At 42.0% G+C, this 141226-nt stretch overlaps 2 protein-coding genes across 6 annotated transcripts; both read right to left on the bottom strand.

Annotated features, from left to right (window-relative positions):
- Positions 1-30838: 30838 nt before the first annotated feature.
- On the bottom strand, positions 30839-35656 carry gjd6 (gap junction protein delta 6). The gene is made up of 2 exons (XM_047362671.1): positions 33135-35656; positions 30839-33047 (listed from the first exon to the last, which is right to left on the bottom strand). Exons 1-2 carry the CDS (start codon positions 33596-33598, stop codon positions 32420-32422), a joined length of 1092 nt encoding a protein of 363 aa, XP_047218627.1. The 5' UTR covers positions 33599-35656; the 3' UTR covers positions 30839-32419.
- Positions 35657-50012: 14356 nt separating this feature from the next.
- On the bottom strand, positions 50013-140729 carry efl1 (elongation factor like GTPase 1). 5 transcript variants are annotated; one of them, XM_047362886.1, is made up of 24 exons: positions 140439-140557; positions 139639-139738; positions 123341-123408; positions 123139-123223; positions 118436-118569; positions 118199-118336; positions 117823-118037; positions 116380-116503; positions 115939-116018; positions 114645-114781; positions 114394-114516; positions 105923-106022; positions 95176-95294; positions 89071-89225; positions 82950-83085; positions 67756-67887; positions 65893-66040; positions 61741-61870; positions 61372-61498; positions 60954-61158; positions 60287-60798; positions 57944-58128; positions 55951-56017; positions 50324-50430 (listed from the first exon to the last, which is right to left on the bottom strand). In XM_047362886.1, exons 1-23 carry the CDS (start codon positions 140505-140507, stop codon positions 55958-55960), a joined length of 3282 nt encoding a protein of 1093 aa, XP_047218842.1. In that variant the 5' UTR covers positions 140508-140557; the 3' UTR covers positions 50324-50430; positions 55951-55957. The 5 variants fall into 5 exon arrangements, with proteins under 5 accessions (XP_047218846.1, XP_047218841.1, XP_047218843.1 ...); XM_047362890.1 differs by lacking the exons at positions 55951-56017; positions 140439-140557 and adding an exon at positions 140711-140729 and having other exon boundaries at positions 50013-50430; XM_047362885.1 differs by lacking the exon at positions 55951-56017 and having other exon boundaries at positions 50013-50430; positions 140439-140550.
- Between the last annotated feature and the right edge of the window lie 497 nt (positions 140730-141226).

Here is a 141226-nt window from a genome sequence, read left to right as displayed (position 1 = left end):
CGTTGACTTTGCAGCAATCCCTCATACTGAGCATGCATGTAGCGACAGCGGAGAGGAAAAACTCCCTTTTAACAGGAAGAAACCTCCAGCAGAACCAGGCTCAGTGTGAGCGGCCATCTGCCACGACCGACTGGGGGTTTGAGAGAACAGAGCAGAGACACAAAAAGAAGACAGAAGCATTGATCCAGAAGTACTTTCTATGGGAAGGAAAAGTAAATGTTAATGGATGTAGCTCTTTTAGTCGTTTCACCTAGAAAGAAAGAACAGATAAACTCTGAGCCAGTTTTCAAGGTTAGAGTCTGAAAGAGAGCACATATAATTAGTTACAGTAAAAGCTCAGTCAATTTCCATGTTTAGGAGAGAGAAAAGGTTAAACACTAAAAGACAGGGCTATGTGGATCATCGGTAGAGGGTGAGCATTAAGTTGTTGTCAGCAGAAGCTCGGACGATTCCCCTCTCCAGAAAGGTGTCACAGGTAGACACAGAGTCAGGCCAGGTGTAGCTTCTAGGAAGAGAAAAGAGAGAACAAAGTTAAAAGCTGAAATAACAGCAAACAATGCAAAATTGGAGAGTAGTGTGAGAATGTAGCGAAGAGGGTGAAAGTGGTCATTATGTCCTCCAGCAGCCTAAGCCTATAGCAGCATAACTACACAGATAGTTTCAGTTCAGATTATTTAGTTAAGCGGCGATTATTTACAACAATGTCGTCTCAAGGCACCCCACAAAGGGTCCCACTGATGGTCATTGTTATACTAAAAACCACAATGATTGGGATACCTCTCTCTGTCAGACTGATTATAACCATTGGAAAAGAGAAGGGGTCCTACAGGTAGCAGAAATGGAGGGTGTGTTTGCACCTCAACCATAACTGAGCCGGTTTAGGCTAAACCTGACTCCCCCTTACTCCAACCAACAGGGAGGGAAGAAGACGGAGGTAAAAAATAAGGAAGATATCTCAGGATAAACTAAGCCACTCTAACTATAAGCTTTATCAAAAAGGAAAGTTTTAAGCCTAGCCTTAAAAGTAGACAGGGTGTCTGCCTCACAGACTAAAGCTGGGAGCTGGTTCCACAGGAGAGGAGCCTGATAACTAAAGGATCTGCCTCCCATTCTACTTCTAGAGACTCTAGGAACCACCAGTAAACCTGCAGTCTGAGAACGAAGTGCTGTGTTAGGAACATATGGAACAATCAGATCTCTGATGTATGATGGAGCTAGATCATTAAGGGCTTTATATGTGAGGAGGAGAATTTTAAATTCTATTCTGGACTTAACAGGGAGCCAATGAAGGGAAGCTAAAATAGGAGAAATATGATCTCTCTTTTTAATTTTCATCAGAACTCTTGCTGCAGCATTTTGAATCAGCTGAAGGCTTTTAACTGCATTTTGTGGACATCCTGATAGTAACGAATTACAATAGTCCAGCCTTGAAGTAACAAATGCATGGACTAGTTTTTCAGCGTCACTCCTAGATAGGATATTTCTAATTTTGGCAATGTTCCGGAGATGAAAGAAGGAAATCCTAGAAACCTGTTTAATACGGGATTTAAATGACATGTCCTGGTCAAAAATAACACCAAGGTTTTTTACTTTATTATCAGAGGTCAATTTAATGCCATCCAGGTTAAGTGATTGACTAAGCAGTTTCTTTTTTAAAGACTCCGGTCCAAAGACGACAACTTCTTTCTTGTCTGAATTTAGAAGCAAAAAATTTAACGTCATCCAAGTTTTTATATCTTCAAAACATGCTTGCAGTCTATCTAACTGGTTGGGCTCATCCGGATTTATGGATAAGTAAAGCTGAGTATCATCAGCGTAACAGTGAAAATCTAACCTATGCTGCCTGATAATTTGACCTATTGGAAGCATATACAGGGGTTGGACAATGAAACTGAAACACCTGTCATTTTGGTGTGGGAGGTTTCATGGCTAAATTGGACCAGCCTGGTAGCCAGTCTTCATTCATTGTACATTGCACCAGTAAGAGCAGAGTGTGAAGGTTCAATTAGCAGGGTAAGAGCACAGTTTTGCTCAAAATATTGAAATGCACACAACATTATGGGTGACATACCAGAGTTCAAAAGAGGACAAATTGTTGGTGCACGTCTTGCTGGCGCATCTGTGACCAAGACAGCAAGTCTTTGTGAAGTATCAAGAGCCACGGTATCCAGGGTAATGTCAGCATACCACCAAGAAGGACGAACCACATCCAACAGGATTAACTGTGGATGCAAGAGGAAGCTGTCTGAAAGGGATGTTCAGGTGCTAACCCAGATTGTATCCAAAAAACATAAAACCATGGCAGCCCAAATCACGGCGGAATTAAATGTGCACCTCAACTCTCCTGTTTCCACCGGAACTGTCCATCGGGAGCTCCACAGGGTCAATATACACGGCCGGGCTGCTATAGCCAAACCTTTGATCACTCATGCCAATGCCAAACGTCGGTTTCAATGGTGCAAGTAGCGCAAATCTTGGGCTGTGGACAATGTGAAACATGTATTGTTCTCTGATGAGTCCACCTTTACTGTTGAGGACCATGTGCATCCAATGGTTCAAACATTGTATCCTGAAGGCGGTGCCGTGTATCAGGATGACAATGCACCAATACACACAGCAAGACTGGTGAAAGATTGGTTTGATGAACATGAAAGTGAAGTTGAACATCTCCCATGGCCTGCACAGTCACCAGATCTAAATATTATTGAGCCACTTTGGGGTGTTTTGGAGGAGCGAGTCAGGAAACGTTTTCCTCCACCAGTATCACGTAGTGACCTGGCCACTATCCTGCAAGAAGAATGGCTTACAATCCCTCTGACCACTGTGCAGGACTTGTATATGTCATTCCCAAGACGAATTGACGCTGTATTGGCTGCAAAAGGAGGCCCTACACCATACTAATAAATTATTGTGGTCTAAAACCAGGTGTTTCAGTTTCATTGTCCAACCCCTGTATATAGTAAAGAGAATTGGCCCAAGTACTGAGCCCTGTGGTACTCCACAATTAACCCTGGAGTTTAAAGATGATTTATCATTTACATGAACAAACTGGAATCTGTCAGACAGATAAGATTTAAACCAGCCTAGCGCTGTTCCCCTGATCCCTACAGCATATTCCAGCCTTTCTAAGAGATTTTTGTGATCGACTGTATCAAATGCAGCACTGAGATCTAACAGAACCAGAACAGACACAAGTCCATTATCTGAGGCCATAAGAATATCATTAGTGACTTTCAGCAGAGCTGTTTCAGTGCTATGATGAGCTCTGAAACCTGACTGAAACTCTTCAAACAGGTCATTGCTGTATAAATGCTCACACATTTGATTAGCAACAATTTTCTCAAGAATTTTAGATAAGAATGGAAGATTGGATATTTCTCTGTAATTTTTCAAGTCATCTCGATCAAGTGAAGGTTCCTTAAGTAAAGGTTTAATTACAGCTAACTTAAAAGCCTGTGGTTCTGATCTATTTACTAAAGATAGATTAATCATATCTAAAATGGGGCTGGTAATCAGAGGGAACACTTCCTTAAATAATTTGGTTGGGATTGGGTCTAACATACAAGTTGAAGGTTTAGATTAAGCTAATATTTCTGATAACTCAGGAAGCTTCACAGGATCAAAACAGTCCAAACACAAATCAAGTTCTGCAGTTATTTCCAATGTTGTCTCACTTGCTGAGGATGAAGTGATCATCTTCGGGAGTATGTAAGATTTTCTTTTTAATAGAATCAATTTTGCTAGTGGAAGTTATATTTGGATCAGGTCCAATAGGTACACCTCAATAAATTTAAAAGTCCCAAAATTGAGATGCATGCACCAGATTAATAAATCTATCTTTATTTTCAATAAATAAAGATGTTCGTTCGTTCGTTTGTCGTCTTCCGCTTTATCCGGGACCGGGTCGCGGGGGCAGCAGACTCAGCAGAGACGCCCAGACGTCCCTCTCTCCAGACACCTCCTCCAGTTCCTCCAGGGGGAGCCCAAGGCGTTCCCAGGCCAGCCGAGAGACATAGTCCCTCCAGCGTGTCCTGGGCCGTCCCCTGGGCCTCCTCCCGGTGGGACGTGCCTGGAACTCCTCCCGAGGAAGGCGTCCAGGAGGAATCCGGTATAGATGCCCGAGCCACCTCAACTGGCTCCTCTCGATGTGGAGGAGCAGCGGCTCTACTCCGAGCCCCTCCCGGATGGCCGAGCTCCTCACCCTATCTCTAAGGGAGTGCCCGGCCACCCTACGGAGGAAGCTCATTTCAGCCGCTTGTATCCGTGATCTCGTTCTTTCGGTCATGACCCAAAGTTCATGGCCATAGGTGAGGGTAGGAACGTAGACCGACCAGTAAATTGAGAGCTTTGCTTTTCGGCTCAGCTCTCTCTTCACCACAATGGACCGGCACAGCGCCCCCATTATTGTGGCAGCCGCACCGATCCGTCTGTCGATCTCCCGCTCCATTCTTCCCTCACTCGTGAACAAGACCCCGAGATACTTAAACTCCTCCACTTGAGGCAGGAACTCCCCTCCAACCTGAAGAGGACAAGCCACCCTTTTCCGGTCGAGTACCATGGCCTCGGACTTGGAGGAGCTGATCCTCATCCCAGCCGCTTCACACTCGGCTGCGAACCGCCACAGCGCATGCTGTAGGTCTTGGCTAGAGGGGGCCAGCAGGACCACGTCATCCGCAAAAAGAAGAGACAAAATCCACTGGTCCCCAAACCAGACCCCCTCCGGCCCTTGGCTGCGTCTAGAAATCCTGTCCATAAAAGTTATGAACAGGACCGGTGACAAAGGGCAGCCCTGCCGGAGTCCAACATGCACTGGGAACAGGTCCGACTTAGTGCCGGCAATGCGGACCAAACTCCTGCTCCGCTCGTACAGGGACCGGATGGCCCCTAATAAAGGGCCCCCAATTCCATACTGCTGGAGCACCCCCCACAGGGCATCACGAGGGACACAGTCGAATGCCTTCTCCAGGTCCACAAAACACATGTGAACCGGTTGGGCAAACTCCCACGAACCCTCGAGCACCCTGTAGAGGGTATAGAGCTGGTCCAGTGTTCCACGGCTGGGACGAAAACCACACTGCTCCTCCTGAAGCCGAGGTTCGACTATCGGTCGGACTCTCCTCTCCAATACCCTGGCGTAGGCCTTACCAGGGAGGCTGAGGAGTGGGATCCCCCTGTAGTTGGAACACACCCTCCGGTCCCCCTTCTTATAAAGGGGGACCACCACCCCAGTCTTCCAGTCCAGAGGCACTGTCCCCGACCGCCACGCAATGTTGAAGAGGCGTGTCAACCATGACAGCCCTACAACATCCAGAGACTTGAGGTACTCAGGGCGGATCTCATCCACCCCCGAAGCCCTGCCACCGCGGAGCTTTTTAACCACCTCGGTGACTTCAGCCTGGGTGATGAAAGAGTCCAACCCCGAGTCCCCAGCCTCTGTTTCCACCACGGAATGCGTGATGGCAGAATTGAGGAGATCCTCGAAGTACTCCTTCCACCGCCCGATAATGTCCTCAGTCGAGGTCAGCAGTCTCCCGCCCCCACTATAAACAGTGTTGGCAAAGCACTGCTTCCCCCTCCTGAGGCGCCGGACGGTTTGCCAGAATCGCTTCGAGGCCAACCGGTAGTCCTTCTCCATGGCCTCACCGAACTCTTCCCAGGCCCGAGTTTTTGCCTCTGCCACAGCCCGGGCCGCAGCACGCTTGGCCTCACGGTACCCGTCAGCCGCCTCAGGAGTCCCACAAGCCAACCACAGCCGATAGGACTCCTTCTTCAGCTTAACAGCATCCCTTACTGCCGGTGTCCACCACCGGGTTCTGGGATTGCCGCCACGACAGGCACCGCAGACCTTACGGCCGCATCTATGGGCAGCAGCATCGACAATAGATGCGGAGAACATGGTCCACTCGGACTCTATGTCTCCAACATCCCCCGGGATCTGGTCGAAGCTCTCCCGGAGGTGGGAGTTGAATACATCCCTGGCCGAGGGCTCCGCCAGGCGTTCCCAGTAGACCCTCACTATGCGCTTGGGCCTGCCAAGTCTGTCTGGCTTTCTCCTCCTCCAGCGGATCCAACTCACCACCAGGTGATGATCAGTGGACAGCTCAGCCCCTCTCTTCACCTGAGTGTCCAAAACATGTGGCCGAAGGTCTGATGATACGACAACAAAGTCGATCATCGACCTCCTGCCTAGGGTGTCCTGGTGCCAAGTGCACTGATGGACACCCTTATGTTTGAACATGGTGTTCGTTATGGACAATCCGTGACTAGCACAGAAGTCCAATAACAAAACACCACTCGGATTCAGATCGGGGAAGCCATTCCTCCCAATCACGCCTCTCCAGGTGTCACTGTCGTTCCCCACGTGGGCGTTGAAGTCCCCCAGCAGAATAATGGAGTCCCCGGGAGGGGCACTATCAAGCACCCCCGACAGGGACGCCAAGAAGGCCGGGTACTCTGCACTACCACTCGGCCCGTAGGCTGAAATGATAGTCAGAGACCTCTCCCCAACCCGAAGGCGCAGGGATACGACCCTCTCATCCACTGGGGTAAACCCCAACACGAGACAGCTGAGCAGGGGGGCAACAAGCAAACCCACACCAGCCCGCCGCCTCTCCCCGTGGGCCACTCCAGAGTAGAAGAGAGTCCAAGCCCTCTCAAGGAGATGGGTTCCAGAGCCCACGCTGTGCGTGGAGGCGAGCCCGACTATTTCTAGTCGATATCTCTCGACCTCCCGCACAAGCTCAAGCTCCTTCCCCCCCAGCGAGGTGACATTCCACATCCCTAGAGCCAGCCTAAGCATCCGGGGATCGGGCCGCTGAGGTCTCCACCTTCGTCTGCCACCCAATCCTCTTTGCACCGGTCCCTCACGGTTCCCCCTGCAGGTGGTGGGCCCACTGGGGGATAAATAAAGATGTATTTTTCTTTATTCGTATTTTTTTTATAAATATTTTTACATCATGGCCATCTGTTGAATACATGAATTGATTGTATCTCTCCGCCTATGAAATCAAAATCAGTTTAACACCTGCTGACAATGCTCACAAAACCACAGACAAACTAAATAAATAAAAAAACAAGTATATATGCAAACTTACCCAGGTTTAACAGTTCACATGTTCAAACAGAAGTGTTATTTTGCACCTGAACATATGGAGAATGTTAATGTGCAGAACTAAGTGTGCAATACAACATTCTGTAGCTCAACTTTGACCTCAAAGTGACCCAAAAATAAAACAGCTATCACTAAACTTTGCTATTTGGAAACATCAACATTGCTCATGCAGCTACAGTGGAGAAAGAAAAGTGGACTGAACCAGAACTTTAGGTCAGTGTTCACATTTCTTACACTTCAACAAGGTATGTGGCTTGTTCTGTACTTAACTGAACTGAAACTCACCTGAAACAATGTCAAGCTGAATGTAAACATCAGATACTGCAGAAAAATTAGCTGGTGTCCAAATGGCTACATGTAGGGAATTTTCCCAACACCTGTACATGCTACATTCAGGTACAGCTGGAACACTAGGGTTGTCTAAATATCAAACAAAAAATGTTAAACATGTTTCATTCTCAAAAATGGTTATAGTCTTATTTTTAAACATCAACATTGACTGTTTTACATTGGTTATGTTGTACAGTTTTCTGTCAAGGCATTAGCTATGCTTGCTTATTCTACTTTATTCATTGAAAACAATCCAACTAAATTTCCAGTCAGTACAGACTCATTCAATAAATTATTATATTGTTGAAAAGTTCATTTATTTTAGTAACTTAGCTCATTAAGGGAAACATATTATATAGATTATTGGCACACAAACTGATGTTTTTAAGCCTTTATTTCCATCCATTATGAGTATTTTCTACTTACAGCTAATGGAAACATGACATTTAAGATTAGAATATTACATCAGACCAATAAAAAACACTTTTCTATACAGAAATGTGGGCTTTTTGAAATGTATGTTTTATACCTGCTTAAAGACAATTTAAAAATTTTTACATATTATATATATATATATATATATATATATATATATATATATATATATATATATGTATATTATATGTACAATATTATATTTATTTCTTGTAGTCAATGGATGGTTTCCTGGAAGGGTGCCATCTGGGGATTAAGTGGTGCTCTAAGGAGGAATTCAATAGCCATATGGGCATGTGGGCCAATTCCAACCTGGCGGGCTGACATAGAGAAGAATGGCTTCCCCGATCTGAACCTGAGTGTTGTTCTGTTATTTGTACTTCTTTGCAAGGACTGAAAAGGCCTGTTAAACACAAACGGGTGGTGAGGATGAGCTAGGAATGACTGGTGAAGAAATCAGGTTAGGAGGTGTTGGGGGCTGGGCGGTGTAGTGAACACTTTGAGGATCTCAATCTGGTCACCATATCCTTTGTGGGGAAGACAGAGACTGAGGACTTGGTAGAATGTCATTCCATCACTCTGGGAGAGGTTGCCAAGGTGGTAAAACGCTTCTCAATGGCAGGTTGGAAGTTGTGGATGAGAATAGGCCAAAGATTCTAAATGCTCTGGACATTGTGGAATGTCAAATTGAGGACCGAGACAACACCGTCGAGCCGGTCACTGATCCTGTTTGGGATGTTTATGGACAGGGTCTCAAGGCAAAGTCTTAGAGAGGAGAGTGTTTGGTTTGAGAACCTCAGGATCTCAACTTGGCTTGTTGCACATGATGTGGTCTGTTGATTTCTTCAGGCCATGACCTCCAGAGAGCAGTGGAGATGGTGTATAAGAACAGGGTAGAACAGGAGATGGACAGACAGATTGGGGCTTCATCTAATGCAGGCGCTGCTGCCGGACTTAGAATAGAGATAGTGTGAGGAGTTCCATCATCCGGGGGAGCTCAAAGTGTAGCCGCTGCTTCTCCGTATTGAAAGGAGTTAGCTTGTATGGTTCGGGCATCTGCTGAGGATACCCCCTGGGTGCCTTCCTGTGCATGTATGGATGGATGGATGGATGGATGCTGACAGGCAGCAAAACAACAAGAAGCAAAACAGACCCAGCTTAACAGCTAGGGCTGTCCTAATAACAAAGCATATGTGGAAAAAAACATAAGTTATATCTGCCAGTGGAATTCTGAAATGTGAATAACTTCATAGATAAACCTTTGTTGGAGCTGCATGTCATTGCACCTAAAAACAAAAATAAAAACTAATATAGTTGGGAAAGAGGATGATAAGTTCATAATGGTGTTGACACAATGCTTGCATCCATCCACCCATCGTCCATACCCACTTATCTGCTCTGTCTCCAGCAGTCACTGGGCGAGAGATGGGGTACACCCTGGAAAAGCCACCAGTCCATCACAGGACTGCTTGCATTTAATTGTAAATAAAATGAACATTTCTAGTGTTTGTAAAATTACAATCACAGGCTGGAGAGTCTTCCATGTTTTGCTCATCTGATCAATTGTAATTTTTTTTTCAGCAATATGACAACAGCTTTTCCATTGAGTGAGTAAAAATGTTCTTGTTAATCCAGATACGAATCCAGCTTGGAGGAGGAAGTGAGTGTTCCACCTTTAGAGATTATGCTGCTTCTTTGTTGAATAATGTCGCCTACATACAGCACATAGGAGGGGCTGAAATTATACATGATGCTATCTGTGAGTAGTACTAGATTTCTGCCACTTGTTACAACAGTTGGTTTTTTTCTAAAGTGATAAGAAACAGCTTTGCAGTGATAGCAAAGTACAGTAAATGTGATAGGTGGGTTAAATTGTTGAGTTATGCAAGGCTTTCAGCTCTCTATAATGGTCTGATACTCAGGAATGTTGCATAACAGATTTTTCCTCCCTGCTTTTCAATGTGGGCCCATAGATACTTTCACTGTTGCATGTCCAATTGTATTCATGCACTTTAACCGTATCTTGCAGTATTGCAGTGCTTAATTCACCTCTTCAGTAACTGTAAGAGGTTCTTCTTTTTTTCATACTCTTTTGGTCACATTAAGTTTGTCATTTTTCAGCTATTCAAATTTTAAACCCTGCTAAATGGGAATTCAGTGTTGGTCTCTCCTTGTTTTTAGCCAGTCCAATAATAATGCCCAACAAATAATTCGATCATATGTTCAGCATTAAATGCAAATAAGAATTACAGAAGAAAGCTGTTTTCCTAAATTAAAAAAAATTGTAGTTCACAGTATCTCAGTCTGGCATTCAGTTTTAATTCCTTGTACTTTGTGAAAAGCTAAATCCTAATATCCAAAATTATCCATGACAGGGAGGCCATAGCAGAAACAAGATCAGCTGTCCCCTGCAGCTGGAAACCAAATTTGTCCAGACTCCTTTTTTATTACCTTCCACTGGTTTCTACTGCCCTCTGGTGGGGCAGAAATATTTCAATGGGTCCCACGAACAGATACCTATGTAATTCCAAACACAGGCAAAACTCATACATTTCCAAAGCCCTAAGTAAAAAGGCTTTCATGATCCAAAAGGCAGCATGAAGAGTCCTGATGAGAGTTAAGGTTTCTTTAATTTCTGCTTATGGGTTCAGGAGAAGAGATGAAAACATGAAATGGAAAGACTTGTCCACTGTTTTGTTCAAACAGTAGACTGGTGTCTTTTCAATTTAAACCGTGGGGACACAATCACTCTGCACTGAGATCAACAGGCAGATGCAGCATCCTGGACTAAAACATTAAGAGAACTCGAGCACAGACTTAGACAAATGAGAAACATAGTAAAAACACAGATGAATTGGGCTCTTAGTGTGCATCTTTACTGTTTTAACATGTTTTGGGCAGAGCATAATTGGATTTTAAATGTGTATCCTCAGAAATATGAAGCATATAAATAGTGTCACATTGTTGTATATGTCATAAAAAACACACAAACATTCAGCTTTCAAGAACTCACCAGCCTTCAAGCTCATTCAAGTGGTAAAGAAACATTTCCAATATGGTAGTAGCTTGTCAGTAAAACAAGCAAGGGAAATTTTACATTGGATGTGCTTATTGATCACAAATTACCAAAAGTGGAAGTTATTTCCCTGTTTCCATGATTTCAATTGAATGTCAATTAATTCCAGAAACTACATTAAAGTTGAGACTTTTATAATTCTGTTGTCCATACTCTGACATCTACTGTGAGATGTGGGAAGTTCGTGTGACTCAGGAAACACTATGGGTACATTCCTTAATGTTAGCAGACCGATCCATGGGAAGAAGTAACAAAGTGGGTGTCCTGGGAGGAGCTCTGAGAGGGATCTCAGCATGTTTGTATTGTAAGAAATTGTAGGAAAAGTAGAGTTTGATGATCGTTATTTGCAGCAGCCAGAGATGCTGGAAACTAGCTGTACATGTCTGGTAGTCCGCTGTTTGCTTTGTTGGCTCTGCAGCAAAAGGGTTGTTTTCAAGACATGCCCTACACACTGTCTGCACTTTAACAGCATCCTGCTGCACAAGGTCTAAAGGAGTCTTTGTATGTGCTTTTCTTCTTTTTTCACTCACATTTCTCGGTTTAATTGTTTTCAATGGACTGTTGTCTGAAGAAGAGAACGTCGCATGTCAGTAGCAGATGTCTCTGAAGAAAATGCTTCATTGTGCCAGGCAAGTACCGGGACAGCTCCATCATAACAGCAGTATTTAAACATGGCCCAGAAAGTCATTGTTATTATTATTATTATTGAACACTTTTGGACTGATCTGGCTTCTTTAGCTTTTTATTCAACATTATTTTTTTTTATCCAGATAAATTAATTTGAAACCTCTGACTGGAGTAGACAGATAAAAATAAACTTTCAATCTTGTTTCCATGCTGACAAAGGTTAAAACATAAATTGTTTTAATTTAAGAGCATCTCTTAGTATAATTAGGCTTTGACTTGGGTTGTGTAAATTGTGACATCTAATTACTTATTATGTCAAACCTCATAATTATTTTCCTTGTGGTCTGATAAAACAGGGAAGCTGACAGAAATATAACTGCTGAGGAGCTGTACATGTGTAATCCCAAGAAACACTTCATGTAGTACCCTCTTACTACATAAAAGTGGTGCAATGAGTTTTCTAGCAGCTCTGCTCGTGTGCTTGTAGACTGTTGGAGCTTTGCAAAGGTATTTTCACACCAAGACCCTACAAAGCAGAGCAGACAGATGTTTCTCTCCATTAAAAACACATGCAGGCTAAGTGCTACAGAGCCTTCACAGATCTAGATTGCTGAAAAACTAATCAGAAAGGTTTTACATAATTCTTTGTTTAACTGTTTGGCACTTGTTATTTTAGCACAAATTAAATTTAGAGCTCGTGGGCCTGTTGCTCGGCAGCTTTCCCTAGGCTGTGAGTAACTGGGAACCAATGCTGATGTTTAGATCCAAAGTTCTCAGACTGTGTCTACCTTTAGTGGTAATCAGAAGAAATTTTGGAATTAACTGTTTACAACCATTGATATAAATTACTGGATTGGACATTGCCAATTAGCCACTATAGATACTCACATCTGCATCAAGGCTCTTTTGCCATGCATTGAGTCATGGTAACAAAACCATGCCGTTCTGATGTGGGATGACCATGTATCTATCACCAAAAAATGGTTGTAGTGCCTTTTTTTTAACAGGCACTTGTGGCCTTTATGCCTTTTACTAAGTCGACTGGAAAGGGTGAAGAGAGGGGGAAGACATGCAGCAAATGTGCCTATACCTGGGGTCAAACCAGTTCTTCATCGTGGACTGAAGCCTCTATACATGGGTTGCGTTTTTTTACCTCTGCGCCACTTCCGCACCTGTAGCGCCCTTATTCCTTATCAGGTTTTTAGAAAATATGGGTCAAATTAAAGCTGAGAAAATTGCAGATGTTGTGATACATAGAAATATGTACTCTCCTTAAACCTATATCTATAAGCAGTGTGGGAACTGTGCGTTATATTGCTGATAGGTATACTTACTATGTTATAAAGATCGCCATGCTATTATTAGATTTTTAACAGCTCAAGCTGCATAGTTGTGATTATCGTATCACAGTTCTGTTGAGGCTTTTCTTATACATCAAGATTTTTAACAACTGATTTTACAGATGTGTTTAGGCTCATACACTGTAAAATCAGTTAATAGCATAACCTAACCATGACATTAAAAGTGTTCACTGATTTATTTTAGGCTCTCGCCTCCAGTCCTGTACCATCCTCTACTTTTTCTGTTTGAGCTGCTGCATTGCTGCTCCTAAATACAAAATAGCTTCAGAGATGCATGTCTAATGTACAGCTCCTGAGCATAAAGGTGGCACATTTTAAAAATAAATGGGGGAAAAAAATCCACCTCTCGGTTACTATGGAGCAGCATTTCACCATATAAATGTACAGAACACTTGTGGGGTGTTCTAGTACAGCTGATAACCTCGTACCCTAACCCAAACCTTTATAGTACTTTGGAAATAATGAAATAATGAAAAAGAAAATTATCTTAAAAAAAATCAACCTGTACTCACCGGTTGTCCTTTTTGGATCTATTCTAGCAGTAATGTAGTATGATTAAGTGTTGACCTCTTGAATGTGTAACTGCTACTCACACTGACGTCACTCTTTTTAAGAAAACAAAGTCCTGCTGTTGTTTAAGTCTTTTATTTTGTGGTGGCATTTTGCTAAAATATGACAAAATATTTTCTGGCTGGTGTTGACGTTACATGGGAAGCCGGAAAAAGTTAGCAGTTCAATAATGCAAGGGTGCCCATCCCAGGATTAAGATGACTTATAAACCAGCCATATTCATGACGACATTTACCAGAGGCAGTTTTACCTCATTCAGAGGTCTCTGATCAGACTGTAGCTGATGCGCAGTCTCATGCGTCTGTCCCTTCCCAAACACTCAGAAGAGCTAATAAAAGTACGTAAGGTAAAGATTTCAAAATCCAGGATCTTTCTCCTCCACGGCATAATTTTTGGGGCGGACAAATGTGCCTGTTTCCTATTTTGGGGGGGACTTGTCCCCACCGTCCCCCCCAGTTCCTATGCCTATGTGGAAATGCGATTGTTAAAAATTTTTTTAAATCCCTGAAGCTTCAGTAAGTCACTCAGTGGAGTTGATATTTACAAATTGATCAAAGATGAAATGTTTAGAATGTTTCCTAACCCCTGAGTGATCAAAACCTTGAGTTTTCAAGAGAGTTGAGAAGCAGCTTGTTTCTGAGGTAGGTGCATGTTGACAGTTTTGCAGTTTAAGGTAAACTAAGATGGGTTGGAATAAGTCAACCTGGCGTCTGCAGATCTGGAGTTTGGGTTTGCTAATCTTGTAGCCTTTTTTAGCCAAATGTGACAGGACAATTGCTGTTGCCTCTAAGCATTCATCCACAGTGGGTGTTGCGAGGAGAATGTCATCCACGTACTGAATCAGAGTGGTGTTTGGTGGTAATAGGCAATCTTGGAGAGAGTCTTTTAGAACCTGATTGAAGATTCCTGGAGAAAGCGCAAATCCCTGCGGCAAACGAGTGTATCTATACCTATGAGATTTATAGGTAAATGCAAAAATGTCCCTGCATTCCTAAGCTAAAGGAAGGCAGAAAAATGCGTTGGAGAGATCGATGCAGGTAAACCAGCAATGGTCAGGGTTAAGATTTGTCAGAGCCACATAGGGATTGGGCACGGGAATGGTAGGGGTGGCCAAAGCTGCATTTATGGCCCGTAAATCATGTGCCATGTGCCATTTACCTGTCCCTTTTTTCTCCACTGGCAAAATGGGTGTGTTCCATGAAGAGGAATGTGCGGACTCTAAAACACCTGAGTTCCAGAGGCCTTCCACTGTATCTTTAATGCCTAATTCTGCTGCTGGTTTGTGAGGGTATTGGGGCTCCATATTGGTTGGTCGGTGGTTAACTGAAAGGTAATGGGGGAACATTTAATCAGACCTACATCTGTGGGCCCCTCTGCCCAAAGGGTGGAGGGCATTTTTTCCACAATAGCAGCTGCCAGTGGATGGTCTGTTTTTTCCCTGCCATGGTGTCTGTCTAACCGAACATGCTCCAGTGTGCCCACATCCGTGGAGTGGTTGAATATGCGATAAGTGTTCCCTGAGGGCGAATAAAAAAGGTTGGGGGTTGCCAAAGGCTGCCAATCTTGTAGGTTCAGGGAGCGTTTTAACACACCTCCAAGTTCACGTGCTTCATGACCTGGGTGCAGAGCCAAAGAGACATGAGGCACGCCATCAGACCACATCCTAAACCACACTTCCTGCTCTTCAGTCAAGTGAACCTCGGCCACCACTCCTTCTGGTGCTACATAAATGTCTGTGGTGGCAATGTCCCAGTGTGTACCCTCTAACTCGTCAGCAAAGCTTTCCTGGTAGCATTCACAATTATTTTTATCATAAAACAAGGTGACATGCGGGGGGTCAGGAGGAGGTACATAGGGCGCCAGAGTGGAGACCCAGGATTTCCACCGATGGAAAGCCGAGAGAATGCCTCTGTGCGCGGTGGTTTCAGGTTGCAGCAAAACCCAGTATATGTCAGCCATTGAGTCCTGCAGTGGCTGGAGGAGGTACTGTCCATGTGAAAAAGAAGTGTTATTTCCACAAAATAACTGGATGCCATTGGGCAGATAAACCTGCTGTCCATCAGTCCCGCATAAAATGGTTGCTCCCAGTTTTATTAACATGTTCCTACGCAGTAAATTTACTGGTGTGTCAGTGGAGACTAGATAACTGTGATTCAGTGTCTGTCCACCAATTTCAGTCTTTAAAAGCTTGGTATATGACAGGACCTGTTTTGCCCCAGAGAACCCCATGACAGTTGTAGTCCTGGTGGAGAGTGTGTTTAGAGGAGCTTGTTGGATGGTTGAACATGTGGCCCCAGTGTCCACCAGAAAAGGAAGGCTATTTCCGGACACAGTCACAGACAGCAGGGGGTCCGCAGTCCCGCTGTCTTCTGGGGTCGGTGGGGACCTTCAGTAGTGCTCAGGCCAGAGACTAGGCTCGTCCCAGGCTGGTAATTGGAGTTGTGGTCCGTGTGCACCGTGTGCTGGGCCACCTCTGCCTCTGTATGGACGGGCCATGGAGGGACCATAACACCCATACCCTCCGGGTGGACCATTCTTATGGGGCCAATCTCGGGCCCAATGTCCAGGCTCATTGCAGTAATAACACACATCAGCATTACCCAGCCTCCTCTGTGGTCCTCTTTGGAATCCCCTTGCTCTTGGCCCTGCCCGTCCCCCAAAACGACCAGCATGTCCCTGATATGGGACCGGGGCCTGATGCCACTGTCTTGCTGTTTCTCTATTTCCAGGAAATGGAGGAGCCTGAGGGGGCTGAGACACTGCACCTTCATCCATAATCTTAGGTGTTTTACCCTCCTTTTTCTTTTCCCTGACCTTCTGTTTAACTTCTGCTAATTGCATTTTCAATACCTTTTCTATAGAATTTGAGGTTTCTCACTTCCTCGGGCCTCTAACCCAGCTAACAGTAGACCTCCGTCGAGAACGTACTCTGAACCACCACGTTCGAGAAACTACTATATTTTTCCACACAATACCTTTTCTATAGAATTTGAGGTTTCTCACTTCCTCGGGCCTCTTACCCAGCTAACAGTAGACCTTCATCGAGGACGTACTCTGAACCCCACGTTCGAGAAACTACTATATTTTTCCATCCTACATTCTCTAGCATAATGCCCTATTTTTCCACACCCCAGACACACATTGCTCTGTGTGTAACTGTGTCGTGACCCTCCTCCTCCTCCTCTGTGACCTCTAAATCCCCTCCGTCCTCTTTGACCGCTTGCCCCTAAGCGATGCAAAGCCATTAAACTGTCTTGCATTCCAAACGTATCTGTCTTCCTATTTCGTTGTGTTTTATGAGCGTGCTGCGCATACTCCAAAGCTTGTGTAACAGTTCCTGTATTTTGATGAACCCAGTGTTTATCTATATACCGTCTGAGTTCAATTTTAAGGCCTTGCAAAAAGGCTCTCTTCAACTGTTGCTGATAGGCTCCTGCCTCTGCTTCAACATGTGGTATAGCAGAGTTTGCTCTAAAAACATGTCTCATCCTGTCCAAAAAATCTTGTGGGTCCTCTTCCTCCCTCTGTTTGCATTGTGAGATTTTACCATAATCTGCTGTCTGTATATAAACTCTTCGAATTCTTTCAAAGAGTAAGCGTAAGGCGTCCCTTAAATCTAGTGAATTATGTGCTAGTATGTCACCATTATCATCGCATCTAGTGAAACCTCCTGCTACTCTGCACCAGCGATGACCAAACAGCTGGGTAAAACACTGGAGCATCTCTCTGCCATTAAGATGAAAACTTCCTCTGAGTTCTGTAATAGTGTCTAGAAATTCTTCCACGCCTTCTTGTATCTGTGGAATACCTTTTAAAGCAGCAGTTCTGTCTTCCTGTGTCCATGGCCTATATACTAGAATAGTTGGCGGCTGTCGGTGATTAGCGTCACCTATGTTTGGATTTGCTACATCAACTAGAGGGAATGTGTCTCCCTCTAAATGTATTTCAGATGGATGCAATTTCTGTTCGTGAGCCATTAACGCTTCGCCTGGGTATATGCTCGAGGTAGTTTTTTTATTTTCACTCCTAGTTCGCACTCCTGTGTCCCACCAGGAATTAGGAGACCAGGGCTCACTAGAAGAGCTCTGTTCTTCTGTTTTAGAAGGATTACTTAATTTTTCTTGCTTACTTATAGGAGTTTTAGGAACAGCTCCTTCTATCTCTCCTCCAATTTGCTGTGCTCCAGCTGCCTGCCCTGCAGCTGTCTGCACGGCAGAGGGCTGAACACCTCGCTGTCTGGATGCGACCACTGTTTCCTCATGTGGGCGCACCAAGACTGCAGCTGTCAGCTTCTCCTGTCGCTTCTCCTCCTTATCTTGCCTCTGAATGTTTCTTAATTTACTTTGTTCCAGCCATTTGTCTGAAAATTTATACTCAACCTTTCTCTTTTCCTTTTTAGTTGGTTTCTTGGTATACATTATTTCTAATTTTAAATCCCTTTGCAATTTTAAGATATCGTTAATATTTAGTTTACCCAAGAAACCATGTTTTTTGTTCCATCTATGACAGATCATACCTGCTCCTTTTACATAATTCTCCATAAACTTTACATCCCCTTCTAAGTTAGTTAGTTTACTTTGTTTCTTCCCCATGATGTTTAATTTTAGTTCACAATACTATAAATGTCCCAAATAGAAGTTCACTGGCATGAGATTCAAGGAGAGGACATTAACACGCCCTTCTACTGCGACTAATTCGCAGCGGTGTTAATTTTCTGGGATTAAACCCGACCTTTATCTCCAAGAATCACCAATACGTCTTTCTATTCTGGGCAAAAGAAAACACAAGACCAGCAGAATCCTACTAAGATTCTGCCAAAATGCTTAGTCTTCCAAACACACAAAACAACACTCACACAGTTAGTATTTTAACATATTTATGTCCCTTCAGCAATATGTATGGTCGACCTAGTTTAGTTGATGAGCTCCATTTAACACTTAATTTAATTCCCTTCCGGCGGAATGTTAACAACCAAATTATCCAGTTCACTTTACGGTGCCTAGTCGTTTTTAATCTCTTTACGGCGAGATAACTACCTACATTTATCACTATCACTATTTCGGGTCAGGTTTAGGCCATAGAAATGAATGAAAATGAATGGAAGTCAATGCAAAGTCCTCAAAAAGATAGTAAACCAGGGTGTGTGTGTGTGTGTCAAGGCTCCTGTGTGTGTCTGAGTAGGAAACAGGGAGAGAAGAAAGGCAGAGTCACATACAGTTCTATTTCGTATAGGCTTCGCCCCTTAAGGCTATCGCCAGTGGGTTTATCCCTTCGCGCGCAGCGCAGCACTGAAAACTTTAGTCCACGCCCACCTGCTGTGTGGGCCCCACCCCGGTCCGTATAAATTACGGTGAGACCGGACAAACGGCTCCCATTTTTCTTCAGCGACAGCTTAAGAGCACTGATTCAAGAAGAACCATGGCTAGCGTCGGCACTATCCGCCTCTGCCCGGCTTGTAACACCAGCTACATCATGCTCCCAAACTACTGCCCCTAAACTCGGAAACCGTAAGGGCTATCGACGTATTTCATGGACCGTTTTTCTCAGAACAGACAGGGGAACGAGAATATTAACACTTTTTCATTGAAAATATAATATTAAAGGCACAATACTAGGTGAAATGAAAGGGAAAAATGGAGAAAAACACAAAAATGCCTGATCATGCTCTTGATCAACATCTAATAACTCGGAAACTATAAGGGCTATCGATTTGATTCATGCACCGTATGAATCAGCAGGCCTTGCTGAACAATCATGGAGCTTCTCAAGTTTCTACAAAAATCTGTCTGGGAGGTGTGACCCTGTGAAAAAGTGGATAATTTTGACCATTTTTAACCCGAGTGAAGGTGAATTTTTCACTCTCAAACAAACCTACTTCACGAGAAAACGATAAAAGGTATCCAAAAAACCTCTGGACCGGAGGTATCAGCAGGGAACGGTGAACAATCCTGGAGATTTTGGTGTGTCTACATAAATCCGTGTAGGAGGCATGACAGTGTACAAAAGTGGATAATTTTGAAATTGTTCAATTTTAAGCGATTTTGGGAAGGACAGATTTGGTACTCCTAAACAAACCTTTTTTTATGACAAAACGATAAAAGGTATCACAAAAATTCCTTCTATGTGAAATTTGCTTTAAATTTCACATCATAAGAACATCCACCAAAGCACCATAGAAAGATTATTATTACAATTAGGAGTATATTATTACTCCGGGTTAGAATGCAGTAGAGTCGGGCTAATATTAGTCAAGATAAATCCTCTAGCTTACAAGCACTCCTGCAAAGTTTCACCAAATCCCACAAGAGAGGTCATAAGCTTCCAGGATATCACAGTTGTGTTACTTTGTGCAATAGTAGTATACATCATTTCAAGGCCCACCCAGGGATGCCAATAATGTAAGGATTGTGATTATTGATTAGTAATTATTTATCAGAAATTATTATTAAAAATCATAATTCAGAAAAATAATTTCTTAACCAAAATAATTTCTTACGAATAGAAGTCAGAGATGTCCTCTGGTGTTGTGATTATGGGCTCAAAACCTTAATAATTACAATTAGTAAATTCTTACTAATAATTACAAATGATTAACCAAAAATCATGCCACGTTTCAATCAACCGCTTCAACGAAGGTGGGGAACTTCAACCTTATTTTGACATATTAATCACTTTTGCACGAAATAAACACAAACACTTCTCTTAATAATATGTATGAAGATTTATTGAAGCCATATAATTCTGGTATACCACCATTCTGGTCCAAAAACCATCACCTAACTAACAAGCACTATTCTACACAAAGGGGATGAAATGACTACCTCACAATAATAATAAAAGATTAAAGCTGCAAGCAGCATTGAAGGCCCTCGCAGCTCAGCGCATCTCGGCCTGTGCAGCAACTGCAGGAGCCTGGCATCACCACCCGCACGCCATTGACATGGCCGCTGCTCGATTCCACGCGTCCCCACTACCTGGCATTTTTATACGATCTTCATACGATCTTTCATACGATCTTCAGTCATGCCGAGTTCTGCTGTGGCGAGAAGTATTCAAAATTTGGGCGAAGTCCGACCGTCCTGATGGAAGCTGCACTCACTTGTTTGTTGGTGGGTGGAGACAGTTTCACATTGATTAGGTGAAGGGCACCAAATATTGACCATGAAAAGGAAAACATGACACTTCCGGTTCTCAGTGGGCGGGGCTTTGATGATGTCACCATGTGATCAGTGAATATTGTTTGAGGCCAGAGGCAGATCAATCTCAGAAGGTTTCATGTCTCTGTGACTTTCCTTGTAGGAGCTATATCAATTTCGTCTTCAATGGCGAGAAGTCATATTTTGAGGTTTGGCCACGCCCACCTGCTTTCATGCAGCAAAAAGCTTTTGATAATTTTTGATCCAGATATGCGCCTCCGATGCGTCGTCCATTGAGACACACTGGAAATGGCAACGAAAGTTTATTTTCAGCGGGTTTTATAATCCCGGTTGACGTCAGAGCTGCGATGTCTGTTGAGCTGTGCATGTTGAACTCCGCAGCCTATTTGGTCTGTCCGACCAAAATGGATGACCCCAACACTATGCACAGAAGGGTGTTCATGTTGTTCTGGTTTGTGTTTTTTGTTAAGACAGCAGGTTTAAATGGACAAGATGTATTATGTGTTTTTGAGGGCCTTCATATATTTAACTGTAGTAAGATGGCATGGTTAAGTGTTTGAGGGTTTTTGTTCTCTCTTTTTTTCTACATTAAAAACAGATGAATATATGTATAAAGCTCACATCATGGAATATAAAAGGATGTGGGAATCCAAGTATAAGAAAATGTTTTGGCATACTTAAAATTTAAAAGCACAGACATAGCATCCATAAAGGACTCTCAAATTACTGTAGAGGAAGAGGCAAAAAAGTTTAAAAGAGATTGGGTGGGTAAAATCTTTCATAGTTCGTATTCAAGAAAACAAAACAGGGTTATGATCCTTATTTACAGAAATCGAAGGTTTGCAATGCTGAAGAAAGATAATGTAAATTAAAGCTGCAAGCAGCGTTGAAGGCCCTCGCACCTCATATTTTGAGGCGTGGCCACGCCCACACGCTTTCATGTATGAAAAAGCTTTTGATAACTTTTAATCCCCAATCCCTTTAGAGTATACTGAGTGACTTGAAGTCTCTAAGTCAAAAGCTGTAGGAGGAGTTCGCTCAGATATGCGGGTTAGAAACGGTCAAAACTGGGTCAAAATGGCAACTTCAATCCAAAATGGCCGACTTCCTGTTGGGTTTGGACCAATGCTCCAATAGCGTTTTCTGTAGGTCCTGAGACGTTACATATGTGTACCAAATTTCAGAATCTTCGGTCATAGCATGGCTTGGGGCTGATTTTTTAAATTTTTCTAGGGGGCGCTGTGTACGAATTAGGCCACGCCCACCGAATATGTCATCAGATCTCTGTTGGGGACTGGACTAGGTTCAATCACATGGAATTTGGTGCAGCTCAGCTGATGTATGGGAAAATTAAAGGCAAACGTATGGCCATGGCGTGACGTCTGATTCGCCGCGCCGCCATGGCCACGGCCTTTTATGAAAAATCACTGTGCTTCAAACGAAGTTAGACCCACTAGTTATCTGTCTTCTGACACACTTTCAAGTTGATTGGGTGAAGTGGGTCATAGAGGCACCTTTCCAAGTGAAAAAAGTGACTTCCAGTTCTGAGGGGGCGTGGCTTTGATGATGTCAGCATATGACCCCATAGGATCGTCGGGAAGCCGAAGGCCCTCCTTCATGCCAACTTTGGTGTGATTTGTATTTTTTTTGGGAAAGTTATTGCAATTTTTCACTTTCGGCACGAACGCCAAGTTCGTGCCCCAGCCACGCCCCCTAAACATGGCCGAAAACTCAGGATTTTGATAATTTTTAATCCCCCATGCCTTATCAGCATACAGACCAAATATGAAGTCGATAGGTCAAAATCCCTAGGAGGAGTTTGTTAAAGTTCGAGGTGAGTAAAAGTGAAAAATTGGCAAAAATCGGCCTTTGACCCAAAATGGCCGACTTCCTGTGCATTTTAGGGCATACCCCCAAGAGACTTTTTTTCTTGGTTTGAGGAGTTCTAGCATTGTGCCTAATTTCAGATCTCTACGACTTACGGTTTGGGCTATCTCACGTTTGGGGGCGTGGCTATGTGGTTTGGCCACGCCCAGTGACGACGACATTAAGGATCAAAAATTTTAGTCGGGGGACAATTTTGGGTAAAAGCATGTGCATCTAGGGGCTTTGCAAAGTCCCCATATTGGCCCGCCAAAAGTTCCCGGAATAATAATAAATAACTAGAAACCTGCAAGCAGCTTTGAAGGCCCTCGCACCCCTCAGCGCAACTCGGGCTGTTGAGCAACTGCAGGAGCCTGGCATCGCCTCCTACATGCCACATACGATGACACCGCGTCACTTCAACATGTCGCCAGTAGGTGGCACTTTGAGCAACATGTCATATGATCTTCGGTCATGCAGAGTTTCAGTCTGGCAAAAAGCATTCAAAATTTCGAGTAAATCTGACCTTTCAGATGGAAGCTGCACTCACTTGTTTGTTTGTGGGTGGGGCTAAAACAACATCATCAATTGACTGTGTCAACATGTCCATCATTAAGTCATGATCATGTATACTACATTTCAAGTGGATCCGATGATGTATGAGGGAGATATAGCCCTTGGAGTGTCCTAGGGGGCGCTGTTGATCCAAACTTAAATGTAATCCAATAGAGCTGTTTGGGGGTTGACAAAGATAAAGCATATTCATTTTGGAGTGAATCGGACCATGCATGTGTAATTTAGAGGCAAACATATGGCCGTGGCGTGACATCAGAATTCGCCACGCCATCATATTCAATCCCTCCAACTAAAGCAGTAAGTACTGTCGACTGTCTAAGAGCATCGTGTTATCTGTTACTTGGGACAGTTTCACATTAATTAGGTGAAAATGATCAAACATTGATTCTCTAAAGGAAAACGGGACACTTCCTGTTCTCAGGGGGCGGGGCTTCGATGATGTCAGCATATGACTAGTGAAAATTGTTCAGGCCTAGCGGCAGATCAATCCCAAAAGGTTTCATGTGTCTGTGACTTTCCTTGTAGGACCTAAGTCCATTTAGTGTTTTTTGGCGAGAAGTCATATTTTGAGGCGAGGCCACGCCCACACGCTTTCATGTATCAAAAAGCTTTTGATAACTTTTGATCCCCAATGCCTTAAGAGTATACTGAGTGATTTTCAAGTCTCTAAGTCAAAAGCTGTAGAAAGAGTTCGCTCAAATATGCGGGCTAGAAACGGGTAGAACAGAGTCAAAATGGCAACTTCAATCCAAAATGGCCGACTTCCTGTTGGGTTTGGACCAATGCTCCAGGAGACTTTTTTGTAGGTCCTGAGAAGATACATAAGTGTACCACATTTCAGATTCCTCGGTCAAAGCATGGCTTGGGGCTGATTTTATGAAATTCTGTAGGGGGCGCTGTGGACGAATTAGGCTACGCCCACCGAATATGTCATCAGATCCTTGTTGGGAACTGGACAAGGATCAATCACATAGAACTTGGTGCAGATCAAATGATCTATGTGGAAATTAGAGGCAAACGTATGGCCATGGCGTGACGTCTGACTTCGCCGTGCCGCCATGGCCACGCCCTTTTCTGAAAAGTCACTGTGCCTCAAACGAAGTTAGACCCACTAGTTATCTGTCTTCTGACACAGATTCAAGTTGATTGGGTCAAGTGGGTCATAGAGGCACCTTTCCAAGAGAAAAAAGAGACTTCCGGTTCTGAGGGGGCGTGGCTTTGATGATGTCAGCATATGACCCCATAGGATTGTCGGGAAGCCGAAGGCCCTCCTTCATGCCAACTTTGGTGTGATTTGTATTTTTTTTGGGAAAGTTATTGCAATTTTTCACTTTTGGCGCGAACGCCAAGTTCGTGCCCCGGCCATGCCCCCTAAACATGTTCAAAAACTCACAATTTTGATAACTTTTAATCCCCCATCCCTTAACTGCATATAGGCCAAATATGAAGTCGATAGCTCAAAATCCCAAGGAGGAGTTAAAGTTCGAGGTGAGTAAAAGTGAAAAACGGGCAAAAATCGGCCTTTGACCCAAAATGGCCGACTTCCTGTGCATTTTAGGGCATACCCCCAAGATACTTTTTTTCTTGTTTTGAGGAGTTCTAGCATTGTGCCAAATTTCAGATCTCCACGACTTACGGTTTGGCCTATCTCACGTTTGGGGGCGTGGCTAAGTGGTTTGGCCACGCCCAGTGACGACGACATTAAAGAACAAAAATTTCACGCGGGGGACAATTTTGGGTCAAATTTGGTGAGTTTTGGGATATGGCAAAGTCCCCATATTGCCCTGCCAAAAGTCCCCGGAAAAAGAATAATAATAAGAAGAATTCGAGCAATTACAATAGGCCCTTGCAGTTTTCCTGCTTGGGCCTAATATAAGAATTCGAGCGCAAAGGAACTAAAAAATTTGTTTAAAATTGATATGGGTTCCATTAATAAGGTGGCCACAGTTTGGGAAGCATCGAAAGCATACATAAGAGGAAAGATACTGCATATGCCGCAAAGGTTAAAAAAGATCATTTGGAAAGAGAAAAGAAATTAAAGAAAGAAATGCATGAGTTAGAGAAGGATTTGTCAAGACAAAATTCAAATGATAAATACCGGACTAGTTGCAAATTAAAATATCAATTGCATGATATCAATGACAAAAAAGTAGAGTATGTCCTTTTTAGGCTGAGAACAAAATTTTATGAAGGTGATGAAAAGAATGGTAGATTATTATCCAGACAATTAAAGTAACAGAATAATCTAAACAATATATCAATGATTATAAGGATAATCGAGTGGTAATATCGTTGAAAGAAATGTAATCGTTGAAAGAAAGAAACTTAATATTTAGGTCATTCTACCAAGATCTGTATACATTCACTAGCACACTTAAATAGTAGGTGGAAACATTTTTCTCTGGTCTGCAATTACCAACTCTCACTAATGAACAAAAAGCAAAGTTGGAAACCCCTATAATGGAAAACAAGATTAGGGCTGCTATCTCGTCTATGAAAAATGCAAAGTCACCAGGCTTGGATGGCTTTCCAATTGAATATTATAAGAGATTTATCAATATTTTGACTCCAATTTTGCATATAGTTTACATAAAGGCACTAGATACAGGCTCTTTATCTGGTACATTTAATGACGCACTGATCTCTCATATTCCTAAAAAAGGGACACATCAGATCCATCAAATTACAGGCCAGAAAGTCTTTTAGGAGTAGACTGTAAGATTTTGATTAAGTTTCCATCCTCCTGTCTTGATAAAGCATTGCCAGATATTATCAATTGTGATCAAGTTGGTTTTATTAAAAATAGGTATTCAGGAGAAGCCCAATTTAGCATCATGCATAAGAGTAAATCTAGATTAGTCCCGGTCGCAGCCTTCTCACTCGATGCAGAGAAGGCCTTTTATAGGGTGGAATGGGGCTTTCTCATGATTACTCTGTCAAGGTTGGGTTTGGGCTTGTATTCTGTAATTGGGTGAAGACAAAATATCCCAACCCAAGGGCTGCAGTCTTACCCAATGGGTTAGTGTCTGACTTTTACCATCTCTCATGCGGAACCCGCCAGGGGTGTTCTTTGTCTCCATTCATTTTTTACTATATTCTTGAAGCCACTAGCTCTGGCTATTCGAGCCAATACAGAGAAAACAAGCCCCTTGTAGATCCCTTGCAATCTCTACCAGCATTACTTACATGTGTCAAGTTCTTTCTAAGGGCAAACCACTTTCAGCATCATGCCATTCCAGACATATCATGGCATTTAATTTCAAGTGGTTGCCCTCTGACATGAAGTATCTGGGAACAATACTGAAACCAAATTATGCATTCTAAAATGCTCTCCTGATGAAATTAAAAACAAATTTGGATAGGTGGGGAAAATTGAACCTTACTTTATTGGGTAAAATTATTGCTATTAAAATGGTGGTGGTCCCACAGATTAATTATGTATCTATGATGTTGCCTATTAAAATACATAACAATGTTTTTAGCCAATTTGAAAGGATAATTAAAGATTTTCTGTGCGACAAAAAAACAAGAGTTAATTCGAAGAAAATGTGGAGCTCTAGGAACACTGGTGGAAGGGCTCTTCCAAATGTAACACTATGATCTCTCTACAGATCATAGCAGTGTCTGTTCACTACCGGACTATGTTTTAAAACTTAGACAAAGGCTCAAACTCTCCCACCAGCCTGCCCAGGAGGCTCTGGGAAAAGCCTTTGAGAGAATAAAGAGGCAATATGATGAGAACGTTTGTCAGAATCAGTGCAGAGTGGGTACTGCCATGTGGCATTTGATTAAGAGTAAGGAAAAGGGTGCGTAAATTCCTCCCAGCTTACAAGGGCCCCTATTTCATAGTTGGCCGTCTTGACGACTTGGTGTACCACATCCGGAAGGAGCCGAGGTCAAAGATCAAAGTACTCCATCACAACAAGCTTAAGGTCTATTATGCCAGAATCCCATTGGACAATAGCTGGGTTTACAGACGGCTAACACAGACACCATAGGAGGTGTCGGCGTCTGATGAAGACGCAAGCACTGATGTCGGGCCCATCACGCTTTGGGACATTTCCTTAAATGCAGGAGCCCCCACGACAGTGATATCGAGAGCGCTGATTCCTCTCTACCTGTTTCACCGCACACTAGTTCATCTCTTGCCTGACCTACACAGTTTCAGCAGGATGACATTGGTATCCTACGTCCGGCACAGAGGGGAAGACGGCATCAACCTTTAATCACTAACCCTGGGTTGAGGCCGTGGAGGACAAGGAGAGCCCCGGATATGTTTGATGACTGGATCAGCCACTAGACGTGGCTTAATAAGCACTCTTAACTGAGTCGGCGCTGCCCTACACCCTGAACAAAGAAGAACAAAAAAAGAAATGAACAACAAAAAAAAGTTTTTTTTCTGCTCGAAGGTTAGCAGCTTGTTGTTTATTTAGATGGTAACATCCACCCTGTTTGAAGTGTTCTTGTTCTATCTGCTACATATTTAGTTTTTTTTACTACACGCTCTACAGGTTCAAGGAGTAGTTGCTGCTAAAATTGATATTTGAAACAATTGAGGCATTTTGGATGAAGCTAAGTAACCATGTATTTCATTAGCCTGGTATTTTTGTGTGTGATTCTTTAAGTAATTACTTATACAGTACACACCTGACTGTGACGGGGGTACATGGCCTTTATGGAGAACTGTTTGATTTATGATGTTCGCATGTTGTATGTGGCGTGTATTGTTGAGAATTAAAATCATTTAGTTTCATACTATGTGTTCAGTTTGCATGTGTAAGCATAAAACAGATATAACGTGTGAGCCTTAGAGAGAGAAGTCACAGAGGTCACCGTGGGGTTCAGGCTGGAAGAAGGTCAGGATGTTCGCCAGCAGCTGTAAGCAGTAAATGCCGGCTGTATGGGCAGTAAAGCAATAAATGCCGGCTGTTGGGCATGGTATAGATAATAACGTACTCCCACGGGGGTTGGCTAATTTACAGCGGCGACACAGACTTCGTAAATAATTCTTGGAGGGGAGATTTCAGCAGTCAGCTTTGAAGTACGGGTATAAGAGGCTTTAACACTGATGGTGGGTGAGACCACTCGGTGAATACACCCTAGCTTTGCTGATCCGAGTCTCTCCCTAAGGCCTTAGGTAATCTTTCTTCTTTGTATTATTATTTTATATTCAATTATGTATTGGACTTATTTACCAAATTAAACTTGTGTTAATATTAATTTGCTGTTCTACCCCGTTCTTTTTCACGGCATCCGGACTGGGGTGAGGTTGAGGCCGTAAGGTATTAGTGGTGGAATTATTTTACCTCAACAGTATGTAAGCAGTTTTCTTGTCTCTGACCGTGTAAAAAAAAAAGAGGAAGGTTATAGTTGGTTCTGGATGATGTGGGAAAATAAAGTTTGTATTGAATAAACTCACTAAGCCCGTTCAGCCTTTGTACTACGGTTAGGAGATCACTGAACAGGGAAAAGAACACAACAGTTATAAGGAAAGAGGCTTGGTGTAAGATATTGTCACATTCCAATAAGCATATAAGGGAGGCCAGGGGAACATTTACTCAGTACAATTTAATACATAGTTGGTATTTCACCCCATCAAAAATCCACAGGATAAGAGTTATGCCAAACAATCTATGTCAGAATTGCTGCTCAGAGCCAGGGACATTTTTACATGCTATATGGGAATGTGGCAGGGAATTGTGAGGTTTATAATTAGAAATTTTGAGTTGAGGTATTTAGTGACAGACAAATTATGATTTGATCTCCTTGTTGTTTTTTTTATATGTAAGTGTATATACATATGTAACTTGTTTATTTTATTTTTATTATTTTCATATTCTTATTTAATTATGTATCTATCTTTCTGCTATGATAATATGCCCAAAGTTTGAATGTGAAGAAAATAGGTGATGAGAAGCTGTCAGTTCATGTAAGAAGTTGTAAAAGTAAATAAAAATGTCAATTACCAAAAACAAAAACAAAATCAGCTGTTCAGACGCACATACATTTCTTCGAAAACACACAAAACAATACCACCATGAAACAGCTTGTTTGGTTCAGAAATTTATTTACGGCCCTTAAGCGAACCAGCATCTGCAGGCAGAGGGAGCAGGCATAGAACAGCTGCCCGTAATCAGACTGCCTGTATCGGGTCAAATGGAAGGAAGACCATGCTGAATCTGCGAAGCAAGAATATCGAGTATCAAGTGAAAATTAGTTTTCCAAAAGTGCAAACAACCAAAGGGGGAGAATAGCAAGTGCCAGTTCAAAACTTAAGGCTAGAGGACTGTTAAGCTCAGCACCATCTGTAGAATGGATCTTATCAACTGAATGACAGACACTAATCACAACACTGGTAAGGCTGAAGAGGTAAAGGAGCAGCAAATGTGGAGGAAAGTTTGCAAAGTTATCATATTCAGCTGGAAGGTTTGGCAGACGTTTCATCTTATACTGAAACTGTCCCAAAAAATTTATAATTTTTCTATTGTTAACAAAAGCTAATTAGCAAACCAAGTAGTAAATCAGACGTTTTCAGCACAAGAGAGGCGTGCACATTGACTGATGTGACCCATAATCGTGCCACATGTCAATCAGCCAAAACTTATTTTTATTTGTTTGATGATTTTTATGGGTGAGTGGTACATTGAGGCATTCAACAACAGAATATTGCTATGGTTTTACGTATTCTTGGACTTATACTTAGTCCCGCTGAGGTTCTACCAACCCCACCAGTTTTGTGGTTTTTTCTTCCATCTTAAAGTCCAGCTATTCTCCAATATCATAGAACTTATGAACTGGAACCTTGGTTGGATAAACTCTTTCTAAGCCTGCTTGATTTTAAGCTCATAGGGAAGCTATCTAATTAACCTGGAAAAATGAGATGCATACTGGAGTACCATCATGCCTATTATATTGCATAACTGCTCAAACATGCTCAACAGAGAGCACACTTGTAAAGCAAACATGCAAAAGGTTATTACATCTCCAATACATATGTCTGGTCCATCCATTAGTTCTGCTATTACTGTCAAAGAAAGCTGGTGTGGCTGGCCAAACTGCCCAAACAGTCAACACATTGTGTCCTTGCGAGGGTAGGGAGAGTTAAAAAAAGACCCTTCATCAGCTGAGCTACTACCTGGAATGATCTCAGAGGAACTTGCACTTAAAGCATCCAAAGACATCAGCTTGCATGATGTTTTTATATCTAAAGAGATCATGTGGATCTGGATGCCAAAATAGAAAACGGCCGAAGCAGGACCACAATATTTTTTAGGTAGAATTGAGAGCTATGAACCATTGTGAAAGCCTAGGGATTTTGTGGCAATTTATCCCCATCAGATTGACTAGAGAAAGGTACAAGGCAGAGATGACTGAAATAATTGATCCTGTTCACTCGCAAAATAAGTTACATTATCTTACTAAGATTTTCTTGTGGGGGCTGATCTTCTAGGAGCTGGCACTGGAGACACAGAGGTCCTTGTGGGCTCTCTGACACTTCAATGCACATCAATGTAGCCTAGGTCTGACTAATCCACATGCTTCTCACCCAAGGCACTATAGACTAATTTCTGATTGGTTAAAGAAAAAGATCCCTATTTTATTTCTTGTGAGCTTTCTGTAGTGTGCAAATCTTTGCCTTTGGAAGAGGAACGTACAGAGTGAAAGGTTCAAAAACATTTCAAAGGAATTATAGAAGGAAATTTATAGAAACCTATAAAATCATAGATCCATGGAGAGCGCAGCAATACTCTTATTACTTGCCTGTTTTATTAATAGACAGCAAACTTCAAGAGTTAGTGAAATATTGCAATTATAAAACATTAATGTTAGAAGAGCGTTGGGGGAAAAATCAAACATTAAGGACATGAAGGTTTGATAACATACTAAGAAGAAACAAAAATCATATTATTATATTTGTCAATCTACAGACATTACAAGATCCACTCTTTGGGAGATACTAAAGGCATACGTTAAAAGACAAGTAATTTCATAGAAAAGCCTGGAAAATAAACAACAAAGAGAAAAGAGAACCCAACTGAAGGAGGAAACAACAGACAAAATTCGTCTACCCTGTCAGTAACTCTACATAGAAAAAAATGTACTTTGCAAAGAGAAATTAAATTATTGTACACTACAAGAACCATTAAAACCTCAATCAAAGCAAAGCATATATTTTATAAGCAGGGAAACAAGTGGACAAGGATTTGACAAAACAAATAATACAAAAAGCTGCATCAAGGATTATTACAAAAATTCACAGATAATGGCCATGTTACAAGAGACCTAAAGGAGATAAATAATACATTTGAAAAGTTTTATTTGAAACCTTATACTACAATGTCAAAGATGAGCCGCACACTTATATGTTTTTAACAAAGTGACTACTCCAAGAATTAGTTTAGAAAATGCAGAACATCTTGAAAAACCCATAAAACAGAAAAATCAACAAACTATAAACAAAACTCTAAAGCACACTCTAAGGCCTCTAAAGAGCAAATTTCATTATTGCTGTTAGATGTTTTTAATGAGGCTTTACAAAAGAGCTCCAGCATTTTACAAGGGCAAATATTTCCCTTTACAGCAACAAAAAAGAAAAAATAGATAGGTTTTTAATATTAGTCTACCAAATCTTATATAATATAGTTGGGCATTTAATAATTATTATATGCCCAATAGTTATTGGACATATATTTATCTTGGAGATAAATCTCTAAGATAAATTAAAAAGTGTTATGGAAAATAAAGTGACTGTATTATTGCTAGAAGTGGTAAATTTAACTAAAGAGATTTTATTCAACAGAAAATAATGATGCAATCTGAAAAGAACATTGATGGAGAGAAAATAAAATTATTAATCACAATGATCAAGGAAATAATATCTTAGACAAATAGTGGTGAAATTCAAAAACAAAAACATGATACCAAGCCCATCTGAAATTGATAATTGACTACTTTAAAGATTAAGATCTTGTCAGTGCCTCTGCTCACACACACAGAAAACCTGTGGATGGTCCCCAGATGGGACAGTCTATAAGTACAAAGACTCAAAAAGCCCTTGTTCTAAAAATGTCACAGAAAGAGTATGTTTAATACTGATAATGAAACAGACCTCAAATTGAACCGAGCCATGTCATTTTGTAGTCATTTCAAAGTGATCCCATAAGAAAGTTCATAAAGCTGATGTAATATTTCCCTAAATAACTGTTGTAATTTAATTATTGTAAAAATTAGCTTTTCAGTGTTCCACTGCAGCTGACAATTTTGACCATTTTCGTCTGCAAGAAAGGCAGCAACACACTTCTTCAAAGTCAGTCTATATCCAGACGTCAGCATTACTCTGATTGCACCTTTCAATCTCCTTCTTGCTCTTCTGAAGCTGTCTGTCTTGTTTATGTGAGTCAGATCTCTTTGCTTGTCCCTGTGTGACTTCCATTTCCACACCTTGACAGTTCAGTGCACAGCTCCAGTCAGGCTGGTGACCCACCATAAGGCCCAGAATGGGTAGAGAGTTGGTGCTGGTCACTTCCCTGAAGCCAAAAGAAGATGTGAGAGAGGGTCTGTCGGGTGGAAACGGTTTATATTCACTCTGGATACCTGGACCGCTGCTCCAGGACTTCTTCTCTTTTTGTCTCAATGCCTGGCGGATCTTCTTCCAGGCCAGATGATTTAGCTCTAGGAGGTTCAGAATAATGCATAAAACTCCTACACAGAACATGAAGAGCAGAAAGATGGTCTTTTCTGTGGGCCTGGAGATGTAGCAGTCCACTGGCTGGCTGCAAGTGGAAGAAGTGCAAATAAAATGGACAGGTACATGGAACCCATACAGCTTCCATTGGGCAAAGACAAAGCCAATCTCCAAGACAGCCCGTAAACACACATGAAAAATGTAACATTTGGACAGAACTCCACCAGAAACAACTTGAACTACTACACTGCCCTCTCTGAAGGTGTGACCTTGAGTCTGGATCAAGGGCACTGTGTTGTTAAGGTGCTTTTCTTGGAGGTTCTGGGGAGTGAGGTCCCCCAGCACATCTTCTAGCCTGTGACCTGGATGCTTATGGGAGCGGATGGAGCAACTGTCTGAGTCACAGCTGCAGTTAAAGGTCTCTTCTCTTTCTTCTTGTTCTAAATCAAGGCCTTTATGCCTTGGTTCTTTTCCCAGCTTCTGAGAACTATTCTGTGGCTGCTTGGATAGATTGTGCCATGTGTAAATGATAAAACAAAGTGACGGAGTGGATACACTGATTATGTGAAACACCCAGAACCGAGGCTGTGAGATGGGTGCAAATGTGTCGTAGCACACAGTTGAACATCCTGGTTGTAGCGTGTTGCACACAAACATCTCTTGTTCATCCGTGTACACATCCTCTGTAGCAACAGCAACAATTAGCAGCCTGAAGATGACCATGACAGTGAGCCACAGGCGTCCCATCATAGTGGAGTGATGATGGACAGCATCAAGAAGACGTTTAAGCAAATTCCACTCTGTCATAGTGGCCTGTTGCTGCAAGCCGCTTTGACTAAGGAAGAGCTGCCAGAAATAGAGCTGTCCAATGAAAATATTCTACCTTCCTCCTGAACGTCCTAAACATTTAGAGTGATAACGTAAAACTCCAGGTGAAAGAATTCCTTCCCCGCTAGTCCACGTAACCTATGGTACCTTTTCTTTTGTAGATCGTTTAGCATTTGTTGTTTCTATAAACCACATCTGTTTTTTTCTGAATAAGTTCCTTTAACTTTTAGAGCACCTCGTGTCTGGAGGAAGCCTCTTCTGTCCCCTAATGTTTGCCAGCCCTGCTGGCTCACTATGCACAGTGGAGCCTCTGTAATAGAACCACCCATCTTTCATAGATAAGGAAACCCACTTGACACAGGTCACTTGGTACATTCACATCTCTCTTGTTGTGAGGATCCATTTTAAAACCGAGCCATCCTCGTTCCTTTCTAAGAGCAGCTACTGATAATGCAGTAAAAGAGCATTCTTCACAGATTACTTCTCTAAAAGCCAAGGAGCTCTTCCTTTTATGGTGATGTACATTCTAACAAACCATGTAGACTGTCAGATTCCTGACAGTCTGCACAATTTGTTCTACAAACATTTGTCTGCAAGACAATTAGTGGCAAAAAACTGTGAATAAAATGTTTCTAATTTGGAGGGAAAGAAATTGGTTGTTAAAGAAATTGCCCTGCTGTCTGGTAGGCTTTTCTGTGTAGAGGATGTTTTGGTCATATCTGTGTTTAAAAAAAAGGCAGTTAATAGGTCTCCTTGGCTAAAAATACTTTGCCCCCAAGATTAAAAAGCACTCATGCAATCATTTTCTATTACCAAATGCGGCCTGGTAAGCTGTCACTGTCACAAGAATAAGTCAAGATTTTGCTTTTTACACAAATAAACTTAATTATGGATAAAAAATAAAAATAAAAACTTTCTGTAATTTTAAGTATATCATGCAAAACGATTCACTAAAGTATCAACCCACAATTGTGGAGCCAGCAATCCTAAATCCAAGGGGTCTGGGTTTAAGCTCCATATAAATGCAAGGCATGCGTGCAATCATTATAAAAAGGATAACAAGGTAAATACATCAATGTTAAATTCTATGAATGTAAACCGGCAAAAGAAAGTGGAAGAAAACTGGCACTGTGTTAAAACAATAGCAAATGTGCAAAATATTGCATAAACTCATGATGACCCTGAGAGTCTGAGGTCTCTGAAATTAAGGGAACCTTTTTGACCATATTGGATGAAATGACCAAAATGCATGACCAAAAGACCTGGCGCATGTGGCAATACAAAATACACAAGTCATCAAATCCAAAATTACATTAGCTGAGATGGCACAAACTGAATTAATTAAAGAAGTTAAAGAAAGTTTGAGTTTTGCAAAGACTTGCAAAAAAAGGTGGTTGTACAGTATTATTTAAATGGTGCCATCCATGAAAGCTTCATATACTTTCAGTCTTCTGAAAGCCAGTGCAGTAGGTCCCAGTGAAATGATGGCTAATTGTCTAGAGAAACATGGTCTGGACAAGAGAAATAACCTTTGGACAAAGGTACGACGGTGCATCAGCTATGAGTGGGAAGCATTCTGGTGTATCTGCAAGAATGGTGGGTTTTCACTGACGTCACTGAAGACGCAGCTTCACTTCCAGTCCGCCATCTTGGGTGTCTCCCTACGGCTTCACGCTTTTCACAACATTGCAACACTGAATTAATTTTTTGACAATGGCGAAGCCTCTAGAGTCGTTACAGCCTCCTGATAAGGCCATGTACCTCAAGAAAATTGCAATCATCAACAAGGTGGATACATATGTTGGTTTGTTTAGCACAAATCCGGACGATTGGTTGCACATAATTTTTGACTAGTAAGTATGCAACTGAGCAGCTCACGGTCTTGGCAAAATACTTTCCAATATTATTACAATACATGTAGACAAACATTATCCAAATCCGCCCTGGATGTCAGATTCAGCCACAGTAGTCGACGTTGTGTACTCAGTGTTTTTGTTTTCTCACACTGATTTTCTGTCATGGCTGGCAGACGATAGAGTGAACGTTAGTCTTGACCACCACGCGCAGCACAACCCACAATTAAGCAAGTTTTCTGCATAGTTAAATTGAATGGTCTGGAGTTTTGCTTCACTGATCACGCTAATACAATTAATTGATCACACAATTGATCACACTAATACAACGAAAACCGCCTGCAGCTGCCACCCAAGATGGTGATCATGAAGTGTGGTCACGTGACTGTGACGTCATTTGAAAACCATCCATTCAAAGCAGTGTCAGATTTGTTTTTTAGATTCATTGTAATGCACATTGCTTGAACTTTAGATTTTAGATTTGGGCTGCATGGTGATAGCACTGTTGCCTTGCAGCAAGAAGATCCTGGGTTCGACTCACGGCCAGGGGTCTTTCTGCATGGAGTTTGCATATTCTCCCAGTGCATGGGTGGGTTCTCACCGGGTACTCTGGCTTCTTCCCACAGTCCAAAAACATGACTGTTAGATTAATTGGTCTCTCTAAATTGCCCTTAGGTGTGAATGAGCGTGTACATGGTTGTTTGTCCTGTATATCTCTGTGCAGCCCTGCGATGGATTGGCGACCTGCCTATCTCCAAGGCTGCTGGAGATAGGCACCAGCTCCCCCGTGACCCACTATGAAATAAGCGGTATAGAAGATGGATGAATTAATTTTAGACATGATTAATCTAATCCTTAGTAAATGGATATGTACCACAGGCTTTTGAGGTAGTTGTAATTAAACCTTTACTTTAGAAACCTTCGCTTGATCAAGATGATTTAATAAATTACAGACCTATATCCAATTTTCTGTTCTTGTCTAAAATTCTTGAGAAAAGTTGCTAATCAAATGTGTGAGCATTTACACAGCAATGACCTGTTTGAAGAGTTTCAATCAGGTTTCAGAGCTCATCATAGCACTGAAACAGCTCTGCTGAAAGTCACTAATGATATTCTCCTAGCCTCAGATAATGGACTTGTGTCTGTACTGGTTCTTTTAGATCTCAGCGCTACATTTGATACAGTTGATCACAATATTCTATTAGAAAGGCTGGAATATGCTGTAGGGATCAAGCAAACAGCACTAGGCTGCTTTAAATCTTATTTGTCTGTCAGATTCCTGTTTGTTCATGTAAATGATAAATCATCTTCAAACTCCAGGGTTAATTCTCTATTATCAAGATGTCCACAAAATGCAGTTAAAAGCTTTCAGCTGATTCAAATGCTGCAGCAAGAGTTTTGATGAAAATTAAAAAGAGAGATTATATTTCTCCTATTTTAGCTTCCCTTCATTGGGTCACCGTTAAATCCGTTGCCGTTAAATCGAGCTCACGGTATTTGCCTTCTTTTGACATCCACTCATACTAGGGCCTTCATCTGGGTCCAAATTTTGTCCAGGGCCAAGATCGGAGTTAGCCACAATGCTCTCACCTCACAGTCATGCATCATTAATTCTCTTGTTTTAACGTACAATGCAATTCGCTACCTGCTGCAATATAGAGGTAAGGAATTATTACATGATTACGCCGCCAGTCTACAGCACAGACACTCGAAAATGGCATATTATTTGCAGATAATAATTCATTCGTTTTCAAAAAATCTTTTTAGACCAATTAGGTGAAATTTGATAATTTTCCACGGCACACCTGACAATCACTTACATGAGATTGAAAAACACTGCCATAATCTCAGAGACAGACTTCCATCAGTTCTAAGATTGTAGAATCTTGTAAATGAAAGACATGGCGAAAGATCATTGGAGGTGAGGGGTCCTGCTTCCCAAATAGATCTACAATTCATAGGGCTTTTGGTTACCTTTTATAAAATTATTGGTGCTGCCAAATGTCTTACTCATGCTCCACTCCACTCCAGCACTCATGATCTAAGAAGTATTAATGTCTTCAAATGTCAAAATTGAACATTTATATTTCAACCCAGTTAGGTTGAAATGAAGAAAAAACATGTCACTATATACATAAAAGGAAGATGTAAATGAGGTGAATAAGTAGTTGCTGTATTGTACATGATGATGTCAGTAGCCTAAGCCTAAATGGTTATCTTCAATGCTTCCCCGTCTGTGGAGTTGTTCTTTGGTGTGCTGCAATTTCCTGTCTAGCTTCTGAATGCAGCAGGTACCAGAGCTGCAAGCAAGAATGTCTGTTGGGAACCAATGTGGCCAAGGGCATGGCTGTACAGTGGGCACTTATTCCGGTGCCAGTGCAGTTTATTTATATTTTCTTTTACTTGAAACGATTTAAAATTGTGTAAATTAACAACTACAAAATTTGAACTCTTTGGGCTTCTTATCTGTGCAAACCAAACTTTCAAACAAAATCCTGTGATGGAGACCAGAAAACCAATAATGCCAATGGTTCTTAAACCTTTTGTCACAAACAGAACCTCAGAAAATGCAAAATTTTCAAGTACAACTATTTTCACAGACTTATGAAATTCAGTTGTACAACAGAACTTGTACTCGGCCAAGATAAATAGGTTTTAGTTATTCGTTTGATATTTCTACAGAAGTTGGTCTATATACTAATTAAAGCTAAATATTCTTTGTGTATCAGTGTAAAGTGAAAGTGAAAATGTCCAAATTGTGTCCGATTAGCCTCCCTGGTGTCATATGACCTGTTAGTGTTACCAGGTCTCAGGTGTGCGTGGGGAGCAGGCATGTTAAAGTTGGTGTTATCACTCTCTCATACTGGACACTGGAAGTTCAACATGGCACCTCATGGCAAAGAAAAAAATTATTATGCTCTACATCAGGGGTGTCAAACTCCAGCCCTCAAGAGCCTGTGTCCTGCAACTTTTGATGGGTGCCAATGCCAACACACCAGAATTAAATAGCTGAATTACCTCCTCATGTACTCAAATTCTACAAATTATGTCTAATGACATAATTACAAGATTTAAGTGTGTCAACAGAAAGACACATCTAAAAATTGCAGACGCCAGCCATCAAAGAGTGGAGTTTGACAGCTGTGCTCTACATAAAGATGGCCTGGGCTACACGAAGACTGTCAACACTGCAGCATGGTGGCCAAGACCATACAGCGATTAAACTGGACAGGTTCAAATCAGAACAGGCCTCGCCATGGTCGACTAAAGAAGTTTAGTGCACGTGCTCAGCATCATATCCAGAGGGTTGTTTTTTTTAATATACATGTGAGGGCTGCTAGCATTGCTGCAGAGGTTGAAGGTGTGGGGGTTCAGACTGTCAGTGCTCAGACCATACACCCAACAGCGCATCAAAATGGTCAGCATGGTTGACATCCTAGAAAGGAGCCTCTTCTAAAGATTATGCACACTAAGGCCTGCAAACCGTTTGCTAAAGACAAGTAGACTTGGAAAATAGATTACTGGAACCATGTCCTATGGTCTGATGAGACCAAGATAAACTTTTGTTCAGATGGTGTCAAGCGTGTGTAGTGACCAAGGGGCTCATGTACAAAAGAGTGCACCGCTTTTATACTAAACGTTTGCGGTAGGGAGAAATTCTGAAACTTGCGGTGCACAAAAAAATTCAGATTTACAAAACTGTGCGTAGACATGTCACCGCACATGTAGCAAATAGCCTCCCGCAATATAAAAGCAACCTCCCAAAAATGGCATGCAAAACGGATAGGGTTTGTCAGGTCCAGTAACTTCTTTAAGAAGTTTGAAAAATACTGCCAGGGGAAGTGTTCTGAGTTTAAACGGCCCTCTAATCTACTTTCAAGATTTAAAAGCTGCCCACTTCCTTGTGAGTAAACATGCAGAGATAGATGCGCATACTCGGCTAAGGTTTGTTAAGTTCGAAAGATACTGCCGAGGGGAGGTCCTGAGTTTCTTAAAAAATCTAAAAGTGGCTGACTTCCTTGTGAGTAAACAGCTGAGAGAATATAACATTGAAACATTGTAATGGAAATTCTTTTATTAAGTGTTCTAAAGTGTTCCAACGTGTATGACCTTTATGGTGCGTTCACACCGAACGCGGTTTCTGCGAATATTTCGCCTCATTTGTGTGCTTTTGCCCGCTTGACATTCCATGTGAACTCCGCGTTGGCATTTGGTAACAAGCGGCAACGCTTCGCCGCGTCATCAAGTAGGAGGAACTTCCATCTGCTGCTTGCTGGTTTCAACTGAACATGGCCGACATGGATTTCACGGATAATTACGGTATTTTACCTGTGGAGAGCCGAAAAACGCTGCCGACCTCGACGTCCCTGGGTTCACCAGATTCTTCAGGGACGGGAACAGTTCGGAGAGTACCACCACCTACTCCAGGAGCTGCGTCTGGATGACGGTCGATTTCAGCGGTACTTCCGTCTATCCAGGACCCAGTTCGAAGATCTGCTGTCCCGCAGTGGGAGACGAATCGGCCTCCGGGACACCAACTACCAGCACTATATCCCCGCTGCTGAAAGCCTGTCCATCTGTCTTCGGTGAGTAAATAAATCTCAGCTCAATAAAAAAATTGCCGATTTTTAATGTCCATATCTCCTAAATATAAGATATTTGTGCCTAAACATAACCAGGCCAGGTCCTTTTTGTACTTGTCTCGGTAAAAGTAATTAGTTGAGTCATACGACTCTGGCTTGCCGCACACCGCCACTATGATCTGGTCCTCCATCTTCACTGACAACCGCTTCTTCTCCGCTGCGGTCTTTCACCCTACGTCACAGCCACATCCAGTCCCTGATTGGTTGACACAACCCCAATTTAGGGAAAAGTTCCGATTTTTCAACTCGTCCATCGCTCTCGCTCCGCTCCCGCTTCGCTTGGCGCGCCTTCCATGCTGCGTTCTCTGTGTCCTTTGCACCGCGCCGCTCCGCTCCTGAACGCACCTCTACATAGGGATAACATGTAAATCGGCTGCTCTTTTCGCAGAAACCGCGTTCGGTGTGAACGCACCATAAGGCTACCTTTCTCCTCGGAACATCCGTGTTAGAGAGGAAGCTGTAAAAGCCAGTATCAGACGTTTAATGGTTAAAACCCCTCCTTTAGGGTGATGTCTCAGGAAGAGCAGATGGTCTGCTCGTAGATAACTTTATTACCTCTGACCCAAGGAGGGTCTAGGGCCATAAAACACAGACTCTTTGAAGTTGATATAACACTGTCATGTTTGGTATAAATACATGTGTGGGACTGGTGTTCGGGGCTCTGCTTCACTGACTAACCTCAGTGACAGGGTCTTCAAACGCTGAATGCCTTTGAATAAAACTTATAAAGACAAAGTCTGGATTTTCTCTTGTTGTGATAAGAAAATTCCACTACAACATCAACTGGCCATTGTACATGTGTGTGAGTCAATAACAATGAGCTAGCAGAAGTAGCATATGGGGGAGACGTTACACTGACAGACATTGAATGGTAAATGCTAAGCTAACGGACGCTAGCTCACTGAATAAACTCTACTGTGAATAAGCTTTGGTGCCTGAGAGATAAAGAAATAAGCTCCCGTTTGGACCAGGAAACGGTGCTGTAGCGCCTGGTCGGCCAGAGTGTATGAAAGCGTGTATGTGAAATAAAAGAATGACCTGTCTAGCAAGCATAGGAAACAGGGAAGAAAGTATATTAGCGAGCTTTACCCACCAAGATGCTTTAACAATTCAAAACAACAGTTTGATGGAGCGTGTTTGGGTCACAAAATAATCGATGAGTCATGCTAATTAAAACTTAAGGTATATGTGGCATTATAAATTTACTTTAAATAGTTTCCTGATCTGAGACTAATTGGGATTTTGAGTTTTACAGGTCTGGGGAGCAGCTGCAAAGAGGTAAACAAGGTCCTGGCCAGCCCATTGACCACCTGCTTGAAGGGTAAAAACATTTTAAACTGTCAGCGTGATTTATTAAATAAGGTATTGTCTTTATGCCAACTAAGGATTGTCAGAATAACAATTTAAGACCATAAAAGCAGGCCTGATCCTCAACAGTACCATAATAACATTCGGTCGGTTCTTTATGGTAAAACAAAAGGAATTCCAGACAACAAAAATGTTTCTCCTCAAACGGGATTTTGATTAACAGAGGTTTAGACTTTTTCCAGTTAGGTTCAGAATGATCAAATTAGACTCAAATTCAACACAAATGAAACCATGCTTTAACATAATTACTGGAGACTAATAAAAACTAGCTACCCTGTTTTTAAAAATAATGACTAACTGCATTAGAAAAATATAGAATAATCTAAATAAAGCTAAATTAGAATAAAAAACACAGCCATTATAATCTTGGAGATGGATACCGCTTAAATTGTTATGAAACCAGATGATTAAAAGAGAGCAGTTTTATCATGGCAAAACAGAAATGTTTGTAGTGTCACTTCGACCTGGCCTCTGACTTAACTAATTCTTTCAACCATGATGTCATATAGGTAGTGTTGAAGTACCCCTTTAAAGGGGCCTTCTGCGCGTTCGTTTATTCACCGGAATTCACAACACATTAGAATAAATCACACGGAGACAGCTGTATGTTGTTCAAATAGCTGGACCCAGGGAGAAGAACTCACACCGAGATGTCTTCTGAGGCTCTCTCACTGGGCTCATTTCTTTTATTAAAACACACACGAAAAATGGGCAGCGCCCTTGATTACAATATTTTCTCACATGTAGTCACGTACACACTTTTCCGGCTTACCATATTTAGACAGTCATTGTCCTGCACCTGCACCATGTTTTCTACTGATATGAGAAGGGAGTAAGTCAGTCAGTTGTACTATCTCTATTTTTCACACACTCCTGCAGTTCTTCAGTAATTTTCCACCTCACCTCTCCTGAGAGAAATACTTTTGCAGACCACACAATACACAATGTCTTATACTCACACGTTACCCATTTTATTTCCCACATTGGTTATGAACATAGTAATAATAATGATGCACACACATAATATATCTCCACAATTTCCCCCTTTTGAAGTCTCCTAAGACTTCCCCACTACTTGAAGATGCTTCATAAAAGAGTTGAACAATCATTACAACCTGTGGAGCAGAAGGAAATGTTTGTCATCATGCTTTTTGACCCTGCCTCCAATGCCATGCCATGTGCCCAGGGACTATTGCCTGTCCGGCCTTTGTAGTCCCAAGGATGCTTACAACCTTCTAAGTCTTGACAGGGAGTATTGACCCCTCTAACTGGAGGGTGTCTATCCGTGCTTTATTCCATAGTCTGTCCAAATATGCCAATGTAATATTCTACCATCCTTCTGCTCCCTAGACAGTAATACACATCAGACGCCCTGTCAATTAGTCTTACGGGTTAATCTTCGTCCTCCTCCTCGTTAGCATCAACCGCAAGCAAAGGCATCATATGGTTGAAGTAATAAAGCGAACAATCAAAGATCTTATACTGGTACACAGCAACATCCACAGGTAACCATAATAGCTACAAAAACAGCAATGGATATAAACAATGACATAATCAACCCTTTCCAGTGTCCAAACATGCCCGTCATCCAGTTTTCTAATTGATTGTCTATTCCTGAGTGCTCATGCATGGTCGCGGAAAGTGTTTTTAACCCTTCTAGAGCTTTTGAGACGGAACCATCAGGTGCAGTGTTGTTGGGAATAAAAGTGCAACACATATCCCCAAACATCGAACAGACGCCCCCTTTTTCTGCTAACAACATATCTAATGCCATTCGGTTTTGCACAGCCATGAGGGAGGTTGGTGCCAATTGGGCCTTCTACTGCATCCCTGGTTAGGTTAGCTAGACGTAAAACATTGTAATGGATGTAGTTGATGCGGTCTACGTTTTTATTTGGGGTCACCGGAAAAAAGGCTGCAATTATTGGGATATTTTCAAAACCTGCTGAGATTTGATCCGTGATTTTATATTCATTTGGCACTCCCCGAGGTACTCCTATGGCATCAATGTAAGTGGGGGAGCCTTGACTTAGGTCAAAGGTTCCTGCGCTCCTTTTCATGACGTGCCTTCTTCTTCTACGTGTTAACGCCCTGGTCTTATCATGAGTGGTAGTGGCAGATGTTATATTAGGTCCTATCAGGACCAGTGGTGCCTGTAGCCTAACCATGGCACACAATCCTACAGTCTCTTGTGGGATATTAGTGAGCAGTCTATGGTCTCCGCAATAATAGTAGAGTCCTGATCTTGCCCAACGTCCAATGCCCGCGCCTGAAGCGGTCCTATTACACCAATCTAAGGGGATCTGTCCCACATTGATTTTAGGGTTCTGAGCAGTAAAATTAAAACAAGTATAAGTACCATTCCCTTTTTGAGGGGTAAATGGTCCTGTTTTGGTGTTATTGGGAATGGGAGGAAAAATGCTGGCTAGTGTGGCGCAGTTAGCTGGTGTGGCCTCCTTAGTTAGTTGTATCATACAATTATAACCACACGTGTCCTCTGGATACAGAGGGGCGGGATCTGTGGTAAGATGTGGTCGGGCCGAGGCACAGGCCACACACTCAGCTCTACTTTGTTCTTTTGCTGTTTGTGTTATCCACTGAAGCCAAAGGTTATCTTCGGTATATCCTGTGGCCATTTGGATTACCTCTATAGGTTTCAATTTGGAGTAATCAAGTTCCATCACCTGGGGTTTATTTTTTGGCCTGACTGTCGGTGGGACGGTAATTGTGTTGTCCTGGTGCACAGACGGTGTTCGAAAATTAATTTTTATTGGTCCCCATGTGTCTGTTCCTGACTGCCATACTGCAAGAGTAAAATACTCTACAGAGGGTCGAGTGCAGTTAACGTTCATGGAGAGCATAAGGGGGTTACGTCCGTTGGTAAAGGCTCCACCTGGCGTGCCACGCAGGATGCTGATAATTGTCAAATTACCGGGTACTGCCTTTTTATCAGGAGTCCATCCCGAGCCCCTCCAACTAGTCACCCCACTCCAAGAGCCACATGGTAGGGGTATGGGCCAGGAGTCCCCCGATTGTTTACAGTGCTTAGACCATCTTTCGTCCATGCATAAATAAATGGGATAACCTTCCCACCCGGTTCTGCCATTCCCGCTATTCACTACCAGACAGAGGTCAAAAGAAAAGGTGGTGGTGGCCCCAAAAACATAATTGAGCTCTATCCCCTCGTATTTAGCCAGGCACCGGTCCGCTTTTCCCTTATGGGTTGCGTGTTTGAACATTTGCTCAGTTTGGCGGCTGTCAGAGCATGTCTGGAATGGAAGTTCACAATACAAACCTAGAATCAATGTGACAATGAAAAATGCTAAAACACCTATACCTCCCGTGACCCAACCCTTAAGGGGCCTGTGTCCTAGATTTTTACCTCCCATTATTTTCAAAGGTACCTGCAAAGGAAGATAAGGATTAACAATATGGTGAAACACAAAAGACCTCTTTTTTTCTTTTTTTTTTAAAGTTCAGTGTTCAGTTCAGTTCTTCGGTGGGAGAGCAGCTACGACCACCAGTGAAAGAGAGGAAAGCTCAATCACATCCGCCTCTTCTGTGTGATGTCCTGGTCTTCACTCACAGGTGTAGACTGACCTGGAGGTAAGTGGTCTCACCAAGGGATTATTCGGCCCCTATTGGTGGGACCACTGATCTGACGATGCACCTAAGGTGTAGACTACCCTTTAGGTGTAAATGAACGCTTTCTCACCCTAGGGGATTATTCTGTAAGAGGTCTTCAGTCCCTCTGTCCGGGGGGTTCTGTGGGGGCCCTAAGTAGTGGTCTGGCCCAAAGCTGGGTTCATCTCAGGCTGGCAGCTGAAGTGAAGGTTGCTGCTGTTGACCTCCATGTGGTGGACCACCCTGTCCTCGATACGGGCGTTGCCCTGGGCCTCCTCTGGGTCCATACCCACGCCCATATGCCTCAAGGTTGTACGGACATTCTCGGCTCCAGTGACCCTGCTCCTCACAGTAGTAGCAAACGTCAGCACCCCCCCATCGCCTTGGTGGTCCTCCACGGAATCCACGGCCCCATGGCCCGCCCCTGCCCCTGAACCGGCCTGGTTGGGCATGATAAGGATCAGAGGTTGCAGACCTCGGTGCAATCGTGTCCTGATGACCAGGAAAGGGAGGAGTCTGGGGGACCTGAGACACCCCACCTTCATACATTTTTTGGGAGTTTTGTTGTCTTTCTTCTTTTCTTCTGCTTTCTGCTTTGCTTCGGCCAACTGCATTTTTAGCAATTGGGTCTGCAGGGTCTTAAGTTCCTCCTCATCTTTCTTATGGTCCTCTCTTATTTTGGACAGGTGGTGAATCAGATGGCGATCCCAAGTTCCTGTGTCCGCTCCAAGCATGTCAGGATTGTCGTCCATACTGGCCTTCACCTGTTGGGGCAGTCCTTTAAGGACAGCATCTCTGAACCAGTCTCGCTGTGTCCCCTCATTAGCTGGGTTAGTTCCTATCTGAGTTTGCCACATGGATTTACACTGGTCCAGGTATTCCCTGGGGTTAATTTTAGGGTCCCATTCAAACTTAGGAATCCTGGTTACAGGGTATGCTGTTCTCAATGCATCACCTAGCCAGTGGACATGCTGGGTGAAGAGGTCAGAATCCGGGGCTCTTGAAGTGTAAGCAGCAGTCTCAATCTCTCTACATGTGTGGTATGGCATGCACCGTCCTGCCACTGCTCTATAATCTCCCAATGCTAGTGTGGTGCCTGCCGTCAGGGTGCCTAAAGTCTGGAGACACACTGCTGCTCCTTCAGTTATGGGGGGCAACTTGTCACAGAGAGCCGTAATGTCGCCCAGAGAGAAAGGTTTATACCTACAGGGGGCTCCAGAGCCTTGTTGCTGTAAAAGGGGATAATTGGTTTTTGGGGCATAACTAAAGCCTTCTGGTTTAGCTGCATCTTTGCGGGTTAAATGTTCCCTTAACTGTCCAACTGTCTGACTGCGTATTGGGGATCCGTCCTCAGGATGGTTGTGCTGCGGATCTGCTCTGTCTTCTCCATCTTCCTGTGGTATGCTGTGGCTGTTTTTCTGCAGCTCTACAGCTGGGGTAGAGGTGTAACAAGGTGTGGGTGTGAGAAAAGGATTGGGACACAAAACCCTATCTGGCCTCCAGGATCCACTTAGCAGTAAACTGATCCCACCGGATCAGTCCCTGCTCCTTGTAAGCCAGAGCTTGGGCCGGGTGTCCCGGGTGGCCCCCGTGCCCCAGCCTCTGAAATTAGAGAAGCTGGTTGGGAGAATTGTTGTGGGGGTGAGCGAAAGGGATTTGTTTTGCTCAGGCTTCTTTGATGTTGTTCTTGTTTTCTTTCTCTTACCTCTCTGTCCTGAAAGGCTGCTCTTTCTGTGTCCAGAAATGATCCATCAGATGCTGACATAGATAATCCAGAAGTTCCACTGACAGATTCATTCCCCCCTTCTGGAATTTCTAAGCCATGCAGTACAAGTGTTCCATTTTCTACTTCCAATATGGGGTACAATCCACCAGGGGGTGCACCAGTGAGGGAGCTGCATGGGGAGGAGGGTCTATATAGGGGAGGTGTGTCTGGGCCCATCTCCTGAGCTGATTTTGACCCCTCCTTCTTGTCTCCTTTTCTGGGTTCTCCTTGGTAAATCAAAAGTATGTCTCCCCAGAAGCGCTATTCTTTTTTTAAATTTATCTTTGTTTGTCTTGTACTTACTTTTGTGTTTTATTTTACCCCAAATAATCATCCAGCTTCAGTCGCACACACACACACATTTCAGCTCGTACTGCCTCAATTCAACACAACTGTCTGTGACAGACAGTCGCACACAGGAAATATGCAAAAATATGCAGAAACAATCCACTACAAGCCACTTCACCCTATATTCAATAAATGCATTTATTTTCCCTCAAATAATCAAAAATCCAACCGCATTTTTAATTCAGAATGTGTGTTCAATGATTTAACATGGACTGCACTCCCAGTCACTTGTGTAATTCCTCCGTGTGACCGCTAGATGGGCCTCTAACCCTTCATAAAATTTCTGAATGAATGAGTCACCTGTTTAAAAAATTCAGATGAAGTTCTATCAGGACTTTAACCTGTGTCAATACTTTGTGTTTTGCCAAAAACACGGGACTTAAATCCAGCTTTATCTTATTAATTCGTCAATCAATAACTTGGGACGGCACACCCAGCAATATCACCTTTTATTTCAGCCTTCAATAACGACTCTAACCTTGAAGCTGCCGTATTTTGCCGACACTGTCAGCAATTCTATATCTGACTCTATTTTAACACGTCCAGTTAACGCACACTCTTTTACAGTTTTGCAGAGTAAAATGACATTCAGAACCAACTGACACCTGGTTAATTTAGCCTATATATAAATTCAATCGGAGAGTTTAATAAAATAGGCTCTGCCTCACCTTTTTTGAAGATTTATGGGCGCCCGGTGTCAGAAGATTCCGTCTGTCACACCGTTTTTGTCCACGTCGGGGGTCACCAAATTGTTGAAGTACCCCTTTAAAGGGACCTTCTGCGCGTTCGTTTATTCACCGTAACCTGGAGGAATTCGCAACACATTAAAATAAATCACACGGAGACAGCTGTATGTTATTCAAATACCTGGACCCAGGGAGAAGAACTCACACCGAGATGTCTTCTGAGGCTCTCTCACTGGGCTCATTTCTTTTATTAAAACACACACGAAAAATGGGCAGCGCCCTTGATTACAATATTTTCTCACATGTAGTCACGTACACACTTTTCCGGCTTACCATATTTAGACAGTCATTGTCCTGCACCTGCACCATGTTTTCTACTGATATGAGAATGGAGTAAGTCAGTCAGTTGTACTATCTCTATTTTTCACACACTCCTGCAGTTCTTCAGTAATTTTCCACTTCACCTCTCCTGAGAGAAATACTTTTGCAGACCACACAATACACAATGTCTTATACTCACACGTTACCCATTTTATTTCCCACACTGGTTATGAACATAATAATAATAATGATGCACACACATAATATATCTCCACAGTTTATTTACAGGGGTTGGACAATGAAACAGAAACACCTGATTTGGGGGGTGTAGGGCCTCCTTTTGTGGCCAATACAGCATCAATTCGTCTTGGGAATGACATATACAAGTCCTGCACAGTGGTCAGAGGGATTTTAAGCCATTCTTCTTGCAGGATAGTGGCCAGGTCACTACGTGATACTGGTAGAGGAAAACGTTTCCTGACTCGCTCCTCCAAAACACCCCAAAGTGGCTCAATAATATTTAGATCTGGTGACTGTGCAGGCCATGGGAGATGTTCACTTTCATGTTCATCAAACCAATCTTTCACCAGTCTTGTTGTGTGTATTGGTGCATTGTCATCCTGATACATGGCACCGCCTTCAGGATACAATGTTTGAACCATTGGATGCACATGGTCCTCAAGAATGGTTCGGTAGTCCTTGGCACAAGTATTGGGCCAAGTGAATGCCATGATATGGCAGCCCAAACCATCATTGATCCACCCCCATGCTTCACTCTGGGCATGCAACAGTCTGGGTGGTACGCTTCTTTGGGGCTTCTCCACACCGTATCTCTCCCGGATGTGGGGAAAACAGTAAAGGTGGACTCATCAGAGAATACATGTTTCACATTGTCCACAGCCCAAAATTTGCGCTCCTTGCACCATTGAAACTGATGTTTGGCATTGGCATGAGTGACCAAGGGTTTGGCTATCGCTGGCCGGCCGTGTATATTGACCCTGTGGAGCTCCCGACAGACAGTTCTGGTGGAAACAGGAGAGTTCAGGTGCACATTTAATTCTGCCATGATTTGGGCAGCCGCCATCTCATCAGGAGCATGCCCAGGCGTTGTAGGGAGATCATACAGGCACGTGGAGGCCACACACAATACTGAGCCTCATGTTGACTTGTTTTAAGGATATGACATCAAAGTTGGATCAGCCTGTAGTGTGTTTTTCCACTTTAATTCTGTGAGTGACTCCAAATCCAAGCCTCCGTTGGTTAATAAATTTGATTTCCATTGATAATTTTTGTGTGATTTTGTTGTCAGCACATTCAACTTTGTACAGAACAAACTATTCAATGAGAATATTTCATTCATTCAGATCTAGGATGTGTTATTTGAGTGTTCCCTTTATTTGTTTGAGCGTGTATATATATATATATATATATATATATATATATATATATATATATATATATATATATATATACATACATAATAACTAGTATAGTATGATGTGAAAACAATGTATCCTTTCATTAAAAAATTTACAATCTTGATATATGTTAGAAATCCAAATGGTATGGAGGTTTTATTAGAAAATAAAACTTAACTAACATTTCTCTTTTTTTTCCTCCAGCAGATATGTCACGTATAATGCATAATGGATAATGCTAATCATCTAAGTCTACAAACAGAAAAACCTGAACATGTAGAGGGGCTCAACTGATTGGGATTTTAATGAATAAGGCAAGAACCAACTTCAGGAATTTTCACTCATTTACCTTTAAATGAACACATGATTCCATGATGCAATAGACTTTATTCTCAATATCATTCAATCTCCTTTCATTCAGAAACTTAAGTGTGCTCTAAGCATTGAGATAGTTCTGCTGCCATGAAATATTTGAGCACAAAATGAGAGCTACATGCTGCATGGTGACCCTAAGTACAGTCCGCCACAAATACTGAATGGACAGTTGTGAGCATTATCAGAGGGACACATTATAACAAGAAACAGAGCAATGTCCTCTACTTGTTTTTGCCAAGAGTCCTTTGTTTCTCTGCATGCTTAACAATCTTCTCTTCCACATAAAGACCTTTCCGTCGGCGGACAGCATTCATGTATTTGAGGGCCTGGTTCACAGAATCTGCCTTCTCTCCAAAATGCAGGTATTCTTCTTCCGTGGTAGGAACCCAGTATGGATCACTGCTGATCACCTGGAATAAAAACAGAAATTAGATACAATTGGATGAGCATGCAAAAAAACAATCATTTCCTCTGACATTCACAGAATTACAGAAAAAATTTGCGCTATTGTATTTACAGAATTTGTATTTTTTACTCTGCACACATTCCTAAATTTTAAACCACATTCTAAAAAAATTAAAGAAAAAAACCCCCCAAAAAATTAGAACAGCAAAAGCTTTCCAGAACCAACAAAGGATGTCTACTTTTGGCCTTAGAGATTTAGTCTGAATGTAGAGCAACAACAGGAGGATTTTATGTACTGCGTGGATCATTTATTGGTCAGGGCGACATCACATGCGAACAGGATGTGACATTTCAGCTGTGGTTTTGTTAAGTCAGCTGTGCAGCAGGTTGTGTTTTTGGAACTGCAATTGCTGGCCCTGATTCCAATATTTCCAATTATGACCAACTCCCAAAAGAGTGTTAGTAACGGCTCTGCTTTTTGAAAATTAGCCATTCAATTCAATCTAATAAATTTTATTGATTTAGCACCAATTCACAACACATGTTGTCAAGTCACTTTACAAAGTAAATTCAATCGATTCATACAAATTTCAAGTCAGGTACATACATTCCAATTAATCCTAACTATCAAACAGTGCAGTCGGATTCACAGTTTATTATACAAATTGGTTAAAAGGTTTTTCTATCAAAGGAAACTCATCAGATTGCATCAAGTCAGAGACTTGCAGCATTCACTCCTCCTGGATGAGCATGTAGTGACGGTGGACAGTCGCTCGCATTGACTTTGCAGCAATCTCTCATACTGAGCATGCATGTAGCGACAGTGGAGAGGAAAAACTCCCTTTTAACAGGAAGAAACCTCCAGCAGAACCAGGCTCAGTGTGAGCGGCCATCTGCCACGACAGACTGGAGGTTTGAGAGAACAGAGCAGAGACACAAAGAGAACAAAGAAGCACTGATCCAGGAGTCCTTTCTATGGGAAGGAAAAGTAAATGTTAATGGATGTAGCTCCTTTAGTCGTTTCATCTAGAAAGAAAACAGAAACTCTGAGCCAGTTTTCAAGATTAGAGTCTGAAAGAGAGCACATAGAGTTAGTCACTGTAAAAGCTCAGTCAGTAGCCATGTCTAGGAGAGAGAAAGGGTTAAACACTGAGCCTGGTTCTGCAGAGTGTAATCTCTGCAGTCCAAATATTGAACTGTTGGAAGAAAGTTTTCATCCATATTACCCGGAGAGTTCACCATTGTTATTTTGGCAACAGTTCACATTCCACCTTCCGCTGTTGCTGACACTGCATGTGATGCCATCAGCTCAGTTGTTGCTAAGCTACAGACACAGAACCCCAATGATTTTGGGGCAATTTCTGGTGATTTTAACCATGCTTCACTCTCTGCTACACTTCCAACGTTTCAACAGTTTGTCAGCTGCTCTACCAGAGAAAACAAAACATTGGATTTGTTTTATGCAAATGTCAAGGACTCATACATCTCTACAGCAAGACCTCCTCTAGGCAAATCAGATCACAATCTTGTTTTTCTCTGCTCGAAATATAAGCCCCTTGTTCAAAGGCAACCGGTAATAAAGAGGACTGTGAGAAAATAGTCACAGGAAGCTGAAGAAGCTCTGCAAGGTTGCTTTGAGGCTACAGACTGGGACGCACTGTGCCAGCCACATGGAGAGGACATCGATGCCATGACTGAGTGTGTAACCGACTATATAAACTTCTGTGTGGATAACATCATCCCCACCAGAACCATGAGATGCTTCCCCAATAACAAACCTTGGATCACCAGTGACCTGGAGGACCTGCTTAACAAGAAAAAAAGAGCCTTCAGAGAGGGAGACAGAGAATTATTGAGGAGTTTACAGAAGCAACTTAAAGTCAAGATAAGAGACAGCAAGGAGGTGTACAAGAAGAAGCTGGAGAGCAGCTCCAGCAAAACAATATCAGAGATGTGTGGTCAAGGATGAAGATCACGGGCTTCAAGCAGAAGGATGATCAGACCGATGGAGGTCTGGACAGAGCCAATGAACTGAACACATTCTTCAATAGGTTCAGTTCAGAAACAAGCTTCACATCCTCCTCTCCTGCTCACAGCCAAACAGACATCCCACCCTCCTTTGACCCACAGGACCCACAGCTGTCCAGTAACACCTCACATTTTTTTATCTTCCACCTCAGCCCTAGACCCTTCTGTTTCTACATGTTTACCTTAAACCATATCAGAAGATGTTGATGCTTCCTTTGCTTCCCCCTTCCACCTGTGTGTCTCAAGAAGTCAGGTGAAGATGCAACTGGAGAGACTGAATCCAAATAAGGCTGCAGGTCCAGATCATGTCAGCCCTATAGTCCTGAAGGCCTGTGCAGAGCAGCTCTGTGGGATTCTGCAGCACCTCTTCAACCTTAGCCTGGCCCAGAAGAAGGTTCCGGTGTTGTGGAAGACCTCCTGTCTTGTTCCGGTACCAAAGAAAACTCACCCATCAGTCCTCAATGACTATAGACCTGTTGCCCTGACATCTCACATCATGAAGGTCCTAGAGAGACTCCTGTTGGCCCACCTGAGTAAGCAAACAGTAAACCATCAGGACCCCCTTCAGTTTGCTTATCGCTGTGGAGTTGGAGTTGAAGATGCCATCATAGACCTGCTTCAACAAACCCACTGTCATCTGGACAAAGCCAGCAGCACTGTGAGGATTATGTCCAGTGCATTTAATACAATTCAACCTGATTTGCTTTGTCAGAAACTCCAGAAGACTCAGGTGGAGGCCTCAACAATCTCCTGGATCAAAGACTACCTGACAAACAGACCACAGTTTGTGAGACTGAAGGGTTGTGTGTCTAACCAGGTAGTCAGCAGCACAGGAGCACCACAGGGGACTGTACTCTCACCATTCATCTTCACTCTGTACACCTCAGACTTCCAGTACAAGACAGACTCCTGTCATCTGCAGAAATACTCAGATGATTCTGCAGTCGTGGGGTGGATCAGAGATGGACAAGAAGCTGAGTACAGGAAGGTGGTGGACCACTTTGTGGCATGGTGTGGAAACAATCATCTCATTTTGAATATGACTAAAACAAAAGAGATGATTGTAGATTTTAAGAGAAACAGGAATAAGTAAAAGTCTAGAAGAAGTGGAGGTGGTGGAGGAGTATAAATACCTCGGTGTTCATCTGGACAACAGACTAGAGTGGAGATGCAACTGTGAAGCCGTCTACAAGAAGGGACAGAGCAGACTGTACTTCTTGAGGAAGCTTAGGTCCTTTGGTGTTTGCAGCAAGATGCTGCATATCTTCTATAAGTCTGTTGTGGAGAGTGTGATCTCTTCTGCCATCATCTGCTGGGGAAGCAGCATCAGGACCAGGGACTCAAAAAAGCTCAACAAGCTGATAAAGAAGACTGATTCTGTTCTGGGGACTCCTCTGGAACCTCTGGAGATAATTGTGGAAAGACGGATTCTTCATAAAATGAAGAACATTATGGAGAACCCTGAGCATCCTCTTCATGAGACTGTCCTACAACAACATAGTGTCTTCAGTCAGAGGCTTCTTCAGATCTGCTGTAAGACGGAGCGCTACAGGAGATCCTTCCTGCCCACAACCATCAGCATCTACAACGGCTCTTTGAGGAAACCTTCATAATGAGCTACAACAACATTTAATTTCCCTTTGGGATTAATAAAGTATTTTTGAATTGAATTGACAGTGCTATGTATATGTCACGTGTAATGGAAAAAGGGACCGACTGAGAGATTCATTATTTTGCTAACGTTGCACTTGTGTGCGGATGTTTGGATCACAATTACAATCCTATCTTGTAGTTATAGTCCTATAGGAATGTAGACAACTCCTACATCTAATGGTGCGTTCAGACCTACCGCGAGTGATTTACATGCTAACTCTATGTAGAGGCGTGTTCAGGAGCAAAGCAATGCAAAGGATGCGTTTCTAGCGATGCGAATGACGCGGTTAGGGCGAATAGAGCAACTCTTCTGACAAATCTCAAACCTGATCTGACTGCTTTGCGGCAAGATCAGGTCTCTCAAGAATGACAATTTACCTACCTAGAGTTTTGACACCTCACCAAGCAGGACAGAACTTAATCGTCAGTATTAACAAAATCATGTCTAAACATCATGTCTCATTCAGGAGGAGTGAATAATGCAAGTCAGTGAATTGATGCAACCTGTTGGGTTTCCTTCGAAACTTTTTTACCAATTGGAGTAAACAACTGAATTTGACTGTATTATTTGATAAATAGGATCAATTGAAATGGATGTTCTTGACCTGGAATCTGAATGACCCAATTCAATTAACTTTTGTGTAAAGTGCCATGAGACAACATATGCTGTGAATTAGCGCTATATAAATAAAATGAGTTGAATTAAACTTTTTAATTAAGAATTTAATGCCTATATTTCCTGCACGTAACTTTTATAGCTCTGTGTTGGCCACCTCTACCTGTATGTAGTGTAAGGAGGATTCTTTCCATAACACTGCTTAAACAGTACTCACATCAGCCGTTCTCTGTCCACTACAGAAAACTTAATTTGGATCATAAGGCTGCCCATTTGATATCAGCCAGGTAGCACCAAGATGGTAGTCCTCCTCTTAAAGCAGTGGTCAGCAGACAGGATAGAAGTGTAAAATACTGCATTACACACACACACACATCTGTGTTTTACTATCTTTATGAGGACTTTTTGGTTGCTTCCATTGACTTCCATTCATTTTCCTTGATTTTTAGTGCCTAACCCTAACCCTAACCTAACCCTAACAATAACTCAATTCATACCCTAGTCCTAAACCTAACCCCTGTCCCAAGAACGGAATTTGAAAAAGTGAGGACCAGGAAAATGTCCTCACTTTGTGATAAAAATATGAAAAATGGTTCTCACTCAGCAACAAGTACAAGAACACACGCACACACACACACACACACACACACACAAACCCGTTACTGTATGCGCATTAATATCCTTTGTCAGAACATTTATCATCTACATCGGGTTTCAAGAGACTGGAATGGACATTTTATGCTTGTGCTTCAACATTTAGCTTGAGCCAAAAACACCATGAACCACTGCAGCACCAGTGCTACAAGCTAAAAAACAGTCCATGTTACCACCTTTCCCTCAGCATATTGCCAAATTAGTTACAAAGTAGCTTAAGGACAACAAAGCCATTGTTTTGGAGTGACCATCACAAAATGTGTGAGCAAGGTGGTCTACACATGGCTTAGTATTTTACACAATGACAGCATCAAGTTTTCCTGGGAATCAATGTACAGCCTGGACAGCCTGCAGTTCGCCTACAGGGAGAATTGCTCCACAGAGCATGCTGTCTCATTAGCATTTCACACGCCCTCGCCCATTTGCAGCACCTATGTTAGGATGCTATTTGTGGACTTCAGCTCAGCCTTCAACACCAACCTTCCTGACATGCTGGCCACGAAGCATCACTTTGCTCTTGGATCAGCAACTTCTTCACCAACAAGCCCCAGGTGGTGAGGATAGGGAAACTCACCTCTGCCCTACTGATCCTCAACACAGGCACGCCAGAAGGTTGCATTCCCAGCCCTGCCCTTTTCACCCTATTCACACAAAACAAACATGGTTGTGAAGTTTGCGTACGACACTGTGATGGGTCTCATATCTAACAATGAAAAGACCCACTGCGACAGGAGGTCCATAATCTGACTCTGTGGTGCTCCAGGAACAAACTCATCGTGAACACCAGCAAGATCAAGAAAGTTATAGTGGATTACAGGAGCTCCAGGAAGACTGAACACGCTCCTCTCTGCATATAAGGGGAGGTGGTGGAGCGTGCGGACAGCATAAAGTTCCTGGCCATTCCTCTGACCTCTCCTGGACTGAGAACACCTTGTAACTGGTGAAGAAGGCCCAACAACAGCTTTTCTTTCTCAGAAAGCTGAAACGGACTGGACTCTCTACTCAGCTGCTCAACTTTTACAGGGCCACAATTGAAAGCATCCTGTGCCTCAGTGTGACAGTGTGGTATGGGAGCTGCATGGCACAGGAACGAAAGGACTTAGCATGGGTGGTGAGGACAGCACAGGATTGTGGGATGACGTCTACCAGATCTGGGCTCAATTTATGCAGCATGAACTACTTTCTCAGCCTGTGAAAACCTATAAAAGATCTGTGTTTTCCTGTTTACAACAGGATGAGCAGACCGAGACACTGGTTTGGTTGTATCTTCTGTTTGTTCTCAATTCTTGCAAAAATTAATAAAAGTGTCACTTTGATTCTCACCGTTCTCCTTGTTAAGTGAATTTATTAAGGTGCATTTTGTTTTTTCCATCAACACTGCACGAGTCCAGAAAAATGCCAGACACATTGCTACAGACCACACCCACCCGGGAAATGCACTGTTTGTCCCACTTCTGCCAGGAAAACAATTTGGGAACACATAAAAAAACAAATACTCAGAAATAGTTTTTTTGTCAAAAGCAGTGAAGGCAATTGTCCCCCTGCAGGCAGACAATAAACATCCCAGGTGACAAACAAAACACCAGCCCATCTCAGACTGTTTTAGTACAAGCTACACTTTACAAGTATTCAGCTTTTCCGAATACTAAATACTACATGCCACATTCCATGTACATATGTTCTCTTTTTCTAAAAGAGTTTTTACATTTTCAAAGTGTTTTTAATTTATGTCTGTGCAATAGATGTGTATCTTTGGAGCCATGTCTCAGCAAAATTTTGGTTAAATACATTAGAGAGTTTTGTGTCTCTGGTCTGAAAATCTCCAAGATATTTTTTGGTAAAATACAAGCAGGCTCCTACATACATTTTAGCGAAGAGTGGCTTCCATCTGGCCTCTGAATCAAAAAGGCCTGATTAATCCTCTAGAAATTCCCCTTCGAGATTATTGGGGGTTGCTGGTCATCTCTCTGTTCATGGCCCTTTTTCCTTAATAACTTAATTTTGTTTGGTGGCCAGATCAAGAGAGATTCCTGATGGTTCCATATTTCCTCAATTTCCAAATAATGGACAGCACAGTGCTTTTTGGGTTAGTCAGTACCGCAAAATTGTATTAATTGTTTTGTATCCCTGATACAATCTCAGTGGTCTACAACCATTCATTTGATATTATTCCTTGAATTTTCACCATCAGCTGTGACATCCTAAATGGACAAGTGTGCTCCATTCCAAATCATGTCCAGTCTACTGAGCTTACCACAGGTGGACTCCAACCAAGATGCAGAAGCACATCAATATGATCAGCTGAAATCAGATGTGCCTGAGGCTGGGTTGTAAGTGTCAGAGTAAATGTTAAAAAACCTATGTAGCAAATATACATAATAATTGTCTAGTTAGGAAACCTAATCAAATCAGTTTTAAAATAAGTCTGATGTGACAAAATGGGATTAAAGAAGGGTGTGAATACTTTCTGGAAGTACTATATATAATGCATCCCATGACCACATAGCCTTTAAAGAAGAGGACTAACAAATTTAGCCTTTTCATGAAATAATGAATAAAAAGCTCACCTCCCAGTGGCTGAAAACCAGCTGCGGACTGGCTAATCCACTGGTCTTCTTGCGGATCTCATCAGCAAACCCGAAGCTCTCAGCAACAGGAAGAACAGCTGTGATGATGAACATACCTGTCCCTTCCTTCATCTCTTCATGGAGAACTCGACCATCTCGTTTTCCAAGTACACCATAAACCCGACCTGATGCAGGAGAATTAGGGTGCAGAGAAATCAGAACAACCAGCATAAGCAGCACAACAACTGAAACGATTCCCTAATAAGGAATTCATCAAATTGTTTTGCAAAATTGTTTACTGCTGACAACCAAACAGGCTGAAGGATAACTAGAGGAACTTTAATACTTTCTAGCATAACATTAATATAAATATTTATAGTTTGTGATCTAACCATTATATTTTAACTTGGAAATTTTCAGACTTGGAATAATATGCTGAATTACGAGAACCAGTCACCAAGCCAGGCTGGTGGTAATATGTCATTCAGAACAGACCAAATTCAAATAAAGTGAGAGAAAATGGATCTCATTCATCAAGAAATAAATCCCAAAGCAGCTATTTCTGACAAAGGAAGGAAGGAAGGAGGGGAGGGAAAAAGAAAGATAACAGACAAACATACAGTACAGACCAAACGTTTGGACACACCTTCTCATTCAAAGAGTTGTCTTTATTTTCATGACTATGAATATTGTAGCTTCACACTGAAGGCATCAAAACTATGAATTAACACATGTGGAATTATATACTGAACAAAAAAGTGTGAAACAACTGAAAATATGTCTTATATTCTAGGTTCTTCAAAGTAGCCACCTTTTGCTTTGATTACTGCTCCACACTCTTGGTATTCTGTTGATGAGCTTCAAGAGGTAGTCACCTGAAATAGTTTTCACTTCACAGGTGTGCCCTGTCAGGTTTAATAAGTGGGATTTCAAGCCTTATAAATGGGGTTGGGACCATCAGTTGTGTTGTGCAGGAGGTGGATACAGTACACAGCTGATAGTCCTACTGAATAGACTGTTAGAATTTGTATTATGGCAAGAAAAAAGCAGCTAAGTAAAGAAAAACAAGTGGCCATCATTACTTTAAGAAATGAAGGTCAGTCAGTCCGAACAATTGGGAAAACTTTGAAAGTGTCCCCAAGTGCAGTCGCAAAAACCATCAAGCGCTACAAAGAAACTGGCTCACATGAGGACCGCCCCAGGAAAGGAAGACCAAGAGTCACCTCTGCTGCGGTCGATAAGTTCATCCGAGTCACCAGCCTCAGAAATCGCAGGTTAACAGCAGCTCAGATTAGAGAACAGGTCAATGCTACACAGATTTCTAGCAGCAGACACATCTCTAGAACAACTGTTAAGAGGAGACTGTGTGAATCAGGCCTTCATGGTAAAATAGCTGCTAGGAAACCACTGCTGAGGACAGGCAACAAGCAGAAGAGACTTGTTTGGGCTAAAGAACACCAGGAATGGACATTAGACCAGTGGAAATCTGTGCTTTGGTCTGATGAGTCCAAGTTTGAGATCTTTGGTTCCAACCACCGTGTCTTTGTGCGGCGCAGAAGAGGTGAACGGATGGACTTTACATGCCTGGTTCCCACCGTGAAGCATGGAGGAGGAGGTGTGATGGTGTGGGGGTGCTTTGCTGGTGACACTGTTGGGGATTTATTCAAAATTGAAGGCATACTGGACCAGCATGGCTACCACAGCATCTTGCAGCGGCATGCTATTCCATCCGGTTTGCGTTTAGTTGAACCATCATTTATTTTTCAACAGGACAATGACCCCAAACACACCTCCAGGCTGTGTAAGGGCTATTTGACCAAGAAGGAGAGTGATGGGGTGCTGCGCCAGATGACCTGGCCTCCACAGTCACCCGACCTGAACCCAATCAAGATGGTTTGGGGTGAGCTGGACCGCAGAGTGAAGGTAAAAGGGCCAACAAGTGCTAAGCATCTCTGGGAACTCCTTCAAGACTGTTGGAAAACCATTTCAGGTGACTACCTCTTGAAGCTCATCAACAGAATGCCAAGAGTGTGTGGAGCAGTAATCAAAGCAAAAGGTGGCTACTTTGAAGAACCTAGAATATAAGACATATTTTCAGTTGTTTCACACTTTTTTGTTCAGTATATAATTCCACATGTGTTAATTCATAGTTTTGATGCCTTCAGTGTGAAGCTACAATATTCATAGTCATGAAAATAAAGAAAACTCTTTGAGTGAGAAGGTGTGTCCAAACATTTGGTCTGTACTGTAGTTATTTTCAGATTTGCCCAAATGATAAAACAGTTCTCCACAGCTTAGAGAGATTTATGCAACGATGGCTTATAATAAAAATTACACTCTCACCAAGCACTTCTCCAGTTGCCATGATCTCACAAGTGTACATAGCTGCCATAAGTCTCTGGGGCTGAGCCTGGAAGGCGTGCCGGCATGCCTCCTTCATGGAAGCGATCAGCTGGCCGGAGACTGGCCCATAGCAGTCTCCAGAGAAAGCATCTGTCCTTCGTTCTGCCAAGTTACGCTCTGCTATCATATCTATACTGTTTCCATGTGAACTGACCTCTTGAAGAGCTTCACGTGAAACAGAATCCTCTTTCAAAGTGTCTGGATGTTGTGAAAAAGCTGAAGACTGGACATCCCACTTCTCAACTGAGAAGCAAACTCCCATCAAGGCTTCCTCACACATGGGACCAGACAGAGTTGCAAGTTGGAAACCACTGACAATACTGTTATCAAAGTCTCGGAGTGAAAAAGCCGCAGCTCTGGCTGGATCATTACTGTGTCTCCACTCAAGACACTGCCACACCGACGGTCGGTTGTAGTCTTTAATGCTGTTCAGAAGAATGTTGGTACCATACCTGAAAACAAAGAAAAAAAATGCAACTAGTTTACCAACACCACCAAGTAAAATTAATACTGGAAAATGCTTTTTAAACTTGTACCACTATTGGTTATAAAAGGCAGAGCATTTTCCAAAATGGCTAAATCTGCTCAGTAAAATGCCAAGACAGACCTGCGAGGCCCAAAAGCCCAGATCTGTTCCACAGCATTCCGCCACTTTCTTCCCTGCAGGAAGTTCTGGAGATGGTCTTTCAGTTCTGCAATGGCCTCCAGTGTCCTGAGATTTATGTCCATAGTTTTCCCCTCCCTGAGGGATAGGTTTATCAGCTCCAGAGTCCGAATTAACTCTGAGCTTTTCTCCAAAAGAACAGTCACCTCTATCCAGAAAGAAAATACAGTTCACCTGAATTCGCCAACAATTTCATGCCTATTAAAAATACATTTACAGTTTAGACTCAGTGGCACTCTGCACCATTGTTCCAGTTTCTTTATAATGATAAAATTTTAACATCAAAAATAAACTTTACATATTGAAAGCAAGCCAAGCTACACTTGGATTGTGTGTGTGTATGTGCGTGTGTGCATTTTACCCTGTGGTAATGGTATGGCCCGCACAGAAACAGTAGCAAGTCTGTTGGGAGTGGTGAGAGTAACCAGACCGTCGGGGTCCACATGCTGGGACTCAGATGAATGACCCTGAGAAGGCTCTTCTTTCACCTAAAAAGAACCAGCCAATTTGCAAACTAATGACTTGCTGTCTTAAGTTGGATGTTATTTCTTCTGTTCCTAATGACTCAAAGCCTCGTCATGATTTAATGACTGAATAAGAGAAAACAACTCCTTTACTCAATGTTGTAGGAACCTACAGAACATCCTCTCAGTATCTGGAAGAGACAATGACCCTGTCTTCCACCTTCAACATTCTGAACAAAACACCAATGTTTTCATGGTTGACTCACCTGATGAATGACAGCAACTTTTTGTTGCTTGCCGAGTTCCTTATTCACCATATCCACCTTTGGAGGCCGTACCACAGTTTCTCTGAATGGAACTATGGGCTTCGACACAGTAATCTCTGTATTTATAAACCTTTAGAGAAATAAAGTGAAGGAGAAGTTAGTGTTACACTGACCCTCTCATGGTACAGTACGGTATTTAACCTCACGTCAAACCTTTTCAAAACTTTCACATTTACTTTCCCAAATTAACACGGAATCAAAAATTATACAGAAAATGGCAAATTGGAATATTATGATGTACATTCATTGGTATATGACAGAATAGACCTCCATTATTAAATGTAATTTGGCAAAGTAAAAAAATAAAAGAAAAAGGTTTAGTTAAAATCCGGACTTTGACTGGGCCTCTTCAAACAGACAAAAGAGGGCATTTAGGTCACTACTTTGTCCACATAGAGCCGGGTCTGGTTGACTGCTCCTGGGATTTACTCAGGTTGTCTTTGTCTGATCTTAAAATGTGTTTGATAATCTGTAACATTTAAACAGTCTGCATTCATTTACACAGAGCTTTACAACATCCAAAAGATGAGAAAAGTGCTATAAAGCGCACACAAACCAAAACACACATAAAATAAAAGCATATAAAATCTTTTTAAAACAGTCAAAAACATGGAAGACACAAAAAGAGCAGTTCAGCCTTTATACAATACTGGATCAACAATAGAGCCTAAATTGGGGAAATATTATTTTACATCCTGGTAGCAGCCAGGGTAATAGATGAATCACCCTACTGCTTGTACCTCGACCTTGGTACTAAAGTGCATTGATTTGAAGACCTCTTCAGTTTAAGAAGAGTGAGGATTTCTGAGAGATTAGATAGGATAAGACAGATTATGGGATTAAAAACAAACATTAAAATCTTAAATTGTGTCCTAAAACTAACTGGAAGCCAGTGATGTGATTGTGTTGGTTAAAAGACGGGCTGCACGTTTTGAACTAACTGAAGGCTAGCGAGGGAGGTCTGGCACTCACCTGCACTGTTGTATTGCTCTTGCATCTTATACTGCTCTATATTTACTCTCACTCACTTAAAACTGTGCACATATATTTATATTATATTGTAGATATGTTTATACTGTTTAATTTGTACTGTATTGCACCGACTACGCCAAAACAAATTCCTTGTATGTCCAAAAACGTACTTGGCAATAAAGCTTTTCTGATTCTGATTCTGATTCTGATATAAAGTGGATTACAATAATCGAGTCTTGAGCAGATCCAAGCGTCAATGCCCTTTTCCAGGTCACAATGACTAAGAAAAGGAGACAAAGCTGAAAGACGTTTGCAGTGACATTAGAATCAATCCGTTTGTCAAATTTCAAGCTGCTGTCAAAAGTAACTCCAAGATGTCTCACTTTCAGCATGAAATTAGAGCCCAAGTGGTTTCTCAGGGACAAAAAGTACAAAACCAGAAAAAATCTAAAGTGGATCAAAACCTTTTGCACAGAATTGTATTTAAAACTTTCATTGAAATATTTCTAATTAGTCTGATTATTTCATTTAAATTTACTTTAGACCAGAAGCCACCCTAAAGTTTTAGGAAGGTCCCAGACCCAGACTGAAATACTCCTAAGCAAAGGGGACCCTCAGGCAAACACCACAATAAAGAGGAGGGAGGTCGACAACCAGGTAAGGGACCAAATTTACTAGAGAAGAAGCAAAAAGATACTGAAAACTATCAATATCACAAGTACCTTGAAAGGAAACCAGTCAGTTGATGATAACAGAGCTTTTTTCACAGAAGATATTCTGGCATATTACAGCAGGAGAAGCACAGCATGAGAAGACCAGCTATATTTCCTTTATGTGACCAGGTTCCAGGATTCTGGTTCATTTGTGGCTCAGTGTCAATTCTTATCAGGACACTGAATGGAACCGAGTCTTCCCAAATTAAATTGAACTCATCTGTATTTTTCCTGCTGTGGCAGTTCTTTGTGTTTTCTGTGAAAAAGATCCAGTATTTCGGCTAAACCTATAGTGACTGAACTAAGTTGGCTGTAATACCTTCAAGAAGTATAGAGCATGTCTGCTGAAAGGGTTGTACCTAACGACAAAAATGTTGATGACCAAGAGATCCATGGGCCAGAGAAAACAAAAATATTCTGCTGTATTTTGTTTTAAGGACACAAACAGGGATCGACGATGCAGAATTTTAATCACGATGTTTTGTTTCATTTACGTGAAATGGAAAAAAAGTGACACAAAAATTACTGAAATATTTATTACCATCTGTTGAGAATTAAAATCATGTAATTTCATGTTAGTTTAGTTTGCATGTGAGAACATTAAACTAAGATTTAACATGAGTGAGCCTTGGGGAGAGAGTCAGTAAGCACAGGGGTCAGGTTGAAACTTGGGTTAGAAGGTTCTCGGCAGCTGCAAGCTGTAAAAGTTGGCTGTAGGGACAATAAAGCAATAAATGTCAACTTTTGGCCGTGGTATAGATGCCACAAGGGAGCTTGGCTGATTTACAACACCTGACGGAAAAAGGGAAGGCACAGTCAGTAAGCTTTGAAGTCCATAGTATAAAAATGTACCTGGAACTTGAAATGACAGAGACATCTGGGTAAAGACAGCCATGCTTTGCTGAAAATCCATCTCTCTCCGTAAGGGCCCTTATGTTAAATTATTATTTCCTTTATGTAATTTTCTTTCTTGTGTTATTTTGTATATTCATTTTCCATTAGAAATCATTGGACTTATTATCTTCCAAATTAAACTTGCGTTAATCTTAATTTCCTGCTCTTCATCTGTTCTTTCTCACAACATCCGGACTGGAAGAGGTTGAGTCCGCAAGAATATCAGTGATAGCATTATTTGACCTCAACACATCATAATCCTAATTTTTGCCAAGACGTATAACTGGATACAATCATAGTACTTCAAACACAAATACTGCACTATAAAAAAATGTCCCCATTACTGTACTTTAGTATACTAGTTACATTAAGTGGTCCAATTGTACCACTGAACTCAACACAATGACATTTGTTTTTTTTTCAAATATAATGATAACACTTGATGCTATATATATAGAACCAAAAGGGTGAAAAGAGCCATGCCAATAAGAAAATATAACAATATCAGGCATGCTGTCATTTTCTGGGGATTCCAAAAATCAGCAATTAATAATTATTGTTGATGATAAATCAGAATCCGGATCATAAGAAATGTTTCCCATGATAAACAGCGTGATGAATAGCCACCCCAAGTCACAAAGACAAAAACTCATGAGATGCGTTCTTTTGATGTACCTCTTAGTCCCACTGCTGACAGCTTTTCATTCCCTTGTTTATGAAGAAACCAGTCAGCTACTACTCAATCTAGACACACAGTGTTTGAATTAAATAGTGCTTAGAAATTGCTTGAGTTTTATTTCTGTTTCAATTATATGTTTCTTGTACTGGAGGACAAAATGTGTTACAACAAATTAACAAAAAGAAAAGACAGAAATTTAACAGAAAGTAGAATTATTTTTATTGTGCTAACCAAAAAGTGAATTATTTTATCTTTTTCAGATAAAGGTGAAAATGTTTCAAGTCTTCTTACGTTTTTTTTTTCTCTGCTAAAGGACTATGCCACCTAATAAATAAGTGCTGTTATGTATAGAACCAGTTCAGGATACACATGTAGTCCTAATGGTCAAAGAGATATACATTAAAGATAAAGTCTAGTCTCAACCTGAAACACACCAAAGACAGAGCCTCAGGATAAAAAAAAACATGGCTGATGCTGAAGTATGCCACAGAGGTTTAAAAGGAGGTGAGATGGATGGGGCAGTGGGGAAGAGCGCAGTCTCCATCTTTTCATCCTTGGCTGCACCCAGCAGACATTAACACATGAAAAAGGAAATGATTGGTTTTAAACATTTGAACTACATGAAGACTGTGTGCTGTTTGTGTGCTGTTAAACTTGCCAAGCCATGTTCATGGGAAAAAGTAAAGTCACCATTTTCCAACCTAAGGTTGCACTGTATGAAGACATGATGAGAAAGCTTACCTTGACCTAAAGGAGGCCAGACAATGAAAACAGAGGAGAGTTTATTTTCATTATTTAAGACACAGCAGAAAAAGTAAAAAACAAACCACGCACCGTTCTCTGAGGTCATCCAGGCAGCGTTGAAGATGGACCTCACCAGCAGTAACCAGAACATGTTCTCCTGTTTCCTGAATCAAAACCTCAGCACATGGATCTGCCTGGTTCAACAAACGCATCCCACGTACCAGCTTCGGCATATCACCTAAAACATACAATTAATGTGGAAAAGGTTTATTTTCCTGCCTTAATTTTTAGTGACCACTGCAGCAGAATGGTATTAGTTCACGTCTTGTTGCTGAAAACCTTTCAGTTAACAATACTTTATTAATCCCAAGGGGAAATCAGCTAATATTGTTGCCTCTAGTTGGCAAACAATCTTAAAAAATGTTAGGTTTAGGTAAGGATACGTTCAACTAGGCTGTTGTGAGTTCTTTGGAGACTTGCAATGTTATTTCTGTTCATTTCCATGCTTGACAACTTTAATAACTAAAAACTAAATGTAGAACATCAGAATACATTAGAGATTTTGTCAGGGGTGAAAGTGAGCCGGTACGGTCCGGTACTGCGTACCACTAAAAGATTTTGCGCCGGTACGCAGTACCGGGAAGAGGGAAGAACGGCTGTCTGCTATGAAGCCATCATCCAGAACCAGTTACAGCTGCAAAAACTCACGAGCACACAACAGGCTATATATATATTTCAGTTGTTAAAGAACTGCCATGTATGAAACAATGACAAACCATTTTGTGATGCATAACGTTTCATCTTCAGTTTCCGTCTCTTCTTTTGAGCAAAGAAGTTATTGTTCTCTGCATTGGGGTCAAGTTTTGATTTCATTAAATAAAAAATTTGACAGTTCGTTTGTTTTCGCGATTTTTATTTAAAAGTCTGTAGATGGTAAGTTATTGTTCGTCCTGTCCTAATGCAAGAGGCGGTTTTTTATGTCTGTGCACCACCTGTGTAAAATCTCCTAGTCACCGATCTCCTTGGCAACCATTCTGTTTTGGAGGTAAGCGCTCTCGTGTAGTGTATGTGAAATCTCTGGTCATAAGCGGTGTTTTTGAGCTGTACTGTGTTGCTGTAATTCAGCAAAATAACATGAAACACAACCAGTTACTCTCCCTTTGCTTTTAACTGGGGTATTTAGCTGCGAGCAGACAGACATTAAACGTAGCGGTGCTCGTTTTAACGGTTGGCCGTTCACAAAAGCCTCGAGCTCCGAGGGGAGAGAAGCAAAGCAAGAGCATTGAGACTCCAGCATAGCAGAACAGTTCAGACACTATTTGGAATGAGGGGGAAAAAGCTATATTTATAAACTGATTAAGTCTTGTTTTAGACTGCCTGTTGGTAGCGGATATGATCTTCTTTGTGTGCTCGTGAGTTTTTGCAGCTGTAACTGGTTCTGGATGACGGCTTCATAGCAGACAGCCGTTCTTCCATCTTCCCGGTACTGCGTACCGGCGCAGAATCTTTTAGTGGTACGCAGTACCGGACCGTACCGGCTCACTTTCACCCCTGATTATATATATACATATATATATATATATGCATGCATATATGCCCACAGTGCCTCCCCAGCCCCCTCTAGCTCCACCCCTACCGGCAAGAATTTAAAACTACTTTCACCCCTGGATTTTGTACCAATGAAACAAGTTTTTATCACAGAAGGTACTTACAGTTTTTAAAGCCATTTTCGAATAAGCCCCAGAAAATATTTGAGTAGGACAGCCTACATAGCATAACCCACCCCATCCCACTCAACAACTGTGTGAGCATGTTTAGTTGTCAGACGAAAACACATGTACCTCACCACAAGTGAAGTGAAAAAGGAATAAAATGAAATGTGGGATGATTGGATACCAGCAGAAAAAAATCACAAAGCAAATAAACACCGGTCAAATGTCTACTGACACCTACTTGGATGTTTTGGTTCTACAGCAACTCGTACAATTGGGGCAGCTTCAAAGTTGAGTGGAGTGAAGGGGGGACAAGCTGAGGAAGTTGACAGGGTAGCCGTCTTTAACACATACTCCTCCAGACCTCCAATGCCTGAAAAGAAAATAACAGAAGAACACAAATAACCATATGCCGCCATGAATTTAAATGTTAGGGAATACATGAGAGAAACAAAGCAAACTAGAAAAATTTGCATTTCCTAAGAAAATGCAGTGTGAATGCTGAAAGCTGAATTTCTTAGCTGAAAGCTGACAGAAACAAGCTGAAATTGACTGCAGACAATCTGCTGAAATTTAATGAATTAGAAGAAAACAGAAATGCTAAACTCCTGTTGAAAGCTGGCAGAAAGAGGCTAAGGCTGAAAGCAGAATGTCAGCTGAAATCTGATAAATTTGTAGAAATAGCAGAAACAGCAAAAAAAAAACTGTCATCTGATCTGTTTAAGCAGGAAGACTATCAGGTATAAAACACCGTAACAAGGTGAAGTTACCTCAAAACTACTTGTTACCTCAAAACTAGTTGTTGAAATACAAGAACTGACAAAAACACTAAAAAAGCAGGAAAGAGCTGCCCATAGATGAGCTGAAAAAGCATAGACTGAAGCAAAAATATAGCCTAAGAAGTTGATGTCACTGCTAAAATATATAAAAAATGGCAGAAAATTAAGAAAAAGTATGAACAACAAATATGCTGAAGAAACACAAAAACAAACAAGAAATTGCCTAAAAAAGGCAAATGTGTTCTTCAGCTAAGAGAGAAGAGAGGACAAAGAGAAGCTAAAATGCTAACATTAGCATATTGGCTATCACTAGCATGACGGCAAATAGTAATTTACCCCATCTACTATGCGAAAAGCAATGCATAAGCTAAAATTAGCTAAAATGGTAATGCGTACTAAAGCGCATATTCAAAAGTCTATGAAATTGTCCTTTAAATTATTCACTCTTGTTCAGGTGTTGCAACAGCAGTAGAAGCTGTTTAAGTAGCTGACATCGCTGTTTTGATGCTCCACTGGGACCTATGAAGATGGTCTTATTATCGTAAGTCACAGAGTAGTGGTTTCATTCTGGTTCTGATAGAGATTGGAAGTGGTTCTGATGGGAGCTGGTTCCTGATTCTGACAGAGGGTTCCTCCTGGATCTGGTGAAGATTTGTACCTGATTTTGATAGTTTGGACTTGTTTCTGATGGATGCTTGTACATGGATCTGGTGTACATTTGTTCAAGGTTCTTATGGAGATTTTTGCCAGGTTCTGGTGGAGTTGGGACCTGGTTTTCATTAAGGTTTTTTCCTGGTTCTGATGACGATTTGTACAAGGTTCTGATGGATTTTTCTTCCTGGTTCTGATAGAGTTTGGACCTGGATTTGATAGAGGTTTGTACCTGGTTCTGATGAAAATTTTTAGAAGGTTCTTAAACAGATTTTTTCTGTTTCTGATGGAGCTTTTTACCAGGTTCTGATGGAGTTTGGACATGGTTCTGATGGAGATCTGTATCTGGTTCTGGTGGAAGTCTGTACCTGGTTCTGATGGATGTTTCTACTTGGCTCTGATAAGAGTTTGGACCTGGTTCTGACGGAGATTTGTTCCTTGTACTGATGGAGATATGTTCCTGGTACTGATGGAGTTTGGGTCTGGTTCTGATGGAGGGTTCCTAACTGGTTCTGATGAAGAATTCCTCTTGGTTCTCATGGATTATGTGTCCGGTTCTGATGAATGTTGGACCTGGTTCTGATAGAAGGTTCCTCCTGGTTCTGAAGGAGATTTGGACCTGGTTCTGGTGGAGTTTTCTTCCTGGTTCTGATAGTTTTCACCTGGTTCTGATAGACTTTGGACCTGGTTCAGATGGAGGTTTGTACATGGTTCTGGTGAAGATTTGTACCAGGTTCTGATAGAGATTTAATCCTTTTTCTAATGGATGTTTTTTCCTGGTTCTGATAGAGTTTGGACATGGTTCTGATGGATGTTTGTATATGGTTTTAATGAAGATTTATAAAAGGTTCTGATGGACATTTGTTCCTCTTTCTGCTGGAGTTTGGGTCTGGTTGTAATGGAGATTTGTTCCAGGTTCTGATGGAGTCTGGACCTATGAAGATGGTCTTAATGTCATAAGTAAGTTTCTGGTTTTGATTTTGACCTGGTTCTGATGGAGGATTCTCAGCAAGTTCTGATGTATATTTGTACCAGGTTCTGAAGGGGATTTCCTCTTGGTTCTGATGGAGTGTGAGTCTGGTTCTGATGGAGTTTTATTCCTGGTTCTGACTGAGTTAGGACCTGGTTCTAATGGAGGGTTCCTACCTGGTTCTGAAGGAGATTTCCCCTTTGTTCAGATGGCGTTTGGGTCTGGTTCTGATGGAGATTTGCTCCAGGTTCTGATGGATGTTGGACCTGGTTCTGATAAAAAGTTCCTCCTGGTTCTGAAGGAGATCTGGACCTGGTTCTGGTTGAGTTTTCCTCCTGGTTCTGATAGTTTCGACCTGGTTCTGATAGACGTTCGACCTGATTCAAATGGAGGTTTGGATATGGTTCTGATGAAGATTCGTACTAGCTTCTGATAGAGATTTATTTATGGTTCTAACACACCTTTTTTCTGGTTCTGATAGTTTGGTTGGTTCTGATGGACGATTGCATATAGTTCTGATGAAGATTTATACAATGTTCTGATGAAGATTTGTTCCTGGTTCTGATGGATTTTGGACGTGGTTCTGATGGAGGTTATCTAACTGGTTCTGATGGAGATTTCCTCTTGGTTCTGATGGAGATTGGGTCTGGTTCTGATGGAGATTCGTTCCAGCTTCTGATAGATATTGGACGTGGTTCTGATAGAGGGTCTTCCTGGTTCTGACAGATTTTGGACCTGGTTTTGATGGAAGGTTCCTAACTAGTTCTGATGGAGATTTCTGATAGAGTTTGGGTCTGATAGAGATTTGTTCCAGGTTCTGATGTGCTAATAGCCTATATGCAAAAGCCTAGGAAATTCTTTTAAATTTAATCACTGTTGTCTAGCTGTTGGAACAGCAGTACATGCTTTTTAAGTACTCAACACACATTGTTGGTACCCCTCGGTTAATGAAAGAAAAACCCACTATGGTCACAGAAATAACTTGAATCTGACAAAGGTAATAATGAATAAATATTCTATAAAAATTTAAAAATGAAAATCAGACATTGCCTTTCAAACATGTTTCAACAGAATTATTTTAAAAAATAAACTCATGAAACAGGCCTGGACAAAAATGATGGTACCCTTAACTTAATATTTTGTTGCACAACCTTTTGAGGCAATCACTGCAATCAAACGATTCCTAGAACTGTCAATGAGACTTCTGCACCTCTCAGCAGGTATTTTGGCCCACTCCTCATGAGCAAACTGCTCCATTTGTCTCAGGTTAGAAGGGGGCCTTTTCCACACGGCATGTCCTTCCAAAGATGCTCAATAGGATTTAGGTTAGGGATCATAGAAGGCCACTTCAGAATAGTCCAATGTTTTCCTCTTAGCCATTCTTGGGTGTTTTTAGCTATGTGTTTTGGGTCATTATGCTGTTGCAAGACCCATGACCTCTGACTGAGACCAAGCTTTCTGACACTGGGCAGCACATTTCTCTCTAGAATCCTTTGATAGTCTTGAGATTTCATTATACATTTTCATTATACCCTGCACAAATTCAAGACACCCTGTGCCAGATGCAGTTCTGATAGAAGGGTTTTCCTGGTTCTGAAGGTGATTTGGACCTGGTTCTGGTGAAGGGTCCCTAACTGGTTCTGATGGAGTTTGAGTCTGGTTCTGATGGAGATTTGTTCCAGGTTCTGATGGAGGTTTATTGCTGGTTCTGACAGAGTTTGGACCTGGTTCTGATGGAGTTTGAGTCCGGTTCTGATGGGAGATTTGTTCCAGGTTCTGATGGATATTGGACCTGGTTCTGATAGTGGTTTCTTTCTAGTTCTGACAGAGTTTGGACCCCGTTCTGGTGGAAGGTTCCTAACTGGTTCTGATGGAGTCTATGGAATTGCCTTTTAAATTCAATCACTGTTGTTTAGGTGTTTAAACAGCAGTACATGGTTTTAAGTACCCCACACAAAATGGCCACCATGTAGTTGCCTCCAATGAAGATGGTCAAAGGGTTAGGGGTCGGGTCAGGTTTAGGCCATTGAAGTGAATGAAAATGAATGTGAGTCAATGCAAAGTCCTCAAAAAGATAGTAATCCATGGATGTGTGTGTGTGTGAGACACGGAGAGAATAGCTAGCTTTCACGTGACGTTACATAGCTATACCGCGAGAGCGCGGAATACAGATGGAGGGCAAGAAGTGAAGTAGCCGAGGATTTGCCATCTGTAAACATGCCCACATTTTGTGCCGTTTACGGCCGCTCCAATCGATCTAGCAGAGAAAAGGAAAAGGCTCATTCTACAGAAACGTCCATTTTTCTGTCCCTAACGTTTAAAGAAATATTACTTTTGAAAAAATTCTTTGTTACATGTTTTTTTTTTTTATTATTATTAAAATACATATTATTTATACTATCAAACTATGAGGTACCATCAACTTGGTAATATTTGCTTTTTAATCAATTATTTAGAACACCAACCACTGCAGACGTGCTTGCTGTACTTTGAGTTTAAAAAATGTTTTTTCTGCCAATCAAAATGCAGAAATGTATAAATAACTCAAATATATGATATAAATGATATATTAAAACAAAATATCAAATTAATATTATAAAATATCTTCAAAAAGTAGTTGTCCTCTGCAGTCATGTCACTGGTGTTACCATGCGTCAAAAGTCTTTTAGAAAAAGAAACTGATGACATCACTTGACTTTCTCTGACCTCTTTCCTGAAGATCTATGAAGAACTGCCATTGAACAAACACTGTCTATTTTCAGTTTTCAGAAATATTAACATTTATCTCATGATTTCAAATGAAGCTTTTAGTTGACGTCACTGGTGTGACCAACTTTATTGGCAGGGAATTGCAAACAAATTCAATGCAAATTTATTAAACTACATAATTTAGTGAATATATAATGATTGACAACATGTGGTTTCATGCTCTGTAGCAGCCATTTTGTAAAATGCATTTTTCATGAAAACTATCATTGGTGCTACCGTCACTGGTGTTACCTTCGTTCTGGGTAACACCAGTGACAAACAGTAACAGCAGCTACTCCAGATGTGTGGATACATTTTATTCAATGGTGTTTATTTAGTTTTTTTTTTACTTTTTAGCATGAAATAAAAATAATTAATTAGTATAATTGCTGTTAATCCTTCTTTGGTCAGGTATGGCTAAATTGAGTGCTGCTGAGAAGCAGCGTCTTTATAGACAGCTGAGGGATGCTGAACCTGAACGAAGAGCAGAGTATTTAAAGAAAAGGAAGCAGGGCCACACCTGAGACACTGAAACAAAGAAGAGAAAGAGAATACGTGATTTAAGTGAAAGGGAAAAAAGGGCAGAATGAAAGGCTGCTCATCAGCAGGTGACCCTTCAGACCGGAGTGCTTCACCTGGCAAACCAAGCCCCTACGCATTTTTGTACAATCTCTCCCAGCAGAAGGCATGACCCTGCAGCTGTATGGGCTCATTTGGACCCTATTCTTCAGTTCCTGGCAAAGGACCACACTAAAGTCCAAAACCTTCACTTTATTAGTGATGGACCTGCCACACAATACAAAAACCACTCAAACTTTCACATCATATCCACTGAACCACACCAAGGAGGTTTCTCAGTCGTGACATGAAACTTCTTCGAGGCAAGTCATGGAAAGGGTGCACCAGATGGAGTAAGGGCCACACTGAAGAGAACGGCTGACATATTGGTTCGTCAAGGGAAAGATATCCCAGATGCACAGACCTTTTTCCAGCTGTTAAAAGATACAAGCAAAGTGAAAATGTTTTATGTGAGTGAGGGAGAGGTTAATAAGAGAGATGAACATTTAAGGCAAGTGCCCCTGTTCACCATTAAAGGCACCATGTAAATGCACGAGGTCCTCAGGGTGTCTCCCAGCATTCTCAAGTACAGGGACATAAGGTGTTTCTGCCGGGCTGCTGAGGGTGTGTTTGATTGTCCATGCCACAGTCTATAGTAGGTTGCTCTTCTAGCAATGGAGGCAACTGATCAAACAGAGAGGAAATTTAGACCAAATGCCATGGAAGACCATCACATTGGACAGTGGTGTGTTGTACATTATGATGATGAACCATACTCTGGCATCATCCTGCAGCTGGAAGAAAACAACATAAAAGTCAAGTGCATGCACCGGAATGGACTTAATAAGTTATTCTGGCCAAGCCCCAGAGATGACGTCAGCTGATACAGCGACCAGATCATGTGCCTGATGTGCCTGATTCCAGAGCCCCGGGCAGTCAATAAGCGTTCAGTGCAGATTGAGCAGCGGTTCTGGGAGTTCATCATGGGGAAGCTGGACAAGTGAACAATTGAATCTTAATCTTAACTTTTTGTTAATTGACTTCATGTGTTCTTAAACTGTTCAAGAACCTTTATGATGTAAAAGTTTATTTGTTTTAAAATGAGAATATTTGGTCTTGTCACTGGTGTTTCATTGTGTCACTGTGAGTTTTTTCTGTCATGTTCAGAAAATGTGTTATATTTCACATGATAATTTTACATCCATAAATTTTGTTTCATTCATAAGTTAAAGTTTTAAAGAGTGCATCATTCATTGTATAAGATTTTTCAAATATTTTCATTGTTGTAGCAAATACATGGTAGAGCAAATAAATTAAAATTATTCAATCACACTTTCAACAAACCTTAATACATTTTAAAATACAGTCTTCTGGTTGCATTGCATTGTCACAATTCCTGTCTGACTCCGACTACATGTGCTGACGAGATTGAGACAAAATGTCTTATAAAAGCCTTAAATATTATGAAAAAACGTGTGGTAACACCAGTGACAAAAAAGTCAGTTCACGTGGTAGTTATATAAATGTACCAAAAAAAAAAATAATTTAATTAAGCTTTCATTTATGTGCATTCATAAAGTCAATGACTTATGTAAAAATGTACTCCAAGTTCAAATGTTAGAAAAAGAAAAAAAAATTAAGAGATCTTGCCATTTAAAAAGTGGATGTTTCTGTAGAATGAGCCAAAAGCATTATTATCGAGTGCCAAAGATTGTCGTTCATAAAGGTGAAAGATGTAAAAAAGTGGATTACAAATCTACGTCTGCGGTCGGGAGGAGCAGAGTCTGCTTATGTGCGTGTCTGTAGCGCCCACTTCGTCAGCGGTAAGTAGCAGTCCAACTTCTTTTTTTTTGGTTCTTTTTACCATTAGTTTGTCGTGAAATGCCTATTCACGTAGTAATGATTGTTAAGCTACCGTAAGTCTAATACGAATTCTATCGGGACATTTTAGGCTGCCCTAGCTCTAGGGTGACATTGAGTCGGTAGACTGGGCTCCAACAGTCAACCTTGGTCACCAACAATCTATGCCCAGATCAGAGGCATCTCTTCAACGAGTTCAGAGAATGAAGCTAAAGGGAGAACAACAAAGAAAGTCGGAATGTGCTGAGGCTATGTTGGATCTGTCAGCTGAGCACCCACGTATGAACCCTGAGGAGCCTGGTACTGGTCCGACAGTCCCACAATCAGAGGTGGTCTGCAGAAACGGGACATTAAATGATCAAGGTAAGATGTGTAACAACCATCATTATGAAACATTTCAAATGCGATCGTATATGAAAAAAATATCATATTGTATATGATATTGTATGTGAGCTATGTACATCTATGCGCTTGGAGGGTTAGATAGTGTATAAAAATAAGAATTTCTAACATAATATCATTTCAATTTGAATATACAGGGGTTGGACAATGAACCTGAAACACCTGGTTTTAGACCACAATAATTTATTAGTATGGTGTAGGGCCTCCTTTTGCGGCCAATACAGCGTCAATTCGTCTTGGAAATGACATATACAAGTCCTGCACAGTGGTCAGAGGGATTTTAAGCCATTCTTCTTGCAGGATAGTGGCCAGGTCACTACGTGATACTGGTGGAGGAAAACGTTTCCTGACTAGCTCCTCCAAAACACCCCAAAGTGGCTCAATAATATTTAGATCTGGTGACTGTGCAGGCCATGGGAGATGTTCAACTTCACTTTCATGTTCATCAAACCAATCTTTCACCAGTCTTGCTGTGTGTATTGGTGCACCGCCTTCAGGATACAATGTTTGAACCATTGGATGCACATGGTCCTGAAGAATGGTTCGGTAGTCCTTGGCAGTGACGCGCCCATCTAGCACAAGTATTGGGCCAAGGGAATGCCATGATATGGCAGCCCAAACCATCACTGATCCACCCCCATGCTTCACTCTGGGCATGCAACAGACTGGGTGGTACGCTTCTTTGGGGCTTCTCCACACCGTAACTCTCCTGGATGTGGGGAAAACGGTAAAGGTGGACTCATCAGAGAACAATACATGTTTCACATTGTCCATAGCCCAAGATTTGCGCTCCTTGCACCATTGAAACCGACGTTTGGCATTGGCATGAGTGACCAAAGGTTTAGCTATAGCAGGCCGGCCGTGTATATTGACCCTGTGGAGCTCCCGACGGACAGTTCTGGTGGAGTTGAGGTGCACATTTAATTCTGCCATGATTTGGGCAGCCATGGTTTTATGTTTTTTGGATACAATCCGGGTTAGCACCCGAACATCCCTTTCAGACAGCTTCCTCTTGCGTCCACAGTTAATCCTGTTGGATGTGGTTCGTCCTTCTTGGTGGTATGCTGACATTACCCTGGATACTGTGGCTCTTGATACATCACAAAGACTTGCTGTCTTGGTCACAGATGCACCAGCAAGACGTGCACCAACAATTTGTCCTCTTTTGAACTCTGGTATGTAATCTATAATGTTGTGTGCATTTCAATATTTTGAGCAAAACTGTCCTCTTACCCTGCTAATTGAACCTTCACACTCTGCTCTTACTGGTGCAATGTGCAATCAATGAAGACTGGCTACCAGGCTGGTCCAATTTAGCCATGAAACCTCCCACACTAAAATGACAGGTGTTTCGGTTTCATTGTCCAACCCCTGTATTTTACAAAAGATTATGAATACCCATCCGTGGAAATGAATACATAATGAAACAGAAATTGAATTTTGTGTACATCCTGTATAATTGGACCAGAAGGTTTGCATGTTTGTAAAAAAGATTTTTTTTAAAATGGGGACACAACAAATCACATAATTCATATTCGCTAAGTTATTATCCTCCCCACTGCTATATTACAGGCTACACAGATGCCGGATGCCAGACTGAATTAACAATGGATGACATTGAAAAGATGGAGGATGTTCTGCGACAGAACACAACAGAGGTGGCAGATCTTCGAACCAAGGCACTGGAGACAGAAAAAAACGAAGACTAGACAAAGTTTTACACGGGGCAACCCAATTTCTTAGTTTTGCTTTAGATTTTTGAGCTGTGCGAGCCCTACATCACCTGTGGTCCTATGTCTGTGCTGTCTAAATTTGAACAGTTCATTTTAGTTTTGATGAGGCTCAGACTACATCTTCCGCTCAAAGATTTGGCTTTTAGGTTTAAGATCTCTGTGCCCACTGCTTCTAGAGTTTGGCATAAAGTAATCGACATACTTCATCAGAGATTGGAATTTCAAATTGAGTGGCCAGAGCGACATGTACTTCAAACCAGAATGCTAATGGCATTTAGACAGGCATTTGGACATAGAGTTGCTGTGATAGTCGACTGTTTTGAAGTTTTCATTGTGAGGCTATCTAATCACCATACTGTTAAATTTCTGATTGGTGTTGCACCCTAAGGCTGTCACTTATAATGCATTCTCACTTATTTAGTAAAGTGAGTTAATTAGTGTTGGAAAATATTCATCCTATGCTTATAGGATTGGTATGGCTATGCTTAAGTATGTTTAATAATGTATAAATTTAAAATGTATTGTGTAACTTAGAGGCCTATATTGGTGTGTGTTGGACTTAGATATCATCTGCCCAGTAACTGAAGATATTTTTGGATGTGTCTCTGTAAATCTTCTGCCTAACGACAAGAACATATTTCTGTATGTAAGACTTACTTTTGCCCAGTGACAAGATATTTTTATATGCAAGACTTCTGCCCAGTGACAACATTTATTTTTATATTTCTACATATGTAAATAAAGGTCAAAAGTAGAAAAACAGAAAGTGTCGAAAAGTCAGCTGAATGGGTGTCAGACAGCTCCAGATATGAAATCAAACAGTCGATTAAAATGTATGTTTTTTCATTTACAAGTATATGTCTGGCTTTTGAATAAAAACTGTTGTTCTGGGGGAAGTAATCAGAAGTCTCGGAAGTTTCAGAGGACGAGACGAGCTTCTCCCTGTACAGGCATCTAAAGACTGCGCAGCCTCCGTGTTCTTTTTATTACTTTGTTTTTATTAGTAACAGTATAGGATGTCTTAGCATTACCAAACAAACGAACACATAGGAGTTTAGGGGTAACTCCAACATTTTTGGTGACCCCGACGTGATTTGGGAAAAGCGAGGACTTTCGGCTTAATCAGAACTCCACCAAAAGACTCTGACATCGGGGTACCCCCTCACTTTCACAAGGTAAGGCAGAAACCTGTTTAAACAAACTCTGCATTTTGGCATTGTCGATAGGCCTAAATTCTTGGTGTCAAATGTCTGAGTAAGTGAAATGTTCTGCTAAATTTAAAATGTGTAGACCAGTATGTTAAGATAATATAAAACAGGTCAAGTAAAGTACGTGAGAAAATTCTGTTTGATTTAATTGGGTTTGAGTCCCATAGTTGAAAGATACTACAAATTCTGTTTGATTTAACTGGGTTTGAGTCCCGTAGTTGAAAGATACTACAAATTCTGTTTGATTTAACTGGGTTTGAGTCCCGTAGTTGGAAGATACTACAAATTCTGTTTCCTGAGTTTGGCAACTCAACATGTTTTCTGACGAGAATACATGATTTAGCTGGGTTAGAGTCCCTTAGCGTGGGAAACTATAAAGAACAGAAGGTTAGAGTCCTTCTGCGGGGTTCGAGTCCCCATAAACCAGTTAAAGAAGGTTACAGTCCTTAAAATAGGGTTAAAGTCCCTAGATTGTGCATTGTATTCTGGAGTCAGAAAGCTAAGACCGGGCAAAAAACACAAAGGTTTCAATGCTGTGTTTTATTTGAGTTCTGTCTCAATAAAACCAGATTACAGATGTGGTAAAACTTTAAAACACATAGTCAAAAGTCCCGTGAAGCTATGAGCAGGCTGTGAGCCTGTGAGATCAGTAACAGTCAGGGTGTGAGTGTGAGTTATAAATAACATTTGTAACAAGACCAGCATAACCTATGAGCTGAATAGGATAATTCAGCAAGACTAGTTAGAAACTGGAGTGCATTTAGTGCACTCCAATAATAGATAGAAGTTGCATAAAACATAAATACATTTTCCTTGGTAAATCAAACCTTTAAAATGAGAATGGAAAAAATTGGGTTATTTTTGAAGGTAAGAAAGATTCTGATTGGACGGTGGTACCACACAAAAATTAAACTAATCTCATGTTTCCTAAAAGACTGCATAGAAAAGGCCTTCAGAACTGTGGAGTTATTTTCCACCACAGTACCAAATTTTTAAGCATGGTTTTTCTTTATTTTAAAACAGATCTGTATTTTTTGTTTGTTTTTGGCTTTTTAGCACAATGTTTGTCTGAAGCTTTTTATGAACTGGGTTAGGAGCAAATATGATCTGAGGTAAATTAGGAGCTGTGAACTAGTGATTTTAAATCTGATTATTGTCTAAGCAGAAATAATACACCAACAGGTCTGGGGATATTCAGCCAATCCTTCAAGAGAGCTAACATCATTGTTCAATGCAGTAGTACTCAACCTGTGGTTCCTGGACTCCTGAAGCCCGCAAGCCGTAGATTTTGGGTCCATAAAATTATAATATTTAATTAAAGGTAGACCGATTACCTATTAAAATAGATCTAAGCCAATGAGGGTTTTCCAGTCATTTGGTGGCTTTGAAATGCAATAATACTCAAGATTTCTACTCTGGGGAACACAGATTGGGGTTGAAGAGTTTTGTTTTGGAACCAAGGTTAGGATTTTTATAACAGCATCAAGACAAATAAAATCCTTCATTTTAGGAAAAGAAAAGAAATAAAGGCTCTCTCAATACTAAAGAGGATGGTTGGCTCAGACTCAAGTCTCCTTGTTTGATTTCTTAGGGCTTAAAGGTTGAAAGAATACATAGGATTACAAAGGTACACAGGGTAATTTCAGATTACTAAAGCATAAAATATTGGAACATTTATCGGCATTTGGATTGCACCCTTCTTATGAAGGGAGACCAGAGGGTGTGTTCCAACTACAGGGGGATCACACTCCTCAGCCTCCCTGGTAAGGCCTACGCCAGGGTATTGGAGAGGAGAGTCCGACCGATAGTCGAACCTCGGCTTCAGAAGGAGCAGTGTGGTTTTCGCCCCGGCCGTGGAACACTGGACCAGCTCTATACCCTCTACAGGGTGCTCGAGGGTTCATGGGAGTTTTCCCAACCGGATCACATGTGTTTTGTGGACCTGGAGAAGGCATTCGACTGTGTCCCTCGTGATGCCCTGTGGGGGTGCTCCAGGAATATGGAATCGGGGGCCCTTTATTAGGGGCCATCCGGTCCCTGTACGAGCGGAGCAGGAGTTTGGTCTGCTTTGCCGGCACTAAGTCGGACCTGTTCCCGGTGCATGTTGGACTCCGGCAGGGCTGCCCTTTGTCACCGGTCCTGTTCATAACTTTTATGGACAGGATTTCTAGACGCAGCCAAGGGCCGGAGGGGGTCTGGTTTGGGGACCAGTGGATTTCGTCTTTTCTTTTTGCGGATGACGTGGTCCTGCTGGCCCCCTCTAGGCAAGACCTACACTATGCGCTGTGGCGGTTCGCAGCCGAGTGTGAAGCGGCTGGGATGAGGATCAGCTCCTCCAAGTCCGAGGCCATGGTACTCGACCGGAAAAGGGTGGCTTGTCCTCTTCAGGTTGGAGGGGAGTTCCCGCCTCATGTGGAGGAGTTTAAGTATCTCGGGGTCTTGTTCACGAGTGAGGGAAGAATGGAGCGGGAGATTGACAGACAGATCGGTGCGGCTGCCACAGTAATGGGGGCGCTGTGCCGGTCCGTTGTGGTGAAGAGAGAGCTGAGCCAAAAAGCAAAGCTCTCAATTTACCGGTCGGTCTACGTTCCTACCCTCACTTATGGCCATAAACTTTGGGTCATGACCGAAAGAACGAGATCCCGGATACAAGCGGCTGAAATGAGCTTCCTCCGTAGGGTGGCCAGGCACTCCCTTAGAGATAGGGTGAGGAGCTCGGCCATCCGGGAGGGGCTCGGAGTAGAGCCGCTGCTCCTCCACATCGAGAGGAGCCAGTTGAGGTGGCTCGGGCATCTATACCGGATGCCTCCTGAACGCCTTCCTCGGGAGGTGTTCCAGGCACGTCCCACCGGGAGGAGGCCCAGGGGACGGCCCAGGACACGCTGGAGGGACTATGTCTCTTGGCTGGCCTGGGAACGCCTTGGGCTCCCCCTGGAGGAACTGGAGGAGGTGTCTGGAGAGAGGGACGTCTGGGCGTCTCTGCTGAGTCTGCTGCCCCCGCGACCCGGTCCCGGATAAGCGGAAGACGACGAGTACGAGTCATTAAGATTTCAAAAGGGGGAAATTGTTGGAAAATATTCATGCTATGCTTATAGAATTGGTATGGCTATGCTTAAGTATGTTTAATAATGTGTGAAATAAAATGTATTGTGTAACTTAGAGGCCTCCAAACAGGCTTATATTGGTGTGTGTTGGACTTAGATATCATCTGCACAGTAACTGAAGATATTTCTGGATGTGTCTCTGTAAATCTTCTGCCTAACGACAAGAACATATTTCTGTATGTAAGACTTACTTTTACCCAGTGGCAACAAGATATTTTCATATGCAAGACTTCTGCCCAGTGACAACAGATATTTTTATATTTCTACATATGTAAATAAAGGTCAAAAGTAGAAAAACAGGAAGTGTCGAAAAGTCAGCTGAATGGGTGTCAGACAGCTCCAGATATGAAATCAGACAGTCGATTAAAATGTATGTTTTTTCATGTACAAGTATACGCCTGGCTTTTGAATAAAAACTGCTGTTCTGGGGGAAGTAATCAGAAGTTTCGGAAGTTTCAGAGGACGAGACGAGCTTCTCCCTGTACAGGCATCTAAAGACTGCGCAGCCTCCATGTTCTTTTTATTACTTTGTTTTTATTAGTAACAGTATAGGATGTCTTAGCTTTACCAAACAAATGAACACGTAGGAGTTTAGGGAAAACTCTAACATTAGTTAATTTTAAAAAGGGTGGTAGCAGTCAAACCTTCCCCCTGTTATTTCTGTGCAACACCCTTCTGGTGCTACACGAGGGTGCATACCTACAGGGAGTTTCTGAGTAAATATTTAAAATAGAACTGGTTGGACTTCTTCTTAAGTGACATTAAGGATATCTCAAGACGGTACCCTACTTGCGTGATTAACTTTTTAAAATCAGCGAGGCATAGGACCAACAGCCCCCAGGCTAAAGAGGCATTAAGTGAGACACAGTGCACCAAGTACCCCCCGTCTTAGCCATGCCACCACCCCCAGTTGCACGGGTCAAGCCCGGAACCAGTCCAGGGTCTGTACCAACCCCCCGGCAGCAAGACCACCCAGAACTCGGAGGGTCCAAGCTAGCAAAGGCACATTTCATCCACCATGGTGAGCCAGCCGGAGAGGTCAAGAGGAAGGGATACCTACCTAGTCCAGCCTTGAAGTAACAAATGCAAGGACAAGTTTTTCAGCGTCACTCCTGGACAGGATATTTCTAATTTTGGCAATGTTCCAGAGATGAAAGAAGGAAATCCTAGATTTCCTAGAAATCCCGTGAAAACGGGTTGGTGGTGACCTGTGGGCTGGGATCTAGGACTATGCTTTCTACGTACCATCACCCAGCCGGCCTGAGGCCCCGGCTGAGCGGGGGAGTGCTTGGCAGACACAAACACTGGTTTAGCACAAGAAGCCCCAACTAAGTGAGAAGATGACTGACTGAAGTTTTTCTAAATACAGGGCTGATAAAAGGCCACATTAAGAATCAAAGAGACATAAAGGGACAGATTTACCCAAGACATTTCCAGCAGGGACTTCTTCTAGCTCCTCCAGCTCTCGGCCCATAAGCAGGTAAAGGTTTTCCAAGGTACAACAGGACAGATGGGGTACTTGCGGACCACAGTCTGATGCACTGCATCCCTCTGGCAGCTAGTATGAAGATACAAAAGTATGACAACAACCGGTAGCAGCTGATTAATATCTCAAAAACTCAAGAAATACCTGTTTACAATTAATACAATACAACATCCTTCATACAGTATACTGTACAGGTCAACAGATGTTCAGGATGGGTTTTGCACCGTCTAATACTTGCTTACACAGCACAGGCAATATACCTGACAATTACATCAACGTACTATGGTTATGTACACCTGTTCAGAGGTTCTGGCGCCTGATATGTGAAGACTTATCAAAGTGTCTGGGATGTAATATTTCACCTTCCCCCTCAGTTTGCTTGTTGGGCAACTTAGACGATGTCACCAGAGACTGCCTTATGTATCGCTAAGAAAACTATCCTCATGAATTGGAAAAATAAAAACATTCTTAAAATTAACCAGTACAGAAACCTTCTGTTGAATTATATAAGTCTTGAGACAGCCTCTGCCTCCACATCAGATCAATCTCTCTGGGCTCCTTTAAATGGCTCAATCACGGGGGTGGGGCACCTTTGGCTTGGTCCTCTGGGGCATTGTGGTGGATGCGGGGGGGGTGTCTGGGTTTGGGGCATTGGGGGTGTCCCTGGGCTGGGGTCGCTGGTGCCGGGGGCTGTGGCACCAACCGGGGTGGGGCTTTGGTGGCTCTCAGGGGCGACATGTGATGTTTTTGGGGAGCCTCTGCTGGCGGACATAGGTTACTGGCTTGGTGGCCGGGCTGCTCCTGGGCGGGTCTGGGATGGGCTTGGGGGCCTTGGGTCTGGACGGGTATGTCATCTGGGTTTTGGGCCGGTGGATGCTGTGGCACCCTGCACCAGCCCGGGGTCCTTTGGTGCATCGGTGGGCGTAGGGGCCTCCTAAAATGGCGGGTAGGTACCATCTCTTGCAGGTGCTCTCTCCTTCAAGGAGTGCACTCTGCTGGCGGGGCGGAGGATCTGTGGGAGGGGGTGGGGCAAAGTCAACCTGGGTGTCTAATGTCTTATGTGTTCTGGGAGGTCTTCAAATGTTGGGGTGGGTGTAGGTTTTCTTCTGGGGTGAAGGTGGGTGGTTGGCCTTGGGTGGGGATTGGCATCATTTGGACATGGGAGGTTCCTGTTCGGATTCTGGTTCCTTGTCTGGGTTCCGGTCCCTGACGCCGGTCCCAGTTCTGTCTGGGGGAGGGGGGTCGGAGGGGTCTGCATGGTTTGGGCGGGTGGGCTGGCCGGGGTTGAGTGGTCTTGACTTCTTGGTGGGTTTTGGCTCTGTGGGCTCTGCCTTATGTTGGCTTCGGTGTGGGATTTCTTATGGTAGGGATATGGGTGTCAGGCATGTTCTTGGACCTGGATGCTGTGGGTCTTCTCACGAGGGTGCACCTTCGCAGGGGGCTTTGTTTTTGGAGGGCTGGTTGGGGCGCATTTGCATGGTGTGGGCTTTGTGCACGGCTTTTGCTTTGGGTGCTCATTGCTGCGTTCTGTCCTCCGCTGTATGGCGTGCTGGGGCGGTGGTCCTATGCATGGTGGCTCTGGCCTACGTGTGTGGGTGCTGCAGGGCGGGCGTCCCTGGGCTATGCTGATGCATCGTGCTTCTCGGCCTTTTACTGAGGTGGGGTTTGCTTGGGGTTGGTGATCTTCACCATGCCCCTACCAATGTATGGAAGGATGTGTGGTGTTGCTGTGCCCTTGGCTCGGGGGGAACCGCGGCTTGGATTGGCTCTGTCATTTTTGCTTGGTTGGCATGGATGTTGGTGGTTGTGCGTCTCAGGGGGAGTGCGGCCTCTTTGCTGTGCATGCTGTGGCCTTTCTGTGAACCTTTCTGCTTGCTGGGCTGGTGTCTTTTCCTTGGACAGAATGGTGGATGGGGTGGCGTATCGCGGGGTCTGCTTGACTGCCTGGCTGGCCCTGGGGGTCTCGGTTCGTTTGTCTATGGGGGTTGCATGTGCCTATGCTGGCCCAGAGCTTGCATTTGGGTGGGCCTGCCATTGTGGGTCAGGTGTTTCCTGTTGGCGGCCTCGGTGTTGGAACGTGTTTTGTTGCCCCGCTTGCCTGGTTATGGCTGCAGTCCAGTACCAGGCATCAGGGACTGAGCTGTGCTGGGCCGGCTGGTCTGCTCTTTTTTCTGTACTGGGACCCACTCTTGGCCGTTGCTGCTCACGCTTCCGGATGGCTCCTTTTTGTTGGGGGTCGGTGGCTCCTTTCGGTGGGGGACTGGGTGTCGGGGCTAGGGATCGGCGTTTGGGTGGTTCTGGGGGGGAGGGGCTGGGGGTCTTGGTCCCGGTTTTCAGTTGGTTCTCGAGGGGCCTGGTCCCTGTTCCTAGCCTTTCGCCCAATGGATGTACCTATGCCTCTTTGCTGGAACTCAGCAAATGGGGGTACCTATTGGGGTTAGCCTGGGGAGCTGGCTCCCTGGGAGAGCATTTTGCCACCCAGTCCTTCCCTCCCCATCCCCGGACACCTCCCTCCATCACACTACCACTCATGTAGGGGATTGGGGTGCAGGTGCGTCATTAGAGTGCAGGAAAGGGTTTTCCATCTCTGCAGTCCCATGGCAGCCTGTGCCCCAATTTCATTGTACAACCGACAGTCATTTATAACAGTTTCACAGCATTCACATGTAGGGCCTTGGGTGTGAGCGTGGTCAATGGCATCAAGAGGGAGTTTATTTTATTACTCTAACCTCTAGTGCCTGCGCTCCCCTCTAAGCCGGGAGAGGGAGCGGGCCTTCTGGGCGGGATCTGGGCTGGGGTTCAGGTCTTGGGGATTGTCTTGTGCTGGCTTTTCGGCCCTCTCGGGATCGTTTGGATTGCCTTGGATCTCGGTCCCTGGCTTCAGTGCCCGGTACATTGGTTGGGGGGGTGCCAGGCTCTGACGAGGGGGTCTTGGCCAGGCGGTGTGCGGTGTTGATTGAGATATGGCTTCGATTTGGTGGAGGGGCTGGCCAGCCTGCTTAGTGCGTCGAGGTGTGCCGTACGAGAGGGTAGGTGGCCGGCATCCTGGGGCACCTCCAGGGTTTGGGTGTGGGGTTGACGGAGTGCCCGGTCCTTGGCGTGCTGTGGTGGCCTTCCTCCAATGCTTCCTTCTGTGGCTGTGGGGGTCGTTGGGGACTGGGGGCGGGGGGCCGGGTCCAGGCTGGGATCGCTCAGGTTTAAGCACGAGCCCGAGCTAGCCCGGACCAGGTTCAGGTGCTGGGGCAGTCTGCCTGTCTCCACCACCAGGGGGAAGGGGACCACCTCCTGGGTCCAGGGGCTGGTTGTCCCTATGGGGTATTGGCACCTGGACCTGGGAGTATAGAGTATGTATGGGGAGTATGAGTGAGTAAGTGAGTGTATGACGTCCATTGTTGTTTGTCTTTACGTTGGGTGCATGGGTGTGAGTGCTTTTATGTTTACGCATGAGGGTGGGGATATGTGATTGTGACTGTGTTTGCCTGTTTTTTGTGTCAGGTTGAGTCTTGGGCTGCTCCCTCTCCTGGATCAGTTTAGGCCCCCCATCAAATGTGGGCCTATTCCCTCCCTGCCACACTACCTGCTGGTGGTTGGTGTCTCTGCCCACTGGTGTACTTGTGGTTCTCGGTATCTGGGGCTGGGTGCTTTGGTTGGGTGGGCTCACTCCCGGTGGCTGCTTGCCCGGGCATGGACCCTGGGCTCTGTCGGGCCTATGCTTAGGGAGTGATATGTCCCAGGGTCTAGGGGTCTCTGGGTCCATGGCTGGATCTGCTCGGGCGTAGATGGCTGCAGCTCCCTGGGCTGAGTGCAGAACACTGTGGCTGCTGGGTGGTTCCCCAAGGACTCTCCCCAGCTCTTCTCTGGGGGGGTTGCGGTAATCCCGGTGGTGGTTCTCCTAGGGTTCCTGTGCTCTGGGGGGCCTTTGGATGTCTGTGGCTTGGATCTCCTCCGTATATGTCCCGGGTCCAGGGGGGCAGGTCTGTGGCTCCTCACACTCACTATTGCATATTCTTGTGGAGAAATCTTGTATACACAAGCGCGCTCACACTCAGACCCACAGGCGTTTAGATTCAGGTGTTAACAGATACATAAATGTTCTATATTGAGCCACATTTAAGACTAAATACATCTTGCATTGATAAGTACTGTGCGCTTTTCGGTAAAAAAGCTGATAATATGAACATTTCTGCAAGTGTAGAAGCAAGCAGGGTGTAACCTTGTATTCTCTTCATTCTTCTTTCTTTCCTCCATTCTGTTCTCCTTCTCTCCCCTTTTCCTTTTTGCCCACCCTTTTTCTCTTCCGTGCTTCTTTTTATTTCCTTTTCATTTCTGTCTCCGTGTCCATAACAACAAAAATAACTGGGAAAAGAAATTTATAAATACAACCCCAAATCCCTGATGACTTAAAAAGGAGGTGCTGTGGATGCAGAGTAGGAGCAAAGAGAAGAGAGAGAAGGAGGAAGTTCAAACCATCTCTTCCATCAATTCTGATGGGCAATGAGAGATCATTGGGAAACAAGTTGGATGAACTCTACAAAGGACCCAGCCAGTGTATTACGAAAGCAGTATTATGTGTTTCACTGAGATATGGCTGCAGGGTCATATCCCTGACTCCAGTGTCTCTCTGCAAGGCTTTCTGACCATATTAGCAGACAGAGATTTAAAGAGGAGCGGCAAATGCAAAGGAGGTGGACTAGTAAACAACAGATGGTGTAATCCAGGAGATGATGTTGTGAAGTGTCATCTCTGCAGTCCAGATATTGAGCTGTTAGCAGTAAGTTTTCGTCCATATTATTTATCCAGAGAGTTCACCAGTGTTATTTTGGCTACAGTATACTTTCCACCTTTAGCTGTTGCCAACACTGCATGTGATGTCATCAGCTCAGTTGTTGCTAAGCTACAGACACAACACCGCAATGTGTTTTTTTAATGCAATATCTGGTGATTTTAACCATGCTTCACTCTCTGCTACACTTCCAACATTTTAACAGTTTATCAGCTGCTCTACCAGAGAAAACAAAACATTGGAACTCCAGCAAACCAGTATTAGATGTGTGGTCAGGGCTGAAGAAGATCACAGGCTTCAAGCAGAAGGTAGATCAAACCGATGGATGTCTGGACAGAGCCAATGAACTAAACACATTCTTTAATGGGTTCAGTTCAGAAACAAGCTCAGCATCCTTCTGTCTTGCTCACAGCCAAACAAACATTCAACCCTCCTTTGACTCGGAGCTCTCCTGTAACACCTCAAGTATCTTATCATCCCACTCAGCCATGGACCCTTTTGCTTCTACATGTTTGCCTTCAACCATAGTAGATGCTGATGCTCCCTTTGCCTCCTCCTTCCACCTGTGTGTCTCAAGAAGTCAGGTGAAGAGACAACTGGAATTAGGCTGCAATTCCAGATGGTGTCACCCCTAGAGCTCTAAAGGCCTGTGCAGAGCAGCTCTGTGGGATTCTGAAGCACCTTTTCATCCTTAGCCTGGCCCAGAAGAAGGTTCCAGTGGTGTGGAGGACCTCCTGTCTTGTTCCGGTACCAAAGAAAACTCATCCATCAGTCCTCAATGCTTATAGACTATTGCCCTAACATCCCACATCATGAATGTCCTAGAGAGACTCATGTTGGCCCACCTGAGTAAGCAAACAATAAATTAAGGGGATCCCTTCAGTTTCCTTATCACTGTGGAGTTGAAGTTGAAGATGCCAACATACACCTGCTTCAACAAACCCAGAGTCATCTGGATAAAGCCAGCAGTATTGTGAGGATCATGTTCTTTGATTTCTCCAGTGCATTTAACACAATTCAACCTGATTTGCTTTGTCAGAAACTGTCAGAAGCTGGTGAACACAGCTCTGTGTGGGGTACTGACCTACCTCACGAGCCACTTAAATAATTCAATATGGTAAAACCAGTCAAATTCTTTTTGACAGCTGTACCAACTTTGATGTCGCATATTCCTGTTGCATCAAATCTTGCTATATCATGCTTTTTATTTCTTTTTCAGACAAACAGACAGATGTAAACCAGGTAGTACAAAGTTTAAGAGAACTGTGGTTTACCAAGCTCAGGCCCTGAGTAGGGTCATACTTTGGTCCCAGAACAAAAACCCTTTGACCTTTCTTGACCATCCCACTGTAGATACGTGCAAATGCCATGAAGACCTGCTTCTGTTCCTCTTCCTCCACTGACTTTAGAGTCAGACTTGTCATCTTAGCTGAAAGTAGAAAACAACAAAAAAAAGTTTTAACCCTGACTGTAGTTACCACTCTTTATTCATTTTTGAAACTTTACTACTGAAGAAAGACCAAGTCTGGCATCTTAATGGAATGCAATTGAAAGTAAATATACAAACCAGGGGAGGTGGGCGTGGTAGGTACAGAAGAACAGGGACAGAAACAATCTCATACATAATACAAAATAGAATTATCAATGGCATAAAATCACAAATAATGCTTTTATGACTCTAGGTTTTGTGTATGTGCGCAGTAGCGCATGCAATTTTCTAACCAGACGTTGTCCAGTACAATCATATTCAATAATTTCATTTACTTCGGTAACTCAATTTACTATGAAAAGCATATTATATAAAATAATTACACAGACTGATGTTTTTTTTAGCCTTTATTTCTGTTATGATGATTAATGAAAATACATTTTAAATTAGAATATTACATCAGACCAATGAATAAACATTTTTAATAAAGAAAGGTGGGCTTTATGAACAGTATGTTTAATACCTTTGTAAAGGTTATTTTCCAAAGGGTATTTTTATCTGACAAATAAACCTCATCGGATTGCAGATTCTAAATGCCTGTAGTTGGAGTAAAGAGAAGGGTAAAAGGCGTATAATACTCGGCACCCAAAAAGAAAACACAAGGAGGGGCACCATGAACCACCAAGGGTCGCAGCATGACCTCAGACACAGCAACAGGATAGGCATACTCCTGACACAGAGGGGAGCCAGAGGTATAGCAAAGGAAAGGTAGTCTGCAGGGAAAGTCATAGTGGGCCATGCCCTTCACCCCCCAGTAGAGACCAAGGTCAAGTCATCAATTTAACAAAAGGAACTTTTATTTAATTTTTTTACTTTAACACTTTTTAAAAGCTGTGAAATAAAAACAAAACTTGCTTTTGCATAGACAAATGCATAACATAACTTAGCTAAAGTGCATTACCAATACATTAATTTTTTCAATAACTGTTTGAAAAAAATACATAAATCAGTGAGAACTAAAATTTAGAAGCTTACACAACATTTCAGCTTTACTTTTGAAACCAAATCCACTCCTCCTTTAAACTAACTACATTTGGAAGGAGTCTTGCAGCTGCAGGCATGTTTAGAGAACAGTCTGTCCCAAGCATGTTAACATTTCCCTCTGTGTTCCATTCACTGTGCGACAGCCTGGCCCCTGCAGAGTGCGACTTAGTACACTTACAATTAATGCAAAGACACCGGATGTCATCAATAAAGTGAGCTGTGACCCCCAAATAGTTATCATTGCTGGCAGAAGTCCGATGATCATCTGTGAGAGCGACGTATGGGGCTTTCACTAGCATACTTTGCTTCATTCCTTTCTGGTTTTCGTACATCATCTCTATTCTGGACATTATGTTTGGCCTTGCAGGTGAATGATAAGTGGAGTCCCGTGACGCCTCCCATTTCAAATTTCTCAGTCCTGCATCCTCAATATTTACAGGGCGAAAATGTTTCGGCATCCAATAAGCAATAGTCTTCGTTATTTCGGTGCTGGTTTGCCTGGACAGCGGCCCACCACTTGCTCCAAAGTGGTGCAAAGTTTTCAATTGGAGACCTCCTCCCTCCAACGTTGCTGCCACACAAGGGACTTTCACCTTCAGGTGATATGTAAGTGATGAACTGCTTCAATAGCAAATAAATTCACCTTTGCAAAGCACAAAAATTACTTTGGTTTTGTCCAAAGGACCAACTGATAACAAAGGGAAATTGTTCATTTAACAGCGCTTCTTTCTTGTTTTTCCATCGCTACCTTGACTGAGCAAACGGAGGTGAGATACGGCAATGGGGAGGGGGCGTTTTTCAAATTAATTGTTGCATTAATTTATTTTATCCCATAAAAGTAAAAATTTTAGCAGCCCTATTTTTTATCTTAACAGATAACACTATAATGTTTAGACTGGATTGCAAAACTAAAAGTTTACAATTTATGATAACTTTATTCTTTTGTGAACAGGACACAAGATGGCGCCGCAGATGGTCGCCTCGGCGTGTTGGTGCGCATTGTTTTGTTTTGTCTTTTGCTTTAAAACGGTCTTCTGTGATGGTACCCGGAGCTCTCTCACCAGAGAAGAACTCATGAACATCAGGGCTACTACACCAGAGGAGTTATTTCCAACATTTCTACCTACTGCTCTGGAATATTTGGACATTCTGGTCAAAGGTGCGCTCACCTTTGTTCACGCGGTGAAACGCCGGAAGAGAGGGAAACGGGCTGGGGTGCTGGTACGTCTTCGCCAGCGTGGACTACGAACACCGTTACCTGGAATATTTCTCTCTAACGTGCGCTCACTTCCCAACAAAATGGAGGAACTACAACTGTTGTTGGGGAAAAACAGGGACTTTTATTCATCGGCAGTTTTGTGCTTCACGGAGACGTGGCTGTGTGGATTAATACCGGACTCTGCGCTGCAGCTGGCAGGATTCCAGCTCTACAGAGCGGACAGAGACACGGAACTCTCCGGCAAAGCGAAAGGTGGAGGAATCTGTTTTTACCTCAACAGTGGTTGGTGCAACGACGTGACAGTGATTCAACAGCACTGTTCTCCAGACCTGGAATCCTTCATCATAAACTGTAAGTCTTTCTATTCCCCCCGTGAGTTCGCTTCGTTCATCCTGGTCGGTGTTTACATCCCACCGCAAGCTAACGTGCAGGTCGCACAGCGCATGCTCGCCGACCAGATACTGAGTGTGGAGCGGACCAACCCGGACTCCTTAGTAATCGTCGCTGGTGACTTTAACAAAGGTAATCTGACCCACGAACTTCCCAAATACAGACAGTTTATAAAATGTCCGACCAGAGAGGACAACATTCTGGATCACTGTTACACCACCATCAGAGACGCTTATCACGCCGTCCCACGTGCTGCACTGGGCCAATCCGACCACATCATGGTCCACCTGATTCCTGCATACAGGCAGAAACTAAAGCTCTGCAAACCTGTTGTGAGGACGACAAGGAAGTGGAGCAGTGAGGCTGTGGAGAATCTCCAGGCGTGTTTAGGCTGTACAGACTGGGATGTGTTCCGGACTACTACCAACAGTCTGGACGAGTACACAGAGGCTGTGACTTCCTACATCAGCTTCTGTGAGGACAGCTGTGTACCATCATGCACCAGGGTGAGTTACAACAACGACAAACCCTGGTTCACAGCTAAACTCAGAAGGTTAAGACTGGATAAGGAAGAGGCCTTCAGGAGTGGGGACAAAGACATACACAGAGAGGCCAAGTACAAGTTTGGCAAGGCAGTGAAAGAGGCCAAACGACTGTACTCTGAGAAGCTCCAAATCCAGTTCTCAGCCAACGACTCTGCGTCTGTCTGGAAAGGGCTCAAGCAAATCACCAACTACAAGCCGAAAGCCCCCCACTCCATCAACGACCGACGCCTCGCCAACGACCTGAACGAGTTCTACTGCCGCTTTGAAAGACAAAGGGACAGTCCTGCAACCATCTCCCACGACGCCCCCCAACAGCTGCAGCCACAATCCACCACCCCCACCTCCCCAACCTCAAGAGGGGCCTTGGCACCTCCAACCCCCACCAGCCCCCTACCCACGCCGAGGACGGCTCTTTCCATCCAGGAGAGGGACGTCAACAAACTCTTCAGGAGACAGAACCCCCGGAAAGCTGCTGGTCCGGATTCTGTCTCACCAGCCAGCCTGAAGCACTGCGCTGATCAGCTGTCTCCAGTCTTCACAGACATTTTTAACACCTCACTGGAGACATGTCATGTGCCAGCCTGCTTCAAGTCCTCCACCATCGTCCCTGTTCCCAAGAAGCCAAGGACCACAGGGCTTAATGACTTCAGACCCGTCGCCCTGACCTCTGTGGTGATGAAGTCCTTTGAGCGCCTTGTGCTCTCACACCTAAAAGACATCACCGACCCCCTCCTGGACCCCCTGCAGTTTGCCTACAGAGCCAACAGGTCTGTAGATGATGCAGTCAACCTAGCCCTTCACTTCATCCTCCGGCACCTGGACTCCACAGGAACCTATGCCAGGATCCTGTTTGTGGATTTCAGCTCTGCCTTCAACACCATCGTCCCAGCTCTGCTCCAGGAGAAGCTCTCCCAGCTGAGTGTGCCCGACTCCACCTGCAGGTGGATCACTGACTTCCTGTCTGACAGGAAGCAGCGCGTGAGGCTGGGGAAGCACGTCTCTGACTCCCTGACCATCAGCACCGGTTCCCCCCAAGGCTGTGTTCTCTCTCCTCTGCTCTTCTCCCTGTACACCAACAGCTGCACCTCCAGTCACCAGTCTGTCAAGCTTCTGAAGTTTGCGGACGACACCACCCTGATCGGACTCATCTCTGATGGTGACGAGTCCGCGTACAGATGGGAGGTGTACCATCTGTTGGACTGGTGCAGCCAGAACAGCCTTGAGCTCAACGCTCTAAAGACAGTGGAGATGGTTGTGAACTTCAGGCAGAACCCAGCCCCACCTGCCCCCATCACCCTCTGTGACTCCACAATTGACACTGTGGAATCTTTCCGCTTCCTGGGAACCATCATCTCCCAGGATCTCAAGTGGGAGCCAAACATCAGCTCCCTCATCAAGAAAGCCCAGCAGAGGATGTTCTTCCTGCGGCAGCTGAAGAAATTCAACCTGCCAAAGACTATGATGGTGCACTTCTACACAGCCATCATTGAGTCCATCCTCACCTCCTCCATCACCATCTGGTACGCCGCTGCTACAGCCAAGGATAAGGGCAGGCTGCAGCGTGTCATTCGGTCTGCTGAGAAGGTGATTGGCTGCAGTCTACTGTCGCTCCAGGAACTGTACACCTCCAGGACCCTGAAGCGGGCAGGGAAGATTCTGGCTGATCCCTCCCACCCCGGTCACAGACTCTTTGAGACTCTCCCCTCTGGCAGGAGGCTGCGGTCCATCCGGACCAAAACCTCACGCCACAAGAACAGTTTTTTCCCATCTGCCACCAGCCTGGTTAACAAAGCCCGGAAACCACCCTGACATTCCCCCTTTCTCCCACACACCCCCTTTTTTGCTGACAGGACACCTGTAACCTGTAACTCTATGCGTTACATTAACGCTCAGCTTGGACTCCTGCTTACTTGCACTGCTTTACTTGCACAATGATCACCTGCACTGTTGTATTGCTCTTGCATCTTATACTGCTCTATATTTACTCTCACTCACTTAAAACTGTGCACTTATATTTATATTATATTGTAGATATGTTTGTACTGTTTAATTTGTACTGTATTGCACCGACTACGCCAAAACAAATTCCTTGTATGTCCAAAAACGTACTTGGCAATAAAGCTTTTCTGATTCTGATTCTGAAACTATTTAATTCAGTAAGGTCAATTCTTCATATTAAGCCCCTGTTATACCACTTTATCATATAAAGTACTGACTTTTTGACAAATTGCTTTATTTCAATAAGGCTCTTCATTATTTACAGTATTTTAGTCTTAAATCTGGGTGTCTCTTGTTTACATTTTGTTCTTTTTAATTACTACCTGACTGTACTTAGTTGTTTGTTTGTATTTTGCCCACAGTTATTTTGCAATTATGTTTATAATGTTGTATAGATACCAATAAGGTTTTAAAGAAAAAAGCAACAAGCAACTCATAGCTGAGGTTGTGTTCCAGAGATGCCAATGTCAGTTTGGATTTGGGTAATCAGTTCAAACTACCCGACCGTGTCCAGATTAAACTAAATAACTCCCAACATGTTTGCTTAAGTGCAGCTGAGGTTGGGTTGAGTGGGTTCCCCTCACACTTATAGACTCCAGTCTTTACCCAATCTCACACTACCATATTTGCCCTACTCACTGACCACAACTACCGCAGACTGATGCAATTTTTTCCTGACTGTGAAAAAAAACTGGGCAAAACAAATCATGTTGTGTGTCCCCAGCTTTAGCTGTACTGAGCACTGCATACTAACCTTCCACTGGAGTATTATCTGAAAGGGTGGCCCCTTCAAGGCTCTCTGCCGCCACCCTTTCAGCATGCCTTTGCCTTGCCATTTCTCTGCGCTGAGCAATCTCCTCCTGGTTCAGAGGCCTGAAATCAATCGGGTGAAGAATAAGTATAGAAACATAGGAATGGGTGAGATAACGAATATATTTCATACAGACAATGTTACTCCACACACCATGTCTAAAATCTGATTATGACGATCAAGAATATGATTTCACAGTTATCTGTGTTTGTTAAATTAGTTTATTAATTGAGAATCTACACCCCAAATACATTACTAACAAGGTTTTAGAAGAAGGGGGCATGGCCACAAAGACAGTGTTCAGAGATGCCAAATGATTAGACAAACAATAAGGCACACTCATCTTTGGATATTCAGGTGGAGTCAAGTTGATGAATGACTCATTATAGGTGCGGCACTCACATTAGTGGAGTAATTAGTGCAACTCCCTGAGGGAGGCTTGAATGCCAAAGTTTAGAGATTTTATTGGTCTTCCCAACAATGCCATGGAAATAGAGAGACGCAGGGCCTACAAGTGTTGAGAAGCACCAAATTATTACACAGATGATGCATAATTTTACCTTCAGAAATCAGACTAAATATGGAAGCAACAATGTTGACTTATACAATGCATTAACTAGTCTATAGCCCACCAAAATATTGTAAAAGAGAACCTTCTCCCCAAAAAGAAAACAGAATTGAAAAAAATAGTTTACTTCAATTCACATTTCTTATCACAGATTCTAGTTTTCTTAATGAACCGCAAAAGTATTTTGGATTTTTGTTTCTCTGTTTAGTATTTTCCTAAGTTTGTTTAATGAGAGCCATGAACTGTTGCTAAACCTATTTGTTGTGGTATCCTGAACAGCGGTTTTCCCAGTGTGGGCATATTCTGGTAACTGGATATTGTGGTTTGGGTTCCCATGTACATAAATAATGGCAGCTTTCATACTAAAAGTTGGTGGTAGGGAGAAATTCTGAAACTTGCAGAGCATAAAACAATTCAGATAGATGAAACCCTGTATAGACATTTCACCACACATACGTCCCAATTTGCGGTGACTTCAGTGCAGCTGCACATGGATCTTGAACCACCCAGTCCCCACCCCTAAATACATATGCAAAGTAGTATAAATAGCCAGAAGGCCAAATAACCAATGCAACAGTGGTGTGGCAGTCAGACTTTGACTACACCATGATTGATTTTTATAGTGAATTACCACAAACCAACAACTTCTTGAATAACATCAGCAACTCAAACCTGACTGAAAATAAAATGGTTGTTGGCTTGTACCTGTGTAGTTCAGCAATATCTGCATTAAATCTAAATGACGCTGTCTAGCTGCTGCATTGAGCATAATTATTGCTCAGTTCTAATCATTGTAAGGTATACCACATCAATGTAATGACATGAATATGCCTCCCAAAGTTCTACTGTCAGCATATACACTATAAGTACTTTAAATCTTTAATATATATATATATATATATATATATATATATATATATATATATATATATATATATAAAAATACTTGAGGCCAGCTATCGGACATGGAGCATGCGTGAGGTTTGTTACCAACACAGCTATTATAAATAGAATAATTATGATTATCATTATAGTATAAATTAATGATGTGTTAAGGACAACATATGCCCTGGCATTAACAAGACACATTTGTTGCACCTGACCGCACACTTTCACGGAATGTTCCTTTTTATACAAGAGTTGTGCGTAAAACTGTGCGCCGCGTAAATAAGACCCCAGAATCCAGAGATTGAAAACAAAAAACAATTGGTTATGTGTATTTTATATGAAATGGAAATACAAGTCAATTTTGTCACAGTCAGATGAGGAGAATTTTCTTTTCATAGTTATAATAAGAACATATAAAATCTGGCTTGGAAACAAAATGACTGTTATTCCTAGACAGTCACCTAATTCAGCAAACCATCATAAATTGGAACTCTGGGAGGTGCTTCTTCATCTCTACACACTGACCTGTTCTCAAGGAGGAACCACCCTATACCATTCCAAACCCTTTGTGAAGTGCCTTGAGACAGACAACATGTGTAGTGAATTGGTGCTATATAAATAAAACTGAATTGAATTGAAATTGAATTGAGTGTACCATGCAAATAGCACAGATGTTCTTAAATCGGGTAAATCCATTATTTATAATTAAACAACATATTAAAATGTATGCCACTGCATACTGCACACATCAGTTTGCTGTGAGACTGCTAAACATGAAGAAGATGAGATCAAATATAAAAAAGAAGAGAATCTATCAGAGAGAAAGCAGGTTGCTGGAATCACACGTATTCCCATTTCTTGCTCTACCTACTTCACCATAATATTGTAGTCGCCCATCTTTTACTATTCATTACCCAACCTTTTCAATAACATGAGAACTTTGCATTGATGTAGGCTACAAATGATCACATTTTAGGTAGTTATCAGGAAATATGACCACATATGTACCTTAAAGAAAACAGCTCAACCTCAGATCCATTTTATTGACCATCCTTTGTCTGTGTAGTGTAGAAAATGCTTCATTTCTCATATCAACCCATTTCCTGCGTTTGGACACACCTTTTAAAGAGCTGTCAGAAAATGTGAGTTTCTGTTTTACAGTAGGCCTACTGTACCGTAATGTCAATGCTGATTGGCTTTTATAAACTTCCAAGGTTGTATAGTGTCATGAAAAAGTTTGTTTTAAACACCAATGTTTTACTCACTTACTTGGTTCAGAATTTTCTGAATAAAATTTATTGGTAGGCCAGTGAAAGAGATAAATAATGTAACTGAGCTATTTAAAGAGGTTTTTGGGTTACTATTGTTCAGGAAACTAACATCTGAAGCACCAAACTGTTCTCTGTCCACGCAGGGCATAATGCGTCAATATTGTGTCAGAATAATCATTTCTCATTGCATTTAGCCCAATAAGGCAAAATAAAATATCTAGAGAGTTTTTAATAAGTTTATCTAGAAGGTGCCCTTCTAGATAAACTTATTAAAAATGCTTTGGGTTTTTTTTGTCTCTCTGAGACACACAATTTATGTTCTTAGTATTTTACTGTACAAAAATGTATCCTTACCTGCCTTTGACTACAAAACAAATGCTCCTTTTTCAATGTTACAGTTTGTATTTTGAAGCAAAAATCCAACAAATATTGCTTCTTTTTTGTTTCATTACTGTTTTTTGATGAAAAATTCCAATTGTCAAAATATACACATACCCTTTCCCCCATTTAAAATTTTTGTGTTTGCTCATACAGTCCATGATCATTGTCTTTCTACCTCTCAGTCTGAATGCAATGCTATGGTAAAATATCAACCATATCACATTCACGAACTCAACCCAGGACAAGAAGTGCATCTCAGCTGTATTAACATAATACAGGGTTAGATTATGTAAATATCTCAAATATTCAGTCGTGGCAGATGGACGCTTACACTAAGCTTGGTTGTGCTGGAGGTTTCCTCCTGTTAAAAGGAAGTTTTCCTCTCCACTGTCGCTTCATGCATGCTCTGTATGAGGGATTGCTGCAAAGTCAATGCAAGCGACTGTCCACTGTCTCTAAATTCTCATCCAGGAGGAGTGAATACTGCACATTACATGATGCAGTCGGCTGGGCTTCCTTCGATAGAAACCTTTTTAACCAATTTAGGATTTATTGGAATGTATGTACCCAACTTGAAATCAGTATGATTCGATTGAAATGACTTTGAGATGACGTGTTGTGAATTGGTGCTATATAAATAAAACTGAAAATGAAAACTGAAATTGAAACTGAAATTGTTTGTGCTAGGAACATAACCACTGTAAAACAGTCAGATACAATTTGTGTTGCTCTCACTTGCTGCTGCTTCATCAAGTTTGTCTTTTTTTTTCATTCATTCTGAACTTTGCTCCAACCCAGCAGCACAGAACCAACTCTCAACAGATAATGAGAGCTTAAAGGTCTGAGTTTAAATGTTGCATTTCCAAAAACAAATACATATATCATAAAGTAAATGTATGCCCCACGTCATAGACAAACAATAATTGTTTTTATTTAGTCCCCATCTTTAAAAGACCCTAGCTTCAACTCCAAATCCTGTTACAAATACAAAACCTCACAGGACAGAAATACGACCTGCTTTGTAACTGGCAGCACATATCTTCAGACAGAACAACCTACTAACCCAAGCATACCATCCAGTAAGGCACATCAAATTGGATTTCCTAATATAGTTTTACTTATCAAAATATAAACTATGCATTTTTATAGAAAATAACATTTAAAAATCAGTAAAAAGAAAGCATGAGTGGTTTCTAAAGTTAAGTTCATAGGTCTGATATGTGACAAAGTAATGAGGAAATGACCAATCAGTAGGCCATAACTTGGTCAGTTCAACAAATGTTTCATAAAACACAGTGTGTTGCTCAACAGCAGACAACGTATATGAAAATCTTTAAAACTCCATTAGTTTTTCCATTAGTTAATCATGGAGGGAAAGTGAAGACTGGGCAGGAGTGGAGCCGAATGTCTCACTCCACAGTCTGAAAGTGTGTACAATGAGAAAAAACTTCTTATCACATCAGAAAGCACATCGGTTTCCTGGGATCCTCTCTTCAGTCAAATTTCAGAAACCTGGGTGTGACTTTTTTTACATGCTTTTATTTAATCAAAGGTTGATTATTGTAATAGACGTTTCACCTATTTTAACAAATCAGCTGTGGATCACATTCAGGCGGTGCAGAATGCTGCTGCAACACTCTTAACAGGGATGAACAGAAGAGCTCACATTACTCCTGTCTTAGCTTCACCTTACGTCACTGGCTACCAGTTCATTTTAGGTTTCATTTTAAACTTCTTTTGTAACTTTTAGGGCTCTGCATGGTCAGCCCCCTTAATATATCTTTGATAGTCTCAAAGCCCTAGTCTTCTGCCAGAGGTCTGAGGTCCACTGATCAGGGTCAATTGTTAGTCCCATGAACAAGGCTTAGGACTCATGGGGATCAAGCGTTCCAGGCTGTTGCACCCTGATTGTGGACTACCCTTCAATTGTTTTTACGCCGTGTTGACTCCGTTGGTCAATTCAAAATACAGCTAAAAACATTTGTACAGACAGGCTTTGAATTAATGTGATGTTTATATTTGCTTTGCTTTCCTTATGTGTTTTGAGACGCACTTTGTTATTTCTTCTGTGAAAGGTGCTATACAAATAACATTTTACTTACTTCATAATTGTGTTCTACAGACCACTACAGAGTGGGATGTCTGTGCCATGATGTTACAGTGCTAAGTTGAGTGTGTATGCATATCGAATTCAGTTCATTTCAATAATACTTCATTAACCGTGAAGGATTTTTAAACCCTCATCATGGACGGTTATAGTTGTAAGCAGGAAGGATAACCTATAGGGGTTTGTGATGCAGCAGATCTGAAGAAGCCTTACTGTGTTGAGAAGATGAAGGTTATGGAGAAGGTCATGGAGAAGGACTACCGGTTGGCCTCAAAGCGATGCTGCAATTTAAACTTTTTTTTGCCAGCTTTCAGCTACAGAATTCAGTTTACAGCATTCACACTGCATTTTCGCAGGAAATGCTAATTTTTCTAGTTATAATATATATCTAACACTTTCTTGGCACCTATCTCCTTCATACTTTGTGCTATTTCAGCCATTCAACTTTTAAGATGTTCAGCTCATTTAGGACATTCCGGCAATGACTTTTGGTATTCATATTTTTTATACTTTTTAAAATATTCAGCTTTTTGTGCAGATTTTTGGCCCACTGAAATGAATGGAAAATCTCAAAAAATTCCGCAGAATTCAGAAAAACGTTTGCGCCATTTCACAGCTAACTACTTCCACATACTTTCAGCTAGAAACTCCATACAAAGTTTAAAGAGATTAGAAGACATTGAGCTATCTTCAAATGATTCAGCTTTTTGATATCTTTAACGGTTTTTCTAAAATTGAGATTTAAGATTTATGCAACGTTTCACAACATGTCAAATTTACAAAGTAATCCAATGACCGAATTCTCCAACTGTCACAGTGTGCACTCAGTTGTTAAAGTTCACTGAGTTTTCACAAACAAATTGCTGTTGTTCTTGCAAATTTCATTCTACAGAAATAATGTATGCATAGCAAAACATAGCTCGTTCTTTCTGCTTTCAGGAAATACAGGTCCTTCTCAAAATATTAGCATATTGTGATAAAGTTCATTATTTTCCATAATGTCATGATGAAAATTTAACATTCATATATTTTAGATTCATTGCACACTAACTGAAATATTTCAGGTCTTTTATTGTCTTAATACGTATGATTTTGGCATACAGCTCATGAAAACCCAAAATTCCTATCTCACAAAATTAGCCTATCATTAAAAGGGTTTCTAAACGAGCTATGAACCTAATCATCTGAATCGACGAGTTAACTCTAAACATCTGCAAAAGATTCCTGAGGCCTTTAAAACTCCCAGCCTGGTTCATCACTCAAAACCCCAATCATGGGTAAGACTGCCGACCTGACTGCTGTCCAGAAGGCCACTATTGACACCCTCAAGCAAGAGGGTAAGACACAGAAAGACATTTCTGAACAAATAAGCTGTTCCCAGAGTGCTGTATCAAGGCACCTCAGTGGGAAGTCTGTGGGAAGGAAAAGGTGTGGCAGAAAACGCTGCACAACGAGAAGAGGTGACCGGACCCTGAGTAAGATTGTGGAGAAGGGCCGATTCCAGACCTTGGGGGACCTGCGGAAGCAGTGGACTGAGTCTGGAGTAGAAACATCCAGAGCCACCGTGCACAGGCGTGTGCAGGAAATGGGCTACAGGTGCCGCATTCCCCAGGTCAAGCCACTTTTGAACCAGAAACAGCGGCAGAAGCGCCTGACCTGGGCTACAGAGAAGCAGCACTGGACTGTTGCTCAGTGGTCCAAAGTACTTTTTTCAGATGAAAGCAAATTCTGCATGTCATTCGGAAATCAAGGTGCCAGAGTCTGGAGGAAGACTGGGGAGAAGGAAATGCCAAAATGCCAGAAGTCCAGTGTCAAGTACCCACAGTCAGTGATGGTCTGGGGTGCCGTGTCAGCTGCTGGTGTTGGTCCACTGTGTTTTATCAAGGGCAGGGTCAATGCAGCTAGCTATCAGGAGATTTTGGAGCACTTCATGCTTCCATCTGCTGAAAAGCTTTATGGAGATGAAGATTTCATTTTTCAGCACGACCTGGCACCTGCTCACAGTGCCAATACCACTGGTAAATGGTTTACTGACCATGGTATCACTATGCTTAATTGGCCTGCCAACTCTCCTGACCTGAACCCCATAGAGAATCTGTGGGATATTGTGAAGAGAACGTTGAGAGACTCAAGACCCAACACTCTGGATGAGCTAAAGGCCGCTATCGAAGCATCCTGGGCCTCCATAAGACCTCAGCAGTGCCACAGGCTGATTGCCTCCATGCCACGCCGCATTGAAGCAGTCATTTCTGCCAAAGGATTCCCGACCAAGTATTGAGTGCATAACTGTACATGATTATTTGAAGGTTGACGTTTTTTGTATTAAAAACACTTTTCTTTTATTGGTCGGATGAAATATGCTAATTTTGTGAGATAGGAATTTTGGGTTTTCATGAGCTGTATGCCAAAATCATCCGTATTAAGACAATAAAAGACCTGAAATATTTCAGTTAGTGTGCAATGAATCTAAAATATATGAATGTTAAATTTTCATGACATTATGGAAAATAATGAACTTTATCACAATATGCTAATATTTTGTGAAGGACCTGTATAAGTGTCATTGCTACAGGTTTTATGGTTTTCTTTAAAACACTCCCTGAGTGCAGGTATGTCACACCTCCTGACCCATTGGGATCAAGACAAAATATAAGAAAAGGGAGGACTGCGACTCTCAGTGAAGAGGGTCATTTTCGAATCGCCCAATCTCCTAAATGGCAGCGTGTAGAGACATGAGCCTTGTCAGTTATTTATTTCAATGGGTACTCTCACTCACAGTTCAAGAATTTTTTTGGATACTAGATATTGCGTTTAAATGAGAGGTGCTTGTTCAAGATGTTGCATCCCATTTTATTCAATGGAGAATGAGATCAACAGTTTCCAACTGCCGCTTAACTGTCACCGTGGAGCTGCAGAGGTGAAGCCAGGAGATGGAAAATGGTGGCCAAAGCCAGTCTGTCTCGATCTCATTCTGTCTTTTCTCTGTCTGTGCCTCTCTCCCTCTATGTCTTTCTGTCTCCTCTATATGACTTTTTAGGTTGTTGTTTCTATGTTGTTTTTTATGTTGGCCATCAACAGTTCAAACTTGTCAGTGTCCATTGCTGAAACATGTTACGCCGTTAATCTTCGCCCATAAATGCGGACTTTGTTCAAATAGTATTTCCATTTGTCAAAAATGTCCTGAACCAGACTTGTGTAAATAAAACAACTTCTTTAAGTCTCCAAATGTGAATTATCATTTTAACACTGACTTTATCTTCCTGAGCAACCTTTTTGTTTACTTTTATGCTTATTTATCTTTTCTGCTGGCATTTCTTTCTTGTTTTATTCACATTTCTGCAAATTTTATTACAATTGAATCAATGTTTTGAACAAAGAGTTTTGAGGTTACCACAGCTTGTTAAGCTGTTTTTATTTAAGCAGATCACCCTAAAGGTTTGGTTTTCAAAATGTTCTGCTAATTCATTACATTACAGCAAATTGTCTGCAGTTTAGGTTCTTTCACTCAGTTTTCAGCAGAAGAATTCAGCTTACAGCATTCACACTGCTTTTTCACTTTTTCACAGGAAATGCGAATTTTTCTAGTTATAATTATTCTAATTCTAATAGTTGTGTTGGAAGCAAACCTCAAGCAGGCTCCGTGCTCCATGGGTGGCTTCTAGGTTATTTTCTTTTTTTTTATGTGACATGCTGAATTGTTTTAAAGATTTAAAGTACTTGACAGTGTGTATGGTGACATTCTCCCTAATAGCGCAATGGAAAGCATATTCATGTCATAACAATGATATGGTATACAGTTCAATAATCAGCATTGAGCTATAATTGAGCTTCATGCTGCAGCAAGAAAGCACCATTTCTATTTGATGCAGATATTGTAGAACTAAACAAGTACGAGCAGACAAACGTTTTATTTTCAGTCATGTTTGAGTCGCTGAAGTCAATTAAGTTGTGGGTTTGCTGTAGTTCACTACAAAAGTCCTTCATGGTGTAGGCAAAGTCTCCCTGAGACTGCCACAGCACTGCTGCCATGGTTATTTGGACATGTGGTGGGTGCCTTTCGGATATTCATCTAATTTGCAAATGCATTTAGGGACGGGGACCAGACGGTGTAAGACGCACATGCTGCTGCATCCAATTCCACCCAAAGTGGGATGTATGAAAGAAAGGAGTGGTGTGACATGTCTACGCATGGTTTCATTCATCTGAATTTTTTTGTGCGCTGCAAGTTTCAGAACCTCTTCCTACCGCCAACTTTAGTATCAAAGCTGCTCATTATTTTCTACATGTGGCCCCAGGTTTAATTTTGCCATCCATAGCAGCAAGTTTTCTGTACCAGCTCAGCCCCTGCAGGAGTAGCAGTGTTCCTTAGCATCTACAGCCCCTTGCAGATGTATTAAAACCTCTTCAAGCTTTGTTTTCCACATCATGACCACCACAGTCAGTCTATTTTATTGGGTCTTTATATAACAGGCCAAGACATACAACTCACAGCAACTGAGAAATGGAAGAAAAATGTACATTTTTTTGCAAACAAAAATCTCAGTCTGGTGCCTTTGTATTCAGCCCCTTATACTCTGATACTACTAATGGAAATCCACTGTGTAATTTAATCTCAGTATGACTGCAGATGTTCTGTTTGTGACCTCAGAGGTCTGTTAAAGAACATTAGAAAACAAGAGGAATCATGAAGACCAAGGAACAGAGCAGACAGGTCAGGGGGACAATTGTGGAGAAGTTTAAAGCAGGATTAGGCTCTAAAACAGCATCCCAAACTTTTAACATCTCACAGAGCTCTGTTCACTTCATCCTCTGAACATGGAGAGTATGGAGCAACTGCAGACCTATCAAGACATGGACGTCCACCTAAACTGACCGTGCTGGGCAAGGAGAGCATTAATCAGGGAAGCAACCAAGAGGCGCTGCTGGAGCTGCAGAGATCCACTGCTCAGGTAGGAGAATCTGTCGATACGACAACTATTAGTTGTGTGCTCTACTTAGCTGCTCTAAGATTAGCCAAACATCTTTTTCTTTGACACTCCTCCATAGAAAGAGATATGTTGAGCACATGTCTGCTGGGGAGGCAAGATCTACATGATGTTTTGATAAATAAGGTCCAGTGTGAGCACATTGTAGAGAAAGAATCATCACATCATAGTCAGCTTAAAAAAACTCCTGGCTGCTGAGCATGATTTAGCTGGAGGTGACTTGTTAAAAGGGAGACACAAAACTGAACTGATGCAACCAGCAGGTTCCCTTAGACATCTGGTTTTACAGCAATATTTTAAATTGATCGTTTATATTGTGGATCTATTCACAACTGTCCTAAGATTTCATTCAATCTAAGCAGTTTTTTCCTTATATACTCCCCACTTTACATATCGTCTGTAATTGAAACTTACCTTACCAAAACAACAATTTAAAAAATAACAGCTGCATATGTGTTATGGGCAGAGCTGTGTCACACGACACATTTACCTCTGTCTATTCTGAGGCAAGGCCTTTGTGTCCACAGCAAACATTTTAGACACAAAGATGATGACTGGAGCATTTGTCCCACTGGAGCACTGGAGGAATGCTGAAAAACAACCCAAGTGGAAAACATTACATCCAAAGTCTCCCTGTTAACATTGTTCAATTGTGATTCAACTGCCAAAAAATGTTAAATTGCTGAACCAAATGTTGATAAAAACAAAATACCAAAAATGGCAAACTATATAATTTGTTGTAATAGCTCTATTTCTAGTGTCTTTTAAAATCCTAGTGACTTTTACAGAAAGTCCAAGAAAAATACCTAAAACTATCCACAACATACCCAAAGGAAACTTGAGTACAAAAATGTCATGACAGCTTACTGAAGTCATCTATTACTTGTTTTCAATAAGTGCAATGGGGCAGAGCTGCACCTAAAACCAGGCCTGAAAGTGTAGAAAGTGTACAAAGTGAAATGTAAAACCCCAAACTGGAATAATGGGTCAAATTGGATTTAAAAGCTTGATACCTTTATGGCTACACTGAACTCAATGACTCCCCAAAGTGTCTCAAACTTAGAATGCAAACTTGATGCTGACCATTTTATTGACATCACTAAATGATGTGAGGAAAATGCTGAAAAATGTAACCCCACTTCACACTGGATTTAGGTTGTGCTAAAAATCAACCACAACATGGATATAGTGTTTAAAATCTTTTCTTGTGGCTATTAAGAGTGCAGTAGGCTTTATGGAGCACTAGAGTTGTTTTTAAGCATGCACAAATGTTGATGTTGGTTTGAAAACATTGTGGCTGCCCATAAGGGCCCTGTGTGGAACATGGTGGCGGCAGCAGCAGCAAACGATATGATGATATGGGCTTGGTTTGGTATTTGAGACTGGCTATGAGACTGGCTATGCTGGAATACATCTTAAGCAATGAATAAGTGAGAAGGACAATCTAGAAGGGGACAAGCCATTAGATGTTAGAATTATTCTGACCTGAGACATACACAATAGGTGCTACAAACAAATGTCAGATAAAAATGATCTCAGATGGTTTCTAACCAGCATCATGAACCATGGATGTGCTTTGCTAGCATGGCTATATCTCTCATCGGTGTCTGCAGCAGCTACAAAACTGACGGAAGTACAGCAGAAGAGTTATTTAGATTGTAGTTTTCACTGTCGCTGCATTTCATGACAAACAGCGCACTGAGTGTTGCCACGACCAACTAACCTCTAAAGCTATAACATCTCATGTATATAACCAATTAATAACTGTAGAACCGGGACTCATAATTACCACTCCAGACACCCGAAGACGATGAGAACTGGCTGATTTAAAGACTCACAGAGCTATATTATATTCTTTTTTTAACCAGTGAAAAACACACATTTCATGCCCAACATATTTCCCACGATTTGATAAGGGGGCTGCTTCACTGAGCAGCCGAGTGGGTGGAGTGGCATCAGCTACCAGGTCTGATTTATATGTATAGCATAGGGCTTATTCATGAAGTTCCACGATAAAATTTAATAAATCAGAATATGACTGCAGTAAAAAGCGGATGGCACACACCATTGTGATCTAAAGGTTCCAGCAGTTTTTCTTGTCACGTATGTCTCTGTGCTTAATATCTCACTACCAATGTAATTTTTACTTATTTTTCTTTAAGAAAAAAAAGAAACATTTAACCCCTTAACAAAAATTAGTGTGCATTCATGCACAAAACCTTTTGGAATTTTGACTTTTTACATTCACTTGTCATATTTTCTGAGTTTCATACCCTGCATCAATACAGCAATGCAGCTCTTTAACCGACCAGAGGGAAAACGGGGGGTGGATCTGGCACTCATGACATCACACTGCAATGAGTCTACAGAGTGTTTTACTAATGGAAAAAAGGGCTTTACATAGGATAAAAACAGAAGGACTGACATCAAACCAACAGAAACACACATTAGAAATAATCAAACTACCTGAACAAACAAGCAAAACATGCCAACACTAACAATTATAATAACATTTAAAGCTGCAAGCAGCATTGGCAATCTGTTGGGACTGTGGGAGCCTGGCATCCGCCTCGTTGCCACTGACAAGCCAACTGCGCCATTCTGCACAATGCCGCTAGGCGGTGCCGGAAGCATGCATTCATACAAAATTTGTTCATATAGATTTCTACTCTGGCGAGAAGCCAGAAGAATTTGGCCAAATCCCAACCTTCCCCATGGAAGCTGCTCTCACTTGATTTTTAGTGGGCAGGGTTAAAGTAATGTCATCAGTTGACTGTGCCAACATGTCCGGCACTTGTCCACAATGTTGCATAATAAATTTGAAGTGGATCCAATGATGTATGAGGGAGATTCAAAGTTAAAGGTAAAAATGAGCGGTTAAAGTTTGCTAGGGGGCGCAGTTGATCCAGAATCCAATGTAATCCAATACAGCTGTTTGGGGGATTGACAAAGATTACCCATATTCGGTTTGGACTAAATTGAACCATATCTGTGTGATTTAGAGGCAAATGTTTGCAAATGGCGAGATATAATCATTCAACATGCCGCCACACCCACAGTGTCCAGCCGACAGTAAATATTCCCAGTAGGGTTCAACCTCACCTTGCTCTGTGTGATCAGACTGTGCTTGAAACTGGTGGAGTCAAAGTGTAAAACATGGACATCTATCAGTTAATCAGGTAGCTTCCTGTTGTAAGTGGGCGGGGCTAAACTGAAGTCATCATATCATCAGGTAAATATGATTAGTGCTGGTCTGAGATTACACACAGAAAGTTTGGCGCTGCTGTGAACTTGTGTGTTGAAGTTATCGTCTTTACTGGCGAGAAGTCAGACTTTGAGGCTTTGCCACATGCTTTCATGTAACAAAAAGCTTTTGATAACTTTTGATCCCCAAAGCCTTGAGAGTATACGGAGTCACTTTGAAGTCTGTAAGTCAAAAGCTGTAAGAGGAGTTTGCTGAGATACCCAGGCTAAAATCGGCAAAAATTGGGTCAAAATCGCAAGTTTAATCCAAAATGACTGACTTCCTGTGGGGTTTGGACCAAGGCCCCAAAAGACTTTTTGTAGGTTCTGAGAAGATACATATGTGTACTAAATTTCAATATCCTGATTGTGGGGCTGATTTTTTTAACTTTTCTAGGGGTGCTGAAGAAGAATTAGGACACCCCACCAAATATTTCACTAGATATCTTTTGGTGGCTGGACTAAGGTCGATCACATAGAATTTGGTGCAGATCAGATGATATATGTGAAAATCAGAGCCAAACGTACGGTCATGGCGTGACGTCAAACTCCGCCACATTGCCATAGCCACACTCTTCACAGTAAAGTCTCTGTGTTTCAACCAAAGTTAGACCAACTTGTTATCAGTCTTCTGACACACTTTGAAGTTGATTAGGTCAAGAGGGCTAGAAAGGGACCTTTCCAAGCCAAAAAAGTTACTTCCTGTTCTCAGGGGGCATGGCTTTGATGATGTCATTATTTGACCACATAGGAATGTTGGTCACCTGAGAGGGATCAATCATACCAGGTTTGGTCTAATTCAGCCTACTTGAAAGTTATAGCTGCTAAATTGTTTTGGTGAGAAGGCCATCTTTGATGCCTGGTCCCACCCCTTCAACATGCTCAAAAACTCAAAATTTTGGTAACTTTTAATCCATTCTGCCTTAACAGCATCCTGACCAAATTTGCAGTCGATCGCTCAAAATCCCTAGAAGGATTTCATCAAAATTCGACATGTAGGAAAGTCAAAAATGGCCAAAAATGACTCTTTGGCCCAAAATGGTCAACTTCCTGTTTGTTTTAGGACATACGTCCAAGAGAGTTGTTTTCTTGATTTGCAGCTGAAACCCATGTACCAAATTTCAAATCTCTACAAATTACCAGTTGGCCTATCTCACTTTAGGGGGCACTGTAGAGCAGTTTAGCCACACACTTGTTTTGATTCCATTAAAATACGAAAATTTCAAGCGGGGGACAATTTTGGGTAAAGTTTAGTGCCTTTTCATATATGTTAAGAACTCCAAAAAGCCGCTTTACTTCGAAGAATAATAAGAAATGGAGCGGTTCCAATAGGCCTTCACAGCTCTTTCGCTGCTCGGGCATAATAAAAGCTTCTATTACACCATGATATTACGTTCTATGTCAGCCATGTCAGAAGGGCCTTCAAATGTCATTGCGGTTGTTTGCTGAGGATAATAAATATTTGGGGAACTGTTTTGTGAATGTTTAAGACTCCTCTTGCGAGGGATTTAAGGAAAGAAAAAAAAAAACGGTGACATTTGATCTAGGCTTAGAGACAGCGAAAAATGGCCGTTGCTCTTTTTATACTGGTACCTGTACAGGTCCTTCTCAAAAAATTAGCATATTGTGATTAAGTTTATTATTTTCCATAATGTCATGATGAAAATTTACCATTCATATATTTTAGATTCATTGCACACTAGCTGAAATATTTCAGGTCTTTTATTGTCTTAATACGGATGATTTTGGCATACAGCTCATGAAAACCCAAAATTCCTATCTCACAAAATTAGCATATTTCATCCGACCAATAAAATAAAAGTGTTTTTAATACAAAAAACGTCAACCTTCAAATAATCATGTACAGTTATGCACTCAATACTTGGTCGGGAATCCTTTTGCAGAAATGACTGCTTCAATGCGGCGTGGCATGGAGGCAATCAGCCTGTGGCACTGCTGAGGTCTTATGGAGGCCCAGGATGCTTCGATAGCGGCCTTTAGCTCATCCAGAGTGTTGGGTCTTGAGTCTCTCAACGTTCTCTTCACAATATCCCACAGATTCTCTATGGGGTTCAGGTCAGGAGAGTTGGCAGGCCAATTGAGCACAGTGATACCATGGTCAGTAAACCATTTACCAGTGGTTTTGGCACTGTGAGCAGGTGCCAGGTCGTGCTGAAAAATGAAATCTTCATCTCCATAAAGCTTTTCAGCAGATGGAAGCATGAAGTGCTCCAAAATCTCCTGATAGCTAGCTGCATTGACCCTGCCCTTGATAAAACACAGTGGACCAACACCAGCAGCTGACACGGCACCCCAGACCATCACTGACTGTGGGTACTTGACACTGGACTTCTGGCATTTTGGCATTTCCTTCTCCCCAGTCTTCCTCCAGACTCTGGCACCTTGATTTCCGAATGACATGCAGAATTTGCTTTCATCTGAAAAAAGTACTTTGGACCACTGAGCAACAGTCCAGTGCTGCTTCTCTGTAGCCCAGGTCTGGGGAATGCAGCACCTGTAGCCCATTTCCTGCACACGCCTGTGCACGGTGGCTCTGGATGTTTCTACTCCAGACTCAGTCCACTGGTTCCGCAGGTCCCCCAAGGTCTGGAATCGGCCCTTCTCCACAATCTTCCTCAGGGTCCGGTCACCTCTTCTCGTTGTACAGCGTTTTCTGCTACACTTTTTCCTTCCCACAGACTTCCCACTGAGGTGCCTTGATACAGCAATCTGGGAATAGCCTATTCGTTCAGAAATTTCTTTCTGTGTCTTACCATCTTGCTTGAGGGTGTCAATAGTGGCCTTCTGGACAGCAGTCAGGTCGGCAGTCTTACCCATGATTGGGGTTTGGAGTGATGAACCAGGCTGAGAGTTTTAAAGGCCTCAGGAATCTTTTGCAGGTGTTTAGAGTTAACTCGTTGATTCAGATGATTAGGTTCATAGCTCGTTTAGAGACCCTTTTAATGATATGCTAATTTTGTGAGATAGGAATTTTGGGTTTTCATGAGCTGTATGCCAAAATCATCTGTATTAAGACAATAAAAGACCTGAAATATTTCAGTTAGTGTGCAATGAATCTAAAATATATTAATGTTAAATTTTCATCATGACATTATGGAAAATAATGAACTTTATCACAATATGCTAATTTTTTGAGAAGGACCTGTATGCTGGGCAGGATAAGGGAGGTAAGAGGCACCCCAGTGTCATGTCAGACCATTTTAAACCGTTTACATCAGCCTGGACTGTGTGCTAGACAACATGTAAGGGCACCTGATAACACCACCAGTTATCAGGTGGTGTTACCCCCACTGAGTGGGCCTCAGTGCTGTTCTATAAAGAAATCCGATTCAGGATGAGCAGAAATGATGGCCACCAACGATGTTGTAGATGTCAAAGTAAGCGCTATGCATCCGTCACCAGACGAGCCTTTGGTGGTGGTAGTCTTAGTGTGTGCAGCTGTGTCTAGTCAATACAGAACTGCTCTACATTTTGTGCATGGTACAGTGACAAGCCCATACTACCTGAATAACATTAATCCAGTCATGTCCCTGCATGAACAATACAGGCCTACTTTTATCTTCTGAAGCAATGCTTCAGCTCATTAAGGCTGCATCATTAGGTAACAGCTGCTGGAGACTTGGGTACCTCGAATGGAGTGGCCTACACTATCTCCAGACCTGAATCCCATCTCAAATATCTGAGGGCTGCACTTCGAGAACAGTGGGATGCCATGCCTCAGCAGACAATAGATCGACTTGTGAATAGCATGAGACGAGCTGTAGCTTATGATCAAGGGCACATGACACCTTATTGAGACATTGACATTTTTTGTTGGGGTATACCCACTACTGTTTGATTTTGTTTCAATAAATTGTTTAAGATGTGGATATCACAATTGCTTACTACTACTTAAATATCGGCTCACTTGACCGCAGTGAACTGTGCTGGGTGACACAGAAAACATAACAGCAATAACCCCAATGGTTTTGCCAGACACCACTAAAGCCTTGAGTGCTGTGCTCTGCATATTCCATGCGGACACAGTGCTCAATGGCTCGTAGGGTATCCACAATGGCATCGTCGATGCTAACATTCTGGAGAGCAATTATCATCCCGATCATTTGAAAGATGTCATCCAAACAACTCAAAATGGCATCATATGATAAATTATTCCCCTCAATTTGATCTGCTAAGGTAACCGGAGGTTAACGAAGTTTATGAAACTCCACCATCCTTCATAAACCTTGAGCTGGCGCAGTAGCTGCTCAGGGAGCAGGTACCCAGGAAACTAATCTCTATGTAAGGATCAGCCAATAAGGATGCACTTCCAGCCCGTTGATGCTGATTGGCCCACAGTCATTCAGTTGTAAAGTGACATTATGAAATAAATAGGCCATGGGGATAAATCACCCTTATAAAATAAAAGCTGGCTTTTTTAAATAAAAGCTCCCTTTTAAAAAATGACATTTTGAAATAAAAAAACAAAAACTGCTGGAATTACATAAAAATAGCCTCAACAACAATTTCAATTATTAGGTCCAAATTTTGTATGAAAATTCTTGTATATTATAAAGCTGATTTTTAATGGAAAATGAAATATATTTCATAATAATGAGCTGAGAATTTATTATGCATTCAATTATTTCACAATTTCATTGTCACATTAAATCATTATCTATTATTTATTCATGTAGATACTTATTTCATAATGTTTCATTTATTTATGTAATTTTGAACACTTTGGCGTTCCATACATAAATGCCCTACTATCATTTTATGTTTCTATAAATTTCACCCAAAAGCCAAATATCAGCAAATTTCTCTGAGTAGTGTGCAGAGGTTGTGCTAGACTTTTTCCTTGTCTGTCATTTTGACTGACAGGGTGAAAAAAAATCTTGTCACAATATATTTCACTTTATTTTAAAAATGATTCTAATCAAACATTCAATAGCATTTATTTTTATTCATTTTAATGTCTGCATGTTTGTACATTTTCAGACATCAGTTTCTTGTATTGGCTTTTTTACATGTCACATAACATTTTCTATTCATTCCATTCACCTGTTCTATCAGTACTATTGTCATGATTGGGCTTTTTGAAGCAATTTCAGACACTCAGCTGCCATGACCTTTTGCAAGTGAAGCCAGCGAGGTCATGCATCAAGTGATAAAACAGCTAATTAATATGCCAACTCGCCACCAAGTGGTCATGAATGTGAATTGCAATCTGTCAAAATGACAGATGGCCGTCAGATTTCTCTGTCACAGGTTAAAAAAATGGTCAAAAACAGAAAATATTCAATTAACGCGACCCCTGGTAGTGTGTTTATATATATTTTTTTCTATTTGAAATTACTCCAACATGGCCATTATTTTACTAGGTCTGATAACATTTCTAAAGAAATTGTGGAAAATAAAACTGATGTTAGTCTCTTCACCAAATACTCCTGTCTTTAGGAACACTTTTAGTTTTTACAATTTTTTACTTTACACCCGTCTGCATATTTATTTAGCTATACTATCATGACAACACAAACTAGGTTAGCTGTAAAATGTTTTTTAAAATGATACACTATATGCTAAAGACAAATTTATAATAGACTTAATCTTGCCATATTGAATGCTGGTGTAAAAATGTTGCATAGTATATCATGAGTATAATGCAGAAAATTTCTCCACCACCATAAATTCTAGTACATGTTTGTGTGTTTGTACCTGTCTTCAATTCTTGTGTCTTTTTAGGTAGTGAATCAAATCGACGGGTTCCAATACTCATTAGCTTCTCCACTCTCTCTGCTGACACTTCTAATGGACTGGGAAGCTTCTCACACACCATTGCTGGAGTCTTTGTTAAAGAAAACTGAAACCAAAATGCTCAGAGAACTTTAGAAATGATTAGGTGAGGCACACTAAGATAAAAATAAAAAAAACAGCCAGGAGCAGATGTTTAGATAACAGGAGGATACAGAGGACAGCACTGGACACTGGTAACCACTGGCTGCAGATACCATATAACAGGATTTTTGGGTCAGAGTGACGCAGGTCCCTTGTCATCACCTTTATCCCAAGTGATGTTACCACCTTTTCCACTTTCAGCCTGTCTCTATTCACACAAACAACAGACATCTTTATAACATACCAAGCAGGAACATTGGTGGCAAAAAGATTCATCTTTCCTATTGTACTGTACTATTTCAGACATGAATACGTCAGCAAAACAGGCATATTAAAATCACAGTTATCATGTCTGTTCGACCAGCTGAAGCTGCCGAAATGACATGTTTACTCATGCATTAATACACATTATTTTGAGTGAAACGGGTAGATTTTGTGTACTGAAAACACAAAGCAGCTTCTGGGAGGTTAACCCCTTTAGTTGTGACCACTTTGCTTCCCTTGGATACCGCTAGGTATTTCCTATTCAGTTTCAGTGACATCCCATGTCACCGGAGTGCACCATGTATTCTCAGAAATGAGAATTTCTGTGTCGCTGGATAATGTGACCCTGCTCCTAATGGAGGACTCGTGTATTTTGAATTGGCTGTTCTATTACCAGCTGAGACACTGCATATAAAGAGGCTTTTTCATTTGCTTTCCCTGCTCACAGACACTTGATGTCCTGGTGTTTCTTGTTGCTCGCTACCTGGCCAGCTGCATGTGTACAGGTCCACAGATACCAACCGCTGTCCTCGTGTAGAAGCTCATTGCTCCTCCCCAGAGATTACTGGCATGGTGCATCACCTGCTGCTGCTGGGTTGGGCAGCGCTTCTCTCCTCTTCATGTGGTATTATTCATAAACTGAGAGCTGAAGGTTCGGTGATGGTTTTTTGATGATTTTATGCTGCTGGAGCCAGGTTCTCTTCACAACTCAAAGCGTGTTAAGGGCTGCCTGTAGTGATCTTTCTTCAGTTTTTTTTGTGAGATCTATGGCCCCCCGTTAAATGCTGAACAGTATCTACTTCATTCTGCTGCTTTTAAAACTTACCAAAGTAAATGTAAAACTTTTGAAATATGGAACTACCTCTTTGGCCTCATATTTTGTAGAACAGACCTGAGCACATGACCAGTGGTGTTACTTATTTCCTTGGGTGAAATTCCCACGGTTTCACTGTTGGCAACTATTGAATACCCTGAATATAGTGGTAGCAGCGAGTTTAAAGGGCAAAGTATTGAATTAAATATTACACACCCCCATTTTGCACACATGGTCCTGGTCAAAAAAAGAGCTGGAATGCCCTCTAAAACTGAGTATTAACCCACCTTCTAATAACAACTGCATCATACAAACTCCAAATGTTATCCAACACAAGCTGCACAAACAGCGGCTTCTTTTCTTTGGCCTGCAGAAAGACAGGAGACAAAGAGGACATGTCTGACTGGAGCAAAGATCTCAGTGTTTCAGCGAGCAACAACTAATCTAGCAATAGAATTTAGGAATGATATTTTGTTTAGTTTTTATAGGACTGGTGGAACTTTCCTTCACTGGCTAAACATTTTATAAACAAAATCACCTTGTTGACAGCAATGACTGACTGTCTTTCCATTGGAAAATTTAGTAAAGAGCAACAAGTTGGCACCACAGATCTAATGGTTATTTCTTAGTTCTGATTTTTTAAAGTAATTTTGACAACAAGAAACCCATAATACTGTAACAAAAACATAAAAAATATTGAAAAAGCTTGCAAATAATAAAGATATTACCTGAGCTCCTTTCATGATCCTCTTTGTTTTTGTGTTGATGTAGAAATCTCCCCACAAGGTTTTCAGTAGCAGTTCAATCCTAATTCCCATTCTCTGACTGTATATGTAGGCAAAATCCTGAATGCTGCAAAACAAAAAACGCTACATCATTTACATATTCAGGATTACCGACATCAGAAAAGCATTTTGCGTGATTTCATTCTGGTGAAGTCACAAAAACATAAAAAGGGTTCAATTTAACTGCAACAGTTAAATTGAACTATCTGAACTATAAAAGATTCCAGCACGGGTTTTATTTTTTCTTACATTTCCTTTTAACACGTTGAATATTAAAAGTCTCTCAGCACAACAGAATCCTAAAACCGGCTACAATGAAACATTGTGCTGTTGGTCATCAGGATACTGATATTTAGAATTTGTCCTTACAGTCATGGCCATAAATGTTGGCACCCCTGAAATCTTTCAAGAAAATGAAGTATGTTTCACAGAAACAGATTACAGTAACACATGATTTGCTATTCACATGTTTATTCCTTTTGTGTGCAATGGAACTAAACCAAAAAAGGGAGGAATACAAGCAAATTGGACTGAATATCACACCGAACTCCAAAACTGGGGTGGACAAAATTATTGGCACCCTTTCAAAATTGTGGTGGATAAGTAAGATTGTTTCAAGCATGTGATGCTCCTTTAAACTCACCTGAGGCAACTAACAGGTGTGGGCAATATAAAAATAGCGTTTTTTAAGTAATGATTACGACCCCCCCCCCCCCCCCCGATTTTGCATTGTGATTGGTTGTTTGAAGACATACCAATTGCTATTCTTAATTAGTTTGAAAATAATTTGACATCATTCCCAAATTCCTTAAGATAAACCTTGGGTCTTAAACCTAGTTATTCACACTGAACTGTCATATTATTTTTATTGGTTCTTTTTTCCCTTTATTTGTATATACTTCATTAGTTTTCTTTATTCCTTCATTTTTCTTGATAGTTTAGTTGAATTTTCCTAGCCTAGTTGTGAGTTTGTTAACTCAAAAATTTAACTTGGGCTTTTATTAATAAATTTATATACACTACTCTAAAAAATAAAGCAAACACTCAAATAACACATCCTAGATCTGAATGAATAAAATGTGCTGACAACAAAATCACCCAAAAATCATCAATGGAAATCACATTTATTAACCAATGGAGGCCTGGATTTGGAGTCACACACAAAATTGAAGTTATTTATTTAAATATTAAATAACTTAAGCATATTTTTGCACAACAAGTGAAAATGTTCATGTGAAAAAAAGGTTTCAGTCTAAAATTATGCTACAATGAAAGATACATTTATTTGCAGGCTTTTTTGCTGATCTCTACCAAGGGTGCCAAAAATTTTGAAGGACACTGTATTCACTTAATATTATTACTTGACTTTCTGAATGAGCGGCTGACCTGAAACCCCATCCGTCTATGGCGCTTGCAAACACCACATTTCCTTGTTCGGGAGAAAAGTAGAGGTGAGAGTCGTCAGCTTCCTCCAGTCCAGTGCTCCAGTCATAAACCTGACCTCCACCCAAGTCCTTGTCCCTGTCGACCTCCTCCTTCACTTTCTCTGCTCGCTCTTCCAGGACTTTGGATGCGAACAGAGTCCCTGTCACAGCATTTATCTACAGAGAACCATATGGATTTACACAAAATAATAAAACATTTTTCTCTTCCACAGAATGCACAAAACCTTTTTTTAAGGTTGTTCTATACAAAAATCACAAGTTTCTTTGTGGTGTCAGTGTGCTTGTTGTCCACATCAGATAATAGTTAGACCACTAACCTGTTCCAGGATCTTCTGCAGGTGGGTGTAGGCTTCCAAAGAGGTGAGTTTCAGCTCAACAATAAGTCTGTCTATCTTATTAATGACAAGAACAGGCTTGATGTTCTCCATCCATGCTTGCCGGAGTACAACCTGGGTCTACAAACAAAACACATATGTAAAATTACTGCAACATTTCCTTTCATTCAATGTTTACTGCTTGAAACGTGTGAACAGGGTGTCTCAAATGAGGTTTACCTGTGGACATACACCCTCCACAGCATCAACAACTACGATGGCTCCATCACACAGCCTGACAGCTGTGGAAACCTCCGAGGAGAAGTCAACGTGACCAGGAGAATCAATCAGATTTAGAAGGTACTCCTGATCACCTAGGCAGACAGGGGTCACACGAACCATTTAAACACTTAGAATATTGTGAATATTTATCAGTAGCTGACAAAACCTCATTTAAACTGACACTCTTGTGGCTGCTTCATGCAGTAGCATTAAAAAAATATTTTTCTTTAGCTCCCACTCCTTTTTTTTAGCCCCTCCTCCTCCAGTTTCATATAGTACTGATTATAAAAGAAGCCGCCTTGGAGGCCATTGGTTCCTCTGGAGGAGTCACAGATATCCATAACTGTGGTGGTAGAATCTGTCAAGAAGACTTCTTTAAACCATGCACTCTGGCCTTCTTGCAAAAAAATAGTGCCTTTTTTTTTTTTAAAGGAAAACCTAAGGAAGTCACGTTTGCAGTTTCTCACAATCATTGACACAGCAAACCTGTGAAAGAAGGTGCTTTTCTGAAGAAGACCAAGGTTAAAAATTACGTTATGTGTAGTGGATAAACATTCCACGTCACTCTGAACATATTATCTCCACCATGTAGGAAGGCTTCTTTCAAGAGGGACAGAGAAGCTGGTCAGAGTGGACTGGAAGATGGATGGAGCTAAAACCAGGATAATCCAGAGTGAAAACCTGACTGACTCTAGAAGACATAATACCGGGGTGGAGGTTTATGTTCCAGCAGGACAACAACCGTAGACATACAACCAGAGCTACAATGGGATGGTCTAGATCAATCTGACTGAGCTAGGTGTATTTTGTTAAGGGTATGCAAAAATTTAAGAAAATTTTAAAATAGAACCTTGTGTAACGAAAATAACTCTGACATGATGTTCTGTTTCAAAAATAAGATCTGAACCACTCTAAAACTTTTCCAGAAATCCTCACCAAATTAGGAAACCTCTTAAATAAGATGGTGTGATCAACAGTGTCAAAGGCTGCTGAAAGGTCTAAGACTAAAACAGTAAGATCCTCAGTGTCAAAGGCTCTCATCATGTAACTGAACACTTTAAGCAGAACAGTTTCTGTTCAATGCATTTTTCAAAAACACATTAGTATTTATCAAACTGTGATACAAAGTTGACACAAAAAAACCATTTAAACCCTTAAAATATTGTGAATATTAATCAGCAGCTGAAAAAAAAATCATTAAAAGTGACACTTGAGGCGACTGTGGCTCGGTAGGAAGAGTAGTCCAGCTTCCTCCTGCCATAGATCGATGTGCCCCTTGCCCAGGGGCACATCGACTTAACACTTAACCTCAAGTTGCCTACCGATCTGCGTATCAGTGTATGAATGTGTGAGCGTTAGTGAGTGCAATTGGGTGAATGTGGCTCTAGTGTAAAGCGCTTTGAGCGGTCTGTATGACTGGAAAAGTATAAGTTCAGTCCATTTTACCATTTGTTTTTTTTTTTTACACTGGTGGGTGCTTGTTACAAGTAGTAGATGGGCCATCGCAAGAATAAGGAATGGGAGGCAGTGAACATTTATTTCTAATTTTTACAGTCCTGATACAGTCTATATTTATGCTATCAAACTAAACATTTCAGCTGTTTTTGTTTGGTAAGCAAAGTAAGTTCTGGGGTATTTTAATCATCTCGTTCAAAGATTTTATCTGTTCCTTAAAATGCAACCTATGAACAGTTGCGCTCCACAATTGTTAGGTTTTACAACATTTGTTTTATCTCTTTGTAATAAACAGAACTCTGTTAAAACAGCTCCCCTTTATCTAAAATACAGCAACACTGCTGGTTAAAACTGATTATGGTAATTCAATTTTTTTATAAGAAATTAGAAATGGAAAAAAGTAAGTCATTTGATTTTTGTTGTAAAATACAAAGGTTAAATTCAAATACAAACCATTTTTTGTTTTTGTTTGTCCTTATGCAGCAAACGGCAGTTCAGACTACCCACCCTTTTTGGAGTCCTTGGAGGGTGTTGGACAGCGCCCCTCTGGGGGACTTCAACGCTCACGTTGGCAATGACAGTGAGACCTGGAGGGGTGTGGTTGGGAGGAATAGAGAGGCCGCAGTTCGATGATCGACTTTGTTGTCGTTTCATCTGATCTGCGGCTGCATGTCTTGGACACCCAGGTGAAGAGGGGAGTGGAGCTTTCCACTGACCACTACCTGGTGGTGAGCTGGCTCCGATGGTGGGGGAGGATGCCGGTCAGACCCGGCAGACCCAAACGAACCTTGAGGGTCTGCTGGGAAAGCCTGGCGGAGTCTCCCATGAGGCGGAGCTTCAACTCCCACCTCCAGGAGACCTTCAAACATGTTCCGGGGGAGGTGGGGGACATTGAGCCCGAGTGGGCCATGTTCCGCACCTCCATTGCCGAGGCTGCTTACTGGAGCTGTGGTCGCAAGGTTGTTGGTGCCTGTCGCAGCGGCAATCCTTGAACCAACTGGCGGTGAGGAATGCTGTCAGGCTGAAGAAAGAGTGCTACTGGGTCTTTTTGGCCTGTGGGACTCCGGAAGCAGCTGATGGGTGCTGACAGTCCAAGCGGCACGAGGCCCGGGTGGTCGCAAAAACTTGGGCGTGGAAGGAGATCAGAGAGGCCATAGAAAACTATTTCTGTACGGCTTCGAGGCAATTCTGGTCCACCATTCATTGTCTCTGGGGGTGGGGAGGAACACCACCAACATTGTTTACAATGGGGAGGGCGTGCTGCTGACCTCAACTCGGGACGTTGTGGGTCGGTGGGCAGAGTACTTCGAAGACCTCCTCAATCCCACTGGCATGTATTCCACTGAGGAAGCAGAGCCTGGGGACCTTGAGGTATAATATATATATACTTACACTGCTCAAACAAATAAAGGGAACACTCAAATAACACATCCTAGATCTGAATGAATAAAATGTGCTGACAACAAAATCACACAAAAATCATCAATGGAAATCAAATTTATTAACCAATGGAGGCCTGGATTTGGAATCACACACAGAATGAAAATGGAAAAACTACAGGCTGATCCAACTTTGATGTAATGTCCTTAAAACAAGTCAAAATGAGGTTCAGTATTATGTGTGGCCTCCACGTTCCTGTATGACCTCCCTACAATGCCTGGGCATGCTCCTGATGAGACGTTGGATGGTCTCCTGAGGGATCTCCTCCCAGACCTGGACTGAAGCATCCACCAACTCCTGGACAGTCTGTGGTGCAACGTGACGTTGGTGAATGGAGCGAGACATGATGTCCCAGTTGTTCTCAATCGGATTCAGGTCTGCGGAACGGACGGGCCAGTCCATAGCTTCAATGTCTTCATCTTGCAGGAACTGCTGACACACTCCATCCACATGAGGTCTAGCATTGTCCTGCATTAGGAGGAACCCAGGGCCAACCGCACCAGCATGTGGTCTCACAAGGGGTCTGAGGATCTCATCTCGGTACCTAATGGCAGTCAGGCTACCTCTGGCGAGCACATGGAGGGCCATCCCACATCATTACTGACCCACTGCCAAACTGGTCATGTTGAAGGATGTTGCAGGCAGCAGATCTCTCTCCACGGTGTCTCCAGATTCTGTCACGTCTGTCACATGTGCTCAGTGTGAACCTGCTTTCATCTGTGAAGAGCACAGGGCGCCAGTGGTGAATTTGCCAATCCTGGTGTTCTCTGGCAAATGCAAAGCGTCCTGCACGGTGTTGGGCTGTGAGCACAACCCCCATTTGTGGACGTCGGGCCCTCATACCATCCTCATGGAGTCGGCTCCTCCTGTTCCTCCTTGCATAAAGGTGGAGGTAGCGGTCCTGCTGCTGGGTTGTTGCCCTCCTACGGCCTCCTCCACATCTCCTGGTGTACTGACCTGTCTCCTGGTAGCACCTCCAGGTTCTGGACACTACGCTGACAGACACAGCAAACCTTCTTGCCACAGCTCGCATTGATGTGCCATCCTGGATGAGCTGCACTACCTGAGCCACTTGTGTGGGTTGAAGAGTCCGTCTCATGCTACCACGAGTGTGAAAGCACCACCAACATTCAAAAGTGACCAAAACATCAGCCACAAAGCATCGGTACTAAGAAGTGGTCTGTGGTCCCCACCTGCAGAACCACTCCTTTATTGAGTGTCTTGCTAATCACCAAAGATTTCCCCCTGTTGTCTTTTCCATTTGAACAACAAGATGTGAAACTGATTGTCAATCAGTGTTGCTTCCTAAGTGGACAGTTTGATTTCACAGAAGTTTGATTTACTTGGAGTTATATTGTGTTGTTTAAATGTTCCCTTTATTTTTTTGAGCAGTGTATATATACATACACATCCTGAGAATTACGAGCTAAATGTACTATGTTAAATGTTACTACGTAATCCCATGTGTAGTTTCCCATTCATAGTTTTAAGGTGAGAATCTAAAATGTAAATGTCATGAAAATAAACAGACCCATTAAGTGAGAAAGTGCATATAAACCTTTTTGACTGATACACACTGAACTAATTCACAATGCTCATTTCTAACTGTGCTTTGGGTTACATAAAACAAAGAATGTTATTAAAGAACTAAACGACAAACACAAAATACAGAAACAACATAACATTCCTTAACTCTCAACAAGAAATTAACAAAACACAATCTACCATCAAATTACATACATCCATGCTATGACGTGTTGTAGTACCTGTGCTGTAGTGCAAAGAGATAGCGCTGGACTTCATGGTTATTCCTCTAACCTGTTCATCCTCTCTGCTGTCCAGATATCTCAGCTGGAAGATCGTCAAAAAAAAAACAAATCACAGAACTCAGCGGCACAGAAAACAACAACAGTCCTGATGTGATCAACCAGATTTCTACACAGGTCACCATCTACCGTTCTACCTCACCTTCCCAGCCAGTCGACTTGATATGATCCCATTACTTGCCACAAGGCAGTCAGCCAGAGTAGTTTTGCCTGAAAAGGTGCACAGGATGAAGGATATTATAGTTTTACAAACCAGATATTAAACTAGTGTAAACCGTACAGGTTTATCTAAAAAATTCTGAATATTGTGGAAAGGTTCAATATTTTTTGTCACTCGTTTCAGAAAGTGAAACATATATATTATATAAATTTAATTAAAAAAGATTGAAATATTTCAGGCTTTTATTTCTTGTCATTTTGATGAGCCTGGTTTAAAAATAATACAAATCCAAAATTAAGTGTCTCAGAAAATTAGAATGATACCTAAAATCCTTTAAAAAAAGATATTTTAAAATAGATATGTCTGGCTTCTGAAAAGTATGTTCACTTCTATGCACTCAATACTTGGTCGGGGCTCCTTTTGCATGAATTACTGCATTAATGCAACGTGGTATGGAGGTGGATCTGCTGAGGAATCCAGGCAGGAAGTGCTCTTAAATGTCCTGGTCTTCAATATCCTGGTAGATGGCTGTGTTGACTGTAGACTTCAGCAAACCCAGTGCACCAACACAATCATCATTGACTGAAAACTTCACACTGGACTTGAAGCAAGGTAAATTCTGGGCCTCTCCACTCAGAATCTGGGAGCTTGATTATCAAATGAAATGCAAACTTCACTTTCATCTGAAAGGAGGACTCTGGACCACTGATCAACAGTAGTTTTTTTTCCTTAGGCCATGTAAAGACACTTGTAGCCTATGTGTAGGAGTCGTCTGTGCACAGTGGCTTTTGATGCGCTGACACCAGCCTCAGTTTTGAGGCACCAGACTCTTTTTGAAGTTCCCCTAAATTCTTGACTGGATTTTGCTCGACAATCCTCTGAAGGCTGCGGTTATCCCTGTTGCTGGTAAACCTTTCCCTGCCACACTTTTTCCTTTCAGCTTTCTATGAATATGATTGGTTATAACACTCTGTAGTGGCTACCCTTTATCTTTGATTTGGACCACATGTGACTAGTAAGAAAATCTGAGGGGCACACTCAAATGTATGACATCTTCCTTAACTCAGAACTATTTATGAAATACTGTATTATACTCTGGTTTGCTCTTCACAAAACACAGTACTCAAAACTGCAATCTGTGTGGTCAGAAAATTGTTGCTCTTCTCTCCAACCCGTCAACCAATCATATTCCAGCCTACCTAAGAACACACAGAAGGAGTAGATTAGGAAATTAACACCTACACAGCCAATGAAGAAACACTTCAGACAATCTATGGCCAGTCAACTACAATTCAGAGAGCAAAATAACACAATTTCAAAGTAAAACATAGCTGACTCCTAATCTGTTTAAAAGTGGAACTAAACTTCAAGTAAAAGAATAACTCTGCCCCCAGACAAATTTTAAAAATGCCACCAAAGTGGGCATTGCCAAGTGTGACGATGTGAGGAGGGAGTTAAGCGGGGGTGAGGACAAGGGAAAGTGGCAGCTAACATAATTTCACATACTGAAACATGGAGAGTGAGCAGAGGTGGAGGATTTTTCACCCCCTCATCATCGTTAAGTTAAGGTTAAGAGAAGCCCAGCGGGCCTGAGCCTTATCCTCAGCTGCCGCAGCAGTTCGGGATCAATTCCAACTCCTGAATTGCTTTGGGGGCGTGTCGGAGCGAGATGGTTTTATTTCCAAACGCAGGGTCTGTGACGTAAGCATGAACAAATAGGAAAATTCAACTGCAGTAACCACCGTTCAACCCAAAGACGGCAGCACTACGACTGTTTTCGGACAAATAATGCAGAATTAAACAAGTTAACACCGAATTCAAAAAATATAGCACAATAACATAAAGATAGCACATGTAAGGCCTAGTTTAAACAGTTTATTTGCAAATAAAGTTGATTTTAGGTTAGTTCCTCTTTAATTACTTCATTTACAAATTTATAATATGGCTTCGACATAAACTTTGATGGGATTGTCAACATTTAAACATACAGGATCCCCGAAACAGCTAATCCCTCTGACCTATCTTCTCGATGCCATCCCGACAGGGATCTCAGAGTTAGGATCAGTTGAAATTATGTGTGTGGGTCTAACAAGGGAAGATGCCAACTGTAAGCCCATTCCACGTACCCTTGTGCTGAAGCTGCTGAGATTCACCGACAGAGAAAAGATCCTAGGCGCCTCACGGAAAATGGTGGTGGAGCTGCAGGGTTCTCCAGTCCGCTTCACGCCTGACTACAGCACACGCACCTTCGGACGCAGACTGGCTTTCTCCAACGCGATGGCTGCCTTACAGAAACTGGGTTTCCAAAAATTTCTGCTCTATCCAGCCAAACTGAAAGTGATGCATGGTGGACCTAGTCACATCTTCGACACCCCACAGATGGCTGAGAAGTTCACCGATTTCATGAATGAATAAATTCTTTTTCTATAAAGGTAATGGACCGATTGTTTATTGTTACAGCCGGCGGTGGCATTGGAATGTCAACCCAACCTTTACCATGCAAAATCCGGGTTCAGAGTGAAGTCTCCGTTTTATCCGTGACTTAATATTCTTTTTTCATGTTTGCTGACAAAGCCTTTTTTGGAAAATATTTTTGCATGTACTGTATAGAATTCTAGAATTGCGCCGCTCAAGGTGGCAGCAGGTTGGAGTGGCTCTGTTACTTTTGATTCTGATTATTTTTTGGGAACTCTTCCTCTTGTGGTGGATACAGTTGATTTTTTTTTTTTTGCACGACTGTCCTCTCCGGTGTCTGATGCTGTGCAGCTTGGAGGATTTTTCCTAATACTTTTCTACTTTCGGAAATTTGTTATGATGCATTGCCATGGCAATTGGGTTGTTTCTTATAACCGGGAGCAGCTGATTAATATCTCAAAAGCTCAAATAATACTTCAACTACAACCCCAAATCCCTGATGAGTTGAAAAGGAGACGCCGTGGATGCAGAGCAGAAGCTAAGAGAAAAGAGAGAAGGAGGAAGTTCAAACCATCTCTTCCGTCGATTATGATGGGCAATGTGAGATCGTTGGGAAACAAGTTGGATCAACTCCAAGCCCTACAAACGACCCAGCCAGAGTACCGGGCATGCAGTATTATGTGATTTACTGAGACATGGCTGCAGGATCATATCCTCCAGCATCTCTCTGACAGGTTTCTGACCATACGAGCAGACACAGATTTAAAGAGGAGCAGCAAATGTAAAGGAGGTGGCAGTAAGTTTTCGTACATATTATTTACCCAGAGTTCACCAGTGTTATTTTGGCAACAGTATACTTTCCACCTTCCGCTGTTGCCGACACTGCCTGTGATGCCATCAGCTCAGCTGTTGCTACCAGAGAAAACAAAACATTCCATTTGTTTTAAGCAAATGTCAAGGACTCAAACATCTCTACAGCAAGACCTCCTCTAGGCAAATCAGATCACAATCTTGTTTTTCTCTGCTCGAAATATAAGCCCCTTGTTCAGAGACAACCTGTAATAAAGAGGACTGTGAGAAAATTGTCACAGGAAACTGAAGAAGCTCTGCAAGGTTGCTTTGAGGCTACAGACTGGGACGCACTGTGCCAGCCACATGGAGAGGACATCAATGCCATGACTGAGTGTGTAACCGACTATATAAACTTCTGTGTGGATAACATCATCCCCATCAGAACCGTGAGATGCTTCCCCAATAACAAACCCTGGATCACCAGTGACCTGAAGGACCTGCTTAAAAAGAAAAAAAGGAGTATACAGAAGCAGCTTAAAGTCAAGATAAGAGACAGCAAGGAGGTGTACAAGAGGAAGCTGGAGAGCAAGCTCCAGCAAAACAATATCAGAGATGTGTGGTCAAGGATGAAGATCACAGGCTTCAAGCAAAAGGATGATCAGACCGATGGATGTCTGGACAGAGCCAATGAACTAGACATATTCTTCAATAGGTTCAGTTCAGAAACAAGCTTCGCATCCTCCTCTCCTGCTCACAGCCAAACAGACATTCCACCTTCCTTTGACCCACAGGACCCACAGCTGTCCAGTAACACCTCACATTTTTTATCTTCCACCTCAGCCCTAGACCCTTCTGTTTCTACATGTTTACCTTAAACCATATCAGAAGATGTTGATGCTCCCTTTGCCACCCCCATCCACTTGTGTGTCTCAAGAAGTCAGGTGAAGATGCAACTGGAGAGACTGAATCCAAATAAGGCTGCAGGTCCAGATCATGTCAGCCCTGGAGTCCTGAAGGGCTGTGCAGAGCAGCTCTGTGGGATTCTGCAGCACCTCTTCAACCTTAGCCTGGCCCAGAAGAAGGTTCCAGTGTTGTGGAAGACCTCCTGTCTTGTTCCGGTAACAAAGAAAATTCACCCATCAGTCCTCAATGACTGTAGACCTGTTGCCCTGACATCCCACATCATGAAGGTCTTAGAGAGACTCCTGTTGGCCCACCTGAGTAAACAAACAAACTATCAGGATCCCCTTCAGTTTGCTTATTGCTGTGGAGTTGGAGATGCCATCATAGACCTGCTTCAACAAACCCACTGTCATCTGGACAAATACAGCAGCACTGTGAGGATCATGTTCTTTGATTTCTCCAGTGCATTTAAAACAATTCAACCTGATTTGCTTTGTCAGAAACTCCAGAAGACTCAGGTGGAGGCCTCAACAATCTCCTGGATCAAAGACTACCTGACAAACAGACCACAGTTTGTGAGACTGAAGGGTTATGTGTCTAACCAGGTAGTCAGCAGCACAGGAGCACCACAGGGGACTGTACTCTCACCATTCCTTTTCACTCTGTACACCTCAGACTTCCAGTACAAGACAGACTCCTGTCATCTGCAGAAATACTCGGATGATTCAGCAGTCGTGGGGTAGATCAGAGATGGACAAGAAGCTGAGTACAGGAAGGTGGTGGATCGCTTTGTGGCCTGGTGTGGAAACAATCATCTCATTTTGAACGTGAATAAAACAAAGAGATGATTGTAGATTTTAAGAGAAACAGGAATAAGTCAAAAACTATTTCCATCATGGGAGAAGAGGTGGAGGTGGTGGAGGAGTATAAATACCTCGGTGTTCACCTGGACAACAGACTGGAGTGGAGATGCAACTGTGAAGCCGTCTACAAGAAGGGACAGAGAAGACTGTACTTCTTGAGGAAGCTTAGGTCCTTTGGTGTTTGCAGCAAGATGCTGCATATCTTCTATAAGTCTGTTGTGGAGAGTGTGATCTCTTCTGCCATCATCTGCTGGGGTAGAAGCATCAGAGCCAGGGACTTAAAAAAGCTCGACAAGCTGATAAAGAAGGCTGGCTCTGTTCTGGGGACTCCTCTGGAACCTCTGGAGATCATTGTGCAAGGACAGATTCTTCATAAAATGAAGAACATTATGGAGAACCCTGAGCATCCTCTTCATGAGACTGTCCTACAACAACAGAGTGTCTTCAGTCAGAGGCTTCTTCAGATCTGCTGTTAGACAGACGCTAAAGGAGATCCTTCCTGCCCACAGCCATCAGCATCTACAACGGCTCTTTGAAGAAACCTTCATAATGAGCTACAACATTTAATTTCCCTTTGGGATTAATAAAGTATTTTTGAATTTAATTTTAATTGAATTTAGGCTTATTATTGGCTGAATGTAGACCTACCTTCCGTGATAAATACTTTCATAATGTGGTAAACTTCTGATTTAATTAAAGGGGGAGGGCTGTGGGTTTTGGGGGAAATTACTCACATGGACAAAATTGGTGGTACCCCTCGGTTAATGAAAGAAAAACCTGCAATGGTCACAGAAATAACTTGAATCTGACAAAGGTAATAATGAATAAAAATTCTATGAAAATGAACAAATGAAAGTCAGATATTGCTTTTCAAACAGGCTTCAACAGAATTATTTAAAAAAATAAACTCATGAAACAGAACCTGGACAAAATCATGGTACCCCTGAAAATGATGTGACCACAGGGACATGTTAAATCAAGGTGTGTCTGTTAATTAGCATCACAGGTGTCTACATTCTTGTAATCAGTCAATGGGCCTATATATACAGGTCCTTCTCAAAATATTAGCATATTGTGATAAAGTTCATTATTTTCCATATTTTCCACATTTTATGTGACAAACCTAAACAAAATAGTGTTTGGTCTAGTTGGGAAATGGAAGGGAAATGATTCATAGGTTTCATGAGCTTTACACATCTAAAGACTGCAGTTTTTCAGAATTTCTCCCTTACCTGTATTACTTATCTGTTCTGTTCTTTAGTCTTCATGATGTTGTTTATCACCTATGTTCTCTAACAAACCTCTGAGGCTATAAACAGAGCATCTATATTTATACTCAGATTAGATTTCACACAGCTGTACTCTATTTACTAATGAAGTGCTGAAGGCATTTGGTTGCACTTGAATCCTCATTACACTTTTCAGATTATTATTTGTAAAAACTCCTTAAATCCACATATATTTTTCCATTCACTTCATTTTTATGTAGTACTAATTGTTGATCTATTGAACTATTTGTGATCTAAAAGCTCTATGGAACAAGCTAAAGCTTGTGGTTGTAGGGTTTGCTTAATGTGGAACGGTTCAAGGAGTAAATACTAAGGCGCAGTTGTGGCTCATACAAACGGTTATACAGGTCCTTCTCAAAATATTAGCATATTGTGATAAAGTTCATTATTTTCCATAATGTCATGATGAAAATTTAACATTCATATATTTTAGATTCATTGCACACTAACTGAAATATTTCAGGTCTTTTATTGTCTTAATACGGATGATTTTGGCATACAGCTCATGAAAACCCAAAATTCCTATCTCACAAAATTAGCATATTTCATCCGACCAATAAAAGAAAAGTGTTTTTAATACATAAAACGTCAACCTTCAAATAATCATGTACAGTTATGCACTCAATACTTGGTCGGGAATCCTTTTGCAGAAATTACTGCTTCAATGCGGCGTGGCATGGAGGCAATCAGCCTGTGGCACTGCTGAGGTCTTATGGAGGCCCAGGATGCTTCGATAGCGGCCTTTAGCTCATCCAGAGTGTTGGGTCTTGAGTCTCTCAATGTTCTCTTCACAATATCCCACAGATTCTCTATGGGGTTCAGGTCAGGAGAGTTGGCAGGCCAATTGAGCACAGTGATACCATGGTCAGTAAACCATTTACCAGTGGTTTTGGCACTGTGAGCAGGTGCCAGGTTGTGCTGAAAAATGAAATCTTCATCTCCATAAAGCTTTTCAGCAGATGGAAGCATGAAGTGCTCCAAAATCTCCTGATAGCTAGCTGCATTGACCCTGCCCTTGATAAAACACAGTGGACCAACACCAGCAGCTGACACGGCACCCCAGACCATCACTGACTGTGGGTACTTGACACTGGACTTCTGGCATTTTGGCATTTCCTTCTCCCCAGTCTTCCTCCAGACTCTGGCACCTTGATTTCTGAATGACATGCAGAATTTGCTTTCATCCGAAAAAAGTACTTTGGACCACTGAGCAACAGTCCAGTGCTGCTTCTCTATAGCCCAGGTCAGGCGCTTCTGCTGCTGTTTCTGGTTCAGAAATGGCTTGACCTGGGGAATGTGGCACCTGTAGCCCATTTCCTGCACACGCCTGTGCACGGTGGCTCTGGATGTTTCTACTCCAGACTCAGTCCACTGCTTCCGCAGGTCCCCCAAGGTCTGGAATCGGCCCTTCTCCACAATCTTCCTCAGGGTCCGGTCACCTCTTCTCGTTGTGCAGCGTTTTCTGCCACACTTTTTCCTTCCCACAGACTTCCCACTGAGGTGCCTTGATACAGCACTCTGGGAACAGCTTATTTGTTCAGAAATTTCTTTCTGTGTCTTACCCTCTTGCTTGAGGGTGTCAATAGTGGCCTTCTGGACAGCAGTCAGGTCGGCAGTCTTACCCATGATTGGGGTTTTGAGTGATGAACCAGGCTGGGAGTTTTAAAGGCCTCAGGAATCTTTTGCAGGTGTTTAGAGTTAACTCGTTGATTCAGATGATTAGGTTCATAGCTCGTTTAGAGACCCTTTTAATGATATGCTAATTTTGTGAGATAGGAATTTTGGGTTTTCATGAGCTGTATGCCAAAATCATACGTATTAAGACAATAAAAGACCTGAAATATTTCAGTTAGTGTGCAATGAATCTAAAATATATGAATGTTAAATTTTCATCATGACATTATGGAAAATAATGAACTTTATCACAATATGCTAATATTTTGAGAAGGACCTGTAGAGTTACAGGTAGTCACTGTGCTGTTTGGTGACATGGTGTGTACCACACTCAACATAGACCAGAGGAAGCGAAGGAAAGAGTTGTCTCAGGAGATTAGAAAGAAAATTATAGACAAGCATGTTAAAGGTAAAGGTTATAAGACCATCTCCAAGCAGCTTCATGTTCTTGTGACTACAGTTGCACATATTATTCAGAAATTTAATGGTATATGTCCATGGTACTCTAGCCAACCTCCCTGGACGTGGCCACAGGATGAAAATTGATGACAAAAAAAAGAGACGGATAATACGAACGGTAACTAAAGAGCCCAGAAAAACTTCTAAAGAGGTTAAAGGTAAACTTCAAGCTGAAGGAACATCAGTGTCAGATCGCACCATCCGACGTTGTTTGAGCCAAATTAACTTAATGGGCGACGACCAAGGAGAACACCTTTGTTGAAAACAAATCATAAAAAAGCCAGACTGGAATTTGCCAAACTACATGTTGACAAGCCACAAAGCTTCTGGGAGAATGTCCTATGGACAGATGAGACACAAATTCAACTTTTTGGCATGGCACGTCAGCTCTATGTTTGCAGAAAAATGAAGCATATGAGGAAAAGAACACTGTCCCTACTGTGAAACATGGAGGAGGCTCTGTTATGTTCTGGGGCTGTTTTGCTGCATCTGGCACAGGGTGTCTTGAATCTCTGCAGGGTATAATGAAATCTCAAGACTATCAAGGGATTCTAGAGAGAAATGTTCTGCCCAGTGTCAGAAAGATTGGTCTCAGTCAGAGGTCATGGGTCTTGCAACAGGATAATGACCCAAAACACACAGCTAAAAACATCCAAGAATGGCTAAGAGGAAAACATTGGACTATTCTGAAGTGGTCTTCTATGACCCCTGACCTAAATCCTATTGAGCATCTTTGGAAGGAGTTGAAACATGTCGTCTGGAAAAGGCCCCCTTCAAACCTGAGACAAATGGAGCAGTTTGCTCATGAGGAGTGGGCCAAAATACCTGCTGAGAGGTGCAGAAGTCTCATTGACCGTTATAGGAATCGTTTGATTGCAGTGATTGCCTCAAATAGTTTTGCAACTAAATATTAAGTTAAGGGTACCATCATTTTTGTCCAGGGCTGTTTCATGTGTTTATTTTTTTAAATAATTCTGTTGAAACATGTTTGAAAGGTAATGTCTGATTTTCATTTTTACATTTTTATAGAATTTTTATTCATTATTACCTTTGTCAGATTCAAGTTATTTCTGTGACCATAGTGGGTTTTTCTTTCATTAACCGAGGGGTACCAACAATTTTGACCACGTGTGTACTCTAGGATCAAGGGTCCAATGTTTTGGGGTAACCTAGGCTCGTTAAGAGCTGTTTGTTATGTTGATTGTTTGTTATATTATGCATGTTCTGCTCTCTAATGTTTTTTGGAGAGCTATGGGGCCATGGCGACAGGGTCACATGGGTGGGTATGGATCTCTATATGGTTGTTACTGTTGAGATGTTGCATCTTTGAATTATCACAACATTTCACATCAGCTGCATCTGCATCCTTGGGCTCAAAAAACAGAGGCTCATTAATTGTACTACAACAGAATCTCTCACTGAATATACAAGGGAAATATGAAAGTGATGACGGCAGGATTTCGTACGTCAAACCCATAATCTCAGGTCATGAATTTGCCTTTATTTCTATTTATGCTCCATCTCTATATAAACCGGATTTCTTCTCTAAATTAACTTCAATTTTGACACAGCTACATGACCATTCATTATAGGTGCTGACATGGATGCCAGTGCCAATCTAATGCTGGATAAATCAGCGTAACTTTCCTACTTCACACAAATACGAGCATCCAAAGAACTATAAGATCTCCTATCATCCTTCAGTCTGGTAAACTTATAACATGTAGTTAACCCCACCTGCAAACAATATACTTTCTATTCAGCCAGACATCAGTCTTTCTCCAGGTTAGATTATCTGTTAGTGTCTACTAATTCTTTCTCTGAAATCCATAATGTAATTTTCCCTTGTTAACTATCGGATCACAGCATCGTATCAGTTCATTTAATGCTTAGAGACACTCCTTCTAAAGCTTTGTGTTGCCAATTTAATATATTACTTCTCAGAAATTAGGAGTTCTGCAATGTCTTTCTTAGTGCTTTAAAAACCTTTTTAGAAATTAACGCAGGGTCGGTAGAGGATCCCAGGTTTTTCTGGGATGCGATTAAAGGATCAATTAGAAATACAACAATCTCCTTCTCATCTCACCTAATGAAACTTCAGAAAACATGTGAAATGGAGGAAACTCTTAATCTACTTGAATTAGAACAATAGGATACACAGAATGGGGAGCTTCGCGGAAAATATCCGCGACTAAAACTGAGCTAAACTCACCCATAAGGCAAAGAGCTGAATTCCTAATTCAAATAACTAGAAGAAATTATTATTTTAACGAATCTAGACCGAGCCATTTACTGGCCATAAGACTGAAACAAAATGAGAAATACTCCAACATTATAACGATCCAAACACCTACTGGTACCCTAACTGAACTCTGCGAAATTAACTCAGCATTCAAAACTTATTATTCCTACCTTTGCTGATCTGAAATAGTGTTGAACATTGAGATCTGTGTGTTTTTTTCAGGATCTTGAGCTTGCTCTCTTGCTGCCCAAGATTCAGAAAAAATTAGTGCCCACATTATGTTAGAAGAGTTGAAAAAAAGCCCTCGTCATCATGAAAAAAGGCAAATCCCCAGGTTGGGACGGTATTCCACCAGAGACCTTGCCTTCTGGGACATACTCATCCCACCATTGTTGGATATTATTAATGTTGCAATTGACAAAGGCTCAGTTAACCCAAGCACCAATTCCGCAATAATCACATTACTTCTTAAACCAAATAAGGAACCGGCTCAATGTAGTAATTACAGACCCTTGTCCCTTCTGAATGGGGATGTCAAACTTTATGTTAAAGTGCTTGCCATGCATCTTGAAAGATATTTGTCCAGACTGATACATAATGATCAGACCGGATTTATAAAAACCAGATTAGCATTATTCCTGCAGCAGAGACATTTGATTTCCCCTGCTCAGTCGTGTCTCTTGACGCCAAAAATACATTTGACAGACTGGAGTGGCCTTATCTTTGGGCCACCTTGGACAATTTCAGACTAAGCTTACAATTTATCCAAATTTTAAAGGTTCTTTATGCTAACCCCTCTTCGATGGTGTATATGAGTAATACTTGTTCCTCTCTGTTTCCCATACTAAGGGGTACTCGCCGGGGCTGCCCCATTTCCCTACTACTCTCCCAAACCATTGGCCCAGAAAATTAGACAACATCGTAGTCCTCCCTATCTCAGTCAAGGACACTGAACAGCATTTCTTTATATGTGGATGATATTCTACTCCACATTGGCAACACAGGGTCTCTCTTCACCTCATTTACCATCCATCTTGATATGTTTGGCTTACTATCTGGTTATAAAATTAACTGCAGCAAGTTGTCATTGTTCCCTTTAAATTCAGTCATACAAGCTCTGCCTTTGCCATCTCTTATTCCAGTGGTGAAGCATTGCAGATACATTGGGATTTACATCTCTCCCTCCATATTTCGTATAGCCTCACATAACTTTCAGAGTGCATTTAACCTTATTGAGAAAGATCTACAACACTGAGTAAAACTCCCAAAATCTCTTCAAGCCTGTGTGTCAATAATTAAAATGGATGTTCTTCCGCGTGTAAACTTTTATTCCTCAATGATTCCTCTCAAAGGGTTACTAGGAAAAGCTACACTATTATATCTAAATTAATTTGGAATGGGAAGAAACGTCTGAAATTTAGAACACTTAACTTAGCTCTACCGAACTTCAAGATGTCCTTTTGGTGTTCAAGCCTCTGCTTGTATGGTGTAGTCCCAAGGCCTTCGTTTCTTGGAAACCAACTGAAGAGAATCTCTCCAGACCACACAGGCTACAGGACCTAATGTACTCTTAACATACCTCCTAAAAAGGCCAAATTACAATTTGGCCCCATAATTTCTTATCTGCTTAGAACTTATCATACAGGTTTGAATCATACAAATGCCAATCTGAAATGGCATAAACATTCTCCTATATTTAACAAATTTTCTATTCTTATTGGGAATAAGCCCTTTTTCTTCCCTAAGTGGAGAGATAAGCATGCTCAAAGATAATTCCACAGTAGGACTTTCCCCTCAACAAAAACGCATAATGTGGGCAGGCCTTACTGCAGCTAAGAAGATGTTGGCACTGTGAATAGCAGCCACCACATTTATTGCCTTGGCAACAATGAGCCAACTCTTTCCTAGATTTTGTTATGATGGAGAGATCAGTAGCCAGGATGCATGCGGCCAGCCAGAAAATAAAGAGAGCATGGGATGCAGCTTACTCTGTGGTTAAAGAAAAAGTGCAACACAACTCTTTGTAATCCTCCTCTTTTGTGACTGTAGTTATATTATCTGATCTGACACAATGGATCTGTGTTTTCTACTGAATAAAAAAGGATAAGTTATTGTATATCAAAATCTACATAACAACTGAAAGGACACAGTCTCACTGAAAATCCTTATTATGAAATGTTAATCAGGTTTACTGAATTATTAATGTGGATTTAACCACATCCAACAGTCACCATATCCATTAAATTAATTGTAACTTGCTGTTACCTTTGTAAAGATTAGGATTATAGACATGATTCATAAATTAATTGAACAAAGTAAATTATGACCAATTATGACTACATCTACCTGCTTTTATTGGGCCATGACAGAGATATTATCAAGTAATTTTTTTGTCTCCATCTAACGACTGAAATAAACATCTTCTCATTAAATCTAGTGTCCCTCTAATTCTGTATCGCTGGAAGTTAGGATTTCAAACCTGTGCTGATTGTCCTTAGACTTAAATCCTTAAATGAACATTTAATAATTATTGTTTAACATTTAATTTACCATCCAAACATCTGGTTTATTCAATTTAAATTGATTAAATGTGATATTTACCCTTTAGAAATATTAATGGGTATTTATACTCAAAGAAAAACAACAGAAAGTAATAATTAAAATGTGTTAATGTTGAATGAATCAAAGTGTTTTTTGTCTTTATAATGACTTCATTAACACCTGTTTATGTGATCATATTGTCCACTCCATTATGTTGGGGCCCAGCTATGAGAGGAACCAAAAGGACCGAACTATAGAGAACAAAAGAAACTGGTAAGAACTCTGAACCCCGAATGCAAAGCATTTAACCCATTTGAGGCTGTCAAAAATTTTACACTCTTCAGCAATGAAAAAAATCTTGTGCTTTACCAGGTGCTTAGTATTCCACTGCTGGCATTGCACTTCGCGTCACAAATATTGCAGTGACAGTAATCTGGATCGCATTTTGAAAAGTGGAGCCATACTTTCAAGCGCTTACTATGAGCCATGCTTGTACCAGTGGCTACTGACATCATTACACTCTTGTGCATGCTATGCTGTGTTAATGACCGGCATGGAAAATTGTCCCCTCTTCCACTCCCTCAGTGTCACAATGACACGTTTAAGAACCGAAACATGGTAACACTTGATTTTACGTGAATAGGTACTCGGTAGTACTGGCGGAATTCGATCAGTACCTACTACTGAATTTGATACCCATCCCTATGTAGGAGTCCAGAAAAGTTGAATTTAGTCTCTCCAGGGGCGTAGATATCTTTATATTCTGTCTAGGTCATATTTTTCAGTCCGTTCATATTTTTCTATTCTCTATATAGGCCAACTATACGCAGGGGCGATTAATTAAATCTGTTGTGAGGCAGAAGCTTTTTAGTCATCTATAAGTGATCTCCTCTCTGCTGTCAGCAGAGAGCTCCCCTCATCGCTCACCACCCCAGTCCTCCAGTTAACACCCAATCAACATTTAGTATGCAAATGAGCCTAGAAGTAGCTTACCCTCCACTTTTCAGTGGAGTTCTCAATCACACAAGCACAAGTACTCGGCCTTGCCTCTCCCCCTCCTCCTACACTTAGCCCTTGTGTAGTCGTAGACTGGGGGGGAAACCGCAGCCGCCACCACACTCTTAGACAGGTAATGTCAGAAGATGTTTGGTGCACAATTAACCACAATGCTTAAAACACATTAAGTGGCTTCTGTCCTGATGTTTCTTTTAAAAAGAGGACCAGAGAGGTGGACATTTCGGTACCTTATGAAAAACACTTGAAATTTTCTTCCCATCAGCTTCCATACTTGACTGCATAATGCACTGCCTACAGTGCTTGTACTCATAAAAGCCATGACTTCAAAGCCTTGTCCAGCTGTTGACTGATGTTTTTCGGGTTTAATGAAGAGAGAAAGAGAGGGAGATGTACAATGTTTTTACTATTGTTATATACAACGTTTTCACCATCAGGATGTCCACAAAATGCAGTTAAAAGCCTTCAGCTGATTCAAAATGCTGCAGCAAGAGTTCTGATAAAAATTAAAAAGATCATATTTCTCCTATTTTAGCTTCCCTTCATTGGCTCCCTGTTAAATCCAGAATAGAATTTAAAATTCTCCTCCTCACATATAAAGCCCTTAATGATCTAGCTCCATCATACATCAGAGATCTGATTGTTCCATATGTTCCTAACAGAGCACTTTGTTCTCAGACTGCAGGTTTACTGGTGGTTCCTAGAGTCTCTAGAAGTAGAATGGGAGGCAGATCCTTTAGTTATCAGGCTCCTCTCCTGTGGAACCAGCTCCCAGTTTTAGTCCGTGAGGCAGACACCCCGTCTACTTTTAAGGCTAGGCTTAAAACTTTCCTTTTTGATAAAGCTTATAGTTAGAGTGGCTTAGGTTATCCTGAGCTATCTCTGTAGTTATGCTGCTATAGGCTTAGGCTGCTGGAGGACATAATGACCACTTTCACTCTCTCTGCTATATTCTCATACTGCTCTCCAATTCTGCATTATTTGCTGTTATTTCAGTTTTTTTACTTTATGTTCTCCCTCTTTTCTCTTCCTAGAAGCTCCAGCTGGCCTGACTCTGTGTTTACCTGTGACACCTTTCTGGAGAGGGGCATCGTCCGAGCTTCTGCTGGCAACAACTTAATGCTCACCTTCTACCAATGATCCACTTGGCCCTGTCTTTCAGTGTTTAACCCTTTCTCTCTCCTAGACATAGCTACTGACTGAGCTTTTACAGTAACTAACTCTATGTGCTCTCTTTCAGACTCTAACCTTGAAAACTGGCTCAGAGTTTATCTGTTCTTTCTTTCTAGATGAAACGACTAAAGGAGCTACATCCATTAACATTTACTTTCCTTCCCATAGAAAGTACTCCTGGATCAGTGCTTCTTTGTTCTCTTTGTGTCTCTGCTCTGTTCTCTCAAACCTCCAGTCGGTCGTGGCAGATGGCTGCTCACACTGAGCCTGGTTCTGGTTCTGCTGGAGGTTTCTTCCTGTTAAAAGGGAGTTTTTCCTCTCCACTGTCGCTACATGTATGATGGATTGTTGCAAAGTCAACACCAGTGACTGTCCACTGTCTCTACATGCTCATCCAGGAGGAGTGAATGCTGCAAGTCACTGACTGGATGCAATCTGCTGGGTTTCCTTAGATAGAAAAACGTTTTATCCAATTTGAATAAATAACTGAATCTGACTGCACTGTTCAATGGTTAGGATTAATTGGAATGTATGAACCTGACTTTTGTGAAGTGCCTTGAGACAACATGTATTGTGAATTGGCGCTATATAAATAAAACTGAATTGAATTCAGCAAAACAGACAAAACAACTTGTTCTCAGACACACCTCAGAACGAGGGTAAAAGAGGGGGCTGTGGAGCTACAATAACAAGGAATTCAGACCAAAGCATTGCGGTTGCACTTAATACAGACCACAACTGAATAGTGTAAGTGTAAAACGGAAGGATTTAAAACCACTTTATGTCCCCTTTAAGTGCCTACTGCTGTGGAAAACTAACTACAATTTGTCATGTCAGCTTGAACCCATAGGTGTAATGTAAAGTTAGGTTCGCTATGAGTAACAGTGCGGTGTAGAAAACGGGCAGTGAACTTACCGTGATCAACATGTGCCAGAATGCAGAGGTTTCTAACATAAGCCGCGTTTCTCTGCAGGGCTTTGATCTTATCCAGGCTGGTGGCTCCCATCGCGATCGCCTGGTTAAAACACAAAGTTTTTAGTGAGCATTGCAAGAGGTCTAACGCATAGATTCAGACAAAACCGATCATATCTCATTTGGGCTTGGTTATTGGCTAGAACAGCCGTGCTCCCGAACTATCAGACGCCGCGTGGTGTTACTGCTTAGACCTTATTAGGACAAACATGAAGGCAGAGGTGAAGAACACGAACAACTGGGACTTGCTAACATTGGGCTAGCATAAAGCAAAGTTATTGGAGAAACAAGAGGCCACAATTTCTAAAGCGTAAGCCCCAACACAAAAGTGCTGCGGCACTTCTCGTTTAAAAACAGCAAGTGTGACACCATAAAGGCGTTTTCAACACATTAGAAACTCACATAAGAAATATGCTGTGTTCGTAATCAATTGGATTTTAGAGAAACTGGTGAAAATCTATGCATGAAGCTAAGGTTTCCAGGGTGTTCGACGTCTAGATGGCTACCTTAATGCCTGATCAAAATACAGTGGCGCTGAAAAAAAAAAGCTCTCGGCATACGTTGTTGACGAATTTATTAAGCCGTGTAAAGTATGCTGCTGTTAGATTAAGTTGAGATATCCTCGAAAACAATATGAATAATACTAAAGCACATAATAAAGAACGTCAACACCGTATGGAATGCGCAAAGCGAATCAGTCGGATAAACAGGGTATTCCGAAGGGGTGGATTCATAACCCATACCCTTGTATCAGTGGCGGTGTAGGTACCAGATCTGCTCTGGTGGTCAGATCGGCTCGGAGCCATACGCATGCTGATGACGTCACAGTATCTGATTGGCTGAACGTTGGCACGATGAAGTAAAACTTTGTGATTGATCAATCGGACAACCATAGACATTAATACATAGACGCTTCTTTGACTGGGTCGGTCCGCTGCTGAGACGTAACCGTCTGAAATTAAGAACACTTAACTTAGCTCTACCGAACTTCAAGATGTACTTTTGGTTTTCTGACCTCTGCTTGTATGGTGTAGTCCCAAGGCCTTCGTTTCTTGGAAACCAACTGAAGAGAATCTCTCCAGACCACACAGGCTACAGGACCTGATGTACTCTTAACATACCTCCTAAAAAGGCCAAATTACAATTTGGCCCCATAATTTCTTATCTGCTTAGAACTTATCATACAGGTTTGAATCATACAAATGCCAATCTGAAATGGCATAAACACTCTCCTATATTTAACAAATTTTCCATTCTTATTGGGAATAAGCCCTCTTTCTTCCCTAAGTGGAGAGATAAGCATGCTCAATGATAATTCCACAGTAGGACATTCCCCTCAACAAAAACGCATAATGTGGGCAGGCCTTACTGCAGCTAAGAAGATGTTGGCACTGTGAATAGCAGCCACCACATTTATTGCCTTGGCAACAATGAGCCAACTCTTTCCTAGATTTTGTTATGATGGAGAGATCAGTAGCCAGGATGCATGCGGCCAGCCAGAAAATAAAGAGAGCATGGGATGCAGCTTACT

Source organism: Girardinichthys multiradiatus, chromosome 4, assembly GCF_021462225.1.
Source record: "Girardinichthys multiradiatus isolate DD_20200921_A chromosome 4, DD_fGirMul_XY1, whole genome shotgun sequence".
In the NCBI taxonomy this organism is placed as follows: Eukaryota; Metazoa; Chordata; class Actinopteri; order Cyprinodontiformes; family Goodeidae; genus Girardinichthys; species Girardinichthys multiradiatus.
The sequence above is the reverse complement of the archived record's forward strand: the minus strand, read 5'-3'. Positions and strand labels throughout refer to the sequence as shown.

Bases quoted from the DNA above. Each gene is read 5' to 3' on its own strand.
- gjd6 (XM_047362671.1), bottom strand. From the start codon at position 33,598: ATGACAGAGTGGAATTTGCTTAAACGTCTTCTTGATGCTGTCCATCAT. The intron at 33,048-33,134 runs GCTGGGGGACCT...TCACACCTTCAG, and splicing joins GGTCACAGGCTAGAAGATGT to AGAGGGCAGTGTAGTAGTTC.
- efl1 (XM_047362885.1), bottom strand. From the start codon at position 140,507: ATGCGTATGGCTCCGAGCCGATCTGACCACCAGAGCAGATCTGGTACC. The intron at 114,517-114,644 runs GTATCCTCCTGT...CAAAGACTCCAG, and splicing joins AGTGTCCAGTGCTGTCCTCT to CAATGGTGTGTGAGAAGCTT. The intron at 58,129-60,286 runs GTGAGAGTGTAA...CTCCTGCATCAG, and splicing joins GGCAACTGGAGAAGTGCTTG to GTCGGGTTTATGGTGTACTT.